The sequence below is a fragment of the Aedes aegypti genome, chromosome 2 (assembly GCF_002204515.2).
Source record: "Aedes aegypti strain LVP_AGWG chromosome 2, AaegL5.0 Primary Assembly, whole genome shotgun sequence".
In the NCBI taxonomy this organism is placed as follows: domain Eukaryota; kingdom Metazoa; phylum Arthropoda; class Insecta; order Diptera; family Culicidae; genus Aedes; species Aedes aegypti.
Window position 1 is genome coordinate 368,757,861 of NC_035108.1, and position 121,896 is coordinate 368,879,756.

The 121,896-nt window shown below is 37.0% G+C and overlaps 1 protein-coding gene and 1 long non-coding RNA gene across 6 annotated transcripts; one reads left to right on the forward strand and one right to left on the reverse strand.

Annotated features, from left to right (window-relative positions):
- Positions 1-25,323: 25,323 nt before the first annotated feature.
- Positions 25,324-26,007, reverse strand: LOC110676908. Its single transcript, XR_002500820.1, has 2 exons — positions 25,763-26,007; positions 25,324-25,666 (listed from the first exon to the last, which is right to left on the reverse strand). It is a non-coding gene; the product is annotated as an uncharacterized LOC110676908 (long non-coding RNA).
- LOC5575162 (zinc-type alcohol dehydrogenase-like protein C1773.06c) lies at positions 25,538-118,170 on the forward strand. 5 transcript variants are annotated; one of them, XM_021846597.1, is made up of 4 exons: positions 25,538-25,668; positions 110,490-111,344; positions 116,090-116,390; positions 116,460-118,170. In XM_021846597.1, the coding sequence occupies exons 2-4, from the start codon at positions 110,536-110,538 to the stop codon at positions 116,574-116,576; spliced, it is 1,227 nt and encodes a 408-aa protein (XP_021702289.1). In that variant the 5' UTR covers positions 25,538-25,668; positions 110,490-110,535; the 3' UTR covers positions 116,577-118,170. The 5 variants fall into 5 exon arrangements, with proteins under 5 accessions (XP_021702289.1, XP_021702290.1, XP_001655539.1 ...); XM_021846598.1 differs by lacking the exon at positions 25,538-25,668 and adding an exon at positions 40,131-40,547; XM_001655489.2 differs by lacking the exon at positions 25,538-25,668 and adding an exon at positions 40,628-40,876.
- The last annotated feature ends 3,726 nt before the right edge of the window (positions 118,171-121,896 follow it).

Genomic DNA, 121,896 nt, shown 5'->3' on the forward strand with positions numbered 1-121,896 from the left:
GCCATGAGAGGACTCATGAACGCAGAAGTTAACCTGAATTCGATTTCAGCTCAATAATCACGTGGTCCTCTTTCGCAAAGTGCACCTCTTTCGGAAGAATTAGATGCCCATCCAAACACAACGCTTTCTATATATATCCAATGCCTAGCCCGAGAGCGCATTGTTTTTTAGGTATAGGAATAGCACACTACACTAGCCAGCAACTGCGCTGGCTGAGGTTTCTATTGTGTGGGCTTCCAATGGGTCGCGACGTTCTCAAACGACCGGTTACGGAACATGAGTCCGTTGCTCGATAAATACTTGTTTTAATTATGAATCGTGGTTTACGGCCAACCAGCCGAGTGGAAGTTTAACAACTACCGAAAAGCTAAACATTACATATAATTTGCAATTGGAATAGATGGACAAATTGATGTGAAGATTTGCGAAAAAGTTACACGTCTTCTCAGTGAGAATCGAACTCACGACTCCCCGATCTCTAGTTGGGGCGCGTTAACCACTACGCCATGAGAGGACTCATGAACGCAGAAGTTAACCTGAATTCGATTTCAGCTCAATAATCACGTGGTCCTCTTTCGCAAAGTGCACCTCTTTCGGAAGAATTAGATGCCCATCCAAACACAACGCTTTCTATATATATCCAATGCCTAGCCCGAGAGCGCATTGTTTTTTAGGTATAGGAATAGCACACTACACTAGCCAGCAACTGCGCTGGCTGAGGTTTCTATTGTGTGGGCTTCCAATGGGTCGCGACGTTCTCAAACGACCGGTTACGGAACATGAGTCCGTTGCTCGATAAATACTTGTTTTAATTATGAATCGTGGTTTACGGCCAACCAGCCGAGTGGAAGTTTAACAACTACCGAAAAGCTAAACATTACATATAATTTGCAATTGGAATAGATGGACAAATTGATGTGAAGATTTGCGAAAAAGTTACACGTCTTCTCAGTGAGAATCGAACTCACGACTCCCCGATCTCTAGTTGGGGCGCGTTAACCACTACGCCATGAGAGGACTCATGAACGCAGAAGTTAACCTGAATTCGATTTCAGCTCAATAATCACGTGGTCCTCTTTCGCAAAGTGCACCTCTTTCGGAAGAATTAGATGCCCATCCAAACACAACGCTTTCTATATATATCCAATGCCTAGCCCGAGAGCGCATTGTTTTTTAGGTATAGGAATAGCACACTACACTAGCCAGCAACTGCGCTGGCTGAGGTTTCTATTGTGTGGGCTTCCAATGGGTCGCGACGTTCTCAAACGACCGGTTACGGAACATGAGTCCGTTGCTCGATAAATACTTGTTTTAATTATGAATCGTGGTTTACGGCCAACCAGCCGAGTGGAAGTTTAACAACTACCGAAAAGCTAAACATTACATATAATTTGCAATTGGAATAGATGGACAAATTGATGTGAAGATTTGCGAAAAAGTTACACGTCTTCTCAGTGAGAATCGAACTCACGACTCCCCGATCTCTAGTTGGGGCGCGTTAACCACTACGCCATGAGAGGACTCATGAACGCAGAAGTTAACCTGAATTCGATTTCAGCTCAATAATCACGTGGTCCTCTTTCGCAAAGTGCACCTCTTTCGGAAGAATTAGATGCCCATCCAAACACAACGCTTTCTATATATATCCAATGCCTAGCCCGAGAGCGCATTGTTTTTTAGGTATAGGAATAGCACACTACACTAGCCAGCAACTGCGCTGGCTGAGGTTTCTATTGTGTGGGCTTCCAATGGGTCGCGACGTTCTCAAACGACCGGTTACGGAACATGAGTCCGTTGCTCGATAAATACTTGTTTTAATTATGAATCGTGGTTTACGGCCAACCAGCCGAGTGGAAGTTTAACAACTACCGAAAAGCTAAACATTACATATAATTTGCAATTGGAATAGATGGACAAATTGATGTGAAGATTTGCGAAAAAGTTACACGTCTTCTCAGTGAGAATCGAACTCACGACTCCCCGATCTCTAGTTGGGGCGCGTTAACCACTACGCCATGAGAGGACTCATGAACGCAGAAGTTAACCTGAATTCGATTTCAGCTCAATAATCACGTGGTCCTCTTTCGCAAAGTGCACCTCTTTCGGAAGAATTAGATGCCCATCCAAACACAACGCTTTCTATATATATCCAATGCCTAGCCCGAGAGCGCATTGTTTTTTAGGTATAGGAATAGCACACTACACTAGCCAGCAACTGCGCTGGCTAGTGTAGTGTGCTATTCCTATACCTAAAAAACAATGCGCTCTCGGGCTAGGCATTGGATATATATAGAAAGCGTTGTGTTTGGATGGGCATCTAATTCTTCCGAAAGAGGTGCACTTTGCGAAAGAGGACCACGTGATTATTGAGCTGAAATCGAATTCAGGTTAACTTCTGCGTTCATGAGTCCTCTCATGGCGTAGTGGTTAACGCGCCCCAACTAGAGATCGGGGAGTCGTGAGTTCGATTCTCACTGAGAAGACGTGTAACTTTTTCGCAAATCTTCACATCAATTTGTCCATCTATTCCAATTGCAAATTATATGTAATGTTTAGCTTTTCGGTAGTTGTTAAACTTCCACTCGGCTGGTTGGCCGTAAACCACGATTCATAATTAAAACAAGTATTTATCGAGCAACGGACTCATGTTCCGTAACCGGTCGTTTGAGAACGTCGCGACCCATTGGAAGCCCACACAATAGAAACCTCAGCCAGCGCAGTTGCTGGCTAGTGTAGTGTGCTATTCCTATACCTAAAAAACAATGCGCTCTCGGGCTAGGCATTGGATATATATAGAAAGCGTTGTGTTTGGATGGGCATCTAATTCTTCCGAAAGAGGTGCACTTTGCGAAAGAGGACCACGTGATTATTGAGCTGAAATCGAATTCAGGTTAACTTCTGCGTTCATGAGTCCTCTCATGGCGTAGTGGTTAACGCGCCCCAACTAGAGATCGGGGAGTCGTGAGTTCGATTCTCACTGAGAAGACGTGTAACTTTTTCGCAAATCTTCACATCAATTTGTCCATCTATTCCAATTGCAAATTATATGTAATGTTTAGCTTTTCGGTAGTTGTTAAACTTCCACTCGGCTGGTTGGCCGTAAACCACGATTCATAATTAAAACAAGTATTTATCGAGCAACGGACTCATGTTCCGTAACCGGTCGTTTGAGAACGTCGCGACCCATTGGAAGCCCACACAATAGAAACCTCAGCCAGCGCAGTTGCTGGCTAGTGTAGTGTGCTATTCCTATACCTAAAAAACAATGCGCTCTCGGGCTAGGCATTGGATATATATAGAAAGCGTTGTGTTTGGATGGGCATCTAATTCTTCCGAAAGAGGTGCACTTTGCGAAAGAGGACCACGTGATTATTGAGCTGAAATCGAATTCAGGTTAACTTCTGCGTTCATGAGTCCTCTCATGGCGTAGTGGTTAACGCGCCCCAACTAGAGATCGGGGAGTCGTGAGTTCGATTCTCACTGAGAAGACGTGTAACTTTTTCGCAAATCTTCACATCAATTTGTCCATCTATTCCAATTGCAAATTATATGTAATGTTTAGCTTTTCGGTAGTTGTTAAACTTCCACTCGGCTGGTTGGCCGTAAACCACGATTCATAATTAAAACAAGTATTTATCGAGCAACGGACTCATGTTCCGTAACCGGTCGTTTGAGAACGTCGCGACCCATTGGAAGCCCACACAATAGAAACCTCAGCCAGCGCAGTTGCTGGCTAGTGTAGTGTGCTATTCCTATACCTAAAAAACAATGCGCTCTCGGGCTAGGCATTGGATATATATAGAAAGCGTTGTGTTTGGATGGGCATCTAATTCTTCCGAAAGAGGTGCACTTTGCGAAAGAGGACCACGTGATTATTGAGCTGAAATCGAATTCAGGTTAACTTCTGCGTTCATGAGTCCTCTCATGGCGTAGTGGTTAACGCGCCCCAACTAGAGATCGGGGAGTCGTGAGTTCGATTCTCACTGAGAAGACGTGTAACTTTTTCGCAAATCTTCACATCAATTTGTCCATCTATTCCAATTGCAAATTATATGTAATGTTTAGCTTTTCGGTAGTTGTTAAACTTCCACTCGGCTGGTTGGCCGTAAACCACGATTCATAATTAAAACAAGTATTTATCGAGCAACGGACTCATGTTCCGTAACCGGTCGTTTGAGAACGTCGCGACCCATTGGAAGCCCACACAATAGAAACCTCAGCCAGCGCAGTTGCTGGCTAGTGTAGTGTGCTATTCCTATACCTAAAAAACAATGCGCTCTCGGGCTAGGCATTGGATATATATAGAAAGCGTTGTGTTTGGATGGGCATCTAATTCTTCCGAAAGAGGTGCACTTTGCGAAAGAGGACCACGTGATTATTGAGCTGAAATCGAATTCAGGTTAACTTCTGCGTTCATGAGTCCTCTCATGGCGTAGTGGTTAACGCGCCCCAACTAGAGATCGGGGAGTCGTGAGTTCGATTCTCACTGAGAAGACGTGTAACTTTTTCGCAAATCTTCACATCAATTTGTCCATCTATTCCAATTGCAAATTATATGTAATGTTTAGCTTTTCGGTAGTTGTTAAACTTCCACTCGGCTGGTTGGCCGTAAACCACGATTCATAATTAAAACAAGTATTTATCGAGCAACGGACTCATGTTCCGTAACCGGTCGTTTGAGAACGTCGCGACCCATTGGAAGCCCACACAATAGAAACCTCAGCCAGCGCAGTTGCTGGCTAGTGTAGTGTGCTATTCCTATACCTAAAAAACAATGCGCTCTCGGGCTAGGCATTGGATATATATAGAAAGCGTTGTGTTTGGATGGGCATCTAATTCTTCCGAAAGAGGTGCACTTTGCGAAAGAGGACCACGTGATTATTGAGCTGAAATCGAATTCAGGTTAACTTCTGCGTTCATGAGTCCTCTCATGGCGTAGTGGTTAACGCGCCCCAACTAGAGATCGGGGAGTCGTGAGTTCGATTCTCACTGAGAAGACGTGTAACTTTTTCGCAAATCTTCACATCAATTTGTCCATCTATTCCAATTGCAAATTATATGTAATGTTTAGCTTTTCGGTAGTTATTAGTAATGTGTTTGGTAAACTTGACCTTGTGTACATGAAGCTTTTGTACGATTTTTTGAAACAAGCTAACATCTGTGTTTGATTCCCCCATCTCGTCGGTCAACTTGTCCAGCTTGTGTCCCCTCGAAATCCGTCTTGTTGTATCGTTACAGGTTATCATTGTCCACTCCACGTTCGACCAGCAGCAAAGTAAACACGTCACATCTTCAAGCTGCTGAATGTCAACGGAACGATGCCATTGTCCTATCCCTTCCTTGAAATTATAGTTACCCCTAACCTTGACCAAATCGCGAGTTTTACTGTTCTCCAAAGCTAACATAGTATATTAAGAAGACATCATGAAATTGTTAAAACAATCAAAAGAAGTCGGCTCCGTAATGGCGCATGAGACTAGTAAAAAAATGATTAAATAAAAAAAATATTTACATAAAAGCTTTACGAGGCGGTGGGTGAGTGGCAAAAATGGTGAATGAACTCTATCAGAACTACGAAAATGTTTATTCTACTATGTATCAAACAGTTGTAGCAAACTGTTTGCGTTTTTATTTGATTGAAAATATCTTTCTCTCTCTCGATCACTGTTTTGTGCACTAATTTTTTTGGTTCTGAAGCACTAATATTCGATTTTATAATTGTTTGCGTTAAGCTACAATTCGAAAGAACTCATTATTTTCTTATGAAAAAAAATATACCGTAATCCGGGGGCAAATATATCACTGGGCGAATTTTATCGAGTCGGTATTAAGACACATTTCCTCCCAGGGATGCTGAAGGTTTCGTTGGCACCACAGACATTCCATGTTTTCTAGTTTATAGACGTCTAATGATGATTTTAAGGTGAAGATGAATTGAAGCCAAATCTTAAATTTTGAAGAGCATAAATCTGGAGAACCAAACATCCGTTTAAGTTGAAAACTTAATCGATTGGTCACTAGCTGGACCAATCGATTAAGTTGTCAGCTCAAACTGGTGTTCGATTTTTCTGATTTGTGTTCTTGAAAATTTGAAGTTTGGCTTCGATTCATCTTCACCTTCAACTATATTTCAATTTAATTAAGGTCAGTTTTGCAAAGAAATATTCATACCTTTTGAAGGTGTAAGCGATACAGTTGGAAATATCGGTGCTATACAATCCACTGATGCTAAGCCTACATATCAACTTTGAGTGTTTTAAATGTTGTGTATACTGAGGCAAAAATGCTTGAGTTTTCTATAAATCATGACTTATGAACCAGCCAAATTATGGTTTCATTGAACGCTTAACCATTTCAAAAATGGGATCATAAGTTCCATAAGTGAGAGCTTTGAATTATTTAAGAACCATTACTTGAAATAATTTTCATAGCAATCGCTAGAAGAACTGCTCCGCTTTCGATGTTGGGTACAGGTTAATCAAAAGCTGATAACATGTTATCAAAACATGTCAATTTTTGAGCATGCCTGAAATAAAAGGCATAGAATATTAACAATTGATAATTTTAATTCATTTATTACCGATTTTCATTGGTTGACTTATAAAATTTAGTAATGAAATTCTTCACCAAAATTATAAAAATTTAAAAATCACTTAAAAATTTCAACAATAATCGTTGTGGCGCTAAATCATAAATATTCCTTAAGAAATTAATAAGTTTTTTTGCCTTAAGTGTTAGCTTAGGTATGAACCACTCAACTCATTTTTGATACCATACAGCTTAGCAAGTATAGTGTTTTGCTCATAAAACCTTTTATTCTCAAATAATGTGCTTATTTCAAAGAAAAGTGTCTACATTTAGGCATCTAACTTCAAAATCTTGTGAATGGAAGATTTTATCGAAAAAATATTTGGTAGGCGTGATAGACACCATCACTACGCATAACCGGTACCAAATATTTTTTCGACAATAGTTCCCAATATTGAGAAAAAATTCGTTAGATGCATTTCGCCATACAAGTATTTTCCGCGTTGCCTTTTAGCGATTTTTTGTGCATAGACACTAGCGCATGTGCGTTACTATGAGGCGAGTGGCGAATCAGGGCATGCATGTAACCCATTTCGCCCCAGTGTGTCATTTATTTTTTTGAATTAAAACTATTTCAATAATATGTTAAATATTATTTCATGATAAGTCTATTACATAAACTGATAAAGATCAATGGAGTACTGATTTTGTTGAAATTTGTTTGACAGTATTTGAATTCCAAAAGACAACACAACAAAAAGTTTTAAAATAGTGATCAATGGGTTACATGCATGCCCTAATTTGCTACTCGCTACATAGTAACGCACATGTGCTAGTGTATCTGCACAAAAAATCGCTAAAAGGCAACGCGAAAAACATTTGTATGGCGAAATGCATCTAACGAATTATTTCTCAAAATGGGGAACTATTTTCGAAAAAATATTTGGTACCGGTTGTGCGTAATGATTATGGCTATCACGCCTACCAAATATTTTTTCGATAAAATCTTCCATTCACAAGATTTTGAAGTTAGATGCCTTTCCCCATACAAAATTAAATGAGAAAACTTCTGCTTATAAACTGTGGGCATGAGAAAAGCAGGTAATCTATTTGCCCCTGGATTACGGATTGCGGTACGCCTCAATATTTTTATTTTGATGTTATAAATGATAACGCATGATTTATTTAGACATAATAACAACTCAACCTAAAGTAAATTTGCCTAGGGATGATTTAAAAACGGATGATTTCTATGTAAACTTTAAACACGTTCTAAAATACTTCAAGACGTCAACAATTTTGAACAATTTGGATTTTAATTCAATTTGTAACGTAAGTTAAAAAAATGTATTGATTTCAGAGTTTGAGAGAAAAACAAATTTGCAAATGTTTTTTTTTAATGTTTTCAACAATATTGCTTCCTTACAAAAATGAACATATAAGTATTTGGAGTACAGAATTTTGACTCTTTCATATCAGGATTTTTAGTGTCGGTATGTTCTTTAAGTTCGATAATTCTATAAGCCGATAGTTCCTTGAATATCGAGTTATGAAGAGTTAACTGTAGAATGAGTATATGGTACAGCACATGATAAACGATAGAACATTTTTATCTTCAAAAAAGAATCAAAACAGAGTGAAAATTTATCACAGTCTATACTGTTTTAAGGTCAACTGTGGCAGTGGGTTAACGTTATAAAAGGAAGTGGGTTAACGTAAGCCAAGTAAAATATACAGGTGATTGAGTACAATGGATTACCTGCTTTGCTCTTGTCCACAGTTGATCAGCAGAAGTTTTCTCGTTTAATTTTGTATGGGGAAAGGCATCTAACTTCAAATTGCTCGTAAATGAAATCATTAATCGGAAAAATATTTGGTAGGCGTGAAAGACTTTATCATTACGTACAACCGGTACCAAATATTTTTTCGGAAAAAGTTCCCAATTTTGAGAAATAATTCGTTAGATACATTTCGCCATACAAATATTTGTATCGTTTACTTTTAGCGATTTTTCGTGCATATACACTAGCGCATGTGCGTTACTATGTGGCGAGTAGCGAATCAGGGCATGCATGTAACTCATTCGCTCACAATGGTGCAGTAATGGATTTAATCAGCAGAAATAAATACAGCATACTGCTTAGCAGGACGGTTATTGGTTTGTTTAGGGGTGGGTATAATGTTTTTAAACATATTCGAATCTAAGTTAAAAATTGAATCGGAATCAAAATTATCAAAATGGTTAGTGTTATGGAAATATTTCTTAAATTTGTTTGAAATTTTCAAAATGGATTACCTGCTTTGCTCTTGTTCACAGTTGATCAGCAGAAGTTTTCTCATTTTATTTTGCATGGGGAAAGGCATCTAACTACATATTTCTCATAAATGAAAGCATTAATCCAAAAAATATTTGGTAGACGAGATACGCATCGTCATTACGTACAACAGGTATCAAATATTTTTTCGAAAATAGTTCCCAATTTTGAGCAATAATTCATTAGATGCATTTCGTCATACAAATATTTTTCTCGTTACCTTTTAGCGATTTTTCGTGCATAGACACTAGCGCATGTACGTTACTATGTGGCGAGTAGCGAATCAGGCCATGCATGTAACCCATTGCTTGCGATCGTATTTTTGTTTTTTTTTTGTTATACTGTAGGGACAGTAACTCATTTAGCCAAACCATTTAAAAGATAACCATCAGAGTCTTGAAAAAAACTGTATAGGTTTAGCACATGTTTTTATAATAGAGTAAGGTGGAGCAAAAGTTTGACCTTAGTGGAATAATCAATGTTTCCAGAAAACTATAACAATGGGTGCACGGCCTGTTTCGCTACTCGCTACATAGTAACGCACATGCGCTAGTGTCTATGCACGAAAAATCGCTAACAGGTAACGCGAAAAATATTTGTATGGCGAAAAGCATCTAACGAATTATTTCTTAAAATTGGGAACTATTTTAGGTTCCGGTTGTACGATAATGACTATCACGCCAACCAAATATTTTTTTCGAATTATGCTTTCATTTACGAGAAATTTGAAGTTAGATGCCTTTCCTCATACAAAATGAAACGAGAAAACTTCTGCTGATCAACTGTGGACTAGATCAAAGCAGGTAATCCATTGAAAAGAAATGAATACCACCACAGTATCTTTAGCGCATAGGCTAACATTTTGCTCACGCAACTTGTGCCACATAATTTAATTACTTTTAGTTCAAAATTGATGTTTATGTTTATGACCCAACGGTGGGGTGAGACTTTGAATCTCGTATGGGAAAAAAATGGGGCATGGGATGGAAAAAAGGGACATGCTTGAAAATACACACTGAATATCGATCAAAAATATGCCAAAACAGGAATTTTTCGCATAAATAAATTTAAACATTTTATTTTATTTTTTCGTACGATCATGCATATTTTAAAGGTAATTTGTGAATTAAAGGCAATTTGCAAGTTTTTCCGCGAGATAATATATGGCTTGAATGTTTGCACCACTATAGGACAACATAGCTTACGAACATGCATGCATAAACTTAGGGGCTGTCCATTAACCACGTGGTCATTATTTTGGATTCCAGACTCACCACCCCTCCCCCTCGTAGTCATTTGTCCATACACAAATTTGAAAATTGGTATGGACCGTGGTCCACAGTGGGACGGATAGGGGTTTTAGGAAGAAAGATGGAACTCACGCCTTCAATTGCAATTTTCTACAAGGTTGTTTCTAATATAAAAACAATTTTTTTGGTCGGAACGAAAAATAGGGTGGCCCTATGTAAAAAAAAGATAACCATTAAAACTTTTTTATTTTAAGGAATATTGACATAGCTTGTTCTACAAAGTTGAAGATCGGATAATTTTAAGCTGATTTGATAAAAAAAAAGTTTTTTCCTAACTCAAAAATTGAACGTTTTAGAGCATTTTTCGCTATTGATGTAGGGTGGCCCTTCAAAAATAGGTTTTAATGTTATATTTTTTTTAGATATCTCATCAAAGTTGTCATTCCTTCATCTTTAGATAATTGAGACGCATATTTTAAGGCCTATACAATTTTGTCGGTGAATAGTTATAAACATTTTTCATGAAAAACAAACGTTTTTTTACATGTAAATGTAGTTGGGACAAAAAAAGATTTTTTTTTATTAATTTATTTTCATCAATCAATAGTAGACTACATGTTCATGCATGACAATTATTTTCTTTCGGCGTTAAATCGGAATAAAAAACTAACTTATTTCATATTCTTATATACGTAACTCCGAAAAGAGTCAAAGGAGCTCAGCAATATAAATAAGGAGAAAAGTTTTTTGAAAATATCATCTAAATTTACCTCACGGTTGAATTTCCTGACATGGCTCATCCCAAACTTCCGAATACTTCTGTTCTGGGATTTGCCGGGCTCTTTGGGAAACATTCTGATTGCAAGTAACGAATGCTCTATTACTAGTTATTTGTCCACCGTATCTGGAATGGTATATTACTAGAGTACGATTTCTGATTATGATGCTGACTTTCAAGGCTAGATTAAGAAGAATAACTATATGCATTATTTGATCATGTTTAGATGTTTTGATTAATTAAGGCTATAATTTAGAGATAGCCATGCCTGAAAATTGAACATTATAGTAAATTTGGGAGTTCCTTCAAAAATCTGTTAGTAACCGTTATTAATATATGAACCAGTCATATCATTAGCAAACAGATCCGCCGAAGTATAATACGATTATCGTCACTATCGTCATGTCAACACAATTCATTTTGTTTTCCCAACTATACAAACATATAAACATGTTGTTTTTTGGTTATCGAAAAGTCTAGCTTTTCATCAGAAAAATCATCATGTATCAATATTCTTTTTTTTTTTTGGCATCGCGTTTCTACTGGAACAGATCATACTTCTCAGGTTATTGTTGTTAGGAGCACTTCCACAGTTATTAACGAAGAGCTTTCTTTGCCATATTTTTCATTTTGCATTCGTATATCGTATGTATTAGTATCGATGATACTTTATGTCCAAGGAAGTAAATTAAATATACATTACGAAAAGACTCTTGTATCTATTTGTTTCCATTAGCTACATCTTTTATGTTTGCGTTTCAATTAGTCTTGAAAGTAATGGGAAGAAACTTGAAATAATAAAAATTAAACACAAAAAAAAACAATTTTTGATGGGCCACCCTACATGCTCTAAAACGGTCAATTTTTGAGCTAGGAAAAAACTTTTTTTTTATCAAATCAGCTTGAAATTTTTCGATCTTCAACTTTGTAGAACAAACTATATCAATATTTCGTAAATTAAAAAAGTTTTGATGGTTATCTTTTTTAACATAGGGCCAACCTAATTTTCGTTCCGACCAAAAAAATGTTTTTATATTAGAAAAAACTTTGTAGAACATTATTTTTACGTAAAATCACAATTGAAGGCGTGAGTTCCATCTTTCCTCCTAAAACCTCAATCCGTCCCACTGTGCACTCCCCTCCATGAAGGACCACGTGGTTTATGGACGACCCCTAATACACCTTAAAGCATCCTTATGATAAGTATAGCTACCATTTTGACTCATATGCCGAACACTTCAGGCCAACAGTGTCTTCAAATGCATCTGAAAAGCATACAGTATGGCCCATGAAAAAATTGCGAAGAACGTTATATCATTTTATGTGGTAGTTATTATATGGAAAAATGGAAACGAAACAAACTTATATTAATTATTTTTATTGTTTAATCTGCCAAGGTGTTTTTTTTTTGCTTTGAACATGATTTTTATCTGTTACCTTCTCCTTACTAGAGAGGAATTGGAAGTATGTCTTCAAATTTTGTATGCAGACATTGAGTTCAATATCTTTGTGATAAAAGCTTTTAAAACGTCAACGGTAGGCTAAGATTTTTCTCAGGCCTTTCTCGAACATTTGTCATTGTCAAATAATAGAATGGATTTATACTTGGATCAGTGGAGACTTAAACATATTTTAGAATAAACGGCTCATTCTGGACAACCGTGGTTGAACCTTCATCAGAGGCGTCCCGTGAAGAATTTGATTACCTGTGCACTGATATGCATAAAACGGTAAATTTGACTATGAATATCAATTTTTAAATCGAGTTTTAAAATGTTTTTCAGTAAAACAAAATGATCCGCCTTTGAATATAATTTCCAATACTGGACGCAATTTTCAAGTGTATCGTTATTATGTTTGTTACTCATTGAAAGTTTTCATTTTTATTTACTTCGTTTTATTCACTCGTTGTTAGTTTTAGGCATTTTGGTTGATAAAATGCAAGCCAGAAATACGTCCAATTTTTTATAAAACCTCGATGAAGGCCCAATGTCGTTTAATTTGAAGCTACCGCGAAAATGCGAATTTTTATTATCTCTAACGATGTTGTTCTAAATAATAATTCTTGTTATTTACAGCTTGTTAATTGTATCACGATATGTTAGTTTTTGGACGATATCTGTGTTCATACTCACTATTTTCGTCCACAAGAGAGAGTACACGGCTGGACTGGATATTCTCTGCAATACGATGGAGAGACGCGTGGCAGTTTGACTTGTTTGCTTTGCTGTTTTCACTTGCTGGTTGAGCGAGCCCATGGAAGGGAGAATCTAAAAATCTAAGAACATTTTCAAGCAACTACATATTATGAATGTAGCAAGTATTGGGAATTATAATGTATATTTTTATGTTATTAGTTTGAAATCTTCGACTGTGTAGTGAACCAGTGCACCTTATGACGAGACGCCACTGACCTTCATATAATTGTGATAAGCGGCTCTGTTTTACTTAAAACCCATGACCCAGTGAACCATGTATCGTATAAGAATGTGCATCTAAAATCACATATTCATACGTCCGAAATCAGAATCGCGCAAGATGCCAGACAAAGCGTTATCAATGTATTAAGTTGTATAAGTTGTATATAAATCCCCAATACGATTCATAAACGACAATCTGTGCTGACAACAAAACATGTCGTAAATAGTGCATTCTATGTTGCGTTAAGTTACATAAACTGACAGATCATATGGTCGGCGTTAAGTCAGAGTGGACCAAGTGACATTTTCCATATTTCGAGAAAAGTGGGCTTAAAGTCTAACGCTCTGTAATTTTTTAACTCGATTCGGTTCAATATTTCTATACATCTTTGTGTTACTTTCACACAATATAATGTGAAGTGATGATCTTGAAAAATCATAATCCAAACCTCTGATAGAAAGTTTTTTTGATGGACTATGTGTACTTGGTCCACTCTGACTGAACTGAAGATCTCCGTTCAGTGAGTTGGTTCACTCTGACTGAACAATTTTTAGGAAAATAACAATCTTTTAATACTTGTATGGTCAAACTGGGTGCATATCTCTAAGATAAACAGATTATCAAGACCCTTCGAAACCAGTATAGTAAATTCTTGAATAATCCATATCGTCAATCCCGAAATCAGTGGCATTTTGATAGCTTGAAAATTAATGTTTTGCATGGTCAGGGCATTGAAGACCAGAAATATTCAAATATACAGTATTGGACAAAACATTTGCAACTTTTTCGATTTTCCATACAAAATGACCAACTTTGGTAAGCTAGATTTCAATTATTTATGGACCGATTCGAATGAATCTTTCACAGAACATCAGATATAACTTGAATTTTAACATATATTTTTAAATAATTTTTCCAATCACGAGTTTAAAAGTAATAACGGTTTAACTAAAGTGTAATTTTCGACTAAAAATTCAAAACTATTTATCTCAAAATCTGATAGCCCTACACAAAATCTGTCTTCAGCAAACTTGTTCATCTCGTTAAAATCTACAACTTTGCTGAAGATACCACGAAGCTATTCCTTCAATATGTTTAGTTATGTCAATTATAAAAAATCGTCAAAAAATTCACTTTAGTCAAACCGTTACTGCTTTTGAACTTGTTATTGGAAAAATCATTCAAAAATATATGTTAAAATTCAAGTTATTTCTGGTGTTCTGCCAAAATTTCATTCAAATCGGTCCATAAATAACTGAGATATAGCATACCAAAGTTGGTCATTTTGTATGGAAAATCGAAAAAGTTGCAAATGTTTTGTCAAATACTGTTTGTTCAGTCAGAGTGGACCAAGTGAAAACCTTGAGTACTGGCCAAAATATACTGGTCCAATAAGCGAGCTCTAGGACATGCCATACATACACCATAGAACTACCATGAACTCCTATCGGGCTTTGAAATCGACTCAAAAAATGCAACAATCAATCTGTTTATTGCTTTTAAACACTTGGTCCGCTCTGTTTGCACAAAAATTGTTGCAATTTCTGACCACCCATCCAGATATGTTAAATGGCCAAAAATCAAAATCAAATGCATCGAATTTAATAATTTATATGAATTTATATTGATAGATGAGTAGAAGAATCATTCGATGTCGACAAATCTGACAAATACCTTGAAGTGGTTTCATTTCCTTGCATTCCTCAGTGCGCTGATCATTTTCACTGTTATGGTAATAAGCACTTGGTCCACTCTGACTGCACACTTTTATCGATTTTTATTGATCATCCAAAGTAAATTTATTACATTTCTCTGGCAATTTATAACATTCCCAGCAAACCAGAGATCATACAAGGATATTAATTTTAAATTGTATAAATGTACAGTATACGATGGAATCGGATACGAAGCAAAATTATATCGATTGAAATTGTTTATGGAGTAAGCAATATGATCTGATTTGAATTGGCATCTTACCAAATACAAATTTCATTTGACAAAATATGCAACTTCAAATTGTCATTTTTTACGATTAATGTTTTACTTGATTTGCTTCTATTATAATCTTCAATGTGTGATTGGATATGAGTTTATCTGATGTAAATATAATATTGTACAGGTGAAGCATCACAAAACTAGGCAGAAATAAAAAAAGAGATGTTCATGAATAAAACTAACAAAGTAGATAAAAATATCAAAGATTTATAGGAACACAATAACATCACTTTATATAAGCATTTCTGTATATTTTTCAACAATCACACGAACGACTGGGGTCAAAAATCGTACCCAATTCGTTCCCTAGCCTTATAGTGGTGTCACAGCTGCATACTTACATTTGTTCGAGGAAATATTAAATCACACAGGAAAAGGAACTATCACCCAACCGTTTCACTGGTAAATTGTAACAACTTTTATTGTTTTAAAGATACCGACGGTCAGAAATCTGCAGCTTGTCTCGCGATCTTCTACTCGTGTTCATTTTCTTTGTTTGTAAAAATTAAGTTATATAAACTGCAACACACAGTCATACACGAAGTTATAGTAAACGCCAAATGAACTTGTCTTATATTGACCATAATGCATTGGCTAAAATGTATGTACATAAATGGCCTCCATATTTATGCGAATCGTGGGTATTCATGCATTTTCAAAAATTTATCTTTACCAAATAAATGATCGTTTCATTGAGTCTCCGTCAAATGAGAACAAATCGATTGCTTCATAACATGTTTCAACTGTGTAATACTTGGAGATAATTGATGTATTTATGAAATATACCCATGGCAAATTCTCTTGCACATAGGTGGCAGTATTAATAGGGTAGAATAAGTGCAGATGAACTATATTGTTGGATTTATATTTGCCAAATTTCCGTGTCATTCAATAATGACTCAAAGGCACAGTGGTAGCTTGTATGATTAGCGATCTGAAGATCATTGCATGGAGGCTTACACCTCAATGTTTTACCTTTTTATGTTTTGTTTGTTTGTAAAAACAAAGTTACATAAAATGCAAAACACTATCATATGCGAAGTTATATAAAGTACCAAACGCACTCATCGTAAGTTGTATTTACCGCACTGAATTATCAGGAATGTACGTATATGACCTCCAGATTTGGTCACATAGAGGGAATCTATGCATTTTAAGCAATCTATTATTTCCGAATAAGCGTTCACATTTCTGAGTTGAAACTCTGCTGTGTGAACAAATTTGTTGGCTGGGTTCATCAAATCTGATTAAAGTGAAATGAAGGTACGGTAATTTCGCATCTAATGAAAGAATAATCCAATTTTCCCAAGTTTTGTACTTGGTCCCCTCTGACTTAACGCCGACCATATATCAATCCAGAAAGCATCGTATGAAATCTCAATAACTTAGCAAAAATTGCCACCCAAACTTTGTATCTGCTGACGATGGGCCTCAAAGAACAACAAAGTATGTGTCGCTGTACATGAAACATGTATAAATATTGTCAAAAAATCATCCATCTGATCTGTAACCCTTAGTGGGACAGTGGTAAGGTGTCCGATTCCTGATCCAAAGATCGCGCGTTCGAGACTCGCTGGAATTTTTTTTTATTTTCATCCAAATTTTGTGGCATCGTATATCTGATCATAGAAAGTCTGAAAAAGTCGTGCCAAGTACGCATATAGCCTCCATTTTGGTAGGTATATAGCCTTTTCATGCATTCTATACGATTGAATTGGTTCATATAGAATGATGTATAACAAAAGTTATACCAACCAAAATGTTGACTGGGGAGCTTGTATTCATCTAAGTTATCTTTTATCAAACGAACAAACTTCTTCGTCAAAAAATTCCTATAAACCGCTGTATTATTTTTTCAATTAAAATTTAACAAAACATAAAGACACATGAAACCCATGAGACACAAATGCTCCAAAAACCATAACCCTTGTTGAATATTTTATTTTGTACATGAATAGCACGGTGCCCAGCCGACAAATTTGTTCACACAGCAGAGTTTCAACTCAGAAATGTGAACGCTTATTCGGAAATAATAGATTGCTTAAAATGCATAGATTCCCTCTATGTGACCAAATCTGGAGGTCATATACACTACCCGCCATAAGTATGGAATCGCATCATCTAGTATTGCAACACCTCAGTTGAATATTGCAGTACCCCCCAAAAAGTTTAGCATCACCCGTAAACTATTGCACTAATGACGCAATATCTTGGAAACCTTACTTACTAGAAAGCTGAGGTCTTCAGCAAAGTTGTTCAGAAGCCTTACGGCGTTCATCAGCTGAAATTTTTAATGCGCCATTTTGCCGCTACGTGGCGCTAGTGAGCATGTAGTTTGGTCATATTCTAGCAGGCTCTAGCTCATGAACCTGACCACCTAGAACGTTCGTGTCTTCAGCAAAGTTGTTCAGAAGCTTCAAAGCAATGTGAGGCAGCACTGATTGGTTAGCAATTTTGCCGCTACGTGGCGCTAGTGTGCATGTAATTTGGTCATATTATAGCAGGCTCTAACTCATGAACCTGATCACCTAGAATGTTCGTGTCTTCAGCAAACTTGTTCAGAAGCTTCAAAGCAATGTGAGGCAGCACTGATTGGTTAGCAATTTTGCCGCTACGTGGCACTAGTGTGCATTTAATTTGGTCATATTATAGCAGGCTCTAACTCATGAACCTGATCACCTAGAATGTTCGTGTCTTCAGCAAACTTGTTCAGAAGCTTCAAAGCAATGTGAGGCAGCACTGATTGGTTAGTAATTTTGCGCAATGTGGCGCTAGTGTGCATGTAATTTGAACATATTATAGCAGGCTCGAGCTCATGAACCTGACTATCTAGAATGTTCGTGTCTTCAGCAAAGTTGTTCAGAAGCTTCAAAGCAATGTGAGGCAGCACTGATTTATTAGCAATTTTGCCGCTACGTGGCGCTAGTGTGCATGTAAATTGGTCATATTTTAGCAGGCTCTAACTCATGAAACTGATCCCCTAGAATGTTCGTGTCTTCAGCAAAGTTGTTCAGAAGCTTCAAAGCAATGTGAAGCAGCACTGATTTATTAGCAATTTTGCCGCTACGTGGCGCTAGTGTGCATGTAAATTGGTCATATTTTAGCAGGCTCTAACTCATGAACCTGATCCCCTAGAATGTTCGTGTCTTCAGCAAAGTTGTTCAGAAGCTTCAAAGCAATGTGAGGCAGCACTGATTTATTAGCAATTTTGCCGCTACGTGGCGCTAGTGAGCATGTAGTTTGGTCATATTCTAGCAGGCTCTAGCTCATGAACCTGACCACCTAGAACGTTCGTGTCTTCAGCAAAGTTGTTCAGAAGCTTCAAAGCAATGTGAGGCAGCACTGATTGGTTAGCAATTTTGCCGCTACGTGGCGCTAGTGTGCATGTAATTTGGTCATATTATAGCAGGCTCTAACTCATGAACCTGACCACCTAGAACGTTCGTGTCTTCAGCAAAGTTGTTCAGAAGCTTCAAAGCCATGTGAGGCAGCACTGATTGATTAGCAATTTTGCCGCTACGTGGCACTAGTGTGCATGTAATTTGGTCATATTATAGCAGGCTCTAACTCATGAACCTGATCACCTAGAATGTTCGTGTCTTCAGCAAACTTGTTCAGAAGCTTCAAAGCAATGTGAGGCAGCACTGATTGGTTAGTAATTTTGCGCTACGTGGCGCTAGTGTGCATGTAATTTGAACATATTATAGCAGGCTCGAGCTCATGAACCTGACTATCTAGAATGTTCGTGTCTTCAGCAAAGTTGTTCAGAAGCTTCAAAGCAATGTGAGGCAGCACTGATTTATTAGCAATTTTGCCGCTACGTGGCGCTAGTGTGCATGTAAATTGGTCATATTTTAGCAGGCTCTAACTCATGAACCTGATCCCCTAGAATGTTCGTGTCTTCAGCAAAGTTGTTCAGAAGCTTCAAAGCAATGTGAGGCAGCACTGATTTATTAGCAATTTTGCCGCTACGTGGTGCTAGTGTGCATGTAATTTGGTCATATTTTAGCAGGCTCTAGCTCATGAACCTGACCACCCAGAATGTTCGTGTCTGTAGTAACCGAAACCTAACTAATCGGCCAAAGTTGAGCCGAACCAACAAATAAACATACTATAGTAAGCACCGTCCGTTCGCTACAAAAGTTGTCACCAAACTGGATCGAGTTGTTTTCAAAACTGGCTTCTTTCCCGCACAGTTCTCGTTTCGCCCGTTTCGCCCGTTTCGCCTAATCTGCTTTTCATTCATTTTCGCTCGTTGTTTGACATCTCTTGTACACGCTTAGCATAATACAAGTAGAATCGAAAACAATTTACTTTATTTTTTTTATATTTCAATCTATAACAACTCTGTTCGCCACAGTGTCTTCAGCAAAGTTGTTCAGAAGCTTCAAAGCAATGTGAGGCAGCACTGATTGGTTAGCAATTTTGCCGCTACGTGGCGCTAGTGTGCATGTAATTTGGTCATAATTTAGCAGGCTCGAGCTCATGAACCTGACCAACCAGGAATGTTCGTGTCTTCAGCAAAGTTGTTCAGAAGCTTCAAAGCAATGTGAGGCAGCACTGATTGGTTAGCAATTTTGCCGCTACGTGGCACTAGTGTGCATGTAATTTGGTCATATTTTAGCAGGCTCTAGCTCATGAACCTGACCACCTAGAATGTTCGTGTCTTCAGAAGCTTGAAAGCAATGTGAGGCAGCATGGATTGGTTAGTAATTTTGCCGCTACGTGGCGCTAGTGTGCATGTAATTTGGTCATATTTTAGCAGGCTCGAGCTCATGAACCTGACCACCTAGAATGTTCGTGTCTTCAGCAAAGTTGTTCAGAAGCTTGAAAGCAATGTGAGCCCGAGCAAAGTTGGGTAACAAAAAGATTACAAGTTGTGTTATCCGATAACAAGCATTTGATAACATAGTTTGTTTTCATTTTGGTTGAATAAGCAGGCAACATAACAAACGTGATAACAAAAGTTTATACTAAAGATATCATATAAATATCTCATTGTGTTATCATTGGAAACACTTTGATAACAAGTTTTGTTATCCAGCCAATTTCCCTCATTGATAATTCATTATGTTATCAATTAGTTATGAAGATCGAACTATGATAACAAATATTTGACGTCATTCACCCGTCGGTGGCATCCTCGACCTGACAGCTCAAAATTCGTTGATAACAAGAGTCTTCGTATTGATAACAAAAAATAACAAAATGAAATCATGATGTACATCTTGTTATCACTATGTTATGCGGTTGTTATTCGACTTTGCTCGGGCACATCTCGATATCGAAGGGACCATCGAGATAGGGAGAGATCGAGACACAGATCAAATTTTTATAGAATACTAGATTGAAAATCACTCCGTTACCAGGAAAATCAACAACAAACAGATGTCATTTTGTCTTCGCAAATTGTTTTGAATCCCTAAAATTTGGTCTAGTAACCTTTGATAATGGGCATATCGACATACAGAGAGAAAATCGGGAACGACAATCACATCGAGATAGGGAAATATCGAGATAAGGAGGATATCGAGATTAGAGTTACATATTTCTCAGGAGCACATAAATGTACCGACGAGCCTCCAACCAAATTGTCTCTCAGCTCATCGGAATCCTAGTGTGCTGCGCTAGACGAAGGCTCACGAAAATTTTAAAAGCGCGCGCTAGGTGATGTGCTCCCGGGGAGACTCGTCTCATGCGCTGTTCGGCGCTACGGCTCGCCATCGGTATTCAAGTTGTGAAACAACTGCTTAGTAACGAAGAGCCTCTACAACTATTTTCGCTTCATTATACAGGTGTCTAGATGGTCTATATGATATGGTCGAAGACTCGCGATCCAAGAGTTACAATTTCGATCCCCGTTGAAAACTTTTGTAATCACTTCAATTATTGCGCTGAATTTTAAACAGCACATGTGACGGAGCACATGAGACCGCAGTGAGACACATCTCAAGAAAAATGAGGCGCACCGAAAAAGGTCTCACAATGTACAGCGCTCCCGTGCGCTTGCAAGCAATGAGGCTCCTGCACCTAAGGCTACAGCACGTGCACAGTAACTCTATTCGAGATAGGGAGAGTGAAAATATATGCAGAACGAAGGGACCGAAGCAATCATCGACATAGGGAGAGATATCGAGATGTAGAACATCGAGATGTGGAGAGTCGACTGTAGTTCCTTTTCCTGTGTGATTTAATATTTCCTCGAACAAATTTAAGTATGCAGCTGTGACACCACTATAAGGCTAGGGAACGAATTGGGAACGATTTGTGACCCCAGTCGTTCGTGTTATTGTTGAAAAATATACAGAAATGCTTATATAAAGTGATGTTATTGTGTTTCTATAAATCTTTGATATCTACTTTATTAGTTTTATTCATGAACATCTCTTTTTTTTATTTCTGCCTGGTTTTGTGATGCTTCCCCTGTAAAATATTATATTTACATCAGATGAACTCATATCCAATCACACATTGAAGATTTTAATAGAAGCAAATCAAGTAAAACATTAATCGTATATGAAATGACAATTTGAAGTTGCATATTTTCTCAAATGAAATTTGTATTTGGTAAGATGCAAATTCAAATCAGATCATATTGCGTACTCCATAAACAATTTTAATCGATATAATTTTGCTTCGTATCCGATTCCAACGTATACTGTACATTTATACAATTTAAAATTAACATCCTTGTATGATCTCTGGTTTGATGGGTGTCTAAAAACTCCTCCATCCTCTGATACCAAACAAACACATATTTTCAACAAATGAATATGATTTTTGAAGGTGGAAAATTTGTCCCCAGTGTATACGATACACAAATGTTTTTTCTGACTTTCAGAGAACAAAACCTTCAAACATTTTTGTTTCAGTGCATTATTTAGGTTAGTACTTAAAACATGATAAAAATGTTCTTTAAAGCGAAGTTATTTCAGAATATAAGACAGTAATCAGAAATTAAATACATTCATGAAAACAATGAAAAACAAAACAATATTCGCATTTTTTATGGGCCGTATTGTAAGTTAGCTGATATTTGTATTATTTTTTTTCGCAGACTCTAACAACAGTTGACTGCTTGGGAGTGCCGATAAAAATGTTTTTTTTATCTACTGTACTGTGTATCCTTTTTACGTTGAATATAGAACAGCATTTTAATAGACATGCTGAATACTGTGCTAATTCTATTTCGTATTCCGAACAGAATTATTCAAATTCCGAACAACATGAATGAATCGTTTCCAAATGAATAATTTCGCGGATCAATTTATCTGAGTAAACGAGTTCGTGGGAAGTTACCAAGCCGGCTTCGTTGATAGCCAATCGACAACGGACCAGATTTTTGCTGTACGGCAAATCCTCCAAAAATGTCGTGAATACCAGGACCCAACGCATCACCTATTCATCGATTTCAAGGCGGCATACGATAGTATTGACCGCGTAGAGCTATGGAAAATCATGGACGAGAATGGCTTACCCGGGAAGCTCACGAGACTGATAAAGATGACGGTGGAAGGTGTGCAAGGTTTCAGGCGAATGTTCCAATTCGTTTGAATTCCGCCGGTGATAACGGCAAAGTGATGGCCTTCCGTGCCTGTTGTTCAAACTTACTCCATCTGATGGTTCTGAAAATGCTTTCAAGACAATTATCTTTAAAAAAAAATTGAAGTTTGTTACCCATGTAGATGAAATTTCTGACGGGTTCCATATTGGCCACTCCTCCCAGGGCACATGAAACCTACTACTGCGTAGACAGTGTATCTTATTATTCAGAATATGCTTTCGGAAGTAGCATCTTGAAATTTGAGCACAGTTTTATATGCTTCCGAATAAGACATGGCCATGTTTCGAAAGATTTTCAATGAACTTTGATGCGTCTAGCGCTACTCAATTGTCAAAAAGTTCTAGTTTCATGGAAACTATTGTTATGTCTACCTATATCAAGTGATATTCCTTATGACTCTGGTACATTTTACTTGATCGTACCTACGGGATTTCTGAGCTATCAATACTGGCTGCCGTAAGCACAGAAGAGAGTACTTGGACTGATTAACATATTATTTTATTCTTTATTGCAGGATATAAAAGTGGCGACGAGGATCATGGAAACGTGTTTTGGCGATTATCGTTTTTCTTTGAGGTGGCGAGTTTGCCAATTTTATTTATTTGAGTATGGTGAAGTTGCCAATTTCGTCAGCTCTAAAGAACAATTTGAGTTGAACTAAATTGTTCTTTAGAGCTGACGAAATTGTCGTATATTGTGAACCTAGTTGTTCTTTTGTGAAGCGAGAGTATGGTGAAATTGCCAATTTGAGTTGAACGAAATTGTTCTTTAGTGTTGACGAATTTGTCAAATGTAATGTTGAGCAATATGAATCCAATGATATGAATGATTTGTTGTAGTCATGAAAAAAGTAGGTACTATGAACACACAATTGTGGAATTTTTTAGGCATACTTTCGATTGTTCGTTGCATGAGTTGTTATAACGTGAAGGTGGCATTCTAAAGGGGAAAGGACTGTTATGTCTACCTATATCAAGTGATATTCCTTATTACTCTGGTACATTTTACTTGATCGTACCTACGGGATTTCTGAGCTATAAATACTGGCTGCCGTAAGCACAGAAGAGAATACTTCCCGGGCTGTGGACCGATTAACACATTATTTTATTCTTTATTTGCAGGATATAAAAACTATAAACATCTATACATCTTCACACCGTACACAAACAAGAGCGACAGAGAAAATGTGTTTTTGACATGGTCTCTGAAAATCTGGAACATCTTCAATGTCCGGTGTTACTGTTATTAAGTTACTGAAATTAGACCAAATTTCCTGCCGACTGTTTTCAGATGCGTCTAATTTCACTAATTTTTTGAAAAATTATGAGCATTTGAATTTAGACAAAATTTTGCCTATCCCCTGTACATTAAAATTGTATATTAATATTCGCTATACTTACTGAGATGTTTCAGATTATGCTTTGACCTAATCTTATCCCCTAGGCCCAATGTCACTCCCGACGTCGGTAATGAAAGTTTGACCGAAAATCACAATTTTTACATTTAAGGCCAACAAACAGTCATAACATCTCCAAGTCTCTAACAATTTTCCTAAAATTAAGAATTAAAGTATCTTACTTGAACAGCATTCGAATCAACATGACATTCATAAAATTTGTGTTGAGTTGATCTAGAAATTTAGAAAAATTAGCAACTTGTATCATAGTTGGAGGAATTTATGTTTTTGAAATTTGTCCGGCCAAGCACCACTGTGTGCCTTTCCAAACAATGCATGTATCAGAGAACAGACATCCGAGAAGAATTTGGCATGGATTTTTTTCTTTTTATTTTAATTGACTGATTTGGTTGTGGAAATTCATTCGGTCACCCTGGAAGCAAACGTAATGCGAGAACACTGCAATCAAACGCACGCCATGTGTAAATCGTTGTAACGGTTTGACCGAGGCCGATAAATATAGACATTTTCTAAAAGATTGTCACACAAATGGTAAAACGAAAAGTAAATAATGATAAAAAAAAATAGTCCTCTAGACATACAGATTGTAGTTTGAAAGTAGTCTTTTTAAGAAATTTTTAGAATTTTATTCGAAAAAGATTGCTTTTTTTAAATTTTAAATCGAACGAATGAAAGGGATTAATGATTTAAATTTTGCCAAGATATGGAAGGCTGTCAATCACGTGCTACTTTTTGTAAAGTCTATACAGGATGCCAATATTGCACGTTTTCTAACAAGTTTCAAGAGTCAAATATCAACAAAACATAACGATAATTCATCGGCGAACGAAGCATGATTTACCAACACCAGCGAACGACCAACGGGAAATCATGCGCACTTTTGCTAAACCATTTTCCAGCCGAAACATGCGTACTGTCCTCGAACGACTGTCATTTTCTGTCTGCGGTTCTGCTCTCGATTTTTCGTTCCCTTCGAAGGTTGGATCCCTCCTAAATCGATGACCTCTTCAATGCCCCCGCGTACGGATTAGACTACAGTCGGCTATTTGTGCTCGCTCTTCGGACCGTTCCATTTCGGTGTGTGACAACTTTACCATACTCAAAGTGCAAATCGTTGGGAAATCATCCATCGGGAAAAGCTGTGGTTCCATTCAGGAAACGGAAGGGATTTCATATGCAATCAGATTAGTCTGGAATTGGCGTAAGATTTGCAAATTGTGCTCAAAAGTGTTCTACTGTGAGAAACATATTCTAAGGTCTCCATAGTGCCTGTTCTGTGGCGAGCGTATTTGGTGGAATCCTTACAGGATCTGTTTCAGTGGAAGAATATACAACCGGCCTCGATCCAAAGCCCCAGTGAAACTTAACTACTAAGGCCTCGATCAACCGTCCCAAGACCTGTAAGTGAAAAGTTCTTCATTTGACTTCTACTGTGACCTTGGAATGTCAGATTGGTGTTAACCGTTTGAACGTTGGTTGTTGCATTGGACTTACAGAAAAAAAGCACGTAAACACTGACTGTTGTAGCTTCCAAAACACCGTCACAGTAAATTGGAATTGAAGGACCGACAATAATTGGCGCACTTGACAAGATATATGGATCGACTTATTGGAAAAATTGCTGTAAATTGCTGAAATCATCCGCTTAACTAATCATTAGTAGTATACACCTAGCTGTAGTTTGTGTTTGCTATAAACGCTATATAAACCACTCAGTTACTAGTCGCAGTCTGTATGATGGAGAAACAGCCAGCAGTGTAAGTTTGATTTGAATGTTTATTACCCCTCCCCTTCCATAATGTGTCTCCTGAAGTTATGCAATATGCCACGCAGTGTCGGAATGATTGTGGCATGACGCAATTATTGTTACTTTTCGACAAAAAAGTCCAAACTTTATGACGGCATGTCGCCGCTTATGGCTTGAATCTATGCTTTGATATGTGACTAACATAATGCATGAGGGCCTTATAACACCACACTGTCTTCTGGAACCAAATTGAATATCATTAGTTTGCACACATATATGTTTTCCAGGATAAGCCTCTAACAAAATTTGTTATTGACTTCAGTTTTGTTGTAATTTAGTTTGTATGGTGAAAACAATCACTTAGGTTTTCAGATTCATTAACTCTCAGAACAAATCTTCAAATTTTCTACCTTTTTTCTAAAACTATTCTGATTCTTGGTTTAAATGGTTTGCCGTTTGCCATTGAAGTTGGCCTCAAGGCTTACTGAATGTGTAGTATATTACGTGATGCCGGAATTTAAGAATAAAACCGATCCCACGTTGGGCGCCATGTTCCAAAAATAAACCACTTTAACACTAAAAATACAAAGCGACATGTAAAAAAATTACAGGAGAGCACATATCGTCATTTTTCATAGTGGCGTTTCCTCTGTTCAACTTTATAAGAAATTGTTACCATTTCATGACGAGGTTTTAAGTTTCGTTAAATTTATAACTTTAGGTCAGTGGCTCCCAACTTTTTTGAAGTTACAGTATTACCTCGATATAACGTAACTCGATTTTTATTTTCGTTACGTTATATCGAGGTTACGTTATATCGAAGCAAAATATTGGTTATTCCATATTTCGTTCAACTTGTATTGTTTGATGAGAAAATGGATCTAAAATTGATATTATTGACCTGCTGTCTTTCTTGCGTATTTTTTCGATTTTTTCCGTATTTATTTTTTATCTTTTTTTTTTCTTTTCATTTCGTTTGCAATAACCCGTAAAGAAATGTATTCATGAAATTTTTTGAAGGAATCCTTGTACACTCAGAAACTACAGGGTGTCCGCAAATTATCCGTACAAACATTGAAGACATGGCTCTATACAATCAAGCATAATAAACTCAATATTCTTGCATGGTTTTGAACATTGGCTTATTATATTCTTAAGAAGTAAGTTTGACACATTTCCGATTTCAAATAATTGCACAACCAACCCAAATGTATTAAGGTGTCTTAAAGGGAGCTGTTTTCCAAGCTTTATGACGGAAGAGAAATGTCCATACAACTCATTGGATTTGAACCGTACAATTTTCTCTTTCCAGTCTAACTTGAAGCCACTAACCTGTAGATTACTTCAAATAAAAATAGGACATTTGGATTCATCTCTATTAGGTTTTAGGGATAACACATCTCCAGTATGACTAGCGGCCCTCAGAAAAAACGTCTCCGAAAAATTTGAATTTGCCTATCTCAGTAACAAGCAATTATTCCAAAAAATTTTAAAGTTATATTTTGTGTTGACATATAGATATATTATAAAAGGTACATGGACATTGATTTTTCTTTGTTTTCAATGTGAGATCATCTCTCCAATATTTTGCTGTTCGGATAATTTGCGGACACCCTGTATTGAAAAAAAAAAATTAAAGTTAATCAGTCCATGAACATATCTAGCAGGTAATTATAGGACTATAAAAAAAATATTTTGAGGAACTCGTGGTAAAATTCTCAAAACAAAACCTTTTGTCTTTTATTGACATAATTTTAGCATAAATTTCCCAGGAATTCTTTCAAAAATGTATAAGAGATTTCGAGAAGCAATCACTAGAAAACTCCATTAAAACAAGAACTATTTTAAAGGGATTTTCCAAAGAAAAGTTTCAGAATCAATACGTGGTGGGATTATCGGCAGTATTTTGAGAGAATTTTCTTGGGGATCTGGTGATATTGGTCAGTTTTTGGCGAATCTTGGAATATATTTTTGTAATAAAAACCCGTAGAAAAATCTCTAGACCAATACTTTAAGAATTACTTGAAGAATCCACTGAAACAAATCATAGAGAACTCTCTTAAGAAATTCTTGCTAGAACCAATGAAAGATTTAGTTTCACATAGAATCCTTGAAGAAGCTTAAGTGGTAAGGTACCGCGGGGCAAGTGGGAACGAAAAAAACGATAGTTCAAACAAATTGTTTAATAGAATGTTCAAACGTCAATATTTTTCAAATCCAACAACACAATCACGTTTTGGCAACATATTTACTGGTGTGTGCATGAAACTAATCGAATAATTCCGAAATTGTGAAAACCTTGGAAGAAAGTTTTAAAATGAGCCATTGGACGCAGTTACCTCGCTAAGCGGGGCAAGTGGGACACATCCAGTTTCATGCGTCAATCCACATCAGTAAGTCAACTATTACAATAATAGGATTGATAAGTAATAGATTTTCAATTTTAAGTAGATATTTGATGTACATAAGGGATCAACCATAAAATACGTTACGTTTTAGGAATAAACCCTATATTTAATAGTATGTCACCTCACATTTAATATTAACTGAAAATTCCTCAATAAAAGCGTAAAGATGAATTAAACTTGTTCAAAATATATCATTTATAAGTTGTTAATTTTAATAATAAACAATCATAATAAACACATAAACAATCAATAATTGACGAAATTATAAATATGTTTTGTTATTATTTATATGCATGACAGACAACCACCTTATGGGATGGAATTGTTTTCCATCACTACTTAATTTGGTAGAAATAACAAATAAAGTTCAAATAACATAGAAAAGTAATCGTTCTCATGACGCATTTCAAATTTCAGCTGTGTGTTTGTTCAATTTTGAAGTCGTATTTCAAATATAAAAAAATAATTTAAAAATAAAGAATAATAACATTTTTCTTCTCCCTCTTATGCAATTACGTAATTTGAGGTTGATCTTTTTTGATAAAAATCATTTGGTTGAATGTTTTAGTGCTACTCTCTAGCAAAATGTATGAAACGTGTACGAAAAGTTTTGATTCTGGTTTTTGTTTTGATAGGTCCCACTTACCCCAGGTACAAATATATTTTGGGGTAAGATAGACCATCGAAAATTTCATATGAAATGAAAACAAAATACTGGTTTATCGTTAGCAGCTTGTAATAATACTAAAAATTATAGCTTACTGATGGAAATTCGATTCAAAACACATTTATTTTTTGCGAGTCAATGTAAGACGTGAAACGTGTCACAATTTATCATGCAAGTTGAAAATGGCGCTGAACTGACAACTTTTGCATGAATCACATGGTAATAAAAATAAGAATATGTTTAGTACTAAATACATTCCATGTCATTCCATGTCATATCTTCAACTTTCTAGAAGAATAACCCCATGAAAAACTTTTCCTAGTTGAGCTATGACGAAACGCCCCACTTACCCCGGATTCTCATTTGCCCCGGGGTACCTTACATAGAATGTTTCTTTCATAAATATTTGGAGAAAAATCTGCAGAAACTCATAACGAATTTGCTGGAGATATTCAAAGAAGATTGATAATAAATCTTCGAGCTGTTTAGTAGAATACCTATAAGTAGATGAAAAAACCGAATTTAGTACTATACCATTTAATTCCACTAGAGTTTGTATCCTTTGACAGATACGCGTATTTCGACCTCAACTGTAAGGCCGTCTTCAGTGTCGTGTACTAGACTCGACTTAGTCGAGTCTAGTACACGACACTGAAGACGGCCTTACAGTTGAGGTCGAAATACGCGTATCTGTCAAAGGATACAAACTCTAGTGGAATTAAATGGTATAGTACTAAATTCGGTTTTTTCATCTACTTCAAAGAAGATTGCTTTTCAGGTATTTGGACGAATACTATGTATAGGTATAGGTATACGATTTTTTGGAGAAACTTCTAGAGTATTCCAAAAATAATAATTGGATTGTTCTTCAAATGGGCCGCTGGAAGGGAATGATTGATAAATCTTTAGACTCCGGAAATAAATCAAGGATCGTTAGCGGAATACTTTGAAGAACTCATAGTTAAATCCACTTTATATCTTGGTGAAATTACTTGGTAAAATTCATGAACAAAGGCACAGTAGATCTTATAAATATATTTTATTTTGAACTTTTGGAGAAATTCTAAATCCTAGGGATTTTAACCTAGAGTCCACAAATCCTTCAAAAAGTTCTTGAACATATTATGGAAAAATTCCTGGAGGAATATTTTAACCATTTCTTGGTGGAATTGAATGAGATTTTTCTGATGAAATTCCTCAAGAAATACTTAAGATGGGAATCCGGTAAGTCAATGCTGATTAAATGTTCATAAAAACTCTTGGAGGAATCCCTGAAATCGTTTTGAAATAAAAAAAAAATCTGGTAGAATGATTTCTGAAGAAAATCTCAGAAGTTTTTATACATGAATATCAGGGAGGCTCCCTGATCCCTGCCGGAATTATTTGAAAAATATATTTTAAGTTTTATAGATGAATATAAGGAGGGCTTAAGATGAGCCCATAGAGAAATTATTGAAAGAATCTCTGGAGGCATCCTCGGAATGATTCTAGTTAAAATCCGTGACAAAATTTCAGGAGAAATATCAATTTATTTAAGAAATCATTTAGAGAATATCTACAGGAACTCCTAAAGCAATAGTTTAATATTTCTTTAAGAATTGTTATGAAAAAAAAAAATATACGTTAAATAGTCGGCGATGGCAGCGTGGCCCGAGTTTGATCTAGCCTTTTTAATTTGAAGTCTAAATCAAAGTCAATGTTTTCATAGAAAATTGAATTGAATAGCACGCTTGATTTCAGTGGGAGCGTAAATGCAACTAAAAAAAGATATATACAAATGTACAGCAATGACAAAATGTTCATTTTAATGTTGAGCTTATATCTCACTCGATATCGATTCATGACTGTATGCAGTGATACCAAACGCTTACATTGCTCTAATTCAGTATTTGTTGGTGATTGAATATTGATGAATGTTAATTGCAGTTTATTATTCATGTTTTTAATCAAAATTGGAAAAATAAATAGGAGGCAAAAAAAGGTTACGTTATATCGAGGTAAAAGTTACGGTATATCGGGTTACGTTATAAAGAGGTTACGCTATTTCGAGGTTACGTTATATCGAGGTATGACTGCACCTACTTATTTTTGATTTTAGAACTTCTGAGTTGCGTGCACAAATTTAAGATTTTTCCAATACTACACTTAAGAATGATAACAAAGTTTCATTTTTAAGTTCGCACTGGAAAAATATCATGCAAAATCAGTGAAGTAAAATCAGGCAAATAATATTATATTGGTCGCTCCGATTAATAGTATTAATTATCGACTTAGTCGAGTCTAGTACACGACACTGAAGACGGCCTTACAGTTGAGGTCGAAATACGCGTATCTGTCAAAGGATACAAACTCTAGTGGAATTAAATGGTATAGTACTAAATTCGGTTTTTTCATCTACTTCAAAGAAGATTGCTTTTCAGGTATTTGGACGAATACTATGTATAGGTATAGGTATACGATTTTTTGGAGAAACTTCTAGAGTATTCCAAAAATAATAATTGGATTGTTCTTCAAATGGGCCGCTGGAAGGGAATGATTGATAAATCTTTAGACTCCGGAAATAAATCAAGGATCGTTAGCGGAATACTTTGAAGAACTCATAGTTAAATCCACTTTATATCTTGGTGAAATTACTTGGTAAAATTCATGAACAAAGGCACAGTAGATCTTATAAATATATTTTATTTTGAACTTTTGGAGAAATTCTAAATCCTAGGGATTTTAACCTAGAGTCCACAAATCCTTCAAAAAGTTCTTGAACATATTATGGAAAAATTCCTGGAGGAATATTTTAACCATTTCTTGGTGGAATTGAATGAGATTTTTCTGATGAAATTCCTCAAGAAATACTTAAGATGGGAATCCGGTAAGTCAATGCTGATTAAATGTTCATAAAAACTCTTGGAGGAATCCCTGAAATCGTTTTGAAATAAAAAAAAAATCTGGTAGAATGATTTCTGAAGAAAATCTCAGAAGTTTTTATACATGAATATCAGGGAGGCTCCCTGATCCCTGCCGGAATTATTTGAAAAATATATTTTAAGTTTTATAGATGAATATAAGGAGGGCTTAAGATGAGCCCATAGAGAAATTATTGAAAGAATCTCTGGAGGCATCCTCGGAATGATTCTAGTTAAAATCCGTGACAAAATTTCAGGAGAAATATCAATTTATTTAAGAAATCATTTAGAGAATATCTACAGGAACTCCTAAAGCAATAGTTTAATATTTCTTTAAGAATTGTTATGAAAAAAAAAAATATACGTTAAATAGTCGGCGATGGCAGCGTGGCCCGAGTTTGATCTAGCCTTTTTAATTTGAAGTCTAAATCAAAGTCAATGTTTTCATAGAAAATTGAATTGAATAGCACGCTTGATTTCAGTGGGAGCGTAAATGCAACTAAAAAAAGATATATACAAATGTACAGCAATGACAAAATGTTCATTTTAATGTTGAGCTTATATCTCACTCGATATCGATTCATGACTGTATGCAGTGATACCAAACGCTTACATTGCTCTAATTCAGTATTTGTTGGTGATTGAATATTGATGAATGTTAATTGCAGTTTATTATTCATGTTTTTAATCAAAATTGGAAAAATAAATAGGAGGCAAAAAAAGGTTACGTTATATCGAGGTAAAAGTTACGGTATATCGGGTTACGTTATAAAGAGGTTACGCTATTTCGAGGTTACGTTATATCGAGGTATGACTGCACCTACTTATTTTTGATTTTAGAACTTCTGAGTTGCGTGCACAAATTTAAGATTTTTCCAATACTACACTTAAGAATGATAACAAAGTTTCATTTTTAAGTTCGCACTGGAAAAATATCATGCAAAATCAGTGAAGTAAAATCAGGCAAATAATATTATATTGGTCGCTCCGATTAATAGTATTAATTATCGACTTAGTCGAGTCTAGTACACGACACTGAAGACGGCCTTACAGTTGAGGTCGAAATACGCGTATCTGTCAAAGGATACAAACTCTAGTGGAATTAAATGGTATAGTACTAAATTCGGTTTTTTCATCTACTTCAAAGAAGATTGCTTTTCAGGTATTTGGACGAATACTATGTATAGGTATAGGTATACGATTTTTTGGAGAAACTTCTAGAGTATTCCAAAAATAATAATTGGATTGTTCTTCAAATGGGCCGCTGGAAGGGAATGATTGATAAATCTTTAGACTCCGGAAATAAATCAAGGATCGTTAGCGGAATACTTTGAAGAACTCATAGTTAAATCCACTTTATATCTTGGTGAAATTACTTGGTAAAATTCATGAACAAAGGCACAGTAGATCTTATAAATATATTTTATTTTGAACTTTTGGAGAAATTCTAAATCCTAGGGATTTTAACCTAGAGTCCACAAATCCTTCAAAAAGTTCTTGAACATATTATGGAAAAATTCCTGGAGGAATATTTTAACCATTTCTTGGTGGAATTGAATGAGATTTTTCTGATGAAATTCCTCAAGAAATACTTAAGATGGGAATCCGGTAAGTCAATGCTGATTAAATGTTCATAAAAACTCTTGGAGGAATCCCTGAAATCGTTTTGAAATAAAAAAAAAATCTGGTAGAATGATTTCTGAAGAAAATCTCAGAAGTTTTTATACATGAATATCAGGGAGGCTCCCTGATCCCTGCCGGAATTATTTGAAAAATATATTTTAAGTTTTATAGATGAATATAAGGAGGGCTTAAGATGAGCCCATAGAGAAATTATTGAAAGAATCTCTGGAGGCATCCTCGGAATGATTCTAGTTAAAATCCGTGACAAAATTTCAGGAGAAATATCAATTTATTTAAGAAATCATTTAGAGAATATCTACAGGAACTCCTAAAGCAATAGTTTAATATTTCTTTAAGAATTGTTATGAAAAAAAAAAATATACGTTAAATAGTCGGCGATGGCAGCGTGGCCCGAGTTTGATCTAGCCTTTTTAATTTGAAGTCTAAATCAAAGTCAATGTTTTCATAGAAAATTGAATTGAATAGCACGCTTGATTTCAGTGGGAGCGTAAATGCAACTAAAAAAAGATATATACAAATGTACAGCAATGACAAAATGTTCATTTTAATGTTGAGCTTATATCTCACTCGATATCGATTCATGACTGTATGCAGTGATACCAAACGCTTACATTGCTCTAATTCAGTATTTGTTGGTGATTGAATATTGATGAATGTTAATTGCAGTTTATTATTCATGTTTTTAATCAAAATTGGAAAAATAAATAGGAGGCAAAAAAAGGTTACGTTATATCGAGGTAAAAGTTACGGTATATCGGGTTACGTTATAAAGAGGTTACGCTATTTCGAGGTTACGTTATATCGAGGTATGACTGCACCTACTTATTTTTGATTTTAGAACTTCTGAGTTGCGTGCACAAATTTAAGATTTTTCCAATACTACACTTAAGAATGATAACAAAGTTTCATTTTTAAGTTCGCACTGGAAAAATATCATGCAAAATCAGTGAAGTAAAATCAGGCAAATAATATTATATTGGTCGCTCCGATTAATAGTATTAATTATCGACTTAGTCGAGTCTAGTACACGACACTGAAGACGGCCTTACAGTTGAGGTCGAAATACGCGTATCTGTCAAAGGATACAAACTCTAGTGGAATTAAATGGTATAGTACTAAATTCGGTTTTTTCATCTACTTCAAAGAAGATTGCTTTTCAGGTATTTGGACGAATACTATGTATAGGTATAGGTATACGATTTTTTGGAGAAACTTCTAGAGTATTCCAAAAATAATAATTGGATTGTTCTTCAAATGGGCCGCTGGAAGGGAATGATTGATAAATCTTTAGACTCCGGAAATAAATCAAGGATCGTTAGCGGAATACTTTGAAGAACTCATAGTTAAATCCACTTTATATCTTGGTGAAATTACTTGGTAAAATTCATGAACAAAGGCACAGTAGATCTTATAAATATATTTTATTTTGAACTTTTGGAGAAATTCTAAATCCTAGGGATTTTAACCTAGAGTCCACAAATCCTTCAAAAAGTTCTTGAACATATTATGGAAAAATTCCTGGAGGAATATTTTAACCATTTCTTGGTGGAATTGAATGAGATTTTTCTGATGAAATTCCTCAAGAAATACTTAAGATGGGAATCCGGTAAGTCAATGCTGATTAAATGTTCATAAAAACTCTTGGAGGAATCCCTGAAATCGTTTTGAAATAAAAAAAAAATCTGGTAGAATGATTTCTGAAGAAAATCTCAGAAGTTTTTATACATGAATATCAGGGAGGCTCCCTGATCCCTGCCGGAATTATTTGAAAAATATATTTTAAGTTTTATAGATGAATATAAGGAGGGCTTAAGATGAGCCCATAGAGAAATTATTGAAAGAATCTCTGGAGGCATCCTCGGAATGATTCTAGTTAAAATCCGTGACAAAATTTCAGGAGAAATATCAATTTATTTAAGAAATCATTTAGAGAATATCTACAGGAACTCCTAAAGCAATAGTTTAATATTTCTTTAAGAATTGTTATGAAAAAAAAAAAATATACGTTAAATAGTCGGCGATGGCAGCGTGGCCCGAGTTTGATCTAGCCTTTTTAATTTGAAGTCTAAATCAAAGTCAATGTTTTCATAGAAAATTGAATTGAATAGCACGCTTGATTTCAGTGGGAGCGTAAATGCAACTAAAAAAAGATATATACAAATGTACAGCAATGACAAAATGTTCATTTTAATGTTGAGCTTATATCTCACTCGATATCGATTCATGACTGTATGCAGTGATACCAAACGCTTACATTGCTCTAATTCAGTATTTGTTGGTGATTGAATATTGATGAATGTTAATTGCAGTTTATTATTCATGTTTTTAATCAAAATTGGAAAAATAAATAGGAGGCAAAAAAAGGTTACGTTATATCGAGGTAAAAGTTACGGTATATCGGGTTACGTTATAAAGAGGTTACGCTATTTCGAGGTTACGTTATATCGAGGTATGACTGCACCTACTTATTTTTGATTTTAGAACTTCTGAGTTGCGTGCACAAATTTAAGATTTTTCCAATACTACACTTAAGAATGATAACAAAGTTTCATTTTTAAGTTCGCACTGGAAAAATATCATGCAAAATCAGTGAAGTAAAATCAGGCAAATAATATTATATTGGTCGCTCCGATTAATAGTATTAATTCATTAACCAAATGACTCTTACTTGCGGACCCCCTGAGAAGCTACCAAGGCCCAGTAGCGGCCACCGAATGGGAAACCATGCTTTAGTTCAACAGTCTGTGAATTATTTTATTACGGTCCAATCTATGCAGAACAAACTTTGGGATCGTCCATAAATTATGGCACACTTTAAGGTGAAGATGAATCGCAGCCAAACCTCAAATTTTCAAGAGCACGAATCTGGAGAACCAAACATCTGTTTAAGTTGAAAACTTAATCAATTTGTCAATAGCTGGGTGTGACCAATCGATTAAGTTTTCAACTCAAACGGGTGTTCGTGCTCTTGAAAATTTGAGGTTTGGCTTCGATTCATCTTCACCTTAAGTTGTGGAGGATCTGCAAAATTTGACGATCCTTACAAAACATATAATAATTTCATAGAAGAAGTTTGGCTTCGTTTGAGGAGATTGTAAATTGATAGAAAAAATACGTGATGCTAGTTATGGACGTTGCTTAGGGCTAATTCAGTTACACAAGAACTTCAATTTACGAAGTCTATTTTTTACGTAAACTCACTTACGTTACTTTTTTTTTGCGAAGTTGGTAAATTGAATTGAGACAATTAAATGGGAAGTTATGTATTGGAATGATAAGTTTCGCGGAAATAATCTTATTTGTTTTAATTTTATGCTTTTTAATTTGGTTCTAATTTAAACATGTCTTTGAATTATTAGGGGTATTCGCTTAAAGCTGGGTAAAATTAAATCCTGCGTAACATTGGTAAAGAAATATTTCAAATAAAATGTTCCTCCTCGGATTCTAATGTCATGTCAAATGAGGAAATTATAATCTAGTTGTCCACTGTAAAAGCCAATGGACCTATGCACGGGGTTAATTATTTGACGTTTTAGCGGTGCCGTGTTATTTATGTGACCATGGAAACCAGTGAATTCGGCACCGCTCAAACGTCAAATTAGTGAACTCGTGCATGGACCGATAAAACACCTCAAATTTGTTCGTGGAGCTAAAAAACGGATTGTTTCTGGAGGTTTGTTGTGTTTTAATTATGAATTTGCAATTTCTATCGAATAAATATTTCATCAAGTACCAGGAACACCAATCATTGGCGTACAATATGATTCGATTTGATATGATATGATGTTTGATGTTTGATAGGATCGCTTCCATCAGAAGACGCGTAGCTGGTTCCGGATTATTACGATTATTTTTTAATATGTGTTACAATAAAAAAAATGTATCTACCAATCTCAGCGGACTGACGGTTGTAGCCCATAAGATTTAAAATAAAAACGGGCCCCTCTTGTTATCATAACATATGTGATTTAAAGAAGTCTGGGTTTTATTTCATTTGATGTTAAGTACTTTATTCCATCCCTGAAAATGTAAATATACAACCAATAGTTCTGCATAATCCTATACAAGATGCTTTTTATTTAATGATGATCACAATAATTGAAACCAATGGCTTGTGATATCATGCTCGATTTTTCTCACATTATTACCTAGCATATATCGTTTCCTTAATCTGCGCTTTTCCACGTAGTTTCAGGTTCATTGAAAATAGAACCAGCTTAAATTGAGAACGTTTTTAATCAAACATTGAGTACAGTTATGTGCTGCCGTAGGCTTATGGACCAATGCACGAGTTCACTATTTGACGTTTGAGTGGTGCCGTGTTATTTACGTGACCATGGCAACGAGTGTATTCGGCACCGCTCAAACGTCAAATTAGTGAACTCGTGCATCGGTCCATAATGTTTTATTTTTCGTTTATCAACATGTTCCGATCCATTTGTTTATTAGCAATCTTGACGGTTGTCAAGACCACCGAAGGATTCTTGGATGGAGAAATGAACAACTTTCAACAATCTGTAATGTTTCACTGGCAGTTTAATCAATTACATGAAATATTTAAGATACTCAAATTACGCAGCAATTTACGCTATTAAGTGAATCCCCTTATTATAACATATTACACAGCGTAACAAGGCGTGTCTCAAGGATTAAACTATATGTCTCTAGTAGATTTTCGGTCGCTGAATTTGATGTCGTTCTCAGAAATGTTCCAGCACGTCACAATTTTTAGCTACAGGTCGCATAAGTTGTATGAAACACAGGTTTTATTAATGTTTACATGAAATTTAAAGTATAATTTATCAAACTTTTTTGTGATTCAATCCACCAATCATGCAAAATAGGACTTAAACTTTCAATTTAGATATAATTTGATTGTAAATTTAACCATTATATTCAGTTTAAATCAATTTTGTCAACATGCTTGCAGTCTCCATATAAAATTATTCGTTTCTCTTACATGGCATAAGACAATACTTTTCAGAACCACCAAAAAATAACATTTTACCAGCGGAAGAATTATGAACTTTGTTGGAAAGTATTGTTTAACACATGAAGTTTGAATTTTGTTACAAATTAAGCAAATAAATTGCCATACAAGTTGGAAAACTTGTATGCAAGTTGGCTGAAATCGTCAAATTTAGCATTTTCAACAGTCAATATCTCAAAAACTAGACGTGCTATGATATTTTTGAAAACGGCAATGGGTTCAGCAACTCCTAATTGAGTAAATAGTGGTATTTTCATGCTTGAGACAAAAACGTGTTATTGATTATACCCGCCATGAACTTCAGAATACTCTGAAATATAGTATCCCGATCTGCAAGCGTGATCTATAATCCTTCAAAATCTTTGCACATGCAAAGAAGTTCAGGGCAATATATTGCTTTGGTTTTGTTGTTGTATTGTTGTATTGTTTTCAAGAGATGCTCTGATTCATCCCAGAACTTCTTGGACTATAGGTCTTAGAATGTAATAAGGTGCATAGTGGATGATTATTAATGAAGTATTCGCTATTAGTAATTCAATGAAGTATGTTCCATTGGGGCCTTCCTTAGCCGAGTGGTTAGAGTCCGCGGCTACAAAGCAAAGCCATGCTGAAGGTGTCTGGGTTCGATTCCCGGTCGGTCCAGGATCTTTTCGTAATGGACATTTCCTTGACTTCTCTGGGCATAGAGTATCGTCGTACCTGCCACACGATAAACGAATGCGAAAATGGCAGTTAAGGCATAGAATGCTCTCAGTTAATAACTGTGGAAGTTCTCATAAGAACACTAAGCTGAGAAGCCGGCTCTGTTCCAGTGGGGACGTTAATGCCAAGAAGAAGAAGAAGAAGAAGGTTTACTAATATATACTATTTTTATGCATTAACAAAAATAAATAACACTGGTATATGAGAGTAACGCAAATGATCTTTGAAAATAATAAAAACTAAAAGCAGAAATCCTCTGCTTTCTTTTTTGAAAAATAAACAGCTTTTAACGCAATTCCACAAAAAAGATTTAAAATAAAATTCTGATACGTGTGCGAAAAATATACAGTAAGAATTGTTCTCGCGACTACCCATGGGGTCCCGCGAACCACAGTTTGGGAAACTTTGTTTGTTTATTTGAAGGAGTCCTTGAATACATTTTATCAAGAACCGTCAAAGATATTATTCCTGAATGAATTGAAGAAAAAATACATAGAGGAATGTACTGTAGAAAATTTGTCCGCATTACCAATAAGCAAGTAACCAGAGAAAGACATTGTTATCTCTTCGCCACGTGAACGATAACAATTCTCAAGTATCGGAAATCGACATAATATTGGCGTTACTGAACGTACGCTGGTAGTGGTATTCAGCATACAACCAAACTGAATACATCCAATCAAAAAGTTTGTCATACGAAAAACTATTCGATACATCAACAGCAAGCTGCAACAGCAAAATAGTCAATGCCCATCATCTATGATATGGCTTAGTAGCTTACTCACATATCCACTAAACCCATGAAATAGTGCACCAGACTAGTTCCATCCCTCCAAGTTGGTGCATGCTCTTGACATTCGACGATACCAAATTGAAACTAGCTAGTCGACGTTGTCGTCAGTATACTTTCGGAATCGCAATCGAATCGAGTACTGGCAGTCTACAAGTATCGTTTGTAGGACAAACCCGCAGCTCTAGTTTAACTTCCTTGGTCCAGTTTCTGTGTCACGCTTATCGACGGAAAGATTACGCGATTACGTGGTGTGATTTCGAGAACCTTTCTATTAGGGCAATAGTCCATCCAATTCGAAGGCTCAAGTGCGTTTCGCAGTCATCAGCGACGGAGTGAATTTTTGAAAGTGACACGTAAACAGTGGATAATTTACGTTTTAGATAGCAGCAGTGTCGGCTCTATAGTCATTTGTCCTTCAAATTTCCAAAGTAAGTGCGAGAAAGAGCGTGGTGTTCCAAATAAGGTATCGATAGTAAGTTCAAAGTCAATATCATTGAACTTCACACAGTTGTTGGCGCGTGGTCTAAAAGGTCGTTCGATTCTGAATCGATTGATTACATAAAGATTTGCATAGCCACATATAGGATATAGAGCACCAATTGGCGGCCAACTATAGAAGCGGTAACGGTGTGAGCAAGTACATACCAAATTAATCGAAAACGACATCGGCTGAGTGGAGTGACCAAAACACGTACGAGCTACGACCAATTTGACGCGGTCTCGTGAGATCGGGACAATAATAGAATTTAACAAAAGCGTAAGTCAGTATCATCTCGTAATCGATTCATTGTGGGGAGTTTAGTTTTGTGGAATAGGGGAGAGCAGTAAAATGTACCGTTTTTAAGTATAAAGAGTTATTTTGCCCTCCAGTTTTATGGTTTTATCGGTATAAAATGTAAATTCAACTTTCTATTACATGGTTCAATGGTCGTCTGTTCCACTTAGAATTTGACCTCACAAAGTTAGTGATTTCTCGTCGAAGAAAAAAAGTATAAACAATCTTAGTACATCATTTTGTGGATTTTGTTATTGAACTATAAGAGAGAATTGAAGAAAAAATTATTTCTCAGCTATCGAGTTGAGTTTTGTAGCTTTCCGCTGAACTCCATCCATAAATTCTTGCACAGTACCATTGTCTACATTATCTGCCAGTTTTTGAAGCATATTTATAAATCAGACGGTGTTTCCTTTATTTTGACTTCTTCAGACAACTTCAGCATTGCTTTGCTTTGTAGCCTCAAACTCTAAACATTCAGCTAAGGAAGGCCCTATTGATATGTCCTTCCAACGAAGCTCACCTAATGTACCTTCACCACAAAGTTCAGAAGGTTATTTCCAGCTACGCCGTTGCGTTATTTCATCGTTAATTAGACGGCTACAAAGGTGACAACCTTTACACCTCCACCGTTGTGGTGGACGAGGGGTTTGCTTCAGGAATTGCTCGATGCCGGTATTGAGTTTGCCCACGTCCTACCCTTCCATCGTTATAAAGCCGCAAACATTTATCAAGCTTCCGTTCCACGAAACTAGACACCCAAACAACAACGACCACTCACCACTCGTTATCGTTGCGTTGCGTTCGGTGAAATGGAAACATAACACTTTCTCGTGGTTTGCTGGTGCAAAAATAATTTTGCACTCCTTCGCTCTCATTGTATTGCGTATTTTCCATGAAATGTGATGAAAGTAATGAAAGTTGATCGTTGTTCCATTTATGTGCTCTAATTATGCCTAAGTCCGAATCTTACAATTGACAGATGGCTTTGAAGGGATAAGAGGAAGTTGAATGATATTATTTTTTTTCTGATGCTATTGCGCATTTATTTCACGACTGGACTATCTCAGAAGTCCAGTGCATCAAATCGGGTAGGTGTCTCCGGAAATCAAAGAATAAGTGCTCTGAAGACATCAACAGGATTCAATGCAATTCCGCACTTTTATTCACACTTTCGCACTTATGAAGCCGCACTTCGTAGTCCAGTAGTGAAAGAAACACACAATACATTCAACCTGGGAAAGAGCCTGTCTCTCACCTTAGTGTTCGATAAGCATATTCACGGTACGGATACTTAAGCCACTTAATTCATAATTAAAAAAAAACTATTTGTGATAAATTTTATCATTTTTGTAGCATACAAAAAAAAATTTGAAAATATAAATATGAATTTTTTTATTAATTTTTGATGATTGGCCAATCATAAATGGTTGCTACAAATACCGGACACATTAAGGAACTGACTCGGTTTCTGTAAATTTGTGCATCATCGAATGTTTTAACTATTCCTGGAGTTAACTGGTTTTTAACCAGTGATGCATTTTAAACTAAACGCGAGCCAAAAGTGAACTGAACGCGTTCCAATTCTGCACGAGAACGCAGTAAACATTGAACTCTCGTGCAAGATTCTGACACTGCTCACGAACAGCCGTTCAATTCGAAATGCTCAATGAAGCTCAAAATTCGAAAAGCTACATTGAACTGTATTGAATTCAAATCACTCAAAATGTATAGAACCTAAAACATTCCACAATATCTTTCTTGAATCTTTTGCATTGAAATATGTTTTGCATCTGCCATAATGTCAATGTTCATTGCACGTTCAATTTTCGGCACGTACGGGTTCAAATTTTTGAACTGATCAATGTTCAAGCCTACTTGATCCCTCGTATAAAAATTTGAACTGGAACGCAAACTGAATGCATTCAAATGCATCATTGGTTAAAACATTTGCGGCATAATAAAAAATCTTTCATCGGCTAACATTTAAAATAAGTTGATTTTTATGTTTTTGCCCTTTAAGATAGAAGAAATCGTAATGAAAATATACAAATACATACAGCTACAAAAATAAACAGCTATATAATTATTCAAAGCACTGTACTGTTTTGATTTTCTGTGACTATTTCATTCTTACTGGCAGGCCCGGATTTACAAACGTAGGTGCCCGGGGGCCAATTGCTTGTAGGGGCCCTTTTCCCTCAGAAACATTTTTATGCTTTAGAATAGACTAGGTATTTTCAATGTTCTTTGTAAGGTTGTCATTATCAGAAGTCCAACTCTTTTATAAAGTTCAAAAATGCTTGAAATCGCTTATGAACTTGAACCAATTTCAAATTGAAATTGACGTGACTAATGTTTTTCTAATACTGAAATATCTTTTCAGATTTTATATGTTAACCGGTTAAATATAATGTTCATGCGCTTATTCGTCAATAACAAAATACATCTGATGATTCCTTTTAATATTCAAGTTGTTGAACAAACAGATTTACTTAACAATTTATGTTTGAAGAATTTCAGAGATTTTCTTCTGTCTAGAGATTACTCTACCAGTTCTCCCAAAAAAAAAAATCCAACGTTTTTTTAAAGGATGTTTAATGGATTTTCTGCAGTATATTCTCCATGAAATCCTTGAGCAATCCAACGATACTACTTTCAGTTATTTCCTTAGAAATTACCCCGATTTTTTTCTCCAAAGACTATACAAGGAGTTCATCCAGATATTTTTTCACTAATCATTTATCCGAATTATCCAGTTTTTACAAAAGGAGACCTCACAAAGATTTCTTGAAGATGTTCTAAACGGAAATTTCGGAGGATTTACTAAGGAAATCGATAGAATAATCTCCGGATGAAATCTTGAATGACTTGAAAAATATCTGATAGAATCTTTGGAGAAATTCCTGATAGAATTTTGTAGGTAATTTCTTTGGTTATCCTTCCTAAAATTCAGGTTACATTCTTGAGATATCTGAAACAAAATTTTTGGATGAACTTTTAAGGAAAGTTCATCGAACAATTCCACGGAATATTAACACCTGTAGAAATTTACGGAATATTCCATAAATCTTTTGGAAAATACCAAAATTTTCACAAAATTCCTCGAAAAAAAAATTGAAAAACAGGTATAGTAATACGAGCACTAATACTGTCGTAATGTCACGAGGAAGTACAAAAAAAAAAGAAATAGGCTGGCCTGATACCATGATGAAGGATCAAACTCTTATCTCCTGGTCCATTTTCGGTCTCTTTTTGATTCCTGTCTGGTCTTCTCCAAGTTTCTTTTTTTAGTTAGAGGAATCTAAAGTTCCTACATTCAATGCACTTATGCGCAGATGAAGTAAGACTCAGTTGTTTATATATAAATAAATAAATGGGTGCTTAAAAAAGTTACGTTATATCGAGGTATTACTGTTACTGTATATATATATATATATATATATATATATATATATATATATATATATATATATATATATATATATATATATATATATATATATATATATATATATATATATATATATATACACTCCCGTGCAAAAGTTTGGGTTCAACCCCTTAAAAACATACAAAAGTGATCTGTCCATATCTCTGTGATTACACGTCCAATTGAAACTCTCTAAGCCGCATTCGAAAGGCAAAGAGTTATTCTGACTTCGTATGTATTTTTCCAAAAACATTTTTTGAATTTTGTATACTAAATTTTTACTCAAAGTTGTGACATTTTTCAAAAAACACACTGAAAAATCATATCTAATTTCCTCAGCATTAGGTCGACCAAAATTTTAAATCAAAGTGTCATTAGAATCGTAATCTTATATTCTTTGAGGAGACTCCACGAAATTTTGGCGGAAAAATCTGGAAAGTATTCAAAATCAATGAAACAGTCAGTCAAGTCATCGTGCAAAAGTTTGGGTTTGTAGCGGTATTTGCTAGAGTCATTAATTAATTATATTTTGTCACGATAGAAGTATAGTAAAACGAACAGCAATATAAATTCATTTACGTTTCAAACGAACAGCAGTATAGTTCACTTGCACTGAACTTGCATGCAATGGTGAACCCCAATCACTCGCAAATAAACTCTTCAGCGAGCTTCACTCGTACAAGTTATCGTTCACTCACTTGGCGCGAACATAACTCATCTCACGAAGCATGCGCCGGGGGCCGTTGGGATTGAGTATGCTCTCCCGTCGGGACCACTTGTCGTTAGATTTAAAGAATAAGACGTTGAGGAAAAGAATGGACCCGAGCTAGCTAAATGCGAAATGTTTGAGAGGGAAAAGGACAATATTCACTGGTCGGCTCAAGGGATAATCGGGAACCGACTTTTGATAAGATCGTTCCACGATTTCCGGTACGAATGCCGAAAACATAAACTGCGACCTTTCTGAGGCATCTCAAGTTCTGTCTCGTCCACTTTGATCTGACCCGTGGAAGAGGCAGGAGTGTGAAGTATTCTTTTAAGTAGTTTCGCGGTGTGTTTTGTGAAGGTAATTAAAAACGTGGAAAGTGTCTGAATGTTCAGTGTAATAATTGCTAGGTTTTTCCCTCCCGATAGGTAGTGTTAGAGCAATAAATTTGCTAGCTTGTGCGGTGCTGTGCGTGATTGAAAATAAAAAAAGGTAAAATTTCTTAAACGCTTTCCGAACAAAAGCTTACCCCGTCGAATAGCCGTTCGACGGCTTTTTATTCAACAGTTTAGTTTCCCGCACCATCCCACCTCCCGCTCGGCACACCGCGCCCAATTTCGTCCACCAGTTTCCACACTTCTGACCCCACGTGCCAGCTTCGAAGGTCTTCCTAACTGCCGGCCGGAGTTAGAAGGGAGTTGCGCCGTCACCATCGCACTCCGGAAGAGCGATTTCCCCCCCCCCCAACTAGGGAAATTCACCGTATCGACGACAACAACGGTACAGCGCTATTCATTCCGTGCGCTTTTGTTCATCCGTGGGCAAGCGTCGTAGAGGCGACGCGAAGGAGGAAGCAGCCGGTAAAGCAGAAGCCGACTGTAAGTAGAAAGGCTATTTTTGTACATGTACTCGAGTTGGTGAAGCGTTTGGAAGCTTTGGGAAGCGTTTGAAAGCTCCGGAGCGTTTGTTGAAAGTTTAAAGGTTAGATAGTAGAAATCCGCACAGTTAGGAGAGAGTGAAGGGAGAGGAAGAGGAAGAGAACGTTATGTGAAAGTGGGTACCCGAGTAGAAGTGAATGTTAGTAAAGTAGAAATGAATAAATGTTATTAGTAGTTTTGCGTTTCTTTAGATGTTGTAGTTGATTATTATTGAGTTGAAGTCCCTTTAATTGAATGCACTGGTCTTGAGATATTTTTCACGTTTCGTTGTTTGTTGTAGTATAGTTGTTGATTTTTGTTACTCCAAGTCGGACTGCTTGGGATTCTCAGTCCTCCATTTTTGTCCTGAAGCGTGAAAGGGAATTGTGGTCGTGACGAACTTGGCCAGTGATGATAACCGTCGACCACGTGCATTCGTTATCGGTAGAAAGTCGAGTTGTCGGTTATGTTTTGAGCCGGTCAGAGGGTAGCGTTTTGAGTACTTGGATTACGTGGAGCATTTGCTAGATCGTTCGGTAGTTTGTAGGAAAACAGGACTCGCCCTGAGGTTTGAGTTTGCCGGGCAATAGAAATTGACAAGTGGTCCTCTAAGGAGGTGGCGCATAAGCTACTTGTTTCTCTCCCAACCCGAACGCCCTAGCAGATTGGTTCGCTCGCCGTCTCGAGTCGGCTACAGGTTCACCCCTCATAATGATGCAAATCGTGCAAAAGTTTGGGTTCACCTGAGCCGCTCACACAACAATTTTGTCAATATCTTCGCCATTTTTCAACCGATTTTAATAGTTTAAAGCTTTTTTGAGCGCAAATAATGGCGCCTACATGATTGGTTTGAGATTTCACAGATTTGAGTAAGTTTAGGTGAACCCAAACTTTTGCACGATACACCATACTGAGGGGTGAACCCAAACTTTTGCACGATGACTTGACTGACTGTTTCATTGATTTTGAATACTTTTCAGATTTTTCCGCCAAAATTTCGTAGGGTTACCTCAAAGAATATAAGATTACGATTCTAATGACACCCTGTTTTAAAATTTTGGTCGATCCAATGCTGAGGAAATTACGAATGTTTTTTCAGTGTGTTTTTTGAAAAATGTCATAACTTTAAGTAAAAATTTAGTATACAAAGTTCAAAGAATGTTTTTGGCAAAATACATACGAAGTCAGAATAACCCTTTGTTTTTCGTATGCGGCTTAGAGAGTTTCAATTGGACGTGTAATCACAGAGATATGGACTGAACACTTTTGCATGTTTTTTAGGGGGTGAACCCAAACTTATGCACGGGAGTGTATATATATATATATATATATACAGTCGCCTCTCCACATCTCGATATCGAAGGGACCATCGAGATAGGGAGAGATCGAGACATAGAACAAATTTTTAACGAATACTAGATTGAAAATCACCTCGTTGCCAGGAAAATCAAAAACAAACAGATGTCATTTCGGCTTCGCAAATTGTTTTGAATCTCTAAAATCTAGTCTAGTAACCTTTGATAATGGGCATATCGACATACAGAGAGAAAATTGGGAACGAAAATCACATCGAGATGTGGAGATATCGAGATAAGGAGGATATCGAGATATGGAGAGTGAAAATGTATGCAGAGTGAAGGGACCGAAAAAAATCATCGACATAGGGAGAGATATCGAGATGTAGAACATCGAGATGTGGAGAGTCGACTGTATATTAATACCACGATATAACGTAACTCGATATAACGTAATTTTTACCTCGATATAACGTAACTTTTTTAAGCACCCAATTATTTTTCAACTTTTTAATAAAAACATGATTTATGAGCTAGAATAAACATTTTCCAAGTTTCAAACACCAACCAATAATAAATCAAAGCAATGCAAGCGTTTAAACGCTTAATACAGTCATAATATCGAGTGAGCTATAAGCTCAATGTTAAGAACAACATTTTGTCATTGCTGTACATATGCTTACATCATTCTTCTTTATTTTTGCTGCATTTACGCTCCAACTGGATCCAAGCCTGCTACTCACTTCAATTTTCTACGAAAGCTTTTATGATTTTTTATTTAGACTTTGCAGTCAAAAAGACTACATCAAACTCAGATTACACTTGTGTGTCGCCGTGTCGCGCTTGCGTGTGAGCAAAGTGTCAATATAAAATAAACGGATTTCCGTCTTAAGAATTAATTGAGGAATTTCTTCAGAATGTTCTCATTGAATTTCAACAAAAAATGGTTCAAATATTCCTCCAGGAATTTCTTCAGAATATGTCTAAGGAATTCCGTATTCTATGCATTCTAAACTCAATGATTGTGAATTTCTCCAATAGTGTTTTTTAAATACATCTTTGAATTTTACTGTACCTTTGATCAAAAATTACACCAATTAATTTTTGTATAGATTGTTTTTATTACAAAAATATATTCAGGAATTCAATAAAAAACTGAGCCAGTTCCCTAGTTACTCCAGAGAATTCTCCTAAAATACTGCTGATAATTCCACCACGTATTCATTTAGAAAGTTTTCCATTGAAAACCCCTCAAGGATAGTTCTTGTTTTTATTGGAGCGTTCTTTGGTTCTAGTGACTTCTTCATGAATTCTGAAAAAAAAATCATGAGTTCTTGGGACATTCATTCTAAAATTCGGTCAAGAAATTACCAAAGAATTTATTTTAAGAATTTTACCACAAGCTCCTAATAGCAAAATTATTGAATTTCCATAATTGCCTGCTAAAAATGTTCATGGACTCCACATTAGTTTGTTTAAAGGTTTCTGAAAGATCTCATTTTTGAATTTATTTCAGAGATTCTCCGAGTATTCAAGGATTCCTTCAAAGATTTTTCCTGAAAAAATTTTCTAAGGATTACTGTAATAGAGACGTAAAAATAAAAAAAGTTGAAAATGAAAAGAAAAATATAAAAAAATTAGACACGGAAAAAATCGAACAACTATGTAGGAAAGACTGAAAATGCCTGCTAGGTCAATAATATCAATTCAAGACCCATTCTTCGTCAAAAAATACATATTGAACGAAATTAAGAAAAAAATAATATTTTGCTTCGATATAACGTAACGAAAATAAAAATCGAGTTACGTTATATCGAGGTATTACTGTAGATATATATATATATATATATATATATATATATATATATATATATATATATATATATATATATATATATATATATATATATATATATATATATATATATATATATATATATATATATATATATATATATATATATATATATATATATATATATATATATATATATAAATTGCATTAGAATCAAGTTTTAAAATTCATTGCGAAAGCTTTCATAAGAGTTGGAAAAATTAAGAATTTGTACAAAAGGATGGCATTCTACTTGTTTATCCAAATCGTTTTCGAATCTTTCCCAATCTTCTTGTTTTTTGTGAACAACATTCAACAATATCCCAAATACCAATATACATTCCAAAATGTATGTACTGCATTGATTTTAATTAGTCGTTAATGTTTAACTATAAATATGTTTGTCGAGATGTGTGGAAGCCTCTAAAATGTGAGGGCTCGGGGGCCATGACCGTCCCCCACCCGTAAATGCGGTCCTGCTTACTGGCGTTGTGGTTTACATTTTTTTTTTTGAAAGTGTGAAAGAGCTCACGTTAGTTCTGAAGAAAGAAAAAGAAAGATTTTTCGCAGAACTCTATACGTACAGAACTAGAGCTTATACAAATATTGTAAAACATTGTTATACATACCGAAGGAGTTTTATACAGAAAATGTGAGATTCCAAAACAAAAAATCTATAGCCTTACATTTTTTGAGTGTGTAACAATATTATGCAATATTAGTTAAGTTAATTTTTTCATACAGAATTGTATTGAAATCTTGCAACCGCTGGTTGGGTGCATTCACCTACCTGAAACTAAATACTGAAATTTGTGTTTTCATGTTAGTTATTGAAATTTTGTGACTGTTTTGCTCACAGTGACCTCCCTTAGTGCGGGATAACATCTTATGACAAAAGATTGCGGTGAAAACACCATGTCTATCGGACGTAATCTCGCTCTTTCATTCGAAATCAGTCCCTTCAAATTCCACATATAATTTGCACAATGCGAAATATAAGAGTAGAAAAGTGAATGCAAAAAATTTGAATCATTTTGAGCTTAAGACCATATTTAGACTATATATTCATTTTTAATCGTGTTATATTATCCTTCGAAAGTTATGCATATAAGCACATGAATAAAGACTATGTGTAGCCCATGTGTTTCCGTTTCTGGGAAAACGTTTTGGTCTTCGTTACCTTTTTTCAGCGTTTAATTAGTGATTTAAACATCACGTCGATCTTGTCAAGCTTATTTTTATAGAAATATAATTTTCAATATAAAACACATCAAACCAAAGCTTTCCTAAATCAACAGAAATACAAACCATTATTTCAGGAAAGATTGCTTTAACATGGTTTGAACGTGTGCTGAATGATTGTGGAAAAACTCAAGGAACACTAAGTTGGAACACACAGCCTCTACCTCAGGTATCGGTTTAGGTGTCATTCACTAATAACGTAAGGATTATGGGTTTGGGGGGGGGGGGGGGGGGTGGTTGTGGGTTTTTTTTTCTGGTTTGGAGTTTGAGATTTATAACGCGCCACAATAATTAATTTTCATACAAAACATCTTACTGTTATGTCTACCTATTTCAAACGGTATTCTTTGTTCTACCTTGTGACTTTGGTACCTTTTACTTGTTCGTAACTACGGAATATCTGTGTTATAAATACTGGAGTCGCAGAAGGGAGACTTCCCGGACAGTGGACAGATTAATATATTATCTAGAACACTCGACTGGAAGGATTTGAACAGCGATTTTCTGGAAGCCATAAGCATAACGGCAGTAAGTTTAAAAACAAAAAACGGTAGATAGTTTTACCCTTGATAAAGGCCAAATACAAAGTGCCGAAACGTCGGGCAAAACAGAACATTCCCGTTTCGATTTCCCTAGACTGCGAAAGCCATAAAATCACAATTAACTGATTATTTTATTTTTTTATTTGCAGGATATGAAACATATCTAAGGGGAGGGGGTTTGAAAAATCACCAAAATTATCTTACGTAATTATTGAACGGTGACAAGCTGAATATTCTGAAGCGAAAAGTGAAAAATAGGATGTTCATGCAAGTCAATAATATGTGTGTTTTAGCACATTGTGTATAATGATTATATTGCCTGCGTAATCCAAACTATTTTGCCATTTTAAAATAATTACTGATAAGGCTCAAATCAAAGAAAATACGTAAGCTTTTTAACGATTTTCAAACATCTCCACTTGTTCAAGAAGGCATGCACATTTCAAAATTTCTACGCAAACATTGCTCACCAAAATAGCTTTATTTTCTATATTAGGAGATCCATCTTGGTTAGATCATGATATCTCAATTTTTCGGCTTTGTCCGGTATTTTGTACTGTCCGGTTGGGGAATCTCCCCCTAATAGTTCTCATTTCTTCCAATTCAGTCTCCCATGAATGTTCTTATACATTCTCTTGATTGAAAATGCTTTCGAAACTTGATTTCGTAGTGATAGTCCTAAATTAAAATCTATGTGCTTTCAAAGTGCAAAGCAAGTTTTTGTGCTTTTTCGCAATTTGTTAGTAATAATTTGTTTTTCTTCTTCAATGCCGGAATCGGATTCTGAGATTTTTTTTTAATACAAATAATTTCTATAAGGGTTAAGAGCCAATTGAGAAATTTTATTTTCCAAAATTTGTGTATCTTAAGTCAGAAAACCATTTTTAAAACTTCTTTTTGCAGATCCTGCCAAATAGTTTACATAGCAGGATCGCGAGTGCGTTGAAATTACCTTCTACTCACGTTTTTAGGACGGATTAATAGTTTAACCCCTCTACCGGCAGCTTCAATCAACCCCTAAATAATATTTAAATCGCGGTAACATTTTTGTTTCTCTATATTTTTGCACAATTTTTTTCACAAGCTCTCAAAAACTTTTCTAGTTTTAGAATATTTGTCGATATTGATAATTGGTCATCTGGATTCCTTGGGGGACCAACGCGTAGCCATATCCCACGCAAATATCTCAGGCTGCAGAGTTTTTATCATATTCGGATATTCACTCCTCGGAATGATACTTTAATGCGAGTATGTTGTGAAAAAATAAGAAATTTGAGTAATGAACATTTATATTTCTGAGTAATGAACATTTATATTTCTGGTACCACACTGGACAAATAAAGATCTTGAAAACTCTAAAAAGCTTAAATCGTAATTTTCAGATTCCCTCAAGAATAATGAACCGATTAGTACGATTTTTTCCAGAGTAGCTCCTTATTACCTGGCATTGTAAATTGGCCGCCAAAGACATTGTATATGAAGAATGTCGGTCCGCAAGGAACATCAGAATATCTTCAAAAGAAGATCACCAATGATTAATAGCGATACGGATTCTTAAACTAGAAGAGTTTTTTTAGGTGAAAAAATGTTGCAAAAATATCAAGAAACAAAAAAGTTATCGCGATTTGAATATTTTCTAGAGATAAAAAATGAAGCTGCCGGTAGAGGGGTAGAGGATACGAATGATGATTGCAACTCTACCACAAGCTCCTTCCAGTCGATCCAGGATCCAAGTTTCAAATTAGTTTCACCATTCATCTGAAGTTACAACATTAGTATAGGAATTATCTCGGGTATTTCCCTTAAAATTGAAAACGGCTACTCGATGGAAAAAAAATTGTGAATGAGCATGACTATAATTCAACTGATGGAAAAAAAAAATCTTGTATATGAGCATGACTACAATTTACCTGATGGGTATGATTCAGCAAGCGATCGTTAACTGAAAAATGAGAACTGTAGGAGATTCTGCCTGGGGAATCCCATGCTACGAAGAACTTTGTCGTTCATTTGCCTGGTACGAGCCTCAACGATTCGTTTGCGAGAAGGGCAATCTCAAGGCTTATGGTTGCGCATACAGATATTTTGGTATCTTCCTTCATAAGACAGGCGTCCTTAGCGTAAGAAGCACTTGCGTAAATCATGCATTTAGCATCCATGCGGCAATGTTTTGTATCATGACTTTTACTAAAACTCTAATATTATTTAGCTCACTTTTGCTAAAGTGAGTTAAAAAATATTCTTGAGAAAGTCCTTTCTAACGAATGCCAGGTTGGGTTCTTTTTCTCGTAATGATTACTTGGACTGGAAAAAATCCAAGTAAATCATGTAATCCATTTTTGATTTCGTTTGGTGACTTAAGGTCACTTGAGAGACCCATCAAGACGATTTTGAACAAACGTTTAGTTTTGTCGTCATAAGTAAATTATTTGTGCTTCTGCTCATCAAGATAATTGAGAAGAAGTTCCGATCTTTAAGAGCTGCCGGAAATTTCCCTTTCTTAGCAATTTGGAAGGAAACCTTGATTTCCCTAATGCAGTTTAGGATATCCAGCCAAAATCCTCCAAATTCAGAACAACTAATTACGATAGAAGGCACCCTTTGTTTAATCACTTGAATCGAGGAGCCTGATGGGCTAGAGGCTGCATCGATTTGATGTTTGGAAAATTTATCTAAAGTATCGAACTCATTTAGATATAAACACAGATAATTTCGCCCTTGGAAGGAAGCGCGCGTTCCGAAGAAACGTCCTTTCTTTTTTTTATGCCACGTTAAGTCACAGTTTTGAAACTCTCTCTTTTAGACGGAAGTTGTGAATTCAAAAATTAACATTTTCTTTTGTTTGTGGTAGCAATATATTCAATCAATATATAGAAGTGGTTTTCTAAGAGTTTTTTCCAAGTCGTTGTATAAGAATGATTACCACCCGTTAGCTTACGCTAACCGGTTCAACGAAAAATCGAAGCAGGAAACGTTTTATTTCACTTATAAGTATGTGTATTAAATTTAACTGAAAAAAATCGTAATTTGTACGCAAATGTTATGAACAAAATGTTAATAATAGCTTTATTTATTTTTACCAAATAAAGATCGTACTGTGGCCGAACACAGATCACCATGATATAAAAAAATAATGTAAAGTTTTAAAAGATTCCAATGAAAAAAGTTTCACAAGCAACAGACTATAAAAATCATCATTCCTCTTTTTTTGCAAATCAATCGTTTTTCTAATAGATAAATGTTGATATGGATATATGTTGTTATATGTTGATATGATATGGAAGTGTTGTCGGACATGGTTTTTTTTTAAACATATACGTTTAATCCTTTACAACAAAAGTTGTATTATGTAAACATGTTTTAAACTAGTAAATGTAACCAATTTATCTTTTCTTCTCAAATTGAGCATTGAATCATCGTTCTACTACAAACCTACAACCAATTTCACAACTGAATGCTTTGAGCCGGTTGAACATTGAATTTCACTAAAGCGTTACCACGCTGACAGACAACCCGGGCTGCATCGGCCATTCGTTCAGCGTGATTCGGCCATAAAGCTATCACGAGCCGATTGAGTGATATCGTACATACGTTGCAGTATCCTCCTCATCGTTCATTCAGCGATTTCCCACCACCACTGCAAGTCATTTTAAAGGTCACGAGCTGCTTTTGGATCGGTGTAAAAATTGTTCCTTTCGGTGTAGGTTAGGATGGCCCATAATGAACAAACTAAAAATATTTAGTAAACCTCCCAAATTTGTTTGATCTGATACCCAGAAACTACTGTGATAATTTGAGTGGAATCTGTTAATTCTAAGGGAAGATAAATGAGCTTGAATTTTGTATGAAAAAAAACTCAACCAAATAACGATTAAACGGTTGTAACTACATTTTCTATCATAGGTTGCGCCGTAGTTGATCATTATTGATTTGGAAATTATCAAATTAAAAGAGATGGCACTTCAAAAAGCTCGAAGTATTTTCCTTAAGAAACACAACTGTTCTTCCTAGGGAAACTGGAATTCGTTTTTCCATGGAGGTGGATTTTCTTCATATTTGTTTCCTCAATTGAGCCTGGGCTATGGGCTGCTTCAATTTAGCCCCCCTTAGAGTTGACGAGTTCCTCTCAAATTTTTACGGTGGCTTCTTCTTCATTGGAGCATTACGGGGCAAACCATGGCTCGACCGGTGGGATTCGGACCCACGACGCTCAGCTTGGTCTTGTTAAATAGCTGCCTGATTCTGGGGATTTCACTTAAGATTTTTACTAGTTTATTTTTCCGTATGAAATAGACCACCCTAATGTAGATACTTGTGCTCTGTTCACTTCCCGTGGGAACAGTCCACGTTGAAGGTTATATTTTTGAATTTCGTCGTCAACCGCTTGTTTTTGCACTGCCAGACACGGTGTCTGTGGCGTTTTTTTTTCTTTAAGGAAACTTCTCAGTCTGAGACACGTAAGGTGATGATGGTTGCGGTTGTCGTGGCAGTTTTCTAATCTTATCGCTGATCATTATGTGTAACGTGTAAATTTATTGTTGAACAGTGATGATGATGATTAAACTCATACGATGAACTAATGCAACCGGTTACCTACTTACAGTAAATCATCTGTTCCACATGCATCACGATGTTGGTTCGTGGCATGAGCTCGTGCCTCCCACGATCATCGTGGCAAGCCAAACGGATTCACTCAGTTCCGCTCGGTCGTAGTGCTACTCGCATGTTGACTTAAATACCTAGATGTGAATGCGTGTTCTAGATTGTCTAGTAAAGTCAAATTAACCAGAAGAATCACGTGATTTGTGTGAATCATAATGCAAGCATCGTGACTTGACTCACTTGTGTTTTGAAGAAGCAATTACCTACTATCTTGAAGGCCGAATTAAGATTATTTTGCTCTATTTTTGACATGATGCGTGATTCTCACAATGTGGTCTGAATCACAATCAACGATGTTTACGTCCCCAAAATCACCAACCCATGGACACCCAAGGTATCGTAAAATTGAAATGAGCACTGTATCCTAAAATTGAAGCTAAGACCCTCAATTGGTATGAATTGTTATATTTCCATAAAATACAATTTCAGTGAAAACTTAAAGCCTATGATGAGGGTCAAAAAATAAACTTGAAAGAGTGTCGTCGATATCTGACAACTCCATAAGACTAAAATTGCATTTTATTAAGGTAGACAAAGTTGGAAGTCCAACTTTAATGATTCGATTCCACTCATTTCCAGTTTAGTTCGATAAAATAGAAAAGCGTGGTCAAGAAGAGAGAATGAAAGGGAAATCATTTTCGTTTTTTTTTTAATTATTTATAAGTATCGTTCCAAACATTACATTCTTTTCTTATATCTAGGTGTTCTGTGTTAGAAAACACAATCATCCTAATATGGTAAAAATCAATTAGGTTTCTATAATATTTTGTTAACAACATAATACATTTGCCGTCACAGTCCAGATTTTTCATAGGTGAGTTGATTTCACCTGCTTATAAGACAAAAAAAAAACAAAAAAAAAATGCTTTCAAAAAATTGTATCTGCTTTAACCTAGATATAACGCATTTATCGTGTCAATAGAAGATTGCAACGATTTTTGTCTAAGAATATTAATAATTTTATTTGACTTCCGCTTCATATGAGAGACGTTTAAAAAAAGGGGTTAGTCAAGCTAAACATTGATTTTGAATTTGTTACTTCAGCAGAATATTACATTGTAAAAAACATTGTATTTTTTAAATCAGTGATTCCTAAAGTGGGCGAATTCACCGCCCTGGGGGCGATTTTCAGACACAAGGGGATGAAAATGTACAACTATAAACTTAGGAAGTGAAAATACCAGAAAGGAGGCCAAAATGTTATAAGATCCTTACAGAAAATCTAACTTGCATTTTGTTCTTATTTGCTTCTTAAATCTCAATTCCATATTTTAAATAATGGACAAAACAGATTTCAAAACAGAAAAAGTTTTTTTTTATCTAAATGCAAATAAAAATTATGAAAATAATTTAACTCAGTCCGGGTCTTTTTATACAAGTTTGATCTTGCTCTGAGTCTTTTTTTACAAGTTTGATCTTGAATTTGGAAAAAGTATCTCTTTTTCGTTATTGCGGAGTAAAATAAGAATTGACAAACGTTCTAGATTTCCTTGTATTTTACCTCAGTTTTGTATTGCGTATTATCAGAATTGTCAAATGTTCATGGCCCAAAAGGTCTGACACCATTTCCAACAACATTTGAAATTTCAAAAGGGACAACATTAGAGTATAACCGAAGTATAGGCATACTATTAGAAAAATTAAACTAGAAGAAAGTGGACAGAAACTTTTACGAAAGCAGTAGTTTGCTGGCAAAAGTTGCTTGGTGGTTTAAATTTCAATAAGATCAGTTGAAAATATACAAATAAGTAATGTAATGTTTGAATTCTTTTATAAATTTTTATGATTCACAATAGGAATAACAATAGATTGGAAATTTGCTCATATAGAAAATCACATTGATGTTACTAAAAACAAAATGAACTGAATATGTTGTTATTGCAAAACTGTTTCATACACGCGTGAGTAGGTGGAAATTTTGGCGTTAGATTGTTAAACATCTGATTAACAATCTAACAAATTTTTCGAATACTACTATTGTAAGCATAATAGTATAATTGTTTTTCAGTTGAATATGGGTCAGAGTTTCTGCACAACATAACATTCATATCTGAATATTGTAATGATATATCATGGGGGCGATTCCAAAATGTATTGGCCTCAGGGGGCGTAAGTAAAGAAAGTTTGGGTTAAATTTTACTTCGCATTTTTCGCTAAAATTTCAACAATGTAACAAAATTGAAAGCAATGAAACATTGTTTTCTTGACAACAAATAATTTTCCTGATTACAATGGACTTGTTCGTATAAAATTAGAAAATAGTAATTACATTCAAAGTTTATTTGAAAAGCCTTTTTTTTAAACCTTTTTGCATATAAGTTGAAATTTAACCAGTGACATGTAGAAATGTATTTGATTTGAGACGCCTAGCGAACATGTTTGGGTGGAAATAGAAGTATTTGAAAATGCTTATTCCTTTTGATCAAAAAACTATCAAAAAAACTCAATGCAATCAATTTGTCTAAACCGATGACTTGTAATTTTCCGACTTAAAATTGATTGTAGAAGACTGTTATATATTTCTTTATATTACACTCATAACTTCTTCAAGGGAGGGGCCCATATAGCCGTATCGGTAAACGCGCAGCTATTCAGCAAGACCAAGCTGAGGGTCGTGGGTTCGAATCCCACCGGTCGAGGATCTTTTCGGATTGGAAATTTTCTCGACTTCCCAGGGCATAGAGTATCTTCGTACCTGCCACACGATATACGCATGCAAAAATGGTCATTGGCATAGTAAGCTCTCAGTTAATAACTGTGGAAGTGCTCATAAGAACACTAAGCTGAGAAGCAGGCTCTGTCCCAGTGGGGACGTAACGCCAGAAAAAAGAAGAAGAACTTCTTCAAGGAAACAACGCAAAATCCTTTTTTTTTTTGAATATCTTTATTAGTATCATTCTATACATTAAATTCTTTTTTATATCTAGGTGTTCTGTATTATAAGACAAAACTATCATCCTAATTTGGTAAAACAAATGTAAGATTTTATTAACATTTTGTTAACAACATATTACATTTCATTTGCCGTAGTACTTCAGATTCTTTACAGGTGAGTTGATTTCACCTGCTTATAAGAAAAAAAAAAGAAAAAGCAACATCCCCCTTTTAAACCTATTCGTCTATGAAACAAATCAAACGATATCTTCCAGTTTGTTTTTCTACATAGATTTGATCGCATAAGTCCAACGAACATATTTGGGAAGAAATCGATCATACACCCCCGTGTAAAAGATTGGGTTCATCACACGCAGCGAACGAGGCTATCGTGATTCATACATTTTGCCTTATGAAAGACGGAACGATTATTGCAATACGAACGCCTTAGCGTTTTAGCATCACCTCATCTCAAGGCGTCGATATGCGCGTGATGTGCGCATGGGCCTATCGATCACAAGGTTTTTGGTTCGATTCCAGGTTGCCGCGAAAACATATTTTGTTTTCAAATTTTGGTTTCATACGACAAATTTATGAATTTCAATCCGATTTCTTGTGGTGAATTTTCATAAGGGGTTCCTAGGTATTTTGATAGTCCATTTGCCTGAGTGCAACTCAAAAACATACAAAAGTATTTTGTGATTACAAGTCTTATTGAAACTATCTATGGCGCATTTGAAAAATAATGAGTTAGCCTTACTTCGCATGTATTTTGACAAACATATGTTTTGAATTTTGTTTACCAAATTTTTACTGAAAGCTGTGACATTTTCAAAAAAAAAAACACACTGAAAAATCATAACTAATTTTCTCAGCAATAAACACTGGTCCCGGAAGCTAATTTAGACGGATTTGAGTTAATATGAGGATTCCGTCTCGATTTATCGATTGTTGCTTCTGAGAATATGTTCAGAACTTTCAGTACTACAAAGTGCATGCATAAAAAAATATGGTGATCGCAAGAGTGACGTAAATGCCATTTTTATTATGACGAGTCATAAGTTGGTATCGTAAAAAAATCGTGTTTAGTTCTTAAATGTGTTATTTTTTAAGTTTTATTGGTCTACTATGGTCTCCAAAGTTTTAATACCTATCATTTGCTACAATTTTCTGAACATACCATAGTTGTATTTCTTATGGTTTTCATGTTTTTTGCGTTTTCCATCTTAAAATTTACTATTTTGTATAGACGGGGTTGGTGGTCTAATGGCTACCGCTTTTGCTTCATAAGCAGAAGGTCATGGGTTCAATCCTAGCCCTTTCCTCGTACTTTGTTGTTGTATTTTTCACTTGCTTCTATCTACCACTCTCAATATATCACAGTTGATGTATATATGACAGTTCATAGCATTTGCTAGATCCCGAGACGGACAGAAATAAACCGTTTCCCTACGCTTCCATACGTTCATCATTATAGCATGCTTTCCTTCACGCCTGATACATAAGCAGTCTACTAACCAAACCAGCAAGCCTCTCTGCCATAAAAATTACCCCACCCTTTCACCCTTCCCGCATGAACTGGCGTTGGCGCAGTGGTATATACGGTCGACCTTGAGAGCCAGTTGAATGCATCATCAATTCCTTCCCCTTCCCCTCATTGGTCTGCATTCTGACGTAGCAGGCACCATTGTTGCCTAAAAATAGAAGATCACACTGAGGGTGCCTGTCAATCCCAAGCAGGCATCTGGTTGGTTCCTTGTGTAAGTGCAGCTAATCTGGCGATACTGGAGTAGCAACCTTACTTAACAAATTACTATTTTGTATCTCAATTTTGCAGTTTTTAGAGTACCTCAGAGCAAAATTTGGAGAAGATGATATTTGGGTGATCTTGCTTATGAATAGACGAAATACTTGTGGAGGAAATTTGCGATTTGCTTGCAGCAGCTTCCAAGTCAATCAAAAACAATAGAAAAGCGATGTACTTTTTCTTTCTACATAAATACACGTGTTACCTTTAGTTTGATGTCCTTCAGCCATGGCTGTTGTGAGTTGAACATGTATGAATATTCAATAAATATGGATTTATCTCATATCGTCCATTAGTAAAATCGATTCTTGACGAGATAGATAAATATCTTCTTTACAAATTTTACTCAGAGGTACTCGAAAAACTGCAAAATCATTAGGTGGGAATATTTATTTTTTTAGAGGTGCTCATAGTTGAAATACAAGGCACACAAAATAGTAAATTATAAGACGAGAAACTCAAATAACATGAAAGCCATTAGAAATACAACTATGATATGTTGGGCAAAGTTGTAGCAAATGACAAGTATTAAAACTTTGTAGAACATAGTAGGCCAATAGAACTTAAAAAAAAAAACACTTAAGGCGAAGTAGGCTGTCAGTGAAATTTGTACGCGTCGTTGATGATTAACGCTAATTCATCTCACGATTTTGAATTGAAGAAAATCAGTTGGTTTTGCACTGACACAGCTAAAAAAGTATCAGCATATTTTATGCACGTCGGTGCGTACGGTGATACTTTTTCAAGTCAATATAAACTTTCAAGATTGAGTTTTATCACTTCGAAATTGCAAGCTCAAAGTCATCATTGCTACCAAAACGGGCTACTTATCCTTAAGAACAAAAAACGATTTTTTTATTAAAAAATACCTAATTATCTGGGCTTCTAAGAAAAACCGAGAAAAAGTTTGTTCGGCAAACTGGTTTCTAAGATCATTTGCTACAACTTTGCTGAACATACCAACCTACGGTTCGTTAAAATAAAAAAGTTATCACTCTTGCAATCACAGTAATTTTTGTTTGACACATACACTTTGTAGTACTGAAATTTTTGTACATATTCTTAGAAGCAACTATGACTCTAAAAGCAATCATTCGAGACGAAAACCTCATGCTCGCCTAAATCAGCTTCCTGGACCAAGTGTGCAATGGATCGACTAAAATTTAAAATGTGCGTCATCTTATATTCTTTGAAGAGCACTCATGACATTTTGACTGAAAAATCTGAAAACTGAAATAGCTGAAAAATAACATAAGGTACCGCGGGGCAAGTGGGTAAGTGGGGTAAGTGAAAATAATTGGTATATTTTACTGAATATGTGAATTAACGTTTTAAACTCATGCGTAAACCTTTGAGGCCATTGAGAACATTACGATAGGTAAGAAATTTCTGAGATTTTTCAGCCTTTATTGCATAATAGAGCGAAATATAGTTAACCTGCCAACTATCACTCCGTAACAAGTTGGAGGCGTGCAATCTTATTTTAATATTTTCAGTGGGAAAAAGTTGAGGAAAATAATTGTCTGTACCATTTCGAAGTTGTCCTCTCTGATAGTTTTGAACCACAATAAAAAAAGTTTTAGAATTAATTCTACATAGACCTAAAAATAACTAAATTGAAACACTGTCAATTTTCTAATCACGTGGGCAAGTGAAAAGTTTCTCATTAGAGATTAAATTTGTGTTTTCTCTTTAGGTAGCTATACTTATACAAGGTTCACAATTATCTTAGAACATCGAAACGTGCTGATAATTCAAGAAACACTATACTCAAAGCGTTAAATGCTATTATCATGGCCAAATCATGGAACTTCTCTAAAAAAAGGTTACCAAATATTACGATATTGATATGTTTACTTCGGACAGCCGATTAAAAAGAAGACGTTGATTCAAAAGTTCCAATATAAGAGAACGCACGGAAATCTTGTGGTATGTCTATGTGAAGCTAGTTCAAAACATAAAAATGGGGTATAGGTCTATCTACATAAAAAAGATTCTAAATACGTTATTGAAAGATTCCGTTTGATTTCTCCCGAAGAGTTATCCGACGTCATATCCGACTTTCTCAAAAACAAATAACGAGCGGTGGAAATTCTACAGAGCAGAAATGCAATTGCTGTCCCATGATGTAAGAACTAACATTGGAAATGTTGCAGTTATAATGTTGTCGAATCATTTCAACAAACATAACTGAACAGAATAAAATTCAAGTAACAATAATAATATTTTCTTTGTTTTCATGTTACTTATGTTATTGTTCATTGGGACGCCTAACCAAATGTTAAAGGTAATAGAAATCTTGAATGTAACTGTTAGTTTTTGAATTTATTGTTCAAAACGATAAACTTTTCACTTGCCCCACCTGTGGGACAAGTGAAAAGTAAGAAGACGTTTTTCAAAAACTTTTTCTGTACTTTTTTCTTCAATTTTACATAAATATCAATTTCAGTATACTGCTTATATTTGGTGGGAGTCAAGCTAAAAAATATACACGACCCCATTTGTTTTAATTCAAGGTCTCTAGAATTTGAAGAATCCCAACTATGCGAAATCCATTACCCACTTGCCCCACGGTACCTTATCTGTTTTTCTCAAATGTAAGTTTTTTACACTGGGGTGCTTCTGACCCCCTCAAGTATACGAATTTCATTATTTTTCAGTAAAAGACATATTAAACTCAGCAAACGATTACCGAAACAAAAAAAAACGAAATCCTTTATATTTTATGAAAAAAACTATGTGTTTTAATGTCTGCATAATGTCTGCAATCTTTTCAGCAACTGTGATTAGGGGCTTTTAATTATGACACAATTATTTAAAAAAAATATCCGAGCGATTTGGTGTGGTTTTCTTAAGTTCACAAATTCAGCATTAACAACTTCATAATTTATTCGCAAGTTTCATTACACATTTCAAACAGTTTATTTAACAACAATAACATTTTTTTACTATACTGAACTACATATATTCGAGGTTTCATTGGGAATTGGTTTCTCGGCTCCATCCGAGCATTTTGCCGATGTATTCTACACTGCTTGGTAGTTGGATAACGAAGTAACTGGTCACTTCATTACTATTCTGATTCACGATGATATGAGGGGATCTTCAATGCTGTTCAACTCTCGAACACCATTAGATATCTTGATATTTTCATGTTAGTTGCGCTACAAGCTTTGTCCTTAGAGCACGCTGGGTGTTAACGGGTTAACATGTGAGATTCACATGCCAAGTTTCCCGCAAGTAAACATTCCTGATTGCGATTTACGAATATAATTCTGTTTTCTATGAAAGTAACATCATCTATCGAGTGCGTGACTCTTGTAACTTGATTTGTTTTTGTAAACCGCGCTGATTACGCGAGCAATATCACGAATTAAGTGGCTAATTAAAAAACCATGCCATTGCATTGAACGATTAAGAGCGTTTAGCGTTCAGGGAGAGAATTGACGTCATGGATAAGGAGATTCCCTGCTCCGAATCCAGCGGCATGACGAGCTGCAAGTCCATGTGTGGTGTGGTGCAATTCAGCTGATAACTAGAGATGGTCGGGTCTCGGGTTTTCAAACCCGAAACCCGACCCGAACCCGAACCCGACGGGTTCGGGTCGGGTTCGGGTTTGAAATTTTTTCTTATTTCGGGTCCGGGTTCGGGTCGGGTTTGAAGGCTAAAAAAATATCGGGTACGGGTCGGGTTCGGGCTTGAAAAATGTCGGGTTTTGTCGGGTTAAAGTCGGGTTTGGTGAAAATTGTTTACAAAGTAACAACCTGAAGACTTCCCAATGCATCAAAAACGATGAATTTATCATCTTTTAGAACCCGGGTTCTATTCGGGTTTTTCTTAGAAAACTTTTTCGGGTTTCGGGTCGGGTTCGGGTTTGAACAGCGAAAAATTTTCGGGTTCGGGTCGGGTCCGGGTTTGCGTTTCAATTTTTGTCTCGGGTTCGGGTCGGATCCGGGTTTGAAGGAATAAAATAAGTCGGGTACGGGTCGGGTTCGGGTTTGGAAAATGTGAAACCCGACCATCTCTACTGATAACCCCTCTCAACCGAGGCGATCTCATTCAGACCGGCTAGCACGCAGCTGTTTCCGCACGTTATCTGCGGTTGTAAACTGCAGCTAGGTCAGTCATCCCGCCCGGGGAATCGATCAGCCGGAACTGTTTACTATTTGGCCGACACTGAGAGCGAAACGTCACAAGTGCGCGATCACGACGTGACGAGTACCACGCTTCTCGGATGCTGCATCGGTGTTGATTGGGTGCCTAAGCAGGACGACTGATATGAGGGGAGCACTTACGTGACAGATGCAACTGTCTGTCTTCTAACTTGTTTACAACTAGTTAAGGTCGTTGATTGATTATTTTGCGGCAAAATAGAAAATTATCGGGATACTCAGTTTCTTTGATGTTGTTTTCAACAACACACAGTACATGTATAATAATAATATGAATCAAAATGGTATCTGAAATACCCATCGAGTAAAAACTTAAAGTAGAAACCATCGGATATTAGGAAAAATATTCAAATCGACACGATCATCGACAGACAATGACTATATCATCCGCAAAGCAAAAAAATTGACCGGATCTGTTGAACATCAACTATCGGCATTAGTCCATGATTGCCCATAACCGAAGCGATTTATTTTATCGACAGTAATGTCGGCGGCCATCAATTCAAATTAACCAAAACGCTTCTCCTCTAGTATTTACACTTTCTAGCAAACAGTGACCAGAAAATTTGAATTTTTACGATATGTACTGATGGCGGCCTGGTTTCAACGAGAATTTCTCCCTTATAAAACTATAGCCGGTTTGTGATAACAAACAGTGTGACATGCACATGTAGATAACATACCGATTCTTTCAACTGAGTTGATTTGATTACCTGTTTTTGTTTATCAAAAATAAAGCGCATTGCGCGCATACATGCTAATGAATCAAATTGGTGATAATTTTTCCACAGATGCCGAAGAGATCAAATACAATCAACTTTCTCGATTGCGAATGTCATTGATTCCCAATCAAAGAAAGGCATCAACGGTGGAGAGCTTCTAGGAGCTACTGTACATCGAGTGATCACGATGATAGCTTACTCGTGTCGAAGCGTTTTTGTGATAGACGCATGATAGATGAGTGATAGATACGTGAATGGATTGTTTAGGAACTACATTGAGAAAACGTTTCCACTTGAGTACTTTTAATTCTACTCGTATCGAAACACTTAAAGTTTCGATATTTACAACTCAGTTGGATTTGAAGTTGAGCTAAATCTATACTGAAAATTTGTTTGAGATTCCTTAAATGCAAACTGTCTTTTTTTGCAATTCTACTGTTTTCAAGATTATCCGAATGCATTGTCAGAAAACTTCCGCAACCAAGGGATTAACACTGTTCACTGTCCTGAAGACCTTCGCGGGCATCATCCGTATACAATACACAATCCCTCGCTGAGTTCGCAGACCTCTCGTTATTGTTGATCGTTTATGCGACAGCTGCACAATTCACTCCTACTGTGACACATCAGAAATTCAATTAGCTTGTTCTTGATCCGACTGCATATGAGAATGAATAAACACATCGCGACCCGAGTCCACTTAGGAACGTTTGCCTGCCGCAGTTGTTTACTGGATCTTGGTGCAGTACAAGTTACGGCCAAGCAGAAGAAAGATGAAGATACACTTTTCTGAAAAAAAAAGCAGTTTGATAAATTTCCCGACTACTCATTCTCAGTTAACGCACTTTTAAGTAGACAACAATTATTTATCGCGTTGTTGTTGAATTTTTCTATAGTTTAACGGTAATATTTTTCTTACATTGCGATTAGTATTATTGATTTACAAATATTAGATCAATTGAATTAATCGATCGATGGCTTTGATAGGGATGCTGGAGCAATATGCGCGATGCCAACGTGAGCCTTGTGCCCATATGAGTGGTACACATTATTTGCAATCGTGTGAAAGGCAGCGGTTCAATCAAGCTGACCGACTTTTCCGATTTGTTGCACTCTGACTCGGATTTCTCCTCACCACCACGAAGCGAGCTCTCTGTTGAAAGCGGAAGCTATTTTTAAAATACTTCGACTGTATGTGATTAAGGTACGCTGGTAACATACAAACCAACTAATCACGACAAACAACCAAGTTACAAACAAGCCTTGCTTGAAGTAAAATTTGATGATTGATGGTCGTTTAGTATCTCATTTATGTAAGATCGACATCATAACATATTTCCATATTTTTCATCTTGCCTCGTAGGGTGCAAAGTTACTTGTGTACTTTCATGATTCACTTTGGCATGGGGGTTTTTCTCGGCTGAATTACCTGAGACTTTCTAATAAAAAGCACTTCAATACGACGCATATTGTGGCCAAATATAAGCTCAGTAGCTTACAAAAAGTGTATCAAAAGTGCCAAGAATAGGATCCCACTCACTATTACCTCTAGTTACTGATGAAGCCATTCATCCTGCTGTCTTGGTCTTCCTCCTCTGCGCCATTTAGGTGTCCATCTTAGTTCTGCTTCCACCTTTCAAACATCACACGTTCGTCCGTAAAGATACCTTCTTTCTTATCCCGGCACATTTCGGCTCGCGACACAAAGCCTCTGCGATTTTAGATTAGATTTTAAGCCTTTCTTGAGAACGATACAGCTGCTCCATCTCTTTGCACACCAACTCTTCCAGGCGGCGCTTCTTATTTATTTTCTAACACTGGGGTTGTTCCTTTCTGACATTTGGGAATGGACACGGAAAACCAAATGCACAACATTTGTTTCTGGTCCTGGGAGAGAACTCCATAAATTCTATCTGAGAATCCTCTAGAAGTTTTGCCATTTATTTCTTCAAAAACTTTCTTGGTTTTTTGAAGATTTCTACAAAAATTATTCCTAAGCAAACTCATTGAAGCCTTGGGAATACCTTTGTTATAGCATTTTCGATGATTTTTATGTTTATAAGTATTGGGGATTTTGCCCTCCAATAGACTTACACCTCAAAAATTTTGTTTCACCAAAATATTCTCACACCATGTTTGCCATATGTGGATTCGATGGCGTCGTAGCTAACAAAATCAACATATAACGCACATGTAACGCACACCTTTGGATGCAAGGTGCGTGCTTCTGCTAGACTGCCTTATAAACTAACATGTGAGTATGTATTTCCCCATGTTGAAATTTTGCACGACAATCTATTCGCCAACAAAACGAACAATATAACATAAAAATTGCATGCTTTGCATTGTGATTGAATCAATTAATTGCCAACATTTAGGAGTAATTTCTAGCGCATATTTAGAATCAGCTTTCCTGCCGAACAATTTCTCAAGGACATTGCCAAAAATATTGGGGAAATTTGTAAGGGTACATCTGCCAGTTATTGTTTTGAAATCTTGGCGCAGTTTCTTTTTTTTTTGCATTGCTGAGGAAATGCGTTTAGAAAGTTTGAATGTAATTTTCAAAAATTTGGGAATACTCCTCAACTTGTTTTTTACTAGTTTACTTATTTGAGGTTTAAATGGACTCCTCAACCCCTTAAATTTGCACAAGAATTCCTTAAAAAGATCCATCAGAATCTCTTTCAGAAATTCTCCAAAACCACATCCAATAATTTTATCTGAAACACCTACCGGTAATTTGCATGTTAAGTTATAACCAATAAATAAGAAGCGTAAAACAAAAATAAAATAGAAGTTGTTTTTTCGAATTTTTATTTTTAACGATACTTGCTAAACTATTTCAATCGTCATCTGGATGATTATATTATCTGTTTTTTATTTTAAAAATTTAAAAAACCTAACCGATGTCAAAAAAATGATGAATCATTTTTCTCCCCTTCAAAATTTTCGGATTTTTGATAGGTGGGGGGGGTGGGGTTGAAAATTAATATTTGTATCAGCCTTATTAAATTCATAGAAGGGATTATTAGAAAATGTTTAAGAGAAAAAAAAACTACTAATTGAACTTTAACATTTCACTTTTGCAAGAAAATAAATACTAAAATCACTAGTAAGACGAGCAAATACAATTAAAAAATGACCCCGGTATTACAGGCAGAATCTAGTTCTAACATACCACCACATACCTACACATTTTTCTAGTATAAATAATAGATCCATGCGATGCTCTCTTCAAGTCGAGCGCTCGACACTGAAGTAGTTTGTAAGAGAGATTCCGAAAAATATATTAAATTAATTTTAAATAAATTTATATATTAAGTGAACTTAGTTCAACAAAAACTTCCAACAGTTTCGTTAAAATTTAACCATTTTAATCATGCATATAAAAGTTCTGTCCATGTCCATTGCAAATTTTAAACATATTGCGATTGAAACTTTCGAGCGGAATGTACATTTTGGGACCCCTAAGACTGGATTTCTATACTGAAAAATTATTTTACTGATTCATTTTAAAGAAAACTGCTAGATATGGGGTATTTGTCGGAATCCCTTGAAGATAATCTGATAGGATTTCTGATGTAATATCTGGTGAGTTCCTCTGATGACTTTTTCTTTTTTCCATCCCTAAGAAAGAAACTTCAACAAACTACTATAGTAATTGTTGTTTTTTTTTTTGGGTGTTATGGTCTGTTTATGGTAAAATTCCGGAACAAAATTATGGGAAAATCAAATATACGGCATTTTGGAGAAATTTCTTATGGAAATTTAAGACTGTTTCTCTAAATGCCTGGAGGAATTTTTAAAGGAATTTCCTGAAAATTCAATATTATGAAAACAAAATAGAGGTTGTATGGAAAAATATATCTTTGAATTATACATGCATAGTTCAAAAGTTATAAATAAGCGAGACCAATGATCTCATCAAGTGAAGCTTCATTTCAACAGCATTAACGAGGTGCTTCGAATGCAGCCAATTGCGACAGCTGTTTAGCATTTAACATTGATAATTTTGTAATTCAACACATGTGATTGCTCTGCATGACTATTCTAATTTCATGTAATCAGGAACAAATTTTTTTTTTCATTTCTTATTCAAAATCATAAACAAATTCTGAACTGACCCCCAGCCCCCTCTTCCTGCGTCATTGGTTATAATTAAAAGTTCTTATAATTAACTTATTTTATTGGATTTTGTGGTTGTGCGGTTAGTGTCATCAGGCATTCATCTACATCGTGTCAAGAAATGTGGGTTCGATTTCCACTTTAGCCCAGAAACTTTTCTTGAGAAAGGTTTTATGGCTGTGCCACTGGCGGTTGCATTCAAGTCTGTTGCTTAGTATCGTTGGAACGAATAAAATTCGTCATACTTAAAAAAGATTTAGATGTAGGTTTCAAATGTATGATATGGTTTCAAAACTACAATAATTGTTCTTCGGCGCACTACTCTGTGATATTATGCGGGCTCTCTTTATTTTTTTTTGTTTTCGTGATAACCCAAAAAGAAATTTGTGGGCACAAATCTATCAGATACGTGCATTATTTTCGGTGACTATTATTGTACGACGTGATCAAATTTGTTTACTATACATAAATCTGGTTTTCCCATTGTTTATTGTTTTGCCTCTAGTCAAAACATTACTTGGAAATCTCACAAGTTCAAAAACATCCATCCAGACGAGTGCTAGGTATTGACTATATGTCTCCCGATTTAAATGTACTTATCTATACATACATTGTCATATGAGTAATGGGTATCGTTGAACGGCCGACGACAATCATTCGAACTCCACTCAGTGGCCGCGTGCTTTACTTGTTCCTTTCGGTGCTCTCGTATTACTAGTTTATTATAGGCAATCGAAATGCCGGCCCTGCATCCGACTTGAACCTTTGAACGAAAGTGAATTGAGTTCTTGTTTCACGGGAACAATCCGAGCCATACGAGAACAGACCGGCAGTCGCTTGGTGACGTCATTTTTCTTAACTTGGACTACCCACGTTTTATTTTGTTTAACTAGGTTTATTTAAAATCACTTTGCGGAATATGTTTCTGCTGTTGAAAATGCATTCACAGTACTGATAATCGACATTGAAGTTTGAAAATTCTGTAACTTCACCATTGTTCCATCGATTTTGATGAAATGTGCAGGAATAACTACAAATGAGTTATACTTTTGATGCACGTAAATTCGGCCATGTTTCCAGATTCCGGTTCAAATTTGTTGAAGTAGCTCGAGTGTTTCGAAGTGAAAATAGTGGAGAAATGCAAAAAAAATCGGAATCAATGTAAAATTCATTCAATCGATCACCTGTTTTAGTTTAGAGACCAATACAGACAAATTCAAAAAAAAAAACGATCGTTGTACCAAGAAAGCTCTCAGGTCATCAGAATTCAAAAGATTCAATACATGAATATGAAATATGGCTAATTTCTGAATTATCGCAATCGATCAAACGATGACAAAGTTGAAGAATTTTGAAACTACTATATCGGCACCCAGTACTGTAAAGGCTAATTTCAACATAATCAAAATTGTTCATAATATTTTTACGATCCCCAAAAGTTTTTATATGCTTTAGAAAAGGATTCTATCTTACCATATAAAAGAAACGTAGAATTTTATATATAGACTGTTGACATGTTGAATATCCCGATTTCATCAAAAGTTTATCTTGCATTACGAACCAAACTATATTCAACATGTAATTTTTAAGTTCTATTCTACATGCTTAATGGATTAGATCACAAATCACATGTAGACGACATTAAATCATATTCAAAATGGTTGCAATATGATTTTGGAATACGAAGCAGTTCCGAACAGTGCTGTTAAATGCCATGGTATATTGCGAATATCTTCCATCCACGTGGAAAAAATAATCGTGTAATGTTTTTCCTGATGGCCATTTTTGAATTACTATCAGTTGGCCATATTTGCTGATGCTACCTATATTCTGCACGAAAGAGCGATTCCAATTTTTCTACAAATTTTAGATTTAACAGTGCTGGTGCAGATTACGAAACGACATATCAATATCCAGTTGAAATATTTAAAAAAAAACCTTCAGGATTCCGTAAATGCTGCCCATCACAGCCGTGTTGAAACCTTGGCTCAAATCCCAGATCAATACGAAATGTGCCGATAAAAGTAGAATGAAGAAGAGTTGCAAGTAAACATGCTTCCACATCACGCAAAACGGAGCCAAGCAAAATCTTCCAAAACAGTGGCGGAAAACTGTCAGCAGCAGCTAGAGAGAGGGGGGAAGAGAAGCACGCCGAACTGTGGCTATCACACCTGTACTCCTGCCCATATCCCCCTTCTGTATGATACCGTCATCGCCGCAGGCCAGATGCCAATGATGTTGGTTCGAAAGAAAGGAAAAAAATCCATCCCACTAACAACAAAGCAGCTGGGCGCTCGCTCGTTGTTCACGCACTGATCACTCGCTGGCCGCGTGATCAGCCTCGACTGGGGGATGAGGTGGCGGGTGGGTGGTTGAATTGGTGTTACGGTTCTTGCCACTCTCTGTTCTTGTTATTTTTATTGCGGCTGCTTCGGTATGAGTGTGAGAAAATTTCCTTCTGCCCTGTAGGTATAGGGCCCCCCTTCATGGGCGATGAATGTTTGTATTGGAGCAAACATTTTCTCTCGCGAGTCACAGTTCGTTCTTTTCCCGATCCCAACACTGCTGTAATAGTGTAATGGTATGGTATATGTTGTGTTTTGGCGTTGTGGGAGTTGTTGGAATAACTAACGACTAAAACAACAAGGCTATTCCTCCATACCGCAGGCTACTGACTGATATTGCTACCACGTCAGCACCTCTCTTTTATTTCATGTCTGGGTAAAGATATCTACAATTCATTCACTTAAAGTACTACCTCTACAATTCTTACCCATCGACATCTCCACTACAGGGTGTGTGATGTACCTGCTCTCCAACACTCCTCCTCATCACACAACCTTCAAACCGCCATCTGCCACCCGAGCTCTCTTGTCCACTAAGCTTCTCCTGGCACCGAGCTCCAGCTACCGAACTCCTCCTAGTCGAGCTTCTCCAGACCAGCTGCACCATCGTCCTCTTGGTCAACTGCGCCATCCTACGAGCTCCTCCTGACTCTCGAGTTCCTCTAGCTCTTCCAAGCTCGTCGTCCGATCAGCCAGCATCCGCACCTTCAGCCTCGTTCTCAGCATTTTGGCCTTCAACTCTTGGGCATCTCGTCCAAGCCACCTCCCGTCCAGGCTCTACCTCCTCACCGAGATTCTGCCTCCTCGTCTAGGCCATGTCTCTTCGTCCAGGTGCTTCCTTGTGGTCCCTCATTGAAGCCGCCTTTGCATCCTCCAGGCGTTCCTGGGCCCATAACCTGTTGGAATAACTAACGACTAAAACAACAAGGCTATTCCTCCATACCGCAGGCTACTGACTGATATTGCTACCACGTCAGCACCTCTCTTTTATTTCATGTCTGGGTAAAGATATCTACAATTCATTCACTTAAAGTACTACCTCTACAATTCTTACCCATGGACATCTCCACTACAGGGTGTGTGATGTACCTGCTCTCCAACAGGAGTATGTTTAGCATAAAATTTCCCATGCTCACTTCTCTCAACGTCGAATGAAAGTCATGCTATCCACTGTGCTCGTTGGTTTCTTTGTTGATATGGTTCAAACGGCTCTCGAGGCGCGTTTCAAGCCGGAGAGATTTGTTTTGGTGGAGTTGGGTGTTTACCGACAGGGATGCCAAATGAGAAATTAGCGCAGTATAGATTCCTGATGTTGCTTTTCACCTTTTGCGATAACCACGCAATTGTAGTTAAAAATGCGCCATCGTTTGAACCATATCGATCAATCGAATTACGACGTACTTTTGGTACAGCTTCATGTTGTCCTTCTAATGCTACAACTTGATAATTCGAGTTCCAAAATTTTAAAATAGAAAACTTTGAAAATTTGTTGTTTGTAAGGACGGTGGTCGCAGAGAATGTTATTAAAACATGAACTATAATGTGTCTTGAGCCTGACCACAGAAAATCATAATTTCGAGTTATCTTGTTGTACCAATAAAGGGACGATGTATATATTACGAGCAGTAGTGTAACCAGAATGTTTAGTTCTTAGTAAGGGTTTGTAACCTCTAAGTTAACTATAAAGCATTTTTTTTTTCAATTTAACACGATTATTGTTGAACTATTTAAGCATGTTTCACCTTGTTGATATGCATAGTAAATATGGATTAACCATGATTACAATACATTATCGTGGTACCATTCAACCGCTTTTCATATGAGTTGTTCAACAATAAGTATGATTTTCATGCGCCGCAATAGAAATAAATATCACTATTGTTACAGTAGATTGGAAGAAAATCAGCATTTCAAAACTCAACATTCGGAAGAAGCATAATTTTTTCATGTATTGCCCTTATCCTCAATGCATAGTGCATGTTTCATTACTCCATTTCCATTGATAGGTAATGGAGTGTCGGTTTCTGGACAGTTTTTATTCCGATTCCTTAGAGATTGATGGAAAAATCGAATATGATGAAAAGGTCCCGCTATTTACATCCTTTATAGAGATGTAAATCACAGTGAAGGGGCATGTCAGAAAAAAGACTAGAAAAAAGAGGCTTTGTACTAGCTGTAAACATAATCTGGCAATACAATTTGTTAAGTACTCAGCATTCACGTGAGTCCTTGAATAACTAGTATTTTACAGTCCTTTCTGAATTTGTACTCATGATTTTTGTCTCAAGTGTAGTTCAGGGACTGGCAAACTACAAGTTTTTAACCATCCTCTAGGTAAAACAGATCCAATTTCAGAAACTGTTGCCGGTAACAAGTAGTTTGTGTCACGAATCCTTAAATTAGATCGTGTTTATTAAGGTTTAACAACCTCAGTGTTTGATAGGCGTCTGGTTCAATGAATCATTTTTACAGTCGAGAATACAATCTTCCAGCTAATTTTAACTTTTGCATTCATCCAGCTCTGCATTTTCAGAGCACAAGGCCATTTCGAAGAATGTTTGAGGTCCGAAAAAATTGCATGGAAGAATCATGTTTTGCTAACTGATCAGCTTTTTTCGTTTGCTTCTATTCCGCAATGGCTAGGAACCCAATATAGATAAACCCCATTACGATAGGACAACTGCTGCAGTAGCTTGTCACACTCCCAAACAAGTCTTATGTGTAGGTTCTGGATTTCAATGCGTTCAAGGCTGCTTTGCTGTACAAATAAATACATACATTAGCATTCATGTAGCGCTTTTCAATACAAATATCAGCGCATTCAAGAATGGCATAAATTTCAGCCTGAAAACTGTTGGTCAACTTCCCAGTGCATAAGATACATTTTCTCCTGGGCCAAACACTCCTGACCCTACCATGTTATCTTGTTTTGAACCATCAGTGAAAAAAATATTGATCCAGATCGGAAAATTGATCCTCCTATGTCCCAATCCTGGCGCGTTACATCAGCAACCCAAAAACGGTGATCAAAAAAGTTACGCTTAACTAAGTATACTTGACTTATTATGATGTGCTTTAATGTAGTCATGTGTTCTTTCAGTTCACTATTAGCGCAATCTCCTCACTCTAATAGCATTCTGTTGGGAGGCCCCTCACCGACATCGCCACAAGGGCTCTTCAGCTGATAGGTGTCAGACTGACAGATGCCAACACGATCGTCGGTGTATGACCCGGAAGGCGTCATCAGTTAGATTTTGCGATAGCAAGTGATTCACACGTTTTTAGTAATTGTAACCTGTAGCAAATAAAGTTATATTTTATACTGTCCGTGAATCGCGTGCGTATCTTCATTTCCAATATCGCAACAGTGGCGACGAGGTACAGAAGTTTTCGTGCGAAAAAGTTGCGCGTTCGTCGAAAAATACCGCATTTTTGTGGATCGGAAGACCGGGGATAAAGTGCAATGGCGGAGACTAACGGAGGATCAGCGTCAGGAGGGCAGCCGCAGCCAACAAACATGACAGAGGCTGTGGTACACATTCTGACTAATCAGCAAGCCCTGATGAGGCAACTTGCGCAGCAGCTGACCGCCACACAGATTGCCGTCAATAACTTGTCCCGCGACGAATCGGTGCTGGACTCTCTGTCAAGCAACATGGCGGAGTTCACCTACGATAAGGAGAATGGGCACACATTCGACGCTTGGTTTTCCCGTTACGTTGACCTCTTCGACAAAGATGCCGGCAAATTGGATGACGCAGCAAAAGTGCGACTTCTTCTGCGAAAGTTGAGCCCACCCGACCATGAGCGCTACAACAGCTTCATCCTTCCGAAGCTCGCTCGGGAGTTTACCTTCGAAGAGACGGTCTCTAAACTTAAATCGCTGTTTGGTGCCACAGTTTCCACATTCCGACGGCGATATAACTGCTTGCAGACCAATAAGGACGACGGAGATGATTACCTGGCTTACTCCTGTAAGGTAAACAAGGCGTGCGTCGACTTCAAGCTATCCGAATTGACGGAAGAGCAATTTAAGTGCCTCATTTTCGTTTGTGGCCTTAAATCAAAGCAAGAGTCTGAAATTCGGATGCGCCTAATCAACAAGCTGAACGAATCGGCGGACTTAACCCTGCAGCAAGTGGTGGAGCAATGCAACACCCTAGTCAACCTGAAGCAGGATACGGTGTTGGTTGAAGGTTGTTCGTCATCGGTGAATGCGATCGCTTACCCCAAGCGGACGAAACCGAAGCGGCTGGCGTCGGCAGATAAGAGCCATGAGCAACCTAAGACCCCCTGCTGGTCATGCGGGGGCATGCATTTCAGCAAGGACTGCCGATTTAAGGACCATCGGTGCAACGAATGCGGAAAGTATGGGCATCGTGAAGGCTACTGTGCATGCTTTTCGTCCAAATCAAGCAATACTGCAGCCAGTACGGAGAAAAAGAAGAAGAAGATGCGGAATCAACCATTGGCGAGGACGGTAACAATCCGAAGCGTCGGCCAGCGTAGGAAATTCGTCGATCTCCAACTCAACAATGTCCCTCTTCGTCTCCAGTTGGACACAGGGTCCGACATCTCCATCATTTCGCATCGGTCATGGGTCAAAATTGGTCGGCCGAGTGCAAAACCAGCAGTATTTTGTGCCAGAACAGCGTCCGGAGAACCACTTCAGCTAATTGCGGAACTGGAATGCAATATTACCCTCAACGGCATCACACGCGGGGGTAAGTGTTTTATTGCATCTCCTAACGTCCATCTCGACATTCTAGGCATAGACTGGATGGACTTATTTGGTTTGTGGAATCATCCGATCGCTTCGTTCTGCAACCAGATAACGTCGCAGCCAACACATCAGATGGTTGCTCTTCAAGCGCAGTATCCTGAGGTGTTTACCAGTGAGATGGGTCTATGCAACAAGACTCCCGTCAAACTGGTACTCAAAGGCAACCCCAAACCGGTGTTTAGACCAAAACGTCCGGTAGCATATTCCATGGAGCAAGCAGTTGAGGACGAACTGCTGCGACTACAAGGCTTGGGCGTTTTAAAAAAGGTGGATTTCAGCGATTGGGCGGCACCCATTGTCGCAGTACGGAAGCCAAACGGAACCGTTCGCATCTGTGCGGATTTTTCAACAGGCCTTAACAGCGTGCTGGAGGCAAATCACTACCCATTGCCTTTACCAGAGGATATATTTGCAAAGATGGCCAACTGTCGGATTTTTAGTCATATTGACTTGTCCGATGCGTATCTGCAGGTAGAAGTGGACCCTGCCTGCCAACCACTCTTGACCATCAACACGCATAAGGGCCTCTTCCAGTTTACACGGTTGTCACCAGGTATCAAATCCGCCCCTGGAGCCTTCCAACAGCTGATGGACGCAATGTTGGCTGGCCTCGAGTATACCGTTGGTTATCTGGATGACATCCTGGTAGGTGGTCGCAACGAGGAAGAGCACCAGCGCAACTTGCAACTCATTCTCCAGCGGCTCAAAGAGTACGGGTTCACCGTGCGCATCGAAAAATGTAGTTTTGGCATGCAGCAAGTCAAGCACCTGGGGCAGATTTTGGATGGTAACGGAATTAGGCCAGATCCTGAGAAGACGACAGCAATCGTTAATATGCCACCACCGCACGACGTTTCTTCGCTTCGTTCTTATTTGGGAGCCGTAAATCATTATGGCAAGTACGTCAAGGATATGCGCAACTTACGACACCCCATGGATCAGCTGCTAAAAGCAGGAACAAAATTCGAGTGGACGCCCGCTTGCCAAGCATCATTCAATCGATTTCGAGAAATCCTGCAATCGCCGTTACTCCTTACGCACTATAACCCCAAGATGCCTATAATTGTATCCGCCGATGCATCTGCATTTGGGCTGGGAGCTCGAATTGCACACCAGTTTCCTGACGGGACGGTCAAGGCAGTGTATCACATTTCCCGTAGCCTGACAGCAGCTGAAAGTAACTACAGTCAGGTTGAAAAAGAAGGCTTAGCACTCGTTTTTGCCGTTACCCGCTTTCATCGAATGCTGTTCGGTCGAAAATTCACCCTCGAGACGGATCACAAACCGCTACTCGCTATTTTCGGATCCAAAAAGGGGATTCCGACGTACACGGCTAATCGTCTCCAAAGATGGGCATTGACCCTACTCCTCTACGATTTCGAAATCCGCTACATCTCAACCGAGAGCTTTGGGCACGCTGATGTTTTGTCACGATTGATGGATCGCCGCATGCGCCCAGATGAGGAAATCGTCATTGCCAATCTCGAAATGGAGTACTCGATCAAAAGCGTTATCAACGAGTCGTTAGAAGTATTTCCGCTATCGTTCAAGACAGTTCAAGCGGAAACTAAAGCCGATGAGACTATACAGCAAGTCATTCGGTTCGTCAACACAAGTTGGCCTTCGAAAAAGACGGATCTATCTGATCCTTCAGTGCAACAGTTTTATTTGCGCCGTGATTCTCTCACCATTGTAGCTGATTGCCTAATGTATGGAGAACGACTGGTTGTTCCACCAAAGTTCCGTAAACGGGTGCTCCAGCAGTTACACAAAGGTCACCCGGGTGTGGAACGCATGCGGTCAATCGCCCGACAGTATGTCTACTGGCCACACATCGACGCAGATATTGCCAATCTTGTCCAGACCTGCACCGCATGTGCCTCCGTAGCAAAAACTGATCGTAAGACATCACTTGAATCGTGGCCTGCACCTGAGAAGCCGTGGCAGCGTGTGCATCTAGATTATGCAGGTCCACAGGATGGATGGTACTACTTAATCCTGGTGGACTGCTTCAGCAAGTGGCCCGAGGTGGTACGAACCAAGGAAATCACCACCGCAGCAACCATACGCATGCTTCGCAGTATTTTTGCCAGATTCGGGATTCCTGAAACACTGGTAACAGATAATGGCACACAATTTACCAGCGGTGCCTTTGAATCGTACTGCGAAAAGAATGCTATAGTCCACCTGAAAACTGCTCCTTTCCACCCGCAGTCGAATGGCCTCGCAGAGAGGTTCGTGGACACCTTTAAAAGGTCGCTCAAGAAAATCACCGCCGGAGGGGAATCATTAGATGAAGCCATCGACACTTTTCTCCAATGTTACCGGTCAACACCATGCCGCAGCGCACCAGCTGGAAAATCTCCCGCAGAAATCTTGGTTGGCAGACCAGTTCGAACATCACTTGCGCTGTTACGACCACCTTCACAGTTCCACGATTTGAAGAACTCGAGACAAGAAGAACAATTCAACAAGAAGCATAGTACAAAGCCGAGAGAGTACACTCCACAAGAACTTGTCTGGGCTAAGGTGTACAATAATAATAATTGGAGCTGGGAAGCTGGGAAAGTGGTGGAACGCATAGGCAAAGTGATGTACAACATTTGGATTATTTCGAAGCAAACATTAATTAGATCTCACTGCAACCAGCTTCGAACTCGCCACCAGCCCGATGATCACCAAGAACAAGCGCAGTCACCAGATGACCTTCAAGTTCCCCTTAGTATTTTGCTGGACAATTGCGGTCTCAATACGACATCGGCTTCGGAGGTTGCAGTTGGCCCTGCTCTGCAACCAGGACTTCAACAGCAGCCTACTCAACGTGAAAACCAACGCCGTCCCACAGGCAACCAAATGCAACAACCGATTCCTACTCGCCAGTCTACGAGGGTTCGTAGACCGCCTGTGAGATATGAACCTTATCAACTTTATTAAAAGGGGGAGGTGTTGGGAGGCCCCTCACCGACATCGCCACAAGGGCTCTTCAGCTGATAGGTGTCAGACTGACAGATGCCAACACGATCGTCGGTGTATGACCCGGAAGGCGTCATCAGTTAGATTTTGCGATAGCAAGTGATTCACACGTTTTTAGTAATTGTAACCTGTAGCAAATAAAGTTATATTTTATACTGTCCGTGAATCGCGTGCGTATCTTCATTTCCAATATCGCAACACATTCTTAACTGCATCCATTTGTATATAGTCATGAATATTCCATCCAACGCATTGGAAGGGGCGTTTCGTAGTACCCCAGTAATCTAGCAAGCCTTTGTAGTTTGTTTAACTTAACTTGAGTAGCGATTTGTTTTGTTTTTACCCACCAAAAAATAGATGCGTATGTAATAATGGGTTAAGCAATGGCCGAATAGATCCAACAAATCATCTTCGGTTTCAAACCCAATTTTCTACCAAAGGTTCTTTTCCAGCCCCAGAAAACATTTCTTGCTTTTTGTATCTGTGTGATATGCTTATTCTCAACAAGCTTACTGTCTAATATATCTTCTAGAAATTTGGAACTTAGAGATAGAAAGAGTTTAGCATCTCCTATATTTAGATACTTCTTTTTTTTCATTAATTATGGTTCGTGGCTTACGGCTAACCAGCCGAGTGCAAATTCAACAACTACCGAAAAACTAAACATTACGTATACTTTGCAATTGGATTAAATGGACTAATTGATGTGAGCTCTACAAAAAACACCTTTTCTCGGTGAGAATTGAACTCATGACTCCCTGTTCTCTAGATAGGGCGTGTTACCCCTACGTCACGAGAGGACTCATGGACGCAGAAGTTAACCTGAATTCGATATCATCCGAAAATTCTCATTGAGTTCCACCAAGAAATAGTTCAAATAATCATCCAGGAGTTTCTCCACTATATGTCCTCTGTTTCTAAGAAATTCTGGATTCTAAGAACTTTGGATTTTAGGATTTTGAAATTCTCTGATAGTTTTTAAAATGATATATCTATGAATTCTTAGGGAAAATCATGGACAAGAACAGTTTTCCTAGGAAGTTCACGAGACTGATGAGAACAACGATGGAAAAAAAATGCAAAATTATGTGATGGTTTTAGGCGAACATTCCAGTTCGTTTGAATCCCGCCGGGGACTACGACAACGTCATGGACTTTTGTGCCTGTTGTTCAATATTGCGCTAGAATGTGTTATGCGGAGAGCCGGGCCTAACAGCCAGGGTACTAGAGATAGGCAACTCACTCGTGAGTCGTTCAAAAGAGTCGACTCTCAAAAATGAGTGAACGAATCACGATTCTTTTCAAAAGAGTCGCGATTCTCTAGCCTGCAATATTCAAAAGGGAGTTAAAAAAATAACCTATATAACATTTTTGAGTTGGATTTATCTTTATCAAGAGTACAAGACATGTATAAATATTTTGGAGTTGCTCCATACATAAAAACGACATCATTCAGAAAATGTCACGTCGTGTTTGTTTGTTTTGTTCATGATTTATTTTTGATTTTTTTAAATGAGTCACTGAATCGATCAAAAGAGTCGATTCACTTTTGTGAGTGAGTCACCCACGAGTCACTCCCAAAATTGGACCAGTTTGCCCATCTCTAATGTACATATAATCTTAAGTTCTGAAATTAGTTTAATAATAAAAAAAATGAATTACAGTATTGATGCTGCTATCACGAAGGCTGCTCTCAATAATTGTTTTATTGCTTCAACGATGACGATTCCCAACAAACTTCGAATTGAATTTGAGGTAAAATTCAATGCGACGGTGAAATGTGTACTCGATATGTTGGGAGGTCGTATCTTGAAAGCCTGAAATAAAAACCAAATTGTATGTATAATCTTAGGTTTTAAAATTAGTTTAATAATAAAAAATGAATTACAGCATTGAAACTTCTATCACGAAGGCTGCTCTCAATAATTGGTTTATTGCGCCAACGATGACAATTCCCAACAGAATAAATCCAGTAATAATTCGCGGAATATTCTAGATATTATTCCAAAATCCCGTACAGCTTCTCGGAATATCTCCAGCAATTTCTTTATAAATTTTTGCAGAAGTTTCTCTAAGCATTTATCCAAGAATTATTAAAAAAATATTTTGCTTCGATATAACGTAACGAACATTAAAAACGAATCACGTTATATCGAGGTGTTGCTGTAATAATGTTCGGCTAAAGTGAAATATACAAGTCCATAACACAAAGTGTCTTTGCCAACTCGTTTGTCTAAATCTACAACTTTGCAGAATATGTTAACAAGCTATTTCTTTATTTCATGAGTTGTCATTTATCGAAACTGGTCAAAAAAATCACTTATGATTGGAAAAATCATTTAATAATGTATGCTGAAATTCAAGTTATGTCTTAAGAACTGTAGAAATTTCATTCAAATTTGTCCAAAAATAACTCAGTTCTAACCCTCTCAAAAATACATATACAGTCAAATCTCCCTTATCTCTTAGATATCTTTTCAGTATCTCGATATCGAGTTAGAGAACCATATAAAAAGCTGGTTTTCGAAGCCTTAATGATCCTTTGAATCGAATTTGCACTAGTTGTATGTTCTATAATTCCTTAACTCTATGGTCTCTTCAATATCAGTTATGAAGAGTTGACTCTACGTTCGATTTTAATGAAATCAAATTCACAACTTTATTGTTGTAAGGATTCGATGAATATGACAGAAATTGCAAAGCTGCACATGCATATTACACTGCATTGTTGATATTTATTTATTTGTGTCATCTTTTTTGCGAAAAAGCAAAAAAAAAAACAACAAAAGGGTCGTTTTTTAGAATCTGTTCAAATTACACCAAAAGGTTTTGCTGGTCCAGAAGAGTTAGATTACTTACAAATCGTACTAAATTTTGTGTGACTTCGTTTCAGCGTGCAAACAATGAACAAATTTTTAATTTCTTTTACTTGAAATACTTTATTGGTATAAGGTTTAAGGAAGGGCTACGGAAAGATTCAGGATCACCTTAAGACTTTTTCAACAGAAAAATTGTATTATTGTCCTGGAGGATAATAGTTGAAGAAATAACTGAAAATTTTCCTGGGTTGTTTCCACAGTAATTCTTAACCTTGGTAAACACACCTTGGTAAAAATAAAACAATGGAAATTCTTAGAAACTATAGTAATTTTCAAGGATGTAAGAATTTCTCAAGAGATTTCCAGGAAAAAAATGAGATTAAACTTTTGGAGCTCTGCTGGAGTTGTTAACAATCCTTTCGAGAAATTCCTGCGAAAATCACTCGAGTAATTCCTGAAATCATCCGTAAAAGAATGCTTGTAAAAATATTCTGGGGAGAATGCCACAAGAAGATTATAGGAAAAACCACTTTTCAAACTTTGACGCCCATTGATCTTGGCAGTTTTAATTCACTGATAGACTAGAAAGCCAACAAAAATACAAATTTCAAATTCAGAACATGATTCAAATTCCGAACACACGACTTTAAACAGTGTTTTTAATTTGTCATTGAAATTTTTACACAGCTTTCTGTGATACTCGATTATTCTTGCTTTAGGCTCATAAAAAAATTCTATGAACCCTTGTGTAAAAAGTCTGGAAAATCCTGAAGCAGAATAAGTGGAAATACTTGATATATCTCTACAAAACTATCTAAAGGTATCTGTGGATGAATTTGTTAATGAGTCACACGTTGTATTTCATCAAATATTTTTGGACGAATTTTACTGGAAAGTATTTTTTAACGGATTGTAGGAAGGGCTCATGAAGTAATTCACGCTAGAATACCACTAAACTGTTTTAAGGTGCTACGGAAAATATTGCAAGAAAAAAGTCTTTCAAAAGATCTCAGTTTCTATCTAAAGCGTACATTCAAATATAACTTAAAGTTTCAAGAAGCGATTTCCTTATGTTTTTGTAGACAATTCATAAAAAAAAACTCGATTACTTTTTCTAATCGACGTAAGTAACTTTCATACAGTTTTGAGAAGGATAATTAAGAAGAATCAACCTGTGTTCTAAAACTGTTTTAAAATAAATAACCTTTTTAACACTGTCTTACCGTGTACATCGCTTAAATTTTTCATTCAATCACCTCGTGTTAAAACACTACCCTAGTTCCTATCGTTTCCCACAAAAAATTGTATGACTAAATGATATGCCGTTTCATTCAGTTACTTACGACGTTTTTGTACCAGTGTAAAATCGGCTGAAGTAGTGTTTTGTTTTGATTCGTGGTTAAGTCATTTTGTCTCTCCATACAACGGAGTGGCAAAAGTAATGGTAAGGTTAGAAAAGTTGAAAATCTGACTTACGCCGTTTTGTAAATCCTGAAATTAAACGTTCTAAAAGTGAAAAATCGAGTTGGATTAATGCGGAACGAGTAGAACTTCGTCTGCGAAACGTGTAGGATTGATAAAGTTTGTTAACTTTTCTGACTTGAGTCTATTTGAATAAGTTTTCGAGAACTGATGATTTATTAGTTTGTAAACAAATGTCTATGAAATCTTCGTGAAATTAAAAAAATATATTGAAATTCTTAGAGGAAGAATTCTTTGACAAATCTATAAGAAAATTGTTAAAAATCTTTGAAAAAATTGAAATAAAGGGTGTACGAAATCACATTGCACCACTTTTAAATGGCTGTAACTTCTTACTGGTTGGGTATTTTCTATTGAAATTGTGGATGTTATTTGTTCATTGTGAATATGTTTACGCTGTGTAAGTTTCACTAGCAGATGTGCAATCGTTGTGAAAATAGAGTCGGAAGGACAGCAGCGGCTCAAAGAAATTTTGCGCACGTACCTCAAAAATCCGGATCTACAGTCAGTGACATAAGTTAGTAACCAAATGCTATTATTCAATTACAGTCATTTTACAAAGAGTTTTAGAGGGTTGTTCAAAGACAAAAGTAAGTAACCGCGAGACTTTTTAATTTAATTCGAAAACGGTAAGTCGTGGAAAGTTGGTGTGTTCTACAAACCCACAAGTTACCGTTTTCGGTTACTTACTTTTGTCTGTAGATTACTTACTTTTGTCTTTGAACAACCCTCTGGAACTCTATGTTAAATGACTGCAATATAATAATTCCCTTACAGGCAAAATTTCAAGTTATTTGTAGTTCGTCATCCAAATTTCAGCCAATTCGGACTACCAGAAGCTGAGATACAGCACCCCAAACTTGGGCATTTCGTATGGAAAAACAGCATTTGGTTACTAACTCATGTCACTGACTGTATATCATCGTGCCATCTGTAGAATGCTGGAAATGGTACATTCTACGGTGTCTTTTGCTTTAAATCAGTACCACGAACGTTTGAAGTACGTTTAATCGCAAAGAACGGCAGAATACGGTGGATGAAACACGTGCATGGAAGCTCTACACTTAGATGTTGACGAAACCACATTGATTCATTAAGGATGATGAGACGTATGTAAAAGTAGACTTCTGGCAGCTACCGAGCTCCAGTTTTTCACAGCTCATCACAAATTTGATGTCCCTGAGGACGTTAGACACCAGAAGATGTCGAAGTTTGCCAAAAATATATGATTTGGCAAGCAAATTGCTCGTGTGGAAAGCAGAGCATCCCATTCATGACAACTGGAACGGTCCATGGAATTCCTCTAAAAGCATTTACTTCCTTTTCTGAGGTCACACGAAGGTCCTACGATTTCCTGGCCGAATTTGGCCTCGTGCCATTACTCGAAAGAGGTTTTGGAGCGGTTCAGGGCTAAGAAGGTCAATTTCGTGCCGGAGCATCTCATACCCCCGAACGCACCGGAACTGCGGCCAATTGAAAAGTACTAGGCCATCATGAAGCAGGCTCTTCGGTAGCTTCATGATGGCCTAGCTAAGGAAGTGAAGTCGCGGGAAGATTTTAAGAAAAAATGGACTGCCACCCAAAAAGAAAATTGGTCCAAGTGTTGTACAGTACCTACCTTACGAGTAGTGTGAAGAGAAAAGTTTGTGCTTGTGCTAATAAATTGAAAAAAAAAAACAAGCGTGGGAAAATATTCACAACATGTTTCATTTTACTCCGTACACCCTTCATCTAAGAAAATTAGGAAAAATTGCTGGGGTAAATCATGGTGGAACTACAGGAAAATTTCCAAGCAAAACTTTTGAAGAAATATCTAGGAAAACTCTTTAGGAGATTCCTCGATCAATGCATCGTCAACCCCCCGTTCAATTTTTTTTACTTTACGAAAATATGGTGCTCTCTTGAAGTTTAAAGTTTCAGTTTTCCCTATGTATGACTAAGAATACAACCGGCAACCCTTTATATGTTGTATCGGCCAAACCCAACATCTTTGTTTATAATGTTGCGCTAATACAAAGCATACAGAAACGACTCTCCTCCATAACTCTTTCAGTAAAGTTCTCACGCATCTACATCAACGTCTCTCACTAACTTTTACGACTCATCGTAGAGGTGAAGCATTTTCCAACGATACAAACAAATCTACTAGGGTACGGCGCGTTCTCTCGCCATCTCTCGCGTTTCGTTCAAAACCACGAACACATACATCCTGACTCCGGTTCCTGCTACGACGACATCGCGGCAAGCAACAAGAAGAGCGGCTTGAATAAAAATATTTTACGATTATTATTACGAATGAAGCGGCGGTGGCGGCTCTGTATGCATGAAAATCGCACAGACGAAACTCGCCGAGGCGCATTACGTCTAGTGAACGCAACGAGTCAAGTTGTTCGGAAGCGACCAAGAAGTGACTTACCTATAATCACCAACTAACATACTATTTTGGCAGACAGAAAACAGTTTCCGCTCACAAGCCTAAGCTAGAAAGTGGAAAAGCAAGTGTATTGCTACAACGACTGGAACCTGAGTGGTTGAAGTTGTAGGAAAAAGTTAAACTCCAAATAGGGAAAAAATTGGAGTGATTGAACCTATGGGAGGATTATCGTTTTCAAAATCAGAGTTGTCGAAACGTAATAGTGATTTTGGTGAATGGTGCAAACTAAGTCAATAGGGAAGTGAGTGAAAGGTGATCCAAATTGTGAAATCCAAGCAATTGAATTTGTGATATATTGTTCAAATAAAAGAAAATTGAAATTTAAGTCCACGCTTCAGTGCCAGTCTAAGTGAAGCATACTGAATTGAGTGAAGGTTTACTGAATTGAAGTGTAAACAGTTTCGAAGCACAATTGTAACAACAGTGGAGCACTTATAAGTGAGAAATTTGTTCGATAAGGAGATATCTTGCAGTTGAAGAGTAGCAAAAATGGCTGTTCAAGTGGATAATTTGCTGTTATCAGAAATTGGGTAAATATCAGTTGAAGCAGAATTCAAGCACAATAACCGAGAACTTATCGTTTGTCGATTGGACTGTAGTGCAGCCTTATGGTGGAGAAAACTGATTGATAAACTAGGAAGTCGTATGACCTTGAGAATGTACCCTCAAGGAGAGTCAGTTTCATTCGACTCTATGGTGTAGATAAACAAAACCGCCAAGCACATGGTTGCCTTGCAATAGCAAGTATAGATATGAGGGGAATAGTATTGCTTTTAGCTTTTCCAGTTGCTAATTGGTTCTGATCAGTGCTCACTAGATTAACGGTATTTGTTCGAAGCTAACGAAGCAAAAAGTTTACTCATTCACACCGAAGAAGGCTATGTGTTTTCTACTAAGCAGCTTTGCTACTGACTGTAGTAAAACCAGTGACCTAGATTACTAGACCAAAAAGCAGTGATCTTCTTAACGACACTAACTAATCATCTGAAATAGATTTGAATTTTCCCTTTTACTGAAAATAGCGACGAAAAAACTGACCCTCCGAATCGATCATCTCGTGCAAACGGACAACCGGTCCCATACGTTTTACGAGTTTCTTGCCTCGGCTCTCGAAGTGGACGACAACCCACGGCACGGCATTCGTTAATCAGCTGCTCAATGCGTGATCAGCAAGCGCCCAAGTACAAAGTCCACCACTCGTAGAGGCGTTTTATATCCATCATCCCAACAAAAACAACGACACACCGTCGAAAATATTGCTCGCCAATATTTTCCCTTGGGCGAGACTCGACGACTGTGTTGAGTTGGCTAACTTTCTTCGATTCGCTTGGCTGTTTGTGTTGTTCGCGCATTAACCAACTACAGTGGAACCTTCATGAGCCGATATTGAAACCATCGACTCATGGAACAGAAATCCTTTGGAAAGCTCTTTCGAGGATCCATCAAAGTAACAAAGAAATTTTGTTTCTAGTATAGTTCCATGAATCGATATCGAAGGCATCACTGTAACAACTTCGCGATGCAAAAGAAGTGGCGAACGGGAAGAAGCAAAATCGGAACGTCGCATTATGAGTCCCCCTTTCTACGCGGAGAGACCCTTCGGAACAAGTTCTGCTGTTGTAAACAACATAACAACGCAATCGGAAATCAGTTGAAGAGTACAGAACCAGAAGCGTTCTAGACGGTACGACGATGTGCGTGGTGGACGTGGATGTGGGCCATCGAGTTCGACATTCGGGGTGGTTGGGGGGAAGGTGTGTTCGGGTGGTGTGGGAATTTTATGAGCATGTCAGCTAGATTTGAGATTTTAACAAATTTGTCGTCGTGTGATTAGTTCTAGAAATTTGGCGTTTCGGAATGGGACCAATTTACGTCTTACGTTTTTAATCGTATTCTTGCGGCTTGGTGGTAGATGGTTTCTGCAGATATCTAAAATATGAGATTCAAAGATTGATATGACTCGCAAATAGGGGGCCCAGATAGCCGTAGCGGTAAACGCGCAGCTATTCAGCAAGACCATGCTGAGGGTCGTGGGTTCAAATCCCACCGGTCGAGGATCTTTTCGGGTTGGAAATTTTCTCGACTTCCCAGGGCATAGAGTATCTTCGTACCTGCCACACGATATACACATGCAAAAATGGTCATTGGCAAAGTAAGCTCTCAGTTAATAACTGTGGAAGTGCTCATAAGAACACTAAGCTGAGAAGCAGGCTCTGTCCCAGTGGGGACGTAACGCCAGAAAGAAGAAGAAGATGACTCGCAAATCGTACGGTTCTGAAAACTCATATTATCCCTACATAGGGCCTCTGGGCACAATTATCTGTGATTCTTGATTGAGTCAAGCATGTTGTTGTTTTGACAATAACTGTAAGTCCTCTTACCCATAAGTAGGTGAATCACGTATAGAGGTTGTGATCTGTTTTCTACGTAACAATCATAAACCTAAAGTAAAAGTGAAATCAACCTTCAGTATTTTTCAATCCTGGTCAAACCGAATGGAGCATAGGGCCGACGTGAAAGATTTCCATTCTTGACGATTGTCCGATTTCGCCTTGACCTACCAACAGGTCACATCTTGGTCGATTTTTTCAGCGTTGAGGCTGCATCTCCATGAGCGTAACCGACACAACCCCACTTTTGTTCTCTAATTACTGTTTTGTTACTATTGTTTGCTGAAGTTCAGTTCCTTAGATCCAGTTCTGAAATATCTGTGAAGATTTAGAAAGTTCTTTGTTAATACACACCATGTTCCACTGGCGAACCTTTGAGTTATTGTGCATCGACTTATCTGCCTGTAACCCTATCAGGTATCAGAAGGCCGGCTCCAGAGGCACGTTCCCCGCCATTTGGGAGATTTGTGCCATCGCCATATTTGAGCCTATTTCATCATCTACCCGATGGGAGAGGAAAGGGAAGGGAAAGATGGGAGGAAATAGGAGTGGGGTTCCTTGAAGAGGGAAAATCGCATAAGCGAATTAAGAGCATGTAGCTCCATACCACAATGGGTTCGAACAGCGCCCTAAAAAGGGCACTGCAAAACGCATGAGCGTAAAGAGAGCCTATAGCTCATTACCACAGCGGGTTAAGAATAACAGAAGGTCCTGAAGATTCAGGTAACTGAAATCAGTTTCACTTAATGAGTGTTTACCAAGTAATTGGAATCGCATTTGCGCAAAAACTGGATATTTACATATCAGGTGATACGAAGTTCCATAATCGGAGTCACAACTATCACACACAAATGATTCAGCACGCTGAATATTTGCCATGTGATAGTTGAGTCGGCAGTGACCTGTCAAGGTTGTTACCAAGAGACTGCAATTCTGCTTTGACAGATTTGTTAAATACTTAGCCACCTTTGGGATGGCTCAGTAATGTACAATTTTGTTTGACGACATGACTAAAAAATTATTCCAATATTTCTGGTGCTGAGTTGTCGCCCAAGAACTTCTGAAGCTTCACCCAGCACTTCGAAATTGGAACAGCTGCCTGAGGGCCAATGAAGTCATGCGACGTTCCATTGCGAGCTAATTCATAAGCCAATTCATTCCCAGCAATGGAAGAATAGCAAGGACCCATATAAGTTTACAGAGTCCACTGAATTCAGTTCCTCAAATTGAGTTCGACGTGCGATAACAAGCTTAGACCTTGAGTTGGCCTAAGCAAGAGCTTTAAAAGCAGCCTGACTATCTGACATATTCCTTTACAAATAGCCAGACGTCAACTCGTCCCGCGAAGGGAGTTGTGAGGAACAAATTGACAAGCAATTGTGGAATTAACTCGAAGCAAGGACAATTGTGTCCCAATTCACCGGAAGTGGAAACATTCAAATCACTAGGATTTCCAATGGACGGAAAGAATTCATAGAATTTGGTCACAACCAATTCCCAGTTTGTGGAGTATATGTTGATATAGAGATGTAGCGATCATCATCTGATACATGCCAATTCGTCAACTCGTGACTAATTCTGTTCAAGCAGAGCATTATGTCTAACACTTCTTCTCTAGCAGATACCATGAAGGTTGGGCGATTCCCTAAAATAAGTAATCCAAGATTTGAACTACTTAAGCATTCCATCAGACTGGAGCTTCTCAAATTGATATCTGAGCTGCTCCAGATGATGTGATGAGTATCAGCATCACTACCCACAAATCAGCAGAAGGCCTTTTCATAGGCAGTGAACGACAACTCGTTTGAAATCATCCATTGGGGATGGTTTATCATGTGGTAAATACACCACAAAACGAAAGACGTATTTCCTATTAAGGTCATCAACAGAAACATCAATTGTGACATCACATACATCTCTGGTTGTTAACTCAGAAATGAGTGTAGCAACGTAAGCGCTATTTATGAACACGCGTGCTATAGAGTTTTCCATTTCATGTTTATGAAAGTAACAAAAACTGGGTTCACAAGGTTACCTAGATAAAAGTTCACAAAAGTAAGGTTTTTGCGCCATTTGAACTGTACCATTTGCATGAGTCTACAAAGATTGATCGTTGCTGATATTTTATGCTGAAGATTGGTCTAAATAAGCTATCCTAACCGTAGCCACTACCCAAACTAGGCAGGATTAAGCTTTTCGCAATCTCAGAACGAAAAAGACCAGCAGCGAAAAAACCAGATCGGCATCTGTTAAAAATCGCCAAAGGCGAAAAGCACAGACTACACTGTGTAATACGCATAATGCGAAACCATAGAGGTGAAAATGTGAACTAAATTACAACGTATAAATAATCCCACTCTTATTTAGCCTCAGGCTTGAGACTGAAGAAGGGCAGCCGATTATCTCGGAGAAACACAAGGTCACCTGCACCATTGCTCCGGGTAGCACAGGAAGGGCATAATACTGTAGAGGGCGCCCTGGTACTCCACAGGCTCCGTTTGCGGTTGGGTTTTATTTAGCCCCCCCAACCATTCATTCATAGGCACGGTAAGTTTAAAGCCGCATGAATTAGGGGTCACCTGTTAGGTGGATTTTTACCACCGGAACAGGCAGTCCGTAGTGTTAATTCTAAGCCAATTGAAACAACCGCTACCGACACTACACGGCTATCTAGGCTGATCGGGAAAAGGAAGTTAACATTGATGATTAACTCCTGACGTGCCCAAACAGCCTTTGAGTTATTGTGCATCGACTTATCTGCCTGTAACCCTAACTCGTCAACACAGTCCTTGCTTTCTTGATCCGTACACCTATTACGAGTTTGGTGAAATCTTCTGGCTACATATTTCAAGGGATAGATAGGATTAGATAGAAAGCAAGTCACCAAGTCGAAGGACCTTTGGAATATGTTGCATTGCTTCTGGATGATACGGAGTATGACGCTGGATCATTCGATACGGAATTTAGCATGTTGCCATCGGACTCAGCTCAATGTTCCTCTGTGTCTGGTTTCAGATTTTACAAACCTTCGAGAATCGTGTAATCATACGCTGTATAGTGTTGATCTGACACGAGACTCGCGAAGAGGAAAAAAAGCAACGTCATATGCAGCCCTGATTTCGCAGTCACGAAACGTCAGATGCACCCAGTGAACCACGTATCGTATAAGGATGTGCGCCAAAAATCTCATATTCATACGTAAAAAATCAGAATCGCACAATATGTCAAATCAAAACGAATAAATGTTAACACAAATTGTATATAATTCTCCACTACGATTCATTGTCGACAAACTTTGTTGACAACAAACCATGCCGTAAATAATATAATCTAGAATCGCATCAAGTTGTATAAACTGACGGATCATATATCAATGCAGATTAGCATCAAATTAAATCGCAATAACTTAGCAAAATTTGCCACCCGAGGTCGGTATCTTCTGGCGGTGGGCTTCAAAGAACAACAAAGCGTGTGTGCTGTATAGCAAACTTTCTTTCATGTTGGCAAATAATCACATCGCATTCATTTAGCGGTCTGTGATGTAGTGGTATGGTACCGGTTTTAGGGATCCAAAGGTCCGGTGTTAGAGTCTTACTGGAAACTTTTTTTTATTTTTTTCGGAATTTTGTGGCATCGTATTGCTGACCATGGAAAGTCTGAAAAAGTCGTGCGAAGTGGGTATATGGCATCCAATTTGGTGTGTATATAGCGTTTTCATTCATTTTATACGAGTGATTTGATTCATATATAATGATGTAAAGCAAAAAATATACCAACCAAAATGTTGACTGGGCAGTAGGGCGGCTCAAAATTTAAAAATGTTTGAAAATCCAATCTCCCATATACTCCTTACCATCCTTACCATAAAAATTGTGTTCTGTGAAATTTTCAGCTTTCTAGGTGGTGATTTAAAGGTGGCCCAAAGACAATATATGTTTGTATGGAAATTACTATGGAGAAATTTTGAGATATGTTCCAAACACGGTAGTTCTGTTATATTAATACAAACTTATTATTCCATATTGAAAACTCGTTCTTCAAACCATAATGAAGAAATTTTCTGAAGAGAGAAATTCAATCCGAAGGATAGCAGAAGAGATATCCATGAGTTTGTTTGCTATTATTAAGCTTAATATGGGATTATAGCCCTGCAAACATATACAAAAATCCCAAACAAAATTAGCTCAAAAAGGATTTGTTTCTTCAGGAACATCCTTCATTAAGGTTTGAAGAATGAGTTTTCAATATGGGATGATAAGTTTCTACTTACATTACAGTACTAGAGTATTTGGAACATTTCTCTAAATTTCTCCATAGTAATTTCCATATAAACCTATATTGTCTTTGGGCCACCTTTAAATCATATGGGAGATTGGATTTTCAAACATTTTTTAAATTTGAATTGCCCTACTGGGCAGCCAGTTGATTTTTTGGACGAATATGTGGAAAGTATTGGAATCATTTATAGACAATTTAATTCAGCGAAACATTTCATTTGATTTGCGCTGACGAAACTAAATCGAAACAAGCAAAACATTTGTTACTGCAATGTTTACTGTTCACTGTTCACTCTCCTGCAGTAATGCAGGGCTACGATGTGGAAACGAGTGATAAATTAAACCGGATCGTGCCGGGGACCGACGACGGTCTTCTAATGTTGAAAAATAAGTCCGTAGCGTTCAAACAACCTTCATTTTTAAGGTTTCGTTCTCTACTCCTCTGAATTAATCGCTCCTTTTCAAGATTTTTGACAAATATCATACAGTCTGATTCAGAGTCAATCCTTGATACTTTCGTGACATGGCTTTTTTTCATTGTTAAATCTTGGCGAATTGCGCAAAAGATTCTTTGAATCGAAACATTTTCGTAAAATCCTCGAATGAACTTGAATAAACTCTTACGAAATTTTTATGAATATCACGAACAGAAATATGTTTGTAAGAAATCCTCGATCAGGACATAACATATATTTACGAAAATCTGACACCATTGGGTTCAAGAGCTGCCTATTGTACTAATTGATAAATTTTCGAACAAATATATCTGAAAATAAATAATGTAGAAATTTAGAAAATTGAGTGAATCAAATTCTCAGAAATCATTAATTTTCACAAATATCCAATTCGGTATTAGAATATATTAGAGACGAATTTCAAGAATCGAGGAACATCTGTAGAACTTCAAAGGGGGTCACAACTTTGAAAAGATTCAAAATAACTTGATCAGCTATTGAAATCCTATTGACAGGTCTAGATTTACAAATGTGAGGGGCCCGGGGATCATTGTCTTGTGGGGGCCCTTTTCGCAGGAAAACATGTTGATACTTAAGAATATACTAGATATGTTTAATGTTCTATATAAGCTTTTAGTTATCATAAGTCAAACTATTTTACACACTTAGTTGAGGTCGGCTAATTGTAATTCTTTTGCCGAGATCAACACAGCCGAGCGGTCAGCAACTGAGTTTTGGCTGATATGTCAGCACAATGTCAAGTTTGTTTATAGCAGCACCTATGGGTGCCGCTGACATCAAACGTCACTTTTGCTGAGATGTCAGCAAACGAACTTTAGCCGAGACTTGCACAGCTCAGATCGGCATTCTGATTTAAGTGTGTATAACATTGTAACAATGTTTAAAATCCATTATGAACGTAAATCAATTTTAAATTTAAATTAATGTAATTTATGTTATCGTTGGAACTTATTCGTCAACAAAAAATCATTTGACGATTCCCTTCTTATTGATTCCTAAATTCAAATCATGCTTATTCTATTCATGATTTAATATGCAAGTTGTTGAACATTCAGATTTACTTAACAGTTTTGAGTTGAATAAATTGGTGTAGAGTTGGTTGCAGGTCTTTTACGAGAGACTTGGACTCTATTTCTATGCAACTCTCTCTTTTTTTAAAGGAAAGTCTTTAAGGTCTCTATTTGAATTGAAATGGTTTCAAATATTTATTTTTTTCATTCTGATTGCAGTGAATCCTATTACACAATTCTTAAGGCTTCAGAGAAAAATTCAAAGTTTTGACTTTGCTATTCAGTAGGTTCTTCAAGAGTTTTGTTTCACATGTCTCGAGGAAAAACTCTGATAAATCTTCTAGTGATTTGTCATGTGATGAAATATCTAGGATAATTTGGAAACTCATACAGGGATCTCTCTATAAATTCTTGTAGAGATTCCTCTACCATTTCTCTTTGTGGGCTTCGTAGCCGTGCGGATAGTATCACCATGGCAGTTAGGCGCATCGTGCTAAGGAATACCGAAAAACTTTTCGCGACGAATGTTATTCGACTGTGCCACTGGGCGTTGCATGCTAGTCCGTTGTCTAGTATGGTGCTTCCTTCAAATGGCGAACAGCCCACTGGAAGCATTAACGTGTACTGTCTTTAAATTCTTCCTGCGTTTTTCGAAAGGATGCCTGGAGGATTTTCTCCAAAATTTCCTCCATGAAATCTTTGAGCACTATCTCCAGTAATTTCCTCGAGGATCAGTTTTTTTTTTCAAAGACTTCTGATATTTTCCCACTTATCCTTCAATCGAATTCTCCAGTTGTCTAGTTGTCTTATAATTTTTCTTGAGCTCAAGAAAACCCCATTCTGCATGTTCCAATATTTTGTTTTAGTTAATGTATTTGTGTTGAATTTTGCCCATTTTTCCGGATTTATTAAAAAAATCTTTCCAATCGTATGATGCAAATTCAAGAGTATGTACTTTTGAATTGATTCTAATTATTCGTAAAAGTTTAATTACAGTCGACTCTCCACATCTTGGTATTGAAGAGACCATCGAGATAAGAAGAGATCGAGGCATAGAACAATTTTTTTATGAACACTAAATTGAAAATCGCTCCGTTACTAGGAAAATTAAAAACAAACAGACGTCATTTCGTCTTCGCAAATTGTTTTGAATCCCTAAAATCTAGTGTAGTAACCTTTGATGAAGGGCATATCGACATACGGAGAGAAAATTGGGAACGAAAATCACATTCAGATAGGGAGATATCGAGGATATGAAGAGTGAAAATGTATGCAAAATTAAGGGGCCGAAAGAATCATCGACATAGGGAGAGATATCGAAATGCAGAACATCGAGATGTGGAGAGATGACTGTATTTTGAACATGGTTAGTTTCCAAAAGGCTCTCAGAAACATTGAGATTAACAGGATTGGTGACTGACCCATGATACATTTTTCGTATATGTATGGGTACATTGAAAACAATCAGTCACTATGATTTGAAGACTTGTAACTTTAGATTAGCTCTACTGGCTCAAGCACTAGATCTAAAGTGAAAATTTGTGGGTTGACATCATGTCTCTTGTATGAAAGCAACTATTGACAGTTCATTGTAGAAGGTAAGATAAATGGATTGCACTTCCAAGATTGAGGGATCAAGTTTGGGTCAGGCGAAAACATTTTCTACCATTATTTAATGGGTTCAAATCAAAGCATGCAACGTTGTATTCCAGAGCTGTTTCTTTAGTATTGTCAAGACTCAGCAGTACTGAAAATCCAAGAGCAGAGCTATTCGTATCATCGACCTTTTTTAACGTGTTGGGTAAACTGGTCCAAAATGCCACATTCAGGATTTGTGTCGTTTTCTCTATTTACAATATTTGCCAGGTCCATCCCACTCGTGTTCAGAGTGGGTACTACTTCTTCAGTCGACTCTCCACATCTCGATGTTCTACATCTCGATATCTCTCCCTATGTCGATGATTGCTTCGGTCCCTTCATTCTGCATACGATTTCTCTCTTCATATCTCGATATCCTTTTTATCTCGATATGGTATAATCTCGATGTACTCTTGTTGATTTTTTGTTCCCAATTTTCTCTCTATGTGTCGATATGAACATTATCGAAGGTTACTAGACCAGATTTAAGCGATTCAGAACAATTTGGAAACTCGAAATGAAGTTTGTTTGTTTATTATTTTCCTAGTAACGGAGTGATTTCCAATCTAGTGTTCATTAAATTAACGTTCTTTGTCTCGATCTCTCTCTATCTCGATGGTCCCTTCGATATCGAGATGTGGAGAGGTGACTGTAGTACTGCATTTAGTCCCTTGGTACTGCAAAAGTTACCCAAGTTTGATAGATCGCAGTACACTTTCCACGGCATTCTAGATTTTGCTCTATTACTTACCTTATGTCCCACAAAATTTTGCGCAACTGCAAGGGGCATGGAGGTTTTTATTTTGTCTTTGGTAGAATGCCATTACTATGGAGAACGAAGAGTCATCTTTCTCAAGTTTCTCCATGCGTTTGCTTTGTGGTATGGAAACGCTTGTTCGTTGATAAATTCATAAAAAAGGTATATCATCGAGTTTATGTTTAGGGGCCTTCCTTAGCCGGGAAGTTAGAGTCCGCGGCTACAAAGCAAAGCCATGGTGACTGGCGTCGATTCCCGGTCGGTCCAGAATCTTTTCATAATGATTTTTTTTTCGATTTCCCTGGGCATAAAGTATCATCCTACCTGCCACACGATATACGAATGCGAAAATGGCAAGTTCGACAAAGAAAGCTCTCAGTTAATAACTGTGGAAGTGCTCATTGAACACTAAGCTGAGAAGCAGGCCCTATCCAAGTAGGGACGTAATGCCTAGAAGTTCATGGGTTGTAGTGGCAACTCTTGGGTAGACTTATTTTAACATAGTTTGGTGGAGAATACAAATTAAAGTTTTCTAGGAATGGACCAATTAGTCCAATTAGTACGTATTGGGCCATGGTCCCCTGATGCTAAACACTTACGGTTGCTTTGATCTAATTTAATCCTTGTGAAGGGGAGGATTAATTTTCATATGTGTATAGTTTAATGAAAAGTAAATGAATTTTTGATGTTATTTTTTCAAAAATACCAATTTGATATTCGAGAAAATGATCTCATATTCGGAAAATCGTTTGAAGTCCAATTCACAAATTAATTTGGACAGATGCATTTTTGACCGAACGACTGTAATTCAAATTTTTCCTAAAGCATACATATATATTTGACAGTGAACATCTTTGGCTCACAAAGGCGAATCTTGTTTTGGTCCACTCAACCAGATATGAGCTCATCAATCAACATTTCATATTCTATTCAAGCATCTAAGAGCGGGTGCTGCAGGTGACGACCTTATTTGTCAAATTCAATTGATTTTAATTCAATTAGTATGCCCCACACTTGGGAGGAAGATAGGTGACGATTGAATTATCTTATACAGCGTACATAAAAAAGAAGAAAAAAAAACAATCAGAGAGGGGGGAATTTCTGAAAAATCTAAACTTTAGATGATAGCTTACTGATTGACTAGCCGCCGCCGTCTTTGTTTGGTTCCTATCGAACGATTGACAAACTCTACACGCTTGCTTTGTTAGCTTTAGTTGTGGGAAGTGGACAAGATCAGCGTCTCCGGAGAAGTGCGGTCAAAGTCCAATCGTAGCGATCGCTGATTTTTTTTATCGGTGTATTGAAACTGCTCGGTTTGCACTTGTGTCCGTTTTGATCTTGGATCAGACGAATCATTGTTGTTTTGTTTGGTACCGGTCGCATTAGAAAACCCGTTTTGGAATATGATGAATAATCGATTAATTTTATGAGGGTGGTGCAATCGAACAAACGAGTTTCATCCTCTCATTGCTGAATCTATTTTGGTTTAAGTGAGGAGCATGGCATTCTTTGATACGGAAGCAGTTGAGTTTGATCAAATCATTGGCATGGCAGGAATAGCGATTGAAGTTGAATAATCATAGTTTGGAAACAAAAATAGCGCAAATTCTTGCGTCTGTGAGTATCATAAATATTTACTTCAAACTCGGAGATGTAAATCTCAAGCTCTTTTCGAGAGCTCAAACAACAACTGACATCTTCGTAGTTCAATACGTAACATTGAACGATCGTTTCCAACCGTTGAGCTTCGTATTCGCGTCGCAAATCGATCGACAAATCAGAAATTCAAATAATTCGAATGTCTCGAGCTCACGTTTTGCGTGATCGTTACCGGCGAATGTAGGTTTGCCGAACAAATTCGCATTGTGTAAATGTGATCTAAAGAGAACCAGCAGTCAAATTTGCACCTGCTGAGAGACGTCATCGTTTAGATCAGTGATTCCCAAAGTGGGCGAATTCGCCCCCTGGGGGGCGATTTTTAGGACGAAGGGGGCGAAAATTTTCAAAACACAATTTGGGGGGCGAAAAATCCAGTAAAGGGGGCGAAAAGTCTAGTATGGGAGAAATTGAAAAATGACTCATAACGTTCGGAGGACACACGATTTGATAGAAATTTATGCTAATGCTTCTGAAGGACAATCAATTTCATTCTAAACTATTTCTAGTTTCACCTTAGATCGAATATACCTCTGATCTAAGCATGGTCATTTTAATTTATTCTAGAAAACACTTGATGACTGTCAAAAGAAAATATTTGTGTTATGCATTCAGATTTTTTTCATATCATATGAGTTTTAAAAATTTTAGGTTTTCTCAAGATCAGAATGATTTCAAGATACGGAGAACATTGATAACACACATTGACACCGTATCCAGACATTTAGCTGCACAGATTGTAACTTAACACTAGACAACGGACAAGAATGCTCCAGTGGCAGAGCCGCGAAACATTTTTAGCGAATAGTGTCAATGACTGAAGCTGGAATCGAACCCACACCCCATGACACGATGCGATCACTGCTTGACGATACTATCCACTGGACACAAAGCCCACAATACTCAATCTGTATAAAAAAGTGAAAAAGTTTTGTATGCCATGAGTTGGCTTGAGAACGGATCAATGTATTCGAAACACTCTCACTGTTGCATTTGTTCTGGACTTTAAAGTAATCGTCCGAAGAAAAAGTTTAATAAAATCTCTAGAATAGTCGGAAAACGTAAGAAAACTAATCTGTAAATTTGTTTAGGAAACTTTATGACTTGATGGCAAGACGAAGTTTTCCAGGATCACTAGTATTTAACATAAAGATTGTTTTAATTTTTCTATTGTTAGCATCCAGTTTTTCACAGAGAAAAATATGTTGTACCCTGTTTTGTTATTTAGGTTGCACTTTTTCATACCATTCTTACTTCTTATGGTACAAAGATTTTAATTAACAAATCTCTGAAAATTTGGCTGACAAAATCAGGTTCCAACGATGAATTAAAGCCATTTTGTGGAGTGTATATTTTTTCCAAAGCAAATATGTTTGATATTTTTAACACTTTTGTAGTAATATACGAGTAAACTTGATAATTTTCTATAATATTGATCAAATGTTTAGTACAGTATATAGATTAATTCAAATATATGAACTTGTATATGAACCGTTCATCAGGGGGGCGATTCTAAAAAATATTGGCCTCGAGGGGGCGAAAGTCGAAAAAGTTTGGGAAACACTGGTTTAGATCGTAGAATCCAATCTTCATCAGAGTTATTCCCACGGAAGCAATGTAATTCTAGGCATTTCTAAGGTTTCACCGAAAAAAAAATCATGCAGGTTTTTTCCCTTGGACAAGGTCTACATTTCTTCGTCGTTCTTGTTTTCCGAGTTGAGCGAAAAAATAACAAACTCGCTGCTAGCTCCGAATTTATTTATAAACAAAAGCTGAAATCCACAATTTTTCGTGCCGAGCTCTTTGGCACGTTACGCTGTATGGTGGCAATAGGTTTCCTAGCAGAAAATCGAACAAAATCGTTTTTATTTTTGTCGAATCAAGCTTCGGATCGTTGTTTTTTTAGCACCTAGATTTTCATTTCTCCTTTCTTCATTAGAGCCTGATAATGACGACAAAGTGTTATTCTTTTTTATCAACCGGGGTTGATGTCTCAGTTGTTTGTTGATGTCCCCATGTGTTAAGCGTGACCTAGATTCGGTTGATACGCACAATGTGTGGTGACCTCCTAAACGGCTCGATTCAAATCGATGCGCAGTGGGAGGCTTGATCGAGAAGAATCGTCCTCTTTGGCCACTTGAAATTCATGTTTATAAACATATTCGCCGACTGCCGAGACGACCGGTGCCGAGGCGTGTCGCACAGAGTATCTACTATTATTAGCCATCAATCCGTAAGCTGTATTCATATAGTTAAGTGGAAGTAAAGCGACTTTCTAACCGCCCATCCGTTAGGAGTTCTGTTATGACGTGACGGGAATACGTGACCATTAGCATATCAGTCGTTGTCAACCGTGGATTATCTCAGCAAAACGCATTGTATTGGACGATGGAGATAGGGCCATAGTTGTGGGTTGAAGTCTCGCCAAGCGATAATACCTGGGGAAATCTACAGTTGCTAGGCGGCACTTCTGAAAAGGGACACGTGCAATTACCGGCTCATGGCTACAGGTGTATGAAGGCACGGCCAACTGCATAGCACGTTTAATTTTTTGTTCAAAATGTGCAGACGTAGGTACCTACCTACAGACAGTGTATCACAAAAGTGTTCGTTCATGAACCCTTTTGTGATACACTGTTGTTGATGGCTGTTCAATTCGTAGTTGCTACTTCATGTTTGACAAGAAGTATTAAAATTTCACAAAGATTCAATAGGTATATGGAATGCTAAGCATGAATGCTTAATAAATGAAAATTTTAAAAAATCATGCGTTCAAATTATTTCGACACCGGCCAGCTTCTTTTTCTACAAAGATTCCGTATAAGATGTCCTCAAAAGGCGCTATACGTACAAAAGTGGAGGCGATATATGTACATATTTTATACGATAAAAATTGGCATAAAATACGAGTGTATAGATTTTATTGCAAATTATCTGTGATCTTATGCGACTTGATTTATGATAACAAACTTGATTTGACAGTTGCTAACGAAATCCAAATTCACTAATGGGATCCGAAAATAAATTTTTATGTGAAAAATTTCGTCAATCAAACTATTTCGCACTAGTAAACGGTTTTTCACGTAAATGCTTGTGCGATTTCTAGTTGTCTGAAACGTCCTTGCGGGCTTCGGGAGAGGGAAGGTATTAACCAACAACCATTATTACTACACTCTTAAAAATAATGGAAATTACAGTGGACGTAATTCACAGTATGACTAAATGACACAGGATGTAAATTTTGAAACGACACAAAAATGTGTCCTTGAAGATGTAATGTACAAAATATGTAATTTCACACGTTAATGGACGCGAAAACGGTGGCACTAAGATCGGAATTCCCGAATCAGACGCTATGGTATTTGAAATATGACATAAATTCACGTAATTTGGCTCGCTTTTTTTATGTGCATCCAAAAGACGTAAAATCACATGATTTTTTCAGAGTGTCTAGTTACCAATAAATCTTTTGCATTACAGTTGGCATCACGCAGAAGAATTTCTGTATGTTAAGATAACATTCCTGTCAATTAGTTTTACTTACGCACAAATAGTTGTTTCGAAATAAAATTAACTTATGCCAACACTAAATTAACGTCAAATCAAATACACACACTTCTTTGATTGAGCTATCCACTTGTACTTATAACAATTATAATTTTGATAATTATCACTATTCGGAAACATTCACCTCCCTAGACTTCAAGTCATGCTCACAAATCTACTTACTTCTAACTTGCAAGGAATAGTGTAGGTACTAAGATGACCACCTCTTACGCAGGAGACCACATATCAAGTTTGTCGACTCGCCCTTTGTTTTCATTTTTGAAATGTTATTTTTAGATCGATAAAGCAGCACCGAATCTTTTCAGATATGTTGATAAAGCAGAACAAAATGCTGAGTAAACATTGCAAAATATTGTAAACTCAATAAAATTCACTTTAAGTCAGCTAAAATATAGTTAAATTTTGACGTTTGACGTTTGTAAATTCAATCAAAAATATAGTTATCAACAACTATATGGTATAGTTATGCTTAACAATATACTGTCAATTCAACTATATTTTTAGTTATCTCCAAATTAACCTTAAAATATAGTTAAATTGACCGGAAAAATGATTACGAACACTATATTTTGTTCTCCGTGATGGAACGCCACTGATCAAACTATGTTCTTAATTAATTCATAATATAAAGATTGTCCGACATTTCCCCGAAAACCATTTCCCCGAATGCAATTTCCTCGAATGACATTTTCCCGAATGAACTTTTTTCCCGAAAACTATTTTCCCGAATGACCACTTCCCCGAAAAATCGTAATGTAATTGAAATACTGAAAGCTATTTATGCTCCTGCTGCCAAAACGCAAAATATTTTTTTAATTTGTTATAAAATCCTCGTGTTTTAAGTAACAGATGTTCAGTATAATGTGCCACGTGCATTTGACTCAAGGCAACTTAGATTTTTTTGTGATAGCTTGATGAAAAAAGCGAGCACATGATATGCAGTTCGAGTATAGATATTGCGGGAAAATTAAAAAAAAAATATATTTTTTGAGTATAGATATTGCGGGAAAATTTAAAAATTGAACAAATGAACCTCAGTAAGCAGTGCAGTTTTTACAAAGTTAATCAATGTGTGAATGTAAGAGTATGGAAGGTAAGCAGCATACATAAATATTTTATTTTGTTTAAAATTATTGTTGAGTCCCTTGTCAATTCATTGATTCAATGATCCGGTGTACCAAAATCATCAATTTGGATTGGATTGGACGGATTGTTTTGCTAATATCTTAGAGGTATGTAGCATTCATATCGGTGCACGTGACTGCTCATAGTCCAAAGTGGCAGCAAATAAATAATGCAAAATCAGGGGTCACTACGATGAATTTCGTGGAAAATTTTCCATTGAATCTTTCTGGATTTTCCAGCAATCAATTTTTTTCTTACCACGCGTAATATTTGGCTTATGGACATTTGGCCGAATGAACATTCGGCTTAGTTTTGCCTTCTTAGAATAATAGGCTGTTCTTCAGATTTATACTGTTCCAATATTTCGTGGCACTTAGCTGATATTATTTATTTGAAGTTTCCTTCTTTTAATAATTGGCTGTTCTTTCACATTGTTTCGCATCATTTTGCCAAGATGCCTTATTCGGCCAAACGTCCTCATGCCATATGTCTACTAGGTTAACGGTGTTTCATTATACTTAGTGTTAGTAGCTACGTGCGTCCATTGATCCTTTGAATTTATTGTGTCTTACACTACATAATGAAACCTCGAGTCTTCTTTTTAGGGACTTTTAATGACAGCATGACTTTTAATGACAGCTGACAATGAATATTAGCTTTCAGATTAAAATCTTTGTTTATGACTTGGATAGAAACAGTTTTGCCGAACTTCAATTTTTCCGAAATTTTTCTTAATGGGTCATCTAGTCGAGAACATAAAATACAGTAAGCATGTTAGTAATGAAATAGATTTTTCTTCTGCCTATTTGAAAAAAAGAGTAGATCGAAAACATTAAGAATGTTGGATCAAAATTTTAGAATCTGTAGTATTCGTTCTTACAATTACATTTGAAGTAATAGCATATCATTACCAGAAAAAAATATGATTAAAGTTTATCTCTCAGATCAACTTCTAAATCTTTCAAACTCAGGTGAGCTTTTGAATTATTTTGTTTTGATTTCTGAACATATCTGAAGTTTCAAAAAATGTACCATACTATTGAACGTGGGCGTAGCCAGGCCTGATTGTGAACGAAAAGGAAGTTCAAACCACCCATTAAGACATTTAACATATTGCACACAAAAATTATAATTTTCGGTTTGCATAAAACGTAAGAGAACAATAAAATTTGTTCTCTTCTTTCTTGAAAATGCGACTTAGTTGGATGATGCATCCATGTAATAACTGGAAACATTTTCGATTTCTTAAAAATAATACTTTTGAACGATTCTGTTCAATAAGATCTGATAGGATGCATGTATTATTATCCAAATATTTTTTTAAACTAGTACTGATCGTATAATCATAGAACTATTTAAAAGAAATATTGACGAAATGCTCTTATACATACTAACAAAACAATTTTTAGAAATCAAAAAGTTAAGTTTTTGATTGCGGGGTTGATCAATTACGGTGTTAAGTTTGATAAAAAAATGATATGTGCCATTCACTCATCATTGGGTCACTGAATCTGAATCAAGTCTGAGAAATCTATCAAAATGTTGATAAAACGGTAAATTTTAGAATTGTATTTTTTTCACGAAAAGTTTTTTTTTCTCTGAAAATGAAGTTTTTATCCTCAATGCAAATTCAAAACTGGAATCAGAAAACAAATCTGGAATGTATGAGGCAGTTTATTTGAATAGTTTCTTTATATGGCCTTAGTTATAATCGATTGGTTGGATAAGAACCTTTCAACAGTTCATCAAACCTTTCCTAAAAACATGTTTTTCCATGTTATAGTTGTCTTCAATGTAAAAGATTCATGAGCAGCTATCAGAAAATGTGTCGTCACAGAATTTTTGAAAATCCAACTCTAGCTCTCTTGACAGTCTGTACATGTGGGTACGGGAATGATCAACTTCTCCTCACTGATCAACTACACCACGAATTACGGGAATTGATTGTTGACCAGTAAGAAGTCTGAAATCAACATTATTCCTTCACAATATGCGACTACAATTATTATACAGTTTCCTCCAGAATTCTTTAGAAAAGTGCTGGGGGCTTTTCCCAGTATTTCTTGCAGTTCTTATTCTAAAAAAAGTTCCCAAGAATTTTTCAAAGTACATCTCGAGAAATTTTCGTAATATTATTAAATCAACGAAAGTAAAGCTAGCAATTAAATTTGGGATTCCTCTAGACTAGGGATTTTCAGACGTTATGGATCGCTGAGCACTTTTGAAATTAAATTGTTGCACGGAACACCTATTCTTCGTCGTCTTTTCGTTCGAAATTCGGATTTTCTAACCGGAAAAGATCTACGTTGATTTGGTAAGCTTTTTATGTAAAGTCAAATTTTGTGACTTCAGCATCCTAATAGTATATTTGGTTTCTCGTCAAATATTTCAAAATTCGAAAATTCCAAACGGCATAACTCTTGTAGTTTACAAATTTTCCAATGTTTGTTTTTATTTGGACAACTGGGTCAGTGTTTTGTAACATAATATGGTGCCGAGTCATTTGGTCGAATGCCTCGAATCGTACTAAGTAAATTATTTCATAGCAACGACAAGTTTTGGCTTCGTCTTTTTGCATAGGAAAAACAGTGAGCTTCTTTGACGTAAGTGTTCACCGAGCCGTTCTGTTTACTGCTATACGCAAGCAATGATGTAGAGTTCAGTTCACACATGACAATCTTAATCTTGGAGGAGAATGACATCTAAGTTAACCCTTGAGCTAAAAAATATGTTCTGAGTATGACTTGTTATGAACATGTATTAAAATCTTTAACTCTAATAACTTTTGAAAAAGAAAGAGAAAAAAGTCTTATAAAAATTTGTTAGTATAACTACAAAGTATTGCCGATGATTTAAAGAAGGAAAATTTCTCAATCAAGATATAATCTTGACAATTGTAATGAAACCAGTATAACTCGAAAGAAGCGCCTATGTTTAAAAGAAGGAAACATTTTTGATGAAGTTAATTAAATCATTTAATGAAATTAATTAGCTGATCAGTTATTGGGCCACAATTATGAATCCTGTACATCAGCGACTTGTTCTGCCAAATGGCGTTCGGCCAAATGGTCGGACATCGCATTCTTTACATCAGCGGTTTCCATATCGTGCTCCACGGAGCAATTGATGCTCCGCGAAGCCTTGGCAGGTGCTCCTCGACAGTTTTGATAACTTTCCCCAATGTCTTGAAATATCTCAACTTTTTCTTAGAATTTTTAGAAGTTTAGATTTAGGAAACAAAGCAACAGACCGCGCTGGAGATATGATAGATTGATTAATCGTTGGTTGCGAGCAATCGATCGAATTTTCATTTAAGCTTACTGTTTTGTGCTCTAGATTTGTGTTAAAAAATTTAACGATGTAAGCAATGCATTTGATTTTCACCTCTCGAAAGATATGTTCAAACTTAGAACAAGAAGTATAGAATAATACAGTTTTTAAGATCTGCCTGTACGACAATGTCGAAGATGGTGAATAAAAAAAAATCCCGTTATATATTCGACGTTATTGTGGATGACGAATAACAGTTTTTACGAGTGTTATAAACACGGTGTCAAAATCTCGATCATTATTAAAATCTTATATACCTCGGATATTTTGACGAAAAAAGAAGAAAATTTCCTGTACATTTTGTATGGAACAGTTTTCGCAATTTTTTTTAAGTTAAATATGGAAAAAACACAAAGTTAAAAAAAATCAATATTTCTCGACAGAATTTTTAGAATCTTTAATGGTGTTATAGTGATGTCGGAATACTTATCATCGACGTAAAAAATCTGAGGAACAATCAATTTCGATAATAATCGAAATGGTAATACCATGTAACAAAATCAAATATATTTCACGAATTTAATCAATATTATGAATATTTCCGTGAGCTCTGAAGTTGTACTTAATCCATTGGGAAACATTAAAAAGCTTAAAAAAGAAATATTTTGATACAGAAAATATATTAGTTGTTTGAAAAAAAGTTTTTTAATCAAAGCTTTCAAGCCATGAATTTCTAAAAAACGAAAAACCAAATAAAGTTAAATTTAATCGCTCATTTGTTCAAGTTTAGAATAAAAAAGCTTGCTCATTCAAACAAAATAAATCTTTTTAGATTAGAATAAAGATTTAATATGAAATCAAAATTATGATGAAGATGGATCGTACAAAGTACAAATCGGGAGAACCGCACATCCGTTTGAGTTGAAAATATGATTGATTAGAAACAACAGCAAGTGACTAATCACTAATCAAGTTTTCAGCTTAAACGAATGTTTGGTTCTCCATGTGTGTTCTTAAAAATTACAGGCTAGGCTTGGATGATGTTATGAAACCAACAACAATCTTGCTGCACGATTTTTGTATGGATTGTAGGGACAATTTAAGCGTGTAAAAAGTCCAGATTTCAAACGGAGTGGTGATGAATAACAAGTGCTCCGCGTAAAAATTTTATTTCTAAAAGTGCTCCGCGAGTCAAAAAGGCTGAACACCCCAGCTTTACATATTTTAAAGTGTACTTTCAATCGAAAAGTTACGACACTAAAGAGCATTTTGAAATTGTTCTTCGCACACCTACCAAGACTTCGTTGAGCTCCAAGTGTTCCGGAGAGCACGACCTGAAAACCGCTGCTTTACACGTTCATTTGCAAGTTCTGCCAGTTTTTTTCCGGAAACATTCTGAGAATTATTTCCCCAAGGTTTCTATTTCTGCGCAAAGCATCAAAACCACAAGAAATGACGCCGTGAATCGCCTAAGATTTTTTTTTATAATAGTTGCTTAATAACCCATATGTAACAATTCTTTAATAATTTTTCTTCGAAGTTCTCATCCAAAAATTAGGATAGCAATTGCTTTTAGATGTTCTCCAAGAAATTTCTTCAAGTATTTCGTCTTGAAATCTTTTGAAGATTGTTCCAGATATTCTGCCTGAAGTTTTCCGGAAATAACTTCGATATGATTTATCATGAATTCTTTCCAGAATTCATCCTTTGTTACGATACCTTATTCCTCAGGAAGTGAAACAAAAATCCTGGATTTTTTAATTGATTCATCAACAAAAATTCACTATAACTCCAGTACATTGGATATTGATGTCTTTTCTCTGACCCTACTGTTTTCTGATCATATTCGATAAGTTTGTTATCGGCAGGATAAAAGTTCAGTTATCCAGAAGTTGCCAAAGGAAATTTGTTGTTATTTTACAGCCACTCAGTACCTCTGGAAATTGCTTGGAAACCCTAAAAGCCACTTGAAATTGTTGGAATAGATTTGAAAACCTTTGGGAATTCCAAAGAATCCGAGAAACAGTGTTGCATTTGAACGCGTTCAGTTTGCGTTCCAGTTCAAACGTTTGAACGAGAGATCAAGTAGGCTTGAACATTGAGCAGTTCAAAAATTTGAACCCATGCGAGCTGAAAATTGAACGCGGAATGAAAACTGTCGTCATGGCAGACACACGACTTATTTCAATGTTGCAAAGTTTTGCTAAGATGTTAGGAAACATTTAAGGTGCCATATATTTGTAACGATTGGAATTCAATATGTTATGATGTAGTGTTTTTCGTGTTTTCAGCTTCATTGTGCATTTTGAAGTGAACGGGCCGTTCTTGAGCAGGTGCAGAATCTTGCACGAGAGTTCAATGCTTGCTAGGTTCTCGTGCAAAATTAGAACGCGTTCAGTTCACTTTTGGCTCGCGTTCAGTTCAAAATGCATCACTGCCGAGAAAACCGAGAACCCAAAGAAAAATATTGAAACCGCTTGGAAATACCTTGGAAGCCCTTAGTGATACGCATTCCTTGAAAACCCTTTGGGTAATAGAACATCCTCATTTGCATAATATTCTCTGAACACTTCCGCAGTCATTGAATGAGAGCATTTTTGCTGATTGATTAGGTAATGAGTTTTTATATCATATACAAAGCACAAAGATAATCATTGGCCCGGAGAAGTTGAGAAAAATTCTCGACTGGATCTTGATTCGAAACCAACACTACCAACATGGCCCATTCAGTCTTTCGACAATCTTAATCAAATATCAATAAACCATTGTTTTCATGATGATAATAAATCTTCGAGCTGTTTAGTAGAATATTTTTTTCTTTTTTCATCTACTTATTGTTTTCATGTTGTACCTGTTTTGTTAGTGAGAGTTAAATATTAAAAATTTATGATTTCATGCTAATGCCGTGACGATTTCAGTGATAATGTCTCAACATAAAATTAGAGTTGAGCATCTGAGCCCACGCTGCAACTTTTGAACCGACAACCTGAAGCTACGATGTTGATCAATTAGCCAAATTCATTACTCCACATGAAAATTGCAAAAATAAAAAAAAAACCTAGAAGCAGCTAAACGAAATTAGCAATTTCCCATCATTAGCCTTGGACGGCAAATGTACTCTCCCGCTTCGAACAGTGTTGTTTACCTGATTCTGAAGTCACTCGCCCGATAAGATAAAGTTTCGCATCTGAAGCGTTCAATAGTAGGTACCTACAGCAAACTGTTTTCATCGCGAATTGCCAAGCGACCAACAAAATTTACGTAATATCCATAACTCACTCGCCGTTATGGGTGATGGGACTTTATCGCTATGCTCCTTTATTGTGGGTTGTCTCCCAATTCCTAGTGATTAGGTTTACTGTACGTAATTAGTAACTGCTGGATTTCTTCAGGGAATTGCCAGCAGGAAGCACTCTGGAAGTTATTGGCCTCGCAATCAAGACTGCTGTGTGCTGATTGCCCGGCTGATTGAAGGGCAATTTAGATTTTTGCCAATGGTGGTGGGACGATGGCATATGGAAACCGAATTGCGGCAATCGAGAGCTTCAATCGGTCAATTGTTCCTTTCATCAGTGAGATGTGCTTATTCAAAATCAATCTTGCGAGCGAGTTTATTGACTGTTCAATTAAAATTGTATTCAGGGTTTTTAGGAATAATTAGCTAAAAGAATTTTCCGTACATCAAAAATTACGAATGCGAATTGTTCAATGCTAATGCTGAAGTTGAAGTATTGACTCAATTTTTCAGTTATCGTACTACACATATGACCACAATATCTAACATTAAATCATTGTTTGAAAATGGACAGGAAATTCTGTATAACTGAATAGAAATCAAAAATTTGTAAATCATGTCACTATGGCTTCAATAGCGTATGACACAGGCACGCCGGTTGAGAGAAAATGCGCGATTTGTTTGCGCAGCAGCCGCTTCGATCCTTCACCTACTACTTACTCACCGAAAACACTCATTCTCACACTATACCGCGCCCGTTAGCAGTTCACACTACCACCCAACAGCAATCTACCAAAGTTTTCAAGGTCCTTTAAGGTCAAGCAACTATTACCGTAACGCGATCAGTTATACCTGCTAGCAATATTACTTAACTGCTCTACTGTTCTTCGCTGGTTGCACGATCAGTCCTGCGAGATAACTGTTTCCAATATTACGCAGCCTTTGTCGAATGCGTTTGTGCAAGACGATCGTTTCGAAATTCAAGTATTCTAACTGTGTTTTCCCTTCATCCCACTTCTATCCACAGACGTTCCATATCGTTGGACACAGCGACACGCCTGAGAGAAGCCGCCATGAGTAAGCTCATCCGCCAGGTATCGATCGAAACGCCCGCACCGAAGATCAAAGATTGCGTGTTCAATCTGGTGGTCCCGGTGCCGGACACTCCACCCTCAGGGGCCCGCATTCTGGTTGTCTACGCCGGGGCATGTTACCGCAAGAATCAGTCCTCATCGATCTCGTCGATCAGCAGTCAGCTGTCGGATACGGGTGACATTACCACATCTCTGCACATGCTGGCCAAACAGATGCAAGGCGGCAACTTCTCCAGTATTAGCGAGGAAGGTCCAGATAACACATCCGCTCAGGCTCATCAGACTTCGGTAGCCATTCAGCACAATCCGGCCGCACATCACGGTGTCCGGGATGGAGCTCTGTTCCCTGGTTTCGAAGTGGCCGGCGTCATCGAATCGCTCGGCAGTGAACTCAAAGAAGACTGTGGCTTCAAAGTGGGCCAACGTGTGATCCTCTACCCGTACGAGGGTGTCCCCTGCGGATACAGTGAACTGATGGTGGTTCCCGACCTGAAGTATCTGATTCCTATTCCGGACTCGCTGCCGCTCAGTGTGGCCGCCACATTGCCCACCGGCGCTCTGCTGGCTCAGAGTGCCATCGTCTCAGCTCACAAAATCGTCGATGACCTGCTGAAGAAGCGACCGAACGAGAAGGTGAAGATCCTGATTGTCGGAACGGGCGGTCTGGCGCTGTGGGCCATTCGGATTGCGGCGCAGCACTTCTACACACCTGCCACCAAGGACAAGATCCAGATTACGGTGGCCAGCTTGCGGGACGAGGGCTTCGTCATGGCGAAAAAGTGTGAAAAGTGAGTAGTTGTGGTTTTTTGTTGTGATATTTCTAGTCTTGTATTTTTGTAAAATATGTTAGCAAGATACGCATAATTATTCGTAATCATAAAGTGGGTTTGCATATAGGTAGCATGCTTCACCAACTGTTCGACAAGCAATTGCTGTTAACTATTAACAGTGGTGCTCCTAACGGGAAGAATAGATTAAAGTAATACTTCTATGTTCTACAACAAAAAAAGCAGTGTTGCTCTGAAAGTAATTAAATAATCATCTCAGCATGATTAGACTTCCTATCAAAAAGGGGTATTCTGGAAAATTGTAGCTTGGAACTTTTTCAAAGATTACACAGCGGAACACGATGTCTCAAGCACCAAATTATCACTAATAGAAACGAAGAATTTTGAAACAAATCGGTTTAATGTAAATTTTATCTTGCAATTTCAACTTAATTATATCTATATTGAAAGTTTAAGTCCTGTTTTGCATGCTTGGTGGATTAGATCTTAAAAAAGTTTGATAAATCATACTTCAAACTTCATGTAACATCAATGAAACCAATATTTTATTCAACTTTGGCGACATTTTTGAGAATGGCATCAGATTCAGCGACCGCAAATCTACTAGAGACATATAATTTGATTCTTGAAACACACAAAAATGCCATTTTTGTTACGCTGTTTTATTATGACGAGCAGTTGGAGGAGTGAACACAAAAGGTTTTAATAAATCTTCGAGCTGTTTAGTGGAATACCTATAAGTAGCTAAATTTAGTACTATACCATTCAATTCCACTAGAGTTTGTATCTTTTAACAGATACGCGAATTTCGACCTCAACTGTAAGGCCGTCTTCAGTGTCGTGTACTAAACTAGATAAGATATTTGATAATTTTCTAACTCTTTTGAAATTTCAATGCACAAATTTCAAATAACAAAATTGTATAAAATTTTAGTATTTTTTTTCAGATGCTTGTCTCTTGACATTATTTTTCTTGTCGACCCTCAAGTAAAACATAATTTCGGGTGTATATAGTGGCGAACTCGTTAACCCTTGAAAATCCGAGACGAACCTTAAATTTGGGAATAGTCACAGTTCGGAGACCAGTAGATCAATTAATTTGAAATCAATGTGGTTTGTTGGTCTTACAACTAGAGTGTCCATCCCGGGACAATAATCCCGGGATTTGACAAATTTCGGGATTCTCCGTTACCCGAGATATAAGTTCTGACATCCAATGAATCCCGGGATTCCCATATTGTCCGTAGAATTTGATAAAAACCGCTGAATTTCAATGAAAAATAATGACATTTTTGCTCACTATAAAGCATTATTTAATAAAATAGAAAAGCATCATGAAAAGGATAGAATAAGCTTTAATGCTTTTCTTTTCAAACATGAGCCGTCTTCATAAGCCTATGCTGAGATAGCAAATTTAAAAATACACCTAAACTTCAGTCAATAATTTTCAGTAATTAACATTTAGCATGATCGTACCTTCAATGATCTTTAATCGTTTCTTTGTTCTAAAATGTTTATGTCTTTTCAAATGTTTGAAGCAAACTGCTTTAAAGTTATGACTTAAGTTTTTACCATACTTCCATTTAAAAGTGTTGTAATGAAATTGAAAAAAAAAATCCATGGCAAACCCATAATTAGTCAAGCTAAGTTTAGGTTTTTGTTAGGTTACTTCATTAGAATAAGAAAGTCTTATCTGAAATGTGATTTGCTATAATTAACATATTATCTTGGAAAGATTCCATTGGCAAAAAAAAACATTGTATAGTTAAATGTGTACTTTCATTTCAACAACAAGATTAGATTTTTGTCCCGAATCCCGGGACGAGCAAAATCGTCCAGAAATGAACACTCTACTTACAACCTACTTGGGTGAGATATCCCCCTGACCACTCCCCCTTTTCTTGGTAACGGAAAAAGCGTGGATACGAGGGGTCGAAAATTGGCCTCAAACAGATATCTCAACATTCAAATTAGTTAGAAGGTTGGTATCTTCAGTAAATTTATTCAGCAGATCAAGGGGTTTCTGGCGATTAAAAACGATTGATTGAAAATTCAAGCGCTAGGTGCCGCTAGTGAAAAAAAATATTTAGTCATCTGTATCTCTAGATCAGGCCTGCCCAAGCTTTTCGAACCACGGGCCAAATCACAGAAAAAAAATTGAGCGGCGGGAAATATTATTTTGTTTGATTTTTATGTAAAATCTAACAAAAATCAATAAATTGGCATTTTTTTTTAGAAATCACAAGAATGACAATAGTTAAAAGATCCACTTTCATCAATAAACAAATAAAAAAAATCACAAAAAGGCTGATTTATATCCTGCTGAACTTTTGAAAACCCCAGCTCAATAATTTTGAAAAATCACGAGTAAAGAAGGTATCTGAATCTTTTCGTTATGGAAATTTTTTTGACCTCCCTGAGTATACATTATCATCTTAACTGCCACACCTTATACAAATGCGAAGATGGCAACATTGGCAAAGAAAACTCTCAGTTAATAAGTGTGAAAGTGCTCATAAGAACACTAAGCTGAAAAGCAGGGACGTAGTGCCAAGAAGAAAACCCGAGACGGTAAAAAAAAACCGTTTTCCTACGCTTCCATTTTTCTTCCATCATTATAGCACGTTTATCCTTACGCCTGATACATAGGCAGTCTAACCAAACAGCAAGCCTCTCTGCCATGAAATTATACAAGCCCTGCACCTTCTCACATGAACTGGCGTAGATGCAGGGACATATCCGGTCTACTATGGGAGCCAGTTTAATGCATCATCACCCTTCCCCGTCCCCTCATTAGTCTGCATTCTGACGTCATCTGCATTGATTCCTTGTATAAAAGCAGCTGATCTGGCGATACTGGAGTCAAGCTCAAGATTCAAAGAATTATAAATCTCCTTAGTGTCACATGGTATTTCTCCAGGATTTTTACTGCCAGACATTCCTTCAAGAATTTTTATCAAAAATATATTTCGGCGCAGTCAGTTTAGCTGAATAATCACCTGAAACTCATGCAAAATTTCCATGGTCTCATGATTACAAATGCAATTCTGTCAAAAACTTCCAAGTTATTCAACAAAGAAATTTTGTTTAAAATGCTTCTTCAATTTTCTCTACGAGTTCTTTTAGGTATTTTTTTAAATTATTATTTCTAAAATTCTTTCAGAAACCTAGAATTTTGTCTACACGCTACTTTTAAAACTTCCCCAAACTCAAAAAATACAATGCCTTTTAAGAGGGCCAACCGTCTTTAAAATAATGATATACTTACTCAATTGAAATATGTTCCGAAAGGCCTTAATGAATAACCAGTGAGATTTTGCTAATTGATTGTACATTTTTCAGCAGAATTACCTCCCAGATTTTGAAATTAATAAGCTAGGTATTTTTTTACACAATTATCCTGATGGATCCATGAGAAAATCTTTTCGTGACTAGTACACGACACTAAAGATGGCCTTCCAGTTGAGGACGAATCTAAATGGTAAAGTACTGAATAAGGGGTTTTATTTACTTTTTTCTGTAAATTCTTCAAGATCCTTAAAAAAATTACTAGCAAGCTGCTGCATGAATTTCTGCTGAGATCTTTGTGAAATTTTTGATGAGACCTATGTATTTTTTTTTTTTGATTTTTTGGTGAATTCCAAAGTAAAATGTTTTCTAGATCCCCTAAATTTATGGTGTGATTCTAAGTAGATATCTGAGGATAATTATGATATATTCATATCAACATTGACAAATCTTTTATGCTACTTGATATTTTCAACCCGAAGTAGATCCGTGAATGATGTGACCGTGTTTGAAAATACAACATAAAAGTTTTGTTTGCATATCTCAAGTAGTGGTGCAATGAATTGTGTTTGATCCTTTGTTCTTGACGCTTGCTCCTGAAGGGGTGGGCGATCAGGAGAGCATCAAACATGTCGCGCGTCGGTCGAGTAGTGAAATGAGAGAGCGCCGCGGATCGTTAATAGTGTTTGATTTATTGATCACGTCGCTTGCTCTTGCGTTGGCGAGTGATGAATACTTGTTCGGCGTATAATACGATTATCGGATTATATCGTGAATCCGCTTAGGCGTGATTATATCACGAATCGCATCACCAATCATTGGTGACTCCCAGATCTTTACCTTATCCCACTAACCCAAAATCCTTTCCATGACAACTGCGGAGATGCAGAGGTATACTCGGTATCTAGTAACAACTGTTGTCTGACTAACATTCCTACCCTTCTCCGATGACCGTAAGGACGTGGCCGGCGCCGTTATTCTCTTTTAAGATTGTGCACATTGAGAATGGTATGCTAATCCCAAGCCCCATTCATTAAATCTCTGTGCAACTTCGATTGTTCCGGTCAATCACGGAGTAGCAACTACGAATTATACGACCATCTATGCTCATGCTCATATCTCAAGTAGCGGTACAATCTCCATGTTGTAAAAACAAACTATTATCCACGGCGGACAAACAAGCTTTCCGATACCTTGTATTGATGCAGTCACTGCTTCTGATGTTCTTTATGTGATATTCAGATGTTCACCATAATGCTGCTTAAACCTTTCAAGGACAAATTGTCTATTACTTGTGAAGAAGTGATAAATGCACAATGGCGTAGTGCGCTCCTTATTATTGCGGATCTATGTCTATTCCGAACATATTAGTCGGAATGCGAAATGAAAATTTGAATTGTGTCCGTACACTCTGTGCAACTCCTAATAACATATCATCTTTTCATCTCATCCGCCAGAGTCAACGTTGTCCAGTGGAATGAGGATCTGTACGAGAAGCAGCTGATCGAACGCACACACGATGCCTGCGACGGGCTGGTGGACATTGTGATCGACTTCGGCACGACGTCTCGCAGCTTGCACCGATCGATGCAGTGCCTCACCAAGGGCGGCCACGTGTTCATCAGTGATGAAATTGCCGAGAAGCTGATGGCCCGGTTCGCCAAGCGGGCAGAAGAGCGCGGTGTGTTTGTGGAAGTGGTTCCCACGGGTACCATCGAACAGTTGCACGAACTCGTCAAGCTGGTCGACTCCGGTGAGGTATGTATTCAAAAAAAGGACCGTTGCAAGAATAATGTGAACTAACAACTGATAATTCCATCGTTTCAGATTGAACCCCCACCACACACAGTATTCCCATCGGACCAGGCCGCCGAAGTGGTACGCAAACTGGCCAGCTCAGAGATTCCTGGACGTGCCATCTTGAAATTCCACGACGTTGAGTAAACGGGTCCTACCTACCTTAAAATGCAAAGGCAAACAACTTTCTCCTCATGAGCCCCATCCCCACTTCACAGTTAAGATAAAACATTACTTACATATAAGTAATTCTACGAGAAATAAAACAATTAGAGATGAAATAACAATATAAATTGAAAATATTAGCAGTGTCAAGCAGGTGGAGTATCGTAGGCTCAGTCATTCTCATGGGATGGTAATCTCCCACAGGTAGTGGGCGCATCCCCGGCAACTAGCCTATTAGACGAAGAGAGACGAAGTGAACGAGAAAAGCATAATCCAGCTGAATAACTAAATTAGATGATTGCTTATCACAGATTCGTACGATGAAAAACCAAAATTACATTAAAATCTTTGAATGTATAATTTAACCTAAAACGGAACCTAAGCAGCAAATAAGAATTCTAATGATTGCAATTAATCGAACCCCAATTAGAGTATTCATTTTCGTTTTGTTTCATTCAATCTCTACCTATTTATGTTATTTGAATCGATAAATGACGTTGTCTTTCAACATTACCAAAAACAAAAGCTGATACGCGTTCGGTAACTTCCACGAGCTACCTTTCAATAAAGCAATTTTTCATTGCACCAAACCTCATACTTTGCTCGTGAAGTAAACTACTATTTACACTGAACTGTAAAGCGACGAAACGCTACGCAAACACGAACCGGTGATCAATTTTCAGGAGATGTCCATTGGTGGCTACACTGTAATTAAATTATTAAACTAAATCTACGAAATGGACAGGCACTGAATCAATTAACGAAAGTGAACGCAGTGGGTCAAGACTAGTTTTAGACATGACAATTTATAACTCATTTCTATTGACATTATCGACGTGAGTCGATAACCATAAAAAAAACTTGATTTGCCGCCTAGAAGTAATTAAATTTTATGTACAAAGAACTTAATAAATTTAAACGTAAAACTACTCAAGATAGGGTTTGGTCTACCAGGGATTTACAGACACTCTCACACAAAAGATAGAAGATCAAAACGCCTACCCGTAGTGTACTATTACTACAAAAAATATTGAAAGCTATCGGTTTTCTAACCCTTTCAAATTACGCAAATCTTAAAACCAACCAAACCACATTGCAACAATAGAAATGCAACCAAACAATCTTCAGTTCGTTGGAACGATAAATGAGTAGAAGGAAACTTAAGTTGTGATTGAGTTTTCCCTCAACAGGGACGTGCTTCGTCGCAGGAGGGTGGAAAACCGTGTTTGATTTAGTCTATCGTCTTTTAATTGGTAAGCCCTTTTGACTATTGGTTCTTCGTTTCGGGACGATAATAGCGAAAAGATTGAAAATCATTACTAAAATATGGAAAAACAAAGTTATTTAAAGTTGTATTGAATTAAAAATGAAGTGAATCCACGGAGAACCGTAAACAATGGTGGAGCGATGTGTTTAGAATTAAAACAGTACACTTAAAAAAAAACTAGCTTAAACAGTGAAAACACTGACAAAAGAGAAGAGAATGAAGGAGATGAAATATAAAATGGAAACAAAGCAACAATGTGTATTATTGAATAATAATAAAGAACTGTATAGGAGTTTCAAGAAAATCAAACCGAACTATTGTTGTGGGATTGCTTGTCCGAAATATTTCCATTCTGAACATGAGCATAGATGACCGTACACTTCGTAGTTGCTAATCGTGATTGATTTAAATTGCACAAGACATCAACAGACGGAGCATGGGAGTAGCAGCGGGGAACGAGCCTCTGGAGCATGCCTTCTGACCATATTCAGTGTACAATTTCGTGAATTCCAAACAATCTTCTTCTCCTTCTTCTTCTTCTCCTTCTTCTTCTTCTTCTTCTACTTCTTCTTCTTCTTCTTCTTCTTCCACAGTTATTAACTGAGAACTTTCTTTGCCAATGTTGCCATTTCGCATATCGTGTGACAGTTACGATGATACTTTATGCCCAGGGAAGTCAAGGAAATTTCCATTACGAAAAGATCCTAGACCGACCGGGAATTGAACCCAGACACCTTTGGCATGGCTTTGCGACTACAAACGCGTACTCTAGCCACTCGGCAAAGGCAGGCTTCTTCCTTGCTCCTGACTTATTCTCTTTCTCCCCCATTTAATGATCAACTACAAAAGAGAAGCGATTTTACCCACACACAAACTGAGCGTACGAGCTCTGCGGGATGAAGAGTTCACACGTTTGTGTTTTGTTATTTTCATTCCCACAGTGGTGAAGAGCTTGTTTTGACAACCTCAGTGCTTAAAAGAGAAGGAGATTATTTTCTCCCTTTCTCAGTTAGGGGGAGAGCATGTTTTCCCATTTCTCAGCTCGGGGAAGAGCATTTCCAGACAGCTCTTCGTTGTCTCTTTGTAGCTCTTTGCCCAAAAGGGCAAAGAGGACAGCGAAATCATGCTCTTGTGTTGACGGAGAAACCAACCTCAGTTCATCCCAATAGCAATGATGATGTGTTTGCAGAGCCTCGCAGTAAGCTAGAGCTGTCGAATGGAAGATGTGCGTTTGGATAGAGCCAACGTTTCTCTCCACTCTCTCAGCCACGGATTATTCAACCAACAGCGAATGCTGGTTCATAATTGTTGTGAGCGTACGAGGTCGCTTCATCTATCAGATCAAGATGAGCAGAATAAAGCCTGGGCAAAGGAATGACCCAAACATTACAGAGTGTATAACGGCGCCAACCACGTCCTTATGGTCATCGGAGAAAGGAAGGATTGTTAGTGTGACATTAATTGTTACTAAAGACCGATTATACCTCTTCATCTTCATGGTTGTCACGGGACGGAGTTTTTGTTAGTTGAAAGGATTCAGAAGCTACATAATCTAGATTCATGAAACATCAACTGAAGATGAAGACTAAACAAGTAGTTGCCTAACAAAACTCGGAAACCGAAAAGAAATTCACTCATGCGGTGAAAAAACAAAACCGTTCGCTTGGGCTTCCGAAGCGCACGCCTCCTCCGAAATTCTTCCGGTTATTAACTTGAAACCTGCGATAAGCTAAATTTTCATGTAGTCACCCCTCCGCCCAGTTCTAAATCAGCCCAGAATACCTAAGCTTTTATCTCTCCCTTGTCTAATAGTTTCGAATATATAAATTAAAGATTGTAAGCAAAACCGTGAGTTCGAGTCAAATTTTGAATCTTTTAGGGGTGTTCTCATGGGCCGAGAGGTGTTCCGATTGGCATGAAAGTGTGACTTTTTGCATGTTTCATGTGAATGAAAATTCTACTAAAATTTGGTTGAAAACGGTGAAGGTCACTTTACAACTGTGTTAACGATTGTTAACACAGTTACTCTTAAGTGCTCTAACAGTATCACACTTACTCAAAATGGTGATTATACAATAATAATACAATAAAACTTGAAAAAATGTATGGTCATACATACGAAAACTTAAGACATAGTAGGGGTACCCGGGCAAGACTATGTCTTTAGGTTAAGCGCAATATACAATTTTTTGATTGCATGAATAATTTTGTCAAATGAGCAGCATGGTTTTACTTTAGGGTTCTACATTTATAACTACCGTTAAGTCACCAGTCACCGTGCGGCCTCCATTCACCGTGCACATATACAAATTCCTACAGAATATTCATACAATTTTCACAAATTATTCTTTTGTCAGCAAAATAAGACAAAACTGATGAAATGAAGTAGTTTTTGTCACAAAGCATTTTGAAAAACCTAGTTTATGTAGTCAAAATCATGTGAATTCTGTTTGATAATAATATTTTTCAACACTCTTAGTAGAAACGCCAAAAAATCACATTTTTTCATTTTAACGATAGAGTATGATTTTTTTTTTAATTTCAACAAGTTTTCACTATGAATACTATTAGTAAGATGTATTTCATCGTATGAGCAATAAGATTTTATGCAAATTAGAATTTTTTATTTTGTTTCAGTCGAAACCGGTAATATTAGAATTATTGTTATGTTGTCATTAAACTAGACCTGTGCGCCGAAATATTTTTAATCGGCGGCGGCGTGAGAGCATTTTTATACCGGCGGCGGCGGCGTCATCGGCGTCACGCCGTTAACAAGTTTCGGCGGCGGCGGCGGCGGCGTGCATCGGCGTGGAGAAAATTGGACATCAAAATGTTTGAGTTTGTCTTTTTTTTCCAGCGTTACGTTCCTACTGGGACAGAGCCAACTTCTTAGCTTAGTTTTCTACAAGCACTTCCACAATTGTTAAGTGAGAGTCAAAATATACGAAACAATCCTGAACTAGCCGGGGACATTGCCATTAGGCTAAAAAAGGCCTCCAAGTCGAAATGTCAAGAAAATTACGTTAAAAAACCCTCTAGCTGTGGGGCTTGAACTCACAACCCAAACCCCAAGATCATGCTAAATATTTTCGCGTTTAATACTACATAAATTTGGGTACATAAATATAAACAACAATTAAAACGATGAAACAGTTAATGCACCATTACAATTATTCAAATTACAGCGATTGAAATTGTTGGCCCATATGCGCTTATCTGGAATAATCTTGAAAAATCTCTGAAAAAAAAATGCAACAGACCCTGAAAAAAAAAATTTATGGTGAAATCCTTTCAGGACAACTTATTCATTATTATTAATCTTCGGACAAAATTTAAAAATAGTTCCTGGACGAATCCTTGGGAAAATTATTAGGAACCAGGAAAAATACTCGACGAACCAGAAAGGAACTCACAAGAATATTTGGTGAAATTACCACAGACAAATGTGTGTGATTTATAGAAAAACTGTGTAAGAGGGATCTTTGGAATTTTTTTGCTTGGGAAAACTATTCGAAGAATTCTTGAACGAATGTTTGAAGAATTCTCAAAGTAACCCTGAAAAAAAATAAAGGACATTATTAAAATTCTAGCAGATATATATGTGCTAGTAAAGACTTGCTTGGAAGATGTTCTGGAAAAAACTTTGGAGGAATGCCTTCAGAAATACAAGAAAAAATCTGGCACGCATCATTGTAAGTATTACCTAGAACTCGGTCGTATCCTCAGTTAGTATTTTAGAAGAAATCGTTGCATAATCGTTGCAGAATTTTTGGACGTATCCCTGAAGAAACCCATTGTGCATTTCCTGAAAGATCTTCAGGAGTATTACAAATTTAAAAGAAGGATATTTGGAGAATCTTTAAATAGGCTTCACTTTTTTGAAGAATTAATATTAAGTAATTCATGAACTAGTGCATTATGAACATTTTCGAACAAATTTATATGCGGTATTATGAGCGATATTTTGCTTATGCTCGTGAAAGTTGCAGAAATTTTTGAATTAGCTGCATGAATCCTGGAAACAATTTTGCAGGA

Excerpts from the sequence above, each read along its gene's own strand:
- LOC5575162 (XM_021846596.1), top strand. The coding sequence starts at position 86,551 with ATGGCTGTTCAAGTGGATAATTTGCTGTTATCAGAAATTGG. Across the intron at positions 111,345-116,089 it reads ATGGCGAAAAAGTGTGAAAA|AGTCAACGTTGTCCAGTGGA; the intron begins GTGAGTAGTTGT and ends CTCATCCGCCAG. Across the intron at positions 116,391-116,459 it reads AGCTGGTCGACTCCGGTGAG|ATTGAACCCCCACCACACAC; the intron begins GTATGTATTCAA and ends CCATCGTTTCAG.